Raw genomic sequence first — 132,030 nt, forward strand, 5'->3', positions numbered from 1 at the left:
AAGAGTTTCCTTAAAGTAAAAGAATGCAAAGTCTAGTCTATTTCAAAAACTAAATTGGGTAGCGTGTTATGTTGAAATACTAGAAATAATTTGAATGTATATATTGCCGTTTATTTGATTAATTTGAAAAACTTTTTCCACAAAATATGTTTTTCAAAGAAAAGTAAAGAACTCCATTAAACAAAAAATGAGCAAAAATAAAATCAAACAATCTATCAAGCGTGAAACTACCCCAAATCAGCATCGATAAATAAATGAAACCCAAAACTAACAGAAATTACAATAATTAACCGAGTCAAAGTCAAAACGAGCAGAAATTAACATAAGTTGGTCGCAAAACCCCTGAAAATCTGAAAATTTTGATTGGATGTGTTTGGGAAAATGGTGGGCGTGAGAGGGGTGTTAGTCAACTTCCAATCACTTTCAACTATGAAAAAGGGCACAAGCCACTCCAATTTCCAATTGAATGAGCGCATTTTGGAGTTTCTAAGACAAATTCTTCGATACGAAGTACCCTGCTCTATTGGAAAAAACTAATAAATAATAAATTGTGCCAAAATAGTTCTTATATCCCCCCAGGGCATAACTTAAAACCCTTGCCCTGAGGGTCGTGGGGGAGTGTCCTCCTCTTTACTTAGTCCCCGTCTCTTGTCTCGTTCTCGAGTGTCCCTGTTCTTTACTTAGGCACCGCGACCGTGCAGCCTATGGTTTATACAACAACTTTCTATATAAACCTTATATGCCCCCAGGGCACTGAGGGTTCTGAGAGGGTAATCATCCTAAAAGACCTAATTTCCAGAACGTTCAACTACGTTGAACAAAATGGATATTTAGAAATTTTGATTGGATGTGTTTTGGGAAAATGGTGGGCGTGAGAGGGGGGTTAGTCGCTATCCAATCACTTTCAACTATTAAAAAAGGTACTAGCCCTTTCAATTTCTAATTGAATGAGCCCTTTTGAACTTTCTATGACAATGCTTTCAATAAAAACTTTATATGCCCCAGTGCATAACTTATGACCCTTTGCCGGACGGCTGTGGGGGGAGGGGTTGTCATCTTTAAAGATATAATTTCCAAAAATTTCAACTACGTTTAATAAAATGGATAGACACATATTTTAATTGGATGTGTTTAAGGAAAAGGTGGGCTTGAGAGGGGGGTTAGTTGCCCTCAAATTACTTTCGACTATTAAAAAGGGCACTATCCCTTTGAATTTCCAATAAAATGACAAATATTTCAATAAAAGCCTTATATGCCCCCAAGGCATAGCTTATAATCCTTGCCCTGAGAGTTGTGAGAGAGTGTCCTCCTCAAAAATATATTTTCTATCTGGATATCAACTACGCTGAACAAAATGGCTATCCCAAAATTTTTATATGATGTGTTTGGGGGAATGATGGGCGTGGGAGGGAGGCTAGCTACCCTCCAATCACTTTAGACTATTAAAAAGGGCACTAGTCCTTGAATTTTCAATCGAATGAGCCGTTTTGAAGTTTTTACAACAACGACTTCTTTAAAATCCTTATATGCCCCCAGGGCATAACTTAAAACCCTTTTCCTGAGGGCTGTGGGGGAGTATCCACCTCAAAAAAATATTTTATATATGGAAATCAACTACGCTGAACAAAATGGCTATCTCAAAATTTTGATTGGATGTGTTTTGGGAAATGATGGGCGTGGGGGGAGTGATAGTTGCCCACCAATCACTTTTGACTATTGAAAAGGCCACTAGAACTCTCAATTTCCAATTGAATGAGCCCCTTTTGAAGTTTTTACGACGACCCCTTTCATATGGAGTGCCCTTCTCTAAAGGAAAAAAAATAATATATAGTACATTGTGCCAGCATTGTTCTTATATGCCCTCAGGGCATAACTTAAAACCCTTGCCCCGAGGGTTGGGGGGGAGTGTTCTCCTCAAAAACATACTTTCTATCTGGAAATCAACTACCCTGAACAAAATGGCTATCTCAAAATTTTGATTGGATGTGTTTGGGAGAATGATGGGCGTGTGGGGGGGGGGGCTAGTTGCCCTTCAATCACTTTCTACTATTAAAAAGGGCACTAGCCCTTTGAATTTCCAATTGAATGAGTCTTTTTTGAAGTTTCTATGACAACGCCTTCTATAAAAACCTTATATGCCCCCAGGGCATAGCTTAAAACCCTTGCCCTAAGGGATTTGGGGAAGTTTCCTCCTCAAAACATATTTTCTATCTGGAAATCAACTACCCTGAACAAAATCGCTATCTCGAAATTTTGATTGGATGTGTTTGGGAGAATCAGGGGCGCGGGGGGGGGGCTAGTTGCCCTTCAATCACTTTCGACTATTAAAAAGGGCACTAGCCCTATGCATTTCCAATCGAATGAGCCTTTTTTGAAGTTTCTATGACAACGCCTTCTATAAAAACCTTATATGCCCTCAGGGTATAACTCAAAACCCTTGCCCCGAGGGTTGTGGGGGAGTTTCCTCCTCAAAAACCATATTTCCTATCTGGAAATCAACTACGCTGAACGAAATGGCTATCTCAAAATTTCGATGAGATGTGTTGTGGGGAATGATGGGCGTGAGGGGGGGGGGGGTAGTTGCCCTCCAAGTACTTTCGAATATTAAAAAGGGCACTAGAACTCTCGATTTCTAATCGAGTGAGCCCCTTTTGAAGTCTCTACGACGACCCGTTATATATGAAGTGCCCTGCTTTAAGGAAAAAAAAATAATAAACTGTACATTGTGCCAACATTGATCTTATATGCCCTCAGGGCATAACTTAAAACCCTTGCCCCAAGGGTTTTGGGGGAGTGTCCTCCTCAAAAAGATATTTTCTATCTGGAAATCAACTATGCTGAACAAAATGGCTATCTCAAAATTTGGATTGGATCTGTTTGGGGGAATGATGGGCCTGGGAGGGGGGGGGGCTAGTTGCCCTCCAATCACTTTCGACTATTAAAAAGGGCACTAGCCCTTTGAATTTCCAATCAAATGAGTCTTTTTTGAAGTTTTTACGAAAACGCCTTCTATAAAAACCTTATATGCCCCCAGGGCATAACTTACATATGAAGACCCCTTCCTTATGAAATGCCCGTCTCTAAAGGAAAAAAAAATAATACATAGTACATTGTGCCAACATCGTTCTTATATGCCCTCAGTACATGACTTAAAACCCTTGCCCCGAGGGTTGTGGAGGAGTGTCCACCTCTAAAAACATATTTCCTATGTGGAAATAAACTACGCTGAACAAAATGGCTATTTCAAAATTTTGATTGGATTTTTTTGGGGAATGATGGGCGGGGAGGGCTAGTTGCCCTCCAATCATTTTCGACTATTAAAAATGGCACTAGCCCTTTGAATTTCCAATCGAACGAGCCTTTTTTGAAGTTTCTACGATAACGCCGTCTATAAAAACCTTATATGCCCCCAGGGCATAACTTAAAACCCTTGCCCTGAGGGGTGTGGGGGAGTGTCCTCCTCAAAAACACATTTTTTTTTATCTTGAAATCAACTACGCTGAACAAAATGGTTATCTCAAAATTTTGATCGGATCTGTTTGGGGGGATGATGGGCGTGGGGGGGGGGCTAGTTGCCCTCTAGTCACTTTTGACTATTAAAAAGGGCTCTAGTCCTTTGCATTTCCTTTGACTACGCCGTCAATAAAAACCTAATATGCCCCCAGGGCATAACTTTGCCTTGAGGGTTGAGGGGGAGTGTCCTTCTTAAAAACATATTTTCTATCTGGAAATCAACTACGCTTAACAAAATGGCTATCTCACAATTTTGATTAGATGTGTTTGGGGGAATCATAGGCAGGGGGGGCTAGTTGCCCTCCAATCACTTTCGACTATTAAAAAGGGCACTAGCCCTATGAACTTCGAATCAAATGAGCCTGTTTTGAAGTTTCTACGACAACACCTTCTATAAAATCCTAATCTACCCCCGGGGCATAACTTAAAACACTTGCCCTGAGGGTCGTGGGTGTGTGTCCTCCTCAAAAACACATTTTCTATCTTGAAATCAACGACGCTGAACAAAATGGCTATCTCAAAATTTCTATTGGACGTGTTGTGGGGAATGATTGGCATGAGGAGGGGGGCTAGTTGCCCTCCAATCACTTTCGACTATTAAAAAGGGCACTAGAACTCTCGATTTCTAATCGAATGACCCCCTTTTGAAGTGTATACGACGACCCCTTCCATATGAAGTGCCCTGCTTTAAAGAAAAAAAAAATAAACTGTACATTGTGTCAACATTGATCTTATATGCCCCCAGGGCATAACTTAAAACACTTGCCCCGAGGGTTGAGGGGGATGGCCTCCTCAAAAAGATATTTTCTATCCGTAAATCAACTACGCTGAACAAAATGGCTATCTCAAAATTTTGATTGGATGTGTTTGGGGGAATAACGGGCGGGGGAGGGGGGCTAGTTGCCCTCCAATCACTTTCGACTATTAAAAAGGGCTCTAGCCATTCCAATTTCCAATCGAATGAGCCCTTTTCAAAGTTTCTACGACAACTCCGTCGATACAAAGTGCCCGGGTATGGAGAAAAAACCAAAAACACATTGTGCCCACATCGTTCTTACTTAGGCAGCGCTAGCGCACTGCCTATGATCTAAAACCAGCCTAATTATCTTTTTTGTCCTAAAACAATCCAAATATCCTATACAAGCAAAACATTCACAAAAATACAAAATATATAAATACAATACAAAATAAAAAATATAAGCAAAATATTTACATTTGATTACACTCTTTAGGCTAATATGTATTAAGTGAAGTGTGATATATTAAAAGTGATTAAAATGGCATGTTGAAAAAATATAGGCTACAGCGATAGAATAGTGAATAGACCCAGTGATGTGAGGAAGTGCAACCTTTAACAGGCCTAGTTTATCTGTGAATTTGTCTACGTATGACAGACATCTTTAAATTTTGTTTCGAAGTTTTAGCAGAATTTTTCGGTTTTTTTTACGTCAGAATAAATGTTCATTTCGGTATCCTTATTGTTTCAATTAAACTAATTAAATTCAATCAATTAAATTAATCAATTAAACGAATTAAATTAATTTCAATTAAAAAAATAAGTTTGTGCAATAAAATTGTATTTTTGGTAAGTTTTCTTATAGACCTATTTTCTTTCTTTTTTGGTTAACTGTGGAAAAAGATTTTGACGAAAGCACTTGCTACTCATACTACTACTCATACTTGCTGCTTATGAAAAACGCATAAAATATAGTGACAGAAAAACTGGGGAGGGGCAACTGTCCCCTGGCCTAGAACCGTCACTGAATTAAACAAGGAAATTTTCCTGTAATAATACTTTAACTCCATTTTTGTCAAGTCAATTCCTTAGATTTGTAGCCTAGATTCAATTGTCAATTGATTTTTTTTAGAAAGGCTTATATTTCAATGACGCACCATAGGCTACCACTGGGACACCACATTTTCATAAAGTGTGTCATGAGTCCATCAGTTGGAACCTTCAAGTCCACGAGTTTCAACAAGAGTCCATCTACATTTTCATCAAGCATTTCATACCAAAATTTGCCATAGACCACTGAAGTTTGACAACTGAAGATGTTCTTAAATTTATTCTTTAAGACTGTTTTATACTAATTGTTTTCATTATATTGAGCTAAAAATTTTGTTGGCTATTGAATGTTACATTATTATAAATAAATGTTTAGGGTAGGCTGTTGGTCGAAGACAAGCCATTGAAACTAATTGAAGAGGCACTGGATAGGCTAGTCAGCGTTGAATTGCAGAGCGTCTCAGTATATTTGATTTACGTACGACTTTACAAAAAAAAATTAACTAAAAATAAAGGAGTAACATTAAACCTTAAAACCAACATACATTACTCTATATTTGGAAGAGGTTGTGCCCTCCTCAACACCCTGCTCTTTATGCTAAAGTTTGAATCTGTCACAAATAGTAAAGAAAAATTATTTAATCACCTAGCCTATGTAGAATAAGGCTCTTAAGTTAGAATCTGAATTCGGCTCACATACGTCACAGACTATTTTGATTGCCCTTTTATCATGAGGACTACCAGAAAAATGTAAATTCACAAGGGGTCAGAACGTAAAACCTAAACCATCAAATGTGACAAGGCCAATCAAAGCAGCTAAGGCAAAGGGCATTAAACATATTTGAAGGAAGACTAAACGAAAGTGAAGAAGTAAGAAAAATTTTTGATTACTGAACATGCGATAATGAGGATCAGAAGGAATCGAAAATAAAAGAATACAGAAATAATGTGGTTAGAAGATAAACAGCAGCATGAATTTCAAGCGAAAGGAAGAATCAGAACGTGTAAAAAATTAAAGTAAGAGCAAAGAATTTCGCCTTTAGAGGACAAGTGAAAGCAATAATGAGAACGAAACCAAAATGAAAGTAAGTAAGTATAATTAAGTATGACGGCACTAGACCCTTAGGGCCCAAACCAGCGGTGCTGGATCTCTGTTTCGCAACATAACATAACAACAACAATAAATTATTATTGGTATTTGTTTAATATTCAATATCTCGTTACTATATAACATAATATAATAACTATTTTTTGCGTTAAAATCTAAAATCTTTAGATTTATGGTCAAATTCCAATAAGTTATTAATAATTAGATGGCTTGTTACTAGACTTTGCAATATATATATATATATATATATATATATATATATATATATATATATATATAGATCTGATCTGTTCAGTAAGGAGCGACCCGGCTCAATTGTAACTGAAACTCTAAAAAATGGAATTTTGATACCAATATCGAAAGAATCGGTTTTTATGCTGATTTCAAATATATAAACTTCATTAACCCATCAAAGGTTACAAGCCTGAGAAAATTCTCCTGATTGGCGAAAAAGAGAGAAACAGCCCTTAAAATTCAAGTGATCTCTATTAAAATCCCACCATCAGATTCAGCGTATCCGAGAACCCTACTGCATAAGTTTCAAACTCCTATCTGCAAAATATAAAATTTTGTATTTTTTCCAGAAGAAAGATCACGGATGCGTGTTTATTTATTTTTGTTTTGTTTTCCCCAGGGGTGATCGTATTGACCCAGTGGTCCTAGAATATCGGGAGAGGGATCTTTCGAACGGAAATAAAAAAATAAAAAAAATCTGTCTACAATGTTCGGGTATAAATTTGGTTATCGGTTGTAAATTATGGGGTTGTTGGTTATAAATTATAAATAAAAGAGGGGAGGGTAATGATATACAAGTCACGTCACTACCAGAATTTAATCAAACAAATTCGTTATTGAATACAATACTCGTTTATACTGCAATTTTTGGGGATCCGTTTAATTCATTTATGGGGGAAAATTTTATAACCGAACCCATTTATATCGTTCATGAATATATAGAAAAAATTCGTGACCTTCTTGAGCACCCGATTCAGTTGTTGGGGGGGGGGGGGCAGGGACAGTATCAAACCCTCAATTGTTTTAAAAATATTTAATTTGAATGAGGGTCATAGTGAGGTGTACGACCATTATTTACCCACCGAGATTTTGGTGTTGCAATCTCATCTGGGTAATTGCGAGACAGTCTTTATGCAGTGGTTTGACACTATTATCACTCATCTCGAAAATTATGATGAAAATAGCAGTGGTTCCGTAGTTTTATTTATTGGAAATTTAAGTGTAAATATATGTAAATTCAAAAACAGATTTTATTTTAAGAGGATAGCAGGTAGCGGGTAGCGGTAGCATAGGGATGCCGATACAGTTTTAAAATATAATCCCGATTTAGAAGAATACAAGGGCGTTCCACGAATCTGTTTAGAAACAGGTTAAAAATGTTTCATGTGCGCTTTCCTCATATCAGCTTTCGAACCTCTGAAAGATGACGCTACAAAGAGAAATTTGGACTACTTGGCCGTGCATGGGAAAGAGGGGTCTGACTTTCCCCGAGTAGATTTCTCTTGTTTAGAAGGAAAATTTCCAGTAACACTTAGGTCGATTGATATTTTTGAACGGGTCAATGCCCATTTAAATATCGGTGTTACTTTGCTCCCATACGAAACAGAATTTGAGGAGGGTGAGCACAAAAAAGGTTTAATATTCCCAGTAAGGGCCCCGTCGATTGAATCGGTGAAACACTGGGTTTGACTGTTGTATACACTGGCTAGTGAACCCAATTCAACTGGCCATTTAAATCCTATTACCGAGATTAGAATAGTTCTGGGGAAGGGTAATACAAATGGGACACGATACTATTGTCCAACTTGCCTGTCTAGATTTTGGACTGAAATGAAAATACAAAATTATATGAAGCATTGTAGGCGTCACGGTTATCAATCGGTGGAAACAGTTTCGGGTGATAGGGCCATCTTGAGATTTAATAATATCCAGAATACGCTCCTGCAATCGTATCAAATAACATCAACCCATAGCAGTTTCCTATGCCCACGCACAAAGAGACAGTTCTAACACTATGCAATTGTTAGAAATAGTAAAAACATTGGATGAGAATGAGTGCATGATCAAAGCATTGACTAACTTAATTGTCACTGCAAATGGAGCTATTTCCCGTTTGGGAAATACTCACTAACCGATGTTATTGTCAGCAGAGGATCGCCTGGCTATTAAAAATCAGACAATATGCTGGGTTTGTAAGGGGTAATTTTAAGAGGGGGCTAAGGGGAAAGGGACTAGGGGGAAAAGAGGGGGGAATGGGAAAGTCAGGGATTATAATCACTTGTGGCAGGAAATATCGTCAGGGACTAGTAATTTTCGTGGTGTGGCACACCAATTATGCAATGTGAATGTAAGCCAGCAGTTATTTATACCGGTTTTTATTCACAATTCAAATTATGATTTGAAATTTATTTTACCGGCTTTGGCACGTATGCACAGGGAGGGAGGGGGAGCAGATATTCCATGGGTAAATAACACATTTACCTACAATATTATCCCCGAATCTGCTGAGAAGCTGGTGCTTCTAGAGTTGAAATGGCAGGCAGAGGATAATGGGCATCTGTGCTGGAATGGGGGTGGGAAAACATCATTTTGCAGCAGCGGCTATTGTATACAGAGTTTGTTTTTCCGCAGAAACCCCGGGGGGGTAGGGCTCCCACCCACTTCCGGCCTTCGGCAATAGGCCCCGGGGGTGGGAGGGGGGAATTCTCATCCTTTAAATGTTGTAAATAGTCTAGAAATTTGTTCAACTGTGTTGCTTTTGTACATGTTGTATTTTAAGTTGGTTTTTGTCAATATGTGAAAAATAGTGTGTGCTATTTTTGTTTTATTTTAAGTTGTTTTTGCTAATAAGTGAATAGTGTTATTTTAATTTGTTTTTGTCCATAAAGATAAAAATATGCTTTTGTTGTTCTTGTTAATGTACTAGGTAGATCTATGGGAAAATTATTATTTATTCATTAAACAAGTATGGTTTACAGCTAGTTGTAGTGTGACTGTTGTCAACAGCAGTATGTATCAATTTAAAACACCATTCGGGTCGTTTCTGTATGGCCCGTCAATGTCTGGGAAAACGACACTTTTAGCTAAATTGATTAAAAATTGTAATTAAATGTTTTTGGAAAAACCTAAGAAAATTTAATATTGCTATAGTATTTGGCAGGAGTCATACGATCAAATAAAAGCTATTGCCACTGTCACGGCCATGCCAATACAATTCATACGGGGACTTGATGTTTTCAATAGTATTGAACCAAACTCATGGCTGATTATTGATGATTTGGATGAATCAATTGAACAGTTATCACAGGAAATGCTGCAACTGTTAATCATTCACTCTCATCATGAACACACTTCCATATCCCTAGTTCTACACAATCTGTTTCATCAGACCAATTGTATGCGAACCCTCGCTTTGAATTGCACCATCTATATTATTTACCGAGTTTTTCATGATTCTAGCTTGCTAATAACTCTCAATAAGCAAATATATCCCAGTGCCTCCAAATTTCTACTTTCAGCGTACAATCAGGCGACAAATAAGCCCTATGGGTACATTTTGCTAGATCTTAATCAGAATACGCCCGAGGATCTACGTGTATTCACAGATATTTTCGACAAAGAAATTACTGTATGTCTTCCAGTGAACAGTAGAAAGGACTATTAGTTGCCATCATGACATTGAAGAAACTGCACGAAAATAGACACTTATTTTCCGTTCTAAGCCCTTCAAAACCTCCACTCAGGAAAACCATACTCAAACATGGTGTTGACAATGATTTCATTAATCTGATATCTGAACTTTGTTTAAATTTAACTGATGGCAATGTACACTTGTCAGAAGGTGTTAGACAATAGACAAAGCAACATCGTTCCACTATACGTGCCTTGGCTTGCAAAAACAAAGGAAAAAATTTTAAAAGAAAACGTCTCCTTCAAGGGGGTGGCAGCTTTTTTACACTTTTACCGCCAATAATTGCAGGATTTGTAAACAGTTTTCTCCAGATGGCTAAACCATACAACTTGACCCCAATAGAACTTGTCCTCTCACCCTTGGAACACTTTGAAGACAATCTAAGCAAATTCATTAATGATGAAAATATTGCCGATGTTAAAAATCTAGTTTTACTACAAGATGCATTGCATCGTGTGGACAAACATAGAGCTTATTGTGAGAGACCCGTCACCGTCACAGATCTCCCCCCTAAACAGGAAACATCTCCCTAAGATTCTACAGCAGTGCAATCAAAGGAGAAGGAATTGAATTCCATAGTGACATCAATTGGATATTGCCAATGACCTATCGAGAACAGAGTAAAAGAGTATTAACATATCTCATGTTGGATAGTGTTGGTAATTATCAAGTTCAAGTCGATAACACTGGAAAAAGAATTATAATTCAGGGGAAAAGTTATAATCTACTTGATTTAATTTGTGATATGGTGACAAATCGTAAAGGACTTTTATCATTTGACAATAATCTATACACCTTTCTAAATGCATCAAACTTCCCCAAAAGTCTAATTGGCAATAGGCAAATTCTAAAGACATTAAGAGAATATAGTAGAGGTGCCAGTCCTCTAACAAAGCCAACAACATTTAAAAAAGAAGAAGAAGAAGATTTTAATTCAATCTTGGAAAATACTAGCACTCCTAGTAGCAGCAATGATTTGATAACACCAATGACGACGGCTAGACAAAAGCGAAGACGTATCGATTCATTCTCCAGTGTGCAAAAGGGGAATGGACATTACACTACGTGTTTGCGTTCAAAATGCATGAAGTTTTAAAACATGTCTATGAAAATATTGGTGAAGTAGGAAGTCTAAGTTCCCCCAAAACGCTTTCTAAATTTGCCTCTGACATTGGTGACAGCACATTAAAAAATGCAAAAGAGTATTTAGAAAATGAATGGAGTTACACGCTGCATCGGAATCGCAGGCTTCGTGGCAAACAATATCGACAAACTAAAGCCCTTTTCCCTCTGTATATAATACAAACTGATCTTTTGACTTTAGACGCGATCCAAAAGCGTCACAATACACCCTACAAATATATTCTAGTGGTAATCAGTGTCTTTAGTCGCTATGCATATGCCATTCCATTGCGATCAAAGATAGGTGTTGAAGTTGCTAATGCTTTAGAAAGTGGGCTATTCTTGAACAAGAATGCAATAAAAAAAATTCAATCGGATCGCGGTAGCGAATTTGTTAATCCTCATGTGCAAAAGGTTCTATTGAAATATAATACAAAGCTATATCATGGTCACAGTCCGATAAAGGCTGCATTGGCTGAACGATTGATGAGAACAATTCGTCAGTTGATTTCTGAATACTGTGCGTTGAAAATTGGTGCTGCTTTTTTTTATGATTTAGGAAAAATTTTACGAAAAAGCAAAAGTTCACCGCATCAATCCTTATTTAGTTTTAACCCAGAGGACGTAAGTTGCAGTGAAGATAAATTTGACGATTTTCTTAATAAATGTTCCAGTGAAAAAAAATTGTGAAGAAGAAATTCAATTTCAGTGATACTGTTCGAATTAATAGAATCAGCAATATTTTTGAAAAGGGAAATTATTTATGGAGCACTGAACTTTTTAAAGTGTCCAAAATCCTAGACACTGAACCCACGAAATTTCGACTACGAGACACAAAAGATGATGAAATCCTCGGTAGCTCTTATGATTTCGAACTACAAAAAGTTGAAAATAGTGGTGAACTCTATCAAATTGAAAAGATAATAAATAGCCGTACTTACAGAGGCAAGAAACAACTGCTTGTTCGTTGCTTACGATACAACTCTGATTTTGATTCTTGGGTTGCAGTTGAAGACATTAACAATGCCCAATGATTTCTATGCGGCTTTCATGTCCAATATATCCAATCCTCTCTACTATGATTTGAATAGAGCAAGTGATTTTTGGACGAAACACTCTCGCCCCATCAAATTCAAGGGCGCGTATAAAGAGGCTCTTGTCGATTGTATTCTCAAAAATACATATGACATCAGAGGCAACGCTGTAGCGTTGCCTCTAGTATAAAGGCCATACGGCTCCAATGTTTTATTATTTATTTATTTATTATTTTTTTTTTTCCCCAGAGGCACTTCATACGGAAGGGATCGTCGTAGAAACTTCAAAGGAGGCTCGTTCGATTGGAAATCAAGAGTTCCAATGCCCTTTTCAATAGTCGAAACTGATTGCAGGGTAACTAGCCCCCTTCCACGCCCATCATTCCCCCAAACACATCCAATCAAAAATTTGAGATAGCCATTTTGTTCAGCGTTGTTGATTTCAAGATAGAAAAAATATTTTTGAGGTGGACACTCCCCCACAACCCTCAGGGCAATGGGTTTTAAGATATGCCCTGGGGGCATATTAGGTTTTTATAGAAAGTGTTGTCCTAGAAACTTCAAAAAAGGCTCATTCGAACTGAAATTCAAAGGGATAGTGCCCTTTTTAACAGTCGAAAGTGATTGGAAGGCAACTAGCCCCCCCTCCCCCGCCCATCATTCCCCCAAAACACATCCAATCAAAATTTTGTGATAGCCCTTTGTTCAGCGTAGTTGATTTCCAGATACAAAATATGTTATTGAGGAGGACAAACCCCCACAACCCTCAGAGCAAGGGTTTTAAGTTATGCCCGGGGGGCATATAAGGTTTTTATAGAAGGTGTTGTCGTAGAAACTTCAAAAAAGGCTAATTCGATTAGAAAATCAAATGGCTAGTGCCCATTTTAATTGTCGAAAGTGATGGGAGGGCAACTAGCCCCCCCCCCCCAAGCCAATCATTCCCCCAAACACATCCAATCAAAACTTTGAGATAGCCATTTGGTTCAGGTTAGTTGATTTCCAGATACAAACTATGTTTTTGAGGAGGACACTCCCCCACAACCCTTAGGGCAAGGGTTTTAAGTTATGCCCTGGAGGCATATAAGGTTTTTTAGAAGGCATTGTCGTAGAAACTTCAAAAAAGGCTCATTCTATTGGAAATTCAAAGGGCTAGTGCCTTTTTAATAGTCGAAAGTAATTGGAGGGCAACTAGCCCCCCTCCTAAACCCATCATTCCCCCAAACACATCCAATCAAAATTTTGAGAGTGCCATTTTCTTCAGCGTAGTTGATTTTCAGATAGAAAATATGTTTATGAGGAGGACACTCTCCCACAACGCTCAAGGCAAGGGTTTTAAATTCTGCCCTGTGGGTATACAAGGTTTTTTATAGAAGGTGTTGTCATAGACAATTCAACACTTGCTCATTTGAATGGAAATTCAAAGAGATCGTGCCCTTTTTAATAGTCAAAAGTGATTTGAGGGCAACTAACCCCTCTCTCACGCCCACCTTTTCCCCAAACACATCCAATCAAAATTTTGAGACAGTCATTTTATTCAACGTAGTTTTAAGTTCTGGAAATTAGATCTTTGAGGATGACAACTACCCCACAGCCCTCAGGGCAAGGGTTGTAATTTAAGGATTCTCCGAATCCTTCATATTATTTCTTATAGAAGGGATGCTCGCATAAACTTTAGAGAGGGCTCATTTGATTGGAAATTGAAAGTTCTTGTTTATTTTGTCAGAGTCGAAAGAGATTTGAGGGCAACTAGCCCCCCCCCCCCTGCTCCACTCCCTAAACGCATCAGATAAAAATTTTGAGATAGACTTTTTGGTAAAATAGTTCAAAGCTCTGATAACAAAAAACTCCGGTGTCGACACAGCCTACCAGGGCCCGCGGGTAGGCGTTGTAAGTTATGCCCTGGGGGCATATAAACAATCAAACAATCATTAAATAAACAATCAATGCAAACAAACATACAATAGATATTAATATAAATTAATAAATAAATCTAGTTTTAAAAATTAATTTTCTTATGTTACTAAGTTTTAGACAATAGAAAACTAAAGGTCATAAAGTCAATAAGTTTTCGATGTTTTATTGTTCTTTTTAGATGTGCACTAAGATTATTGACAACAGGGCCACCAACGGGAAGGTTTTCCACAGCCATCCCCGTCCGCCCACCCCTTAGGATTAAACCCGACCCCCTAATATCTTCCCATTTGTAGCGCAAATGTGAGGATAGCCTTATATAGTGCTTGTTAATTGTTATCTCTTTGGTAAAGTTATTTTAGTTTTTTAAATAATTTGTTTCTGTTACTAAGTTTTAGACAATAGAAAACAAAACGTCAAAAAGACCATAAGGCTTTAATGTTTTATTGGGTCTTTTCCTAAAAACTCCTCATTTTGTTGTGTACAGCCAGCCCTGCCCACCCCTTAGCGTTAAACCCGACGCCCTGATATCCTCCCATTTGCAGTACAAACATTCAAACGGTCCAACATTCAACAGTCCAATAAGTCTGTCTAATATCCTAAATCGGGAACGGAGGAGATGGGTGAAGTTCCGCCCCGTATTGGATGTGTCTCCAATATCACCCTCCCCCTCTCCTACTGTCTACACTAAAGTTTTCTTCTTTATGCTAACTACGCCACCCCCACCCCAAAGACTTTAATAAGGTAAAATTTTGTAAGGGAAGAACACATAGTAAATCTATTATAATTATCCAATTATAAGGTTAAAATACATACTCTGTGATAGATGCAAAATTGCTTTGGCACAGAAAATCCTATTAAGGTCAGTTCCAAACAGTCGTGACCCCTTTGTGTCAGCAAGTGAAATGGTCAAAACACCCTCATTGGAGCTATTTTTTCAATCCATTCATTGTTGTCAATCGCTGTCCACAAGTTATGCAAGCTGTCTATTGTTCATATATAAGGTTTTTATCAAAGAGGTAATCGTATAGACTTTAAAAAAAGCCTCATTCAATTTAAATTGAAAGTCCTAGATCCGTTTTTTAAAGTCAAGAATAATCGGACAGTAAGCAACCCCTCCTCCGTGCCATAAAAACTTGAAACTTTTCACAATCAAAAACGAACAAAAATTAATTTCTTTCCGAAAAATAAGTTTTTCAAAGAAAATTAAAGGCCATTTTAAACTTAATCTCAGTAAATACAAATATCTGTTAAAATTCAAACTCAAAACGACCAGAAATTACTATTAAAGAATAAATGAAACCCAAAACCAACAGGAATTAAATAAAAAATCATAGCAAAAAACATACAACAAGTAATAATATAAATGAATAAATAGATCTTAAAGCGAGTAATGCTTAGGTTAAATATGAAAATCAAGCTTAAAACGATAAAAAATAGTTTGCTATTAAAGTATAAATGAAACTTAAAACGAACAGAAATTAAATAAAAAATCAATGCGGTTAAATATGAAAATCAAGCTTAAAACGATAAAAAATAGTTTGCTATTAAAGTATAAATGAAACTTAAAACGAACAGAAATTAAATAAACAAATCAATACAATATATATTAATATAAATGAATAAATAAATCTTAAACGAGTGAAACTTAAATTGAATATCGAAATCAAGTTTGAATCGAATGAAAATGACTACAAACAAGAGTTTGGGTATCGCCTCACTGCAAAAGCCTAAAACCTACTGCGTCATTGGCACTTTACTGAAAACAAATTATATTACAAATGTTTTATTTGCACTCAATATTGAAAATAAATATTAAAATTACAGTAAAATTTTGAACTGATGAGCTTTCAGCAATTAATATCATTATACTTCAAATATTCAGTTTAATTTATTAGTTCTTTCCAAGATTGGTCAAGACAAATATAGTTTCACTACGAACAAAATTTGGATACTGCCCCCTTCTTTAATTGTAAAAACTTAAAGCCTTCTGCGTCATTGGCGCCTCACTGAAAACGAATTACTCGTATATTACAAATTTATTCTTTTCCACTTCTCACAGCATTTAAAATGAAAATGAAAATTACAGTGAAAAAAAAATCTTTAACTGATGTATCTTTCAACAATTAATATCATTATATATCTAATATTCAATTTCCTTTTGTTTATACTTTCCAAGACTGTTCAAGACTCATATAGTTTTCAGTAAGGCGCCAATGTGTAAATGTGTAAACATTCCACTCATTATTGCATATATATCTCAATGAATAAAGTCATACTGTTCTCACTCCTTGAATTCTATTTTCACACTAATAGAAACTATAGCAAAAATCCTTCCTTATATTCGCGGCGATCTTGCCCAGTTAATGTTTATGACTCCCTGATTGGCCTAGAAAGAGACACGTGATCTTTTTTCCGTTAGACACTCTTATCCAGCAATGATGTAAACTTAGCTTCGGAGTAATAGGCTTAGAAACATCAAACAATTTGACCAACAAACAGAGTTCTGAAACAACATCAAACCATATAACCAACAAACAATATAACCATCAAACCATATAACCATCAACAAACAGAACCATGAAACAACATCAAAACATATAACAAGCAAACCATATAACCATCAAACCATAAAATCAGCAAACCATATAACCATCAAACAATATAACCATCAACAAACATAACTATGAAACAACATCAAATCACATAACCATCAAACAATATAACCATCAAACCATATAACCAACAAACAATATAACCATGAAACAGATCTAGAAAGAGGTGTGGTCTTGTGCCGTTAGACTCGATCATAGATGGCAGCAGACGGTCCCCCTGTATGTAAATATGGGGTTCTACTGCTATTGAGGTCTTAAAAATTATTTTAATACGTTTCTTTACCTCCACCAATAATTTAATGATTTTTAAAACAATTTAATATGCTTTGTAATTAGGCAGTTCAGAGCATAGTTAATGTGTTTTGTTCTTTTATTTACTGAAGTATATTTTATGTATTATACCCTTGCTTGTCATCATTTCTTATGATGAGGTAGAAAGTTAATTATGTGTTTGTTTGCCTTGTTGGATCCAGGATCCAGGGGAAGCAAACGTCTTACTTTAGAGCAGTTTTCAATTACATTTATACAAACTTGCAGCACAAAAATACATGTCAAAACATTAGCCAACAAATATTTTGAAAAAAATATCACGATGATAAAAGAAAAAAGTAAGAGAAACAATAAAAAAAAAAAAACAGTTTTTAAAGAGGGCAACTTATTTCTAGGTTGCTCTTTTTCTCAAAAGTATGCAAGAATTCCTTCTCTTACACTTAGTATAATGAAAGATATTTGGTATACTTTCACCAAACAATTTGAATAAACTTTTATCATTTATTCAAATATATAATAATCATTTCCCTAATGACTTTTGGATTAAATATTACATCAAGATTTTCAATATTATGAAGTATAGGCCTACTGTTGACACTCAATTTGGAACCTTTGTTTTTATGTGTTACTGTCAAGAATGTCACAAGGTCATATGGCCCAAAAGGCCACAAGGGGTCAAAATGCCCATTTCTGTTGATTCTGTTATTTGTCGTATAAAAGATTTAAAGCCAAAATCGTGAGGTGTTGATGACATTAGTGTTTTTCACCTTCATACTGATTCAAAAGTTTGGTTTATCATTTGTAATTATAATTTAAAATTCCCTTGTGTACGTCTTTGATGCCAGATTTTTTTGTGAAGTATCCTTTCGATTCTTAAACATAGGAGAGATCGGACTACCTGCAAATCATATAGGCCTATTATAGTAGATTGCTCATTGAACAAAGTTTTTGGATATGTCCTGCTTCCTGAAATTTTTGCATTCCTGAAATTAATAGTTCAATTCATTTGGGTTTAAACCATATATTGGGCCTCAAAATGCACATCAAGTCCTTACTTCTATATTAATTCAATCACAAAACGACAGATCTGAAAATGCACATTGAGTTCTTACTTCTAGATTAATTCAACCACAAAACGGCACAAAATGCACATTGAGTTCTTGCTTCTATATTAACTCAACCGCAAAATGGCACCAAAATGCACATTGAGTTCCTACTTTTATATTAATTCAACCACAAAAGGATCGATCTAAAAATGAACAAAATGCAAATTGAGTTCTTACTTCTATATTAATTCAACCACAAAACGATAGATCTAAAAATGCCCACACTGCACATTGAGTTCATGCTTCTACATTAATTCAACCACAAAACGGCGCCAAAATGCATATTGAGTTCTTACTTCTATATTAATTCAACCACAAAACGATAGATCTAAAAATTCACAAAATGCACATTGAGTTCTTACTTCTATATTAATTCAACCACAAAACGGCATAAAAATGCAAATTGAGTTCCTCCTATATTAATTCAACCACAAAATGATAGATCTAAAATTGCACAAAATGCACATTGAGTTCTTACTTCTACATTAATTCAACCACAAAACGATATATCTAAAAATGCACAAAATACACATTGAGTTCTTACTTCTATATTAATTCAACCACAAAACGATAGAACTAAAAATACACAAAATGCACATTGAGTTCTTACTTCCATATTAATTCAACCACAAAACGATAGATCTAACTAGATCTTACAAAAGCTTTTGACTTGGTTTGTCGTAGCCAAAAAGCTTGGAATGACGTGAGTTGTCACCATACATTTGCTTAGCCTACTTATACCCTGTGCTATCTCATATTTTCACGTCATATTTTATTGGTAAAAAAAAATCTTATATTGAATAAGCAGATGAAGTAGAATCTATTAGCCATCCAAAGTTTAGCTAAGCTAAATTGACTCACTTTGCTTCCAAGCTGTTTGAAAAAATTCCTCAATGTTATTGCAGAATAGTACAAATGTTTAGCTTTTAATACTGAACATCAAAGTAGCAATCTCAGTTTTGGTTCCTTTTCAGTTAAGCTAGTTCCTGTGTTGTGCAAGCTTGGGATTAGTATTCACTCTTCTGCATCAGCAATCCATTTTAGTGCACTTTTCGACATTAAGATTAAAATGAAAGCAGATTAAGCTAAAATTATTCCGAATCAACCCTGGGGGGAGTTTTTGTTATCTAATTTTTGAACAATTTCCAAAAAACTGGCTATTTCAAAATTTCTAGTGGATGGGTTTGGAGAAAAAAGGGCATGAAGGGGGGCCAGTTGCCCTTAACTCTCTTGACTCTTAAAAAGGGAACTAAAACTTTTAATTTCCAATCAAATGAGCCCTCCATGAAGTTTATACGAGCATCCCTTTCATAAGAACCATACATGCCCTTAGGGCATAACTTAGAACGCCTTCGCCTGGGCACTGGGGGTTGTATTGACACCGGAGTTTTTCTTATCCAACCTTTGAAATATTTTTAACAAAAATTTCTATATCAAAATTTTCATCAGATGGGTTTGGAAAAAGAAGGCGTTGTGGGGGGGGGGGCTAGCTGCCCTCGGATTTCTTTTCACTATTAAAAAGTGAGCTTGAACTTTCAATTTCGAATCAAATGAGCCCTCTCTGAAGTTTATACGAGCATCCCTTTTATAAGAGCCATATATGCCCCGGGGCATAACTTGCAAAGCCTACCCCGGGACCCTTGGGGGTTGTGACGACACCTGAGTTTTTGTTATCGGACTTTTGAGCATTTTTTAAATTAATGACTATCTAAAAATTTTTATTGGGTGCATTTGGGGAAAAGGGGCTGGGGGGCTATTTGCCCTCCAATTTCTTTTTACTCTAAAAACTGAACTCGAACTTTCAATTTGCAGTCAAATGAGCCATCTCTGAAGTTTTTACGAGCATCCCATCAATAATAACCATATATTCCCCCAGGGCATAACTTACAACATCTGCCCTCGGGCCCTGAGGGGCTGTGTAGACCCCGGAGTTTTCGTTATATGGTCTTTGAACTATTTCAAAAAAAGCTATCTCAAAGTTCTTATCGGAAGGGTTAGAGGAAAAAGGGCGTGGAGGGAGGGGGCTAGGTGCCCTCCAATATCTTTTGACTCTTAAAAAGCGAACTTGAACTTTCAATTTCCAATCAAATTAACCCTCTTTGAAGTTAATACGAGCATCCCTTCCATAAGACCCATATATGCCCCCAGGGCATAACTTAAAAGCCTACCCCCGGGCCCTGGGGGGTTGTGTCGACACCAAAATTGTTGTTATATGATTTTGAACTATTTTTAACAAAATAGCTATATCAAAATTTTTATTGGATGTATTTGGGAAAAAAGGGTTTGGGGGGGGGGGGTAAGTAAAGTAAGTATGACGGCACAAGACCCTTAAGGTCCAAACTGGCGGTGCTGATCTCCGTTTCGTGGCCCTTCAGCCAGGAAGTTCAATGGGGGCTGGGGGCCAGCCATCCTGTGCTTTAGCACACCCTTCCTGCTTACCTTCCCAACCAGATTTCTCCCGACGAGTCACACCACTCTTACGGACGCTGGGTCGACCCTCCTTGACGCTAAAGGACTCTTTCAATTTCCAATCAAATGAGCCCTCTCTGAAGTTTATACGAGCATTCCTTCCATAAGAACCATATATGCCCCCGGGGCATAACTTATAACCCTTGCCACTGAACACTGGGGGGGGGAGTGTCCTGCTCAAACATAAAATTTCCAGAACTTTCAACTGCGTTCAACAAAATGGCTATATCAAAATTTTGATTGGATGTGTCTGGGGAAATGATGGGTGTGGAAGGGGTGTTAGTTGCCTTCCATTCACTTTCGACTAATTAAAAAGGGAACTAGCCATTTAAATTTCTAATCGAATGAGCCCTTTGTGAAGTTTCTACGACAACGCTTTCAATACAAAACCTTATATGCCCCCAGGGCATAACTTACAACCCTTGCCCTGAGGGCTGTGGGGGGGGGTTGTTATCCTCAAAGATCAAATTTCTTGAATTTTCAACTACGTTGAACAAAATGGCTATGGCAAAATTTTGATTGGATGTGTTTGGGGAAATAGTGGGCATGAGAGGGGGGTTAATTTCCCTCTGATCACTTTTAACTATTAAAAAGAGCCGAGCCTATCACGGTTTCTTATCAAATGAGCCGTTTTTTAAGTTTCTATGAATCCACTTTCTATTCGAGGATTATATGTCGACAGGACTTCATTTATAGCCCTTGCCCTGAGGGCTGTGGGGGAGTACGCTTCACAAAAGTATAATTTCTATGTGGAAATCTTCAAACTACTCTGAACAAAATGGCTATCTCAAAATTTTGATTGAATGTGTTTGGTTGCCTTTTAATCGCTTTTGACCCTTACAAAGGGCACTAGAACTCTCGATTTTCAATCGAATGAGCCCCCTTTGAAGTTTCTACGACGACCCCTGCCATATTAAGGGTCTTTTGGAAAAAAATATAATAAATAATAAATAATAAAATATTGGAGCCGTATGGCCTTTACTATAGGCAACGCTATAGCGTTGCTTCTGACTACCAATGCTGAAGATATTGAAATGAACATCTGTGGAAACTCAGATGTTTTCAGATGTTGGGGGAAATTTGAACTAAATCTTAACATACTATGTGCATACAGATTGCTTATAAGAGCGTACCGGCAGTATTTTTGGAGCAGCTTACCGTAACGTGATGAAAACTTCTAAGGTATCATGAGAAGTTTACCAAAAGGCAATATGTACCTTCTACCACAATTATTAATACTGCTGTTACTACTGCTACTACCATTGGTACTACAACACTATTACTGCTACTACTCCTCCTACTACTATCATTACTACCATCAAGGTTACGAGTATGAATGTGAAAATTTGACAAAATATTCTGGGAGAATTTGAACTAAATCAAAACGTACTACTTGCATGCAGATTGTCAAATTGGCGTATATCAAGAATGAATTTAGGTATTAACCTGGAACTTTCAAAGAATAATCAAAGGTGATGATCAATTGAACAAAAGGTAATGTGTGACTGCTACTACTAACACTACTACCTCCGCTACTTTTACTACTACTATTACTACTACTGCTACTAAACTACTCCAACTACTGCTTCAACTGCAACTACTTGTAAGGCTAAGAGTATTAAGATGAAGAGGGCGTCAAAAGGGGGCGAAAAGGCACATCAGTAATATTTTGGAACGACTTACCGTACCAAAGTATGGGTGAAACTTCCGGGGTATCGTGAGGCCAGAAAATAATTTGCACTTTACTGAAAAAAATACAAATGAATGTGAATTGTAAGTTTAATATACATATACTTATATTTAGTAATCAAAATGTTAATATTATTTGATTTATTAAATTTATAAAAGTAAAAACATCTGTATTTTTTTCAGTAGAGTGCAAATTTTGTTCTGGCCTTGGGAAGGGATAGGGGTTTTGAGCCCAACTTATGTTATTTTCTTCTCGTTTTGAGTTTGACTCGGTTATTTATCGTAATTTCTGTTGGTTTTGGTTTCATTTATTTATCGATGCTGATTTGTGGTAGTTTCACGCTTGGTAGATTATTTTATTTTTGCTCTTTTTTTGTTTAATGGAGTTATCTACTTTTCTTTGAAAAACATATTTTGTAGAAAATATTTTTTTTATTAATTTCTGTTCGTTTTATATTGACATGGTCTTTTCAGGGAAAAAGAAAATAATACTTTAAACCTTTTCGTTTTTTTTATGACTTTATAGTTTGGCTTGCTATTTGCATGCTGGAGAAAATTTTTCAGCAATTTTTAACATCATACACCCTTTTAAAAATCTGGACACAAATAGTAGTATTTAATTTAGTTTCATACCTCATTGTTTAATTTAGTTTCATATTTTCATGCCTCATAACTCATTTCATACCTCTTTTGCTTCATTGACGTGACAATCTGTCACGCCAGGATGAAGGAGGAGGGTTGGGCGACAGGTTTGCTACGTGTCCCTGTAAAAAACACCCAGCAACGGAACGTCGACAAAAGCCTCGGATGAATCATCTTCTTCCCTGATAGCGAACCCAGCACGCCCCCGGACACGATTCTTGACTGCGAAAAAAACAACGAAAATTGTATTCTGGAATGTGAGAACTATGAGAACTATGAGTAAAAAACAACATCGACATACTGGCCCTAAGTGAAATTATTTGAAAAAAACTACGTTTTCTGAAGAGTTAAAGAGGCTGAGTTACAAGGTCGAACCTTAAAACGTACAGGGATTAGGAGGCACAGTTGGGGGGCTGCCGCCCCCAAACCCCCACTTTCGCAGCCTTTAAATAAAAAAAAAGTTTTTTAAACTGAAAGTAAGGAGCGACATTAAATCTTAAAACGAACAGAAATTATTCCGTATATGAAAGAGGCTGTGCCCTCCTCAACGCCTCGCTCTTTACGCTAAAGTTTTTATTGTTTAAAAAAAGAGTTGTGAGAAAGTCAAACTTTAGCGTAAAGAGCGAGGCGTTGAGGAGGGCACAGCCTCTTTCATATACGGAATAATTTCTGTTCGTTTTAAGATTTAATGTCGCTCCTTACTTTCAATTCAAAAAACTTTTTTTTTATTTAAAGGCTGCGAAAGCGGGGGTTTGGGGGTGGCAGCCCCCCAACTGTGCCTCCTAATCCCTGTACGTTTTAAGGTTCGACCTTGTAACTCAGCCTCTTTAACTCTGTAGAAAACGTAGTTTTTTTCAAATAATTTCTGCACGTTTTTGTACAGTTTATTACTTATTATTGCTTGACTAACTTTTAGATGATTGTGTATTATTCTTTTCTTTCTCGACAGGGTGTTTTAAGGGTCGACCTTGTAACTCATTTTTTTTAACTCTTTAGAAAACATAATTTTTTTCAAATAATTTAAAAAAGAAACTGAATTTTTTTTTTTTATTTAAATTCAGTATATAAAAAATTTGATCTATCGGTGAATCGAACTCGGTTTTTCCGCCTGACACCCAGAAGTCTCACCGCTACACTAAAGAGACATAATTGAAATTGTTTTTTAGTGAGGTGATGAATCTTTTTGACGCAAGCAAAACTTGATATGTGTTTTTTTGGAAACAGTGGAAGGAGTGATCAGATCGAGATGAAAATTCGAGGATGAGATTCCAGACCTCAGGAAAACTTGTCCCTCAAATGTCAGCCCAACCAAACAACGTTAAAGAGGGTTTGTGGTGGGGTAAAGTAACATAGGATAATATAGGAAAACAAGGTTTTTCGTAAATGTAAATTCGGGGGATAATTTTTTCGGTCTGAAAATATCAAAAGGCCCTAAGAGGTCGAATTCTGCTTCGAATGAGTCCTCATTCAACCGGATCCATTGCCAACTGTGGCCTGTAGGCGTGGCTAAGAAAAAAAAAAAAGAAATGATGAATTTTAAGTGGCTATATTTGGTTTTTTGAAAACAGGGAAGGAGTGATCGGATTGAGCTGAAATTTCGAGGATAAGCTCCTGGGCCCTAGGAAAGCTGAACCTCTAAATTTCAGCCCAATCGGACAACGTTAAAGGGGGCTGTGGTGGGAGGGTCGAAACTTCCTGCCCAGTTTACCCCATGAAGATAAAGTCGGAGGAGGATGAAATTTTGCAAGTTTCTTAGTTTGAGCTTGGGCTACAAAATGAGATTACCGCCGTCTCTCTGCGACCTCTAGGACCTGAAATCGCTTAACATTGTGGTGGGTCGCCTCTTTATAGAGGCACAAGTGTGCCTCCTTGATTCGGTGGAAAGGTATTGGGCATGAGAACCTAGAGGATGGATATATGTTGTTCTACAGAGGTGATGACGCCCATCACAGATCATGGGTAGGATTACTTGTCTCCGAAGCTCATCGATCCGTTCTCAAATGGAAACCTGTGAATGACAGGATAATGTTAGCTCGTTTCCTTACAGAGCACACGAAGTTCTCAGTGATCGTGTGCTATGCGCTTACAAATGAGGCGGATGAGGATGCCATGGACATTTTTCACGAGACATTACAGGCTGTTACTAAAGACATCCCTAAGCATGATGTACTATGTGCTCTTGGTGACTTAAATTCAAAAGTGGGAAGTGATCGTCAGTATTGTCCTGAAGTTCTAGGTCAGCAAAAACTTTGAGAAACAAATCAAAACGGCGCGATACTAGTAGACTATGCACTAAGTATTGACCATGTCGTTGACGGAACTTTTTTCGGCCACAAAACAGGGCATAAGTACACATGGACGTCACCAGACGGCTCAAATCGGAATCAGATAGGCCATTGTCTGATCTCCCGCAGGTGGCGCGCAAGCCTTTTAGATGTACATGGGTACAGAGGAGCTGAAGCACAGTCCGATCATAGGCTTATGGTCGCTCGCGTGCAGATCGAACTTCGTGCCCCTCAGAAACCAATTTCAAACCTAAAGAAACCATACGATACGGATAAACTGCATGATCGTAAGATTCGCAGAGAGCTTTGTATAGCTCTAAAAAAAAGTTTGACGCTCTAGCAGTGGAACCCAGCGTACCAGAAAGCATTGAAATGAACTGGGACACCGTAAAAAGTATATAAACTACGGTCACTGAAGAAAAGATGGGGTTCAGAAAGAAACCAAAGGAAAGAAGGATCTGTGACACCACCTGGAAGTTGATTGATTAGCGAAAGGTACTTAAGCAGATCTTACTGACTGCTGCAACACGGTGTGCAATGTCAGCCTAACAGCTTCTCTACAAGGAGAAGGACAAAGAAATTAAAAAGAGTCCTAGGAAGGATAAAAGACTTTCCTTCGAAAATAACGTTGCACTAGCTGAGGTAGCTGCTACAAAGGCCGATTCTAAAACTTTTAACTGGCTGAAAAATAAGATGTTCGAGAAACAGAGCAACAGAATCACCCTGGTAAAAGACGAGAATTGTGGAATTTTATCATATCCTGGTAAATTGTCAAAAGGTTAGTTGCCACTTCGAGAAATTATTAAATAGACCAAGACTTAGCGACCGAGAAAATGTATCTGATACCCCCTTTTTACAACTTGACATAAATACAGACCTGCCAAGCTCAGCCGAGGTCATGTATGCAGCAAAAAAGCTGAAAAACGGACGAGCTCCTGGCATAGACGGAATCCCAGCAGAAATGCTAAAATATTCAATAAGAACATGCCTCTCTGTGGGGATCGCCCTTTTCACCAAGATGTAGAATATAGGTATGGTTCCACGTGAATGAACCAAGGGTATATTGGTGAAAATCTTCAAAAAGGGAGACATAATGGTGTGCGATGATTGGAGACGTATCAACCTTCTGCTAGTACCGTGCAAACTATTGGCTTCCATTATATTGTACCTGATACGAGAGGCACTATATGCACATCTGCGAGAAGAGCAGCACGGTTTTAGAACCGGAAGATCGTGCTCTGACTTTATATTTGTACTGAGAACGCTTGTCGAGTAATCAAAAGAGTGGAAGAACAAGTTATATCTACTATTTATTTACTTCGAAAAGGCGTTTGACTCAGTTGACCGAGAATGTTTGTGGAGAGTCCTTAAGTATTATGGGGTGCCACAAAAACTAGTGAGTATGATAATATCCCTACACAAAGAGACCGAGTGCTGCGTTAAGGCCAAGAATGGTACAACCAGGTTTTTCAAGATAATGTCTGATGTGCGTCAGGGATGCGTACTTTCCCCATTTCTTTTTGTAATTATAATGGATTACTTATTAAGACGGAACTCTGGATATGGTGTAAAAGTAAGCAGCAAGTAACTCTGTGCTTTAGATTTCGCAGATGACGTAGTCATGCTCGAAGATTCTAAACAGAGGTTGCAGCAGCTACTTGACGCAATTATAGAAAATGCAGAAAATGTTGGGCTAAGCATAAACGTTGACAAAACAAACAGCATGTCCATCACAAGCTCACCACTTGTTCTGCATCAAAAGAATACAAGTCTAGAACAGGTGAAGGATTTTGAATACCTGGGTAGCTGGATCGATTGTGATGGTGAAATAATGACCGAGATTAAACGCAGAATTGGTCAGTCAACTGGAGCTTTCAATAGACTTAAGCCCATTTGGAGAAGCAGTAAATATTCCTTGCGACTGAAGCTATGTCTCTTCAGTAGCAATGTGCTCTCCATGCTCCTTTACGCTAGTGAGTGTCGGAAAATGAATCAGCAGCTCGAAAAGAGAATTCTTGCATTTGAAAATAAGTGCCTGAGGAGAATTTTAAACATAAGTTAGAAACAGAGAATCAGTAACTTTGAAACTGCTGTTCTAAGGAAGAAAAGGTGGTCATATTTAGGCCATGTATTCCGCATGAAAGAAGGCCACCTTCCTTGGACATCGTACGACTGGAAACCAGGCGACCGAAGAAGACGAGGTTGTCCAAAGAACACTTTGTGGCGAACTTTTGATCGAGATCTGAGGACGGCTGAGACCTCGTTAACACCTGAATGGGAAGATGTCACCGCTGCAGCATGGCTTCGGGACGAGTGGACAAGCTTCTTCGACGCCCTATGCGCCACCAATGGCTCAGGAGGAATTAAGTTATAAGTAAGTACCTCCTCTAGATGACCTGTAATGGAAAACTTGATACCATTTGCAAAAATATCTGTTTACTTTCTTTGATTGCTTGGATGCACTTACGCTATTTTGATTTGGTTGAATTTTAAGAGCAGAAGTAGCCCCGAAAGTTTGAACATAATACCCTCAGTTGTTATTGGGATACTGCTAAGATGCCTTATTGGGAATTAGTATTAACACAGTGCATTTTGATTTAATCTTACGGCAACTTTTAGATTTTAAACTTAATGGGGAAATAGGAGGGTGGGCGTGGGAGGGGAATTAGTTGCCCTCCATTCACTTTCGACTATTAAAAAGGGCATCAACCCTTTCTATTTTCAATTGAATGAGCCCTTTTCGAAGTTCCCACAACAACTCCTTCGATACGAAATGCCCTGGTCTAAGCAACAACAACAAAAAAAAAATAATAATAATACATTATACCCACATCGATCTTTACTATAAAAATGTCAAGCCTTCCTATCACTTTTTACTATTAAAAACGGCACTAGGCCTTTTGATTTCCAATAGAATGAGCCCCTTTTGAAACGACAACGCTTTCTATAAACACCTTATATGCCCCCAGGGCATAAATTACAACCCTTACCCTAAGGGTTGTTAGGTGGTTGTCATCCTCTAAGACCTAATTTCCAGAACTTTTAACTACGTTCAACAAAATGGCTATCTCAAAATTTTGATTGGATGTGTTTGGGGAAATGGTGAGCGTGAGAGGAGCGTTAATCACTCTCCAATCACTTTCAACTGTTAAAAAAGGCACTAGCCGTTTCAATTTCCAATCAAATCAGCCCTTTTGAAGTTTCTACGACAACACTTTCAATTCAATTCAATTCAATTTTATTCAAATAAAAACATAACACTAATATCAATAATAATAAAGATCCTAGAAGATAACTTGTTATGGACCAAAAATAGAAAAAAAAATTAAAGTAACACTGAAAAAAAAAAAACATAGAAGAATAAAACATGGGTAATTAGAGCAAATTTGTTAAAAATGGAAAGATTAAATTATACTATCAAGTTTTGTTACATTTTTATACAACTTGCAGAAACTTGTGGCTAGTTCAACACTGGAGGGAATTTTGTTCCATTGAATAATAGATTTGTGAATGGGAGATTGCTGGGTAGCACTTGAAACGCATTTAGGAATTTTAAAGGCTCTATTGGATGAACGGAGACAGTGGGCTTTCGAATTATTAATATTATAATAGATTAGGAGTTGAGGTGGAAGATTATTGTGGAAAGCAGAGTAAGCAAGCGATAAATTTAGTTTTTGTATGATTTGATCAAGTGGAGCTATGCCAAAATCTGAATACAAATCACGAGTTGGATATAGACGGGGATGCCGAAAAACTGCTTTAATGGCGCGGTTTTGGGCAAATTTGAGTTTTTTAGTGAAGGACCGTTTTGTATTTCCCCAAACTGATCCGCAATAAGAAAGGTAAGGAAAAATAAAGGAATGATAGAGGGTAACTAGGATTTTAGGAGGAAAAAAATAATTCACACGGTTAATCATAGCAACTTGTCTCAAAATTATTGCTGTTATGTAAGAAATATGATTAGAGAATGACAAGCATGAGTCAATAAATACACCAAGAAACTTGGCAACCTCCACTTGTGGGAGGATGTCAGAGGAGTACCTGAGACCAAGAGCAGGTTGAATAACGTCTTTGTTGCAGGAGGTTCTGAAGAATACTATTTGACTTTTTTTGCTATTAATGGTCATGTTATTCGTAAGGCACCACGCCTGGACTCTGTTCAGAAGGACTTGGGCAGAGGTTATTGCCAATGGTAGATTGGTGCCAGTGATGAAGAAGTCATTGGTGCCAGTGATGCTGTCATCAGCAAATAATACAGGATACACTGAAGGGCTCAGGTCTATAACAAGATCATTTATATATAGGAGAAATAAAATAGGGCCCAGAACGGAGCCTTGCGGGACACCCCTCCGAACAGGTAAGGGCTGAAAGTATACTCTACCTAGGCTCACAATCTGCACCCTTCCAGATAGATAAGAATCAAACCAAGAGAAGGGAACACCACGAATACCGTAACTATTTAATTTACTTTTTAATATACTATGATCGACCATGTCCAAAGCCTTAGAAAAATCCAAAATAACCCCAATACAGTTTTTTAAGGTCGCGTTGTGAGCGTATGAACTGTGTGGCGTCAATTAGAGCGTGGGAAGGTGAGAATTTCGGCCTAAAGCCATATTGGCGAGGAGAAATCAAGGATACGGAGTGCTGACTGTCAAACAGAAAGAGAGACAGACGTCTGAAGATGATTCTCTCGAGCACTTTGGATAGAACAGGAAGAATTGAGATTGGACGATAATTACCTATCTCAGTTGGATTGCCCTTTTTAAGAACTGGAATAACAATGGCTGACTTTAGTAAATCAGGGGAAACTCCGTGGGTTAAAAATAGGTTGGCAATATGCTTGATGGGCTCGTAAACAAATGGAGAAATGGTCTTCAGGAGCTTATTACTTAATCCAAGACAGCCAGGAGTAAAACTATTAGGGAGAAAACCCATGATTTGAAGTACCTCATTGCTATCAGTTCGGCAGAAAAACTTGGATCTAAAATTGAAGCAAGGGAATACAGCCTGTGAGGAGGAGCGGGAGTCAGTATGAGGAACATTAGAAAAATAATTATTAAATGCATCAGATGCATGTAAAGGGTCAATTAATCTACCATTTGTGTCTTTAAGGCGAATAGGTATAGACTTTGATTTTCTATTTTTTGAGAGTGTATCATTAATGGTGGACCAAATCTTTTTCAGGTTTCCTTTGCAATTGCGAATTTTTGTATAAAAATAATTTTTCTTCACTTCACGGATGAGTTTAGTGTATAAGTTTTTATAATGTTTATAATTAGATAGGTCAATATCACCACTGGTCTTACAGGCTATCTTCTATAATTTTTTTTTACGATTTGAGGAGACAATGAGGCAATTTGAAATTCAGGGGCAAATAGGGATATTTTTCCGGTTAGGTCTACGAATAGGAAAAGTTGAATGGATAATCTCACTTAGCCTTTGCGCAAAACCATTTGTGGCAGAATTTACCTCTTGACAATCAAAGACATCGGACCAGTCAGTGGTTCTTAGGCAATCGATAAAATGGTTTATATTTGCAGAACTGTAATTTCGAGTAGGTGTTGGGATATTAATTCTAGACCGTAGAGGTAGTGGTTGCGAAGGTAGTGACAAGTAAATAGGAAAATGGTCTGACAGATCCGAAAATATTATATTTGAGGACAGGTCATTTCCCAGGGAAGTGGATACAAAAATGTTGTCAATTAATGTTGAAGTTGATCTCACAGGATCGACTCTACTGGGGAAAAAAATGTGGGTAGAAGACCACTCGCGGTTACCGATTCAAAAAAAGTGTCAAATTCAATATTTTTAACAACATTGAGTAGGTTGCAATTAAAGTCCCCAAGAACTATTGCCTTTTTATGGGGTATGTTAATAAAATTAGAAAAATCATCAAACAGATTACAAAGACATGAGGTCGGAAATGGAGGAGGTTTATAAAATAAGGAGAGTATATAGGAATTTTGGCCGATAACTATGTTTACAATTATTGAATAAATACATCTGAGATTTAGTTGTGTAGAGAAAATAGATTCGCACTCTGATAGCCTGGTAAAATTTACATTCGAACGTATGTAAATTGAGATACCCGCAGAACTCATTGTCAATCTCCTTGGCTTATGGGTTATTTAGCAACCCGGGGATAAGAAATCCCTAGTACCATCATTATTGCAAAGTCATGGCTCTTTTAATTACAGTACACCAAAAGGGCAAACATTATTAAATCGAATGAAATTTTTAAGTTTGAGCCAATTATCCCGGATGCTTCTGATGTTGAAACAAAGAACATTAAGGGAATTATTATTTACTAGTTTTGGCTTCACATTGGTAGCAAAATCGAAAATATCAAGGTATATAACCTTATATTCCCCCAGGGCAGAACTTACAACCCTTGCCTTGGGGGCTGGGGGTGGGGGGGTTGTCATTTTCAAAGACCTAATTTCCAGAACTTTCTACTACGTTGAACAGAATGGCTATCTGAAAACTTTTTTGGATGTGTCTGGAGGAATTGTGGGCGTGAGAGGGGGTTATTTACCCTCAAATCACGTTTGACTACTAAAAAGGGCACTAGCCCTCTCAATTTTCAATTGAATGAGCCTCTTTTGAAGTTATACGACAACTCTATCTATAAAAACCTTGGTGTACGTGTAACTGAACCACCGTGTAACTGAACCCCAAGCAACTGAACCACTATGACTTAACCACCGTGTAATTGAACCACCGTGTAACTGAACCACCATGCAACTGTACCCCCGTATAACAGAAAGTCCATGCAACTGAACCCTCGTGCAACTAAACCACCGGGAAACTGAACCCCATTTAACTAAGCCCTCGTGTAACTACACCCCTTGCAACTCAACCCCATTTAACTGAAACCCCCCTGTAACTAAACCCCCATGTAACTGAACCACCGTGCAACTGAACCCTGTAACTGAACCACCGTACAACTGAACCACCGCGCAACTGAACCCCCGTGCAACTGAACCACCGTGCAACTGAACCACCGTGTAACTGAACCATCGTATAACTGAACCATTGTGCAACAGAACCCTCGTGTAACTGAACCATCGTGCAACTGAACTACTGCACCGAAGCAGGTAATTAACCTTTTTCAAACTAAATGATAAACAAGTACGAACGTAGAAAAATACCACAAAATCAAAACAACAAAATAAGCAAAGTGGTAAAAAAAAGAGCCGCCGTTTAACCCCCCCCCCACAAAAAAGAATCCCTTAAGGAAAATACCCCGCGGAAAATAGCACCTCACGGAAAATACCCCCTCCCAGAAAATACCTACCCGTAGAAAATCTCCCCCCCCAAAAAAAAAAGCCTCTTGCGGTTGGTTAGTCTCCAATCACTTTCGGCTTATAAAAAAAAAAGACTAGAAATGCCTGGGGATTATCAAACAATTTCTTCCTCCATCCTCCTGTCGTCTCTCCCTTAGAGCTAATTCTGTATTTATTTGAAGGCTTAGTGAGAGCTGAGATGTTTTGGCATCAAAATGCACCCTTTGAGATATCTCCCTCTCTTCCTAGCTACAAAACAATCAGATAACCCCATTGCAGAAGTTTCAGTTCCTTTTAAGTTTTTTTTTTATTTGTCTATTCCTTACAGATAGTATTTGTAATTAAGAAACATACGGAAATTTTTTGTGTGGGGGTTTTCTGGAGGATCTTTCATGAGAGGAGAGTATTTGCGCGGAGGGAGGGTCGAGATTTACACATAAATTCCTCTTTTCCACTTCCCTTGGAACTTCTCAATCAAACTAAAAAATAACCCGAATCAAAGAAGATTTTTAAATTTCGAAAACCATAATTTCCGCGAGGGGGGTATTTTCCAGGTGGTGAGGTTTCCGTGGGTGGAGGATGGAAAATTTTCCATGGGGGAGGGGGGTAAACGCTTATATCCGTAGAAAGTGACAGGGTGAAGGGAACTCCAATTAACAGACGTAAGAATGATAAATAAATCTTGATGAAATAGTTTATGAAGTACAATTTTCTTTGTTTTTGTTAAAAAAAAACAAATAATTTTTAAAAATAATCTTGACAGTAATTTATATAAAGACTTAAAAAAAAAAAAGAATTCAAACAAGGTTGAACATGTAAAGATTCTAACTTGTGTTTTACCCAATGTAAGTACGGCGGTTGAGTTGCACGAGGGTTCAGTTGCATGGTGATTCAGTTGCACGGTGGTTCAGTTGCACTGTGGTTCAGTTGAACGGTGGTTCAGTTGCATGGTGGTTCAGTTGCACGGTGGTTCAGTTGCATGGTGGTTCAGTTACACGGGGGTTTAGTTAAATGGGGTTGAGTTGCACGGAGGTTGAGTTGCACGAGGGTTCAGTTAAAGGGGGTTCAGTTGAATGAGGGCTCAGTAGCAAGAGGGTCCAGTTTTATTTTACGGTGTTTCAGTTTTACGGGTATTCAGTTTCACGGTAGTTCAGTTGCATGGTGGTTCAGTTACAGGGGTTCAGTTGCTTGGGGTTTAGTTACACGGTGGTTAAGTTACAGTGGAACAAAAAACCTTATATGCCCCCAGGGCATAACTTACAACCTTTGCCCTGGGGGCTCTGGGGGGAGTACCCTGCTCAAAGGTATAATTTCCTGAACTTTAAACTGCGTGGAACAAAATGGCTATCTCAAATTTTGATTGGTTGTGTTTGGGGAAATGGTGGGCGTGGAACGGGGTGTTAGTTGCCCTCCAATCCCTTTCGACTATTAAAAAGGGGCATTAGCCATTTCAATTTCCAATCGAATGCCCCGAGGGCTGTGGGGGACTGTCATCCTCAAAGGCCTAATTTCCAGAACTTAAAACTACGTTGAATAAAATGGTTATCTCAAAATTTTGATTGGATATGTTTAGGGAAAAAGTGGGCGTCAGAGGGGGGTTAGTTGCCCTCCAATAACTTTCGGATGTCAAGCAGGGCACTAGTCATTTGAATTTGCAATCGAATGAGCCTTTTTTGAAGTTTCTACGACTATCCCTTCTATCAAAACTGTAACAGGATCAAAATTCAAAAACCTCAAGTTACGTTGTAAGCCTCCCTTCCTTCCAAGTTAAAGTTACCCATGTAAAATAGAACCGCTTAAACTATTAAATTAAAATCAGGTAACCCAAAGACATCAAATAAGGCTAGGTCGTGCAATTTAAAAAGTAGCAAACAAGTGTATCTTGATTGAATAAACTTTGTATAATCTTTCCCACAGCAAATCTAGTAACAATAAATAAATCTATTTTGAAGCAGAAGGACAAAGTGTCACAAAAATATGAGATAAATATCAATGCGACTAATTGTTACGAGACAGGTGATCAAAAATATAGCTTATTTTCGGGAACTTGAATCATCAAACTGTCAAGAGAAAGTAGAATTTATTAGGCAAAAAATATTCACATGAGATTCAAAGTATTTTCATGTAATCCAGTCATATTGTTCCTAAACAAAGTTTCATGTTATGTATTCTAATGTAATCAAGTTGTATGGTTCCGTAACAGAGTTTCATCGCGATAAATTATAAGCAGTCTAGAAACTAGGTGACATGTCGTTAGTGAAACATCACGGAAAAATTCCAAAATGTTAATTTATAGCTATAAATTAAATGAAAGTTGATGTGATGTTTTGTTGAAAGTTAGAGTGCAGCTAGAATCTATCCCTCAGTGTATGAAGAACCTAGTGTCAGCCTTTACGTAAACTAAGTCCTAGCCCATTACATAACCAGAATTAGATCAGATGTAATGACAATCGTGCACATACTCTAGTGTCCATACCAGTATATTGAAGTGCCATTTATTTGATATTCCTGAACGGCCTTGTACTACAAATGTGAGTAGAAATAAATACATTACTTTCTTATTTATTTCTCTTCATGTTAGTATTTCTCTGAAAAATTAGTCCTGTGTGCCTCCAACTCGCTCCCTAAGGAATCTGATCCTTATCATTCAATTTACAGGTAATGAGTAGTAAGCCAATAGCGCGACGCCCCTAGATGTTATGGCTATGCTTCATTAAGAGGTTCTTTTAGAGTTGAATCGAGGGTCAGTGGAAAGGAATTCATATAGTAACAGTTATTGACAATTGCTCACATAATCACTTAACCCATCCCTTGATTTCATCATTAATTGTACAACAAAATTTCACCCCGTTAGAAGTGACGCGGCACTGTTTAACGGAAAAAAGCACAAGGACATTTTTTTCGAAAAAAAGAAGATATACACAATTTACTGAGAAATACTACACTTACATAGAGAAAGTGCCATATTTTGTTTTAGGCCTAAAACCCTGAAGCTAAACACAAATAGGGAACAACTAAGAACATCTCATATAGGAGATAAAAAGTAGGACCTCCCCTCATAAGCTAAGTGAAATTTGAAAGTATCAAATTTAAAAGTGCCAGAAAAATTCAAAAGTGCCGAATTTATATAGTCATAGAGCTTCTTGAAAACTTACCAATATGTCGTTAGATCCAAGCGAACAATTGTTAAAGCAAAAGCTTGTTGCTACAGCAGTAGAAATTTCCAAATCTCTTCCCCCATACAATAGAGACTCAGATGTAGACGAATTTAGTATTCAATTAAACCAACTTGTAGAAACAACCAAATGGGACTTAAAAACACTGAGGGACATAGTTCTCATGAGATTAAAAGGGCAAACTTTAACCTTTTTAAAACAAATCTAGAACACAATAGGCGAAGACAATAACCTCCCAATAAAATCTATAGAAAAATTGCTAAGAGCATTCCAAGAGAGATTCGTTGAAACTTGCTCAACACACAAATTAAAACACGGGACAGTATGTTTTGATCAAACACAAAATGTCATGGAATATCTATATAAAGTGAGGGTCTCAGCAGAGGCAAAATTTGGAAAAGAATCTGTTAGTTTATATGATAAAATTGTACTACATGCCTTTTTACAAGGGCTGAGCCCAAAACTATATCGAATGATAATATCTAAGAATATACAAACATTGGACTTGGCAGTTCAAGAAGTAGAAAGAATTGTAGAAATCGAGATGATTGTGGCAAACCACAATAAGTCAAAAATAAATAGCGTAGGAAAATCAACACCAAGACGATCACGAGAGATTTTCCCCGCATTTTTTTAAGAATAAGTTCATAAAACAAAATCAAAACAGACCTTCAACCCCCACGAAGCAGAGAACTGTACGTTTCGTACCAACTAACACGACAAATTACGCAAATAATTCACCTTCGATTATACGCTATGCATGGTAATTGACCAGGCCGTATTGCCAGGGAGTACCGTTCTAAAAACAACTATGCCCTACCAGCCCCCGATTATAATAACCGTTTGTTTGGGAGAACAAACTTAAGCGCCCATGGGTCAGAAAGTTATTGAGTATTACCCCGCAACCCTTACCAACAGGGCTTGGCGTATACAAACCCTCCCCCCAACAGACAAAATAATTATCGTTTTCCCAACCCAAATACCCCGCAAAACACATACAAGTGCAGTGCAAGGACAGTATACCCCACTGGATTTAATAGGAATACGGGTAATAACAGAGGAAATTTTCTCCATCGGAAAAATTTCCATCACTGCGAAATAATCAAATCCCGCAGACCGTCGGCACAAAAAATTTCAACCCCCGTAGCAATACTTGGCAATCACGACAGTCAAACGTCAATCAGCTTGCTAGGGAAGTTCCCACTGATCCTCAATTTCAAACACCGGCTTATCAAATCAATGCACAGGGAAATGAATCAGGTCCCCAAGAAAACTAACCAGGACCCTGGAGGCCAGTATTTTTATAGGTCCCATCCAGTAGTAGTACCTTCCTTAAGCGATAATAATGACATATTACCTATATTTAATGATTTTAGCGTTGAAAATATTTATTTGAAAGCACTGGTAGATTCCGGCGCGACAGTTAATATAATAAGCTCAAATGTGTTCAATAAATTACCAGCGCATATCAAGCGATGGAAAAATTTTAATGTTCCCAGTTTAACTAGCGTCACAGGGCATAGGTTGGAAGCAAAAGGCTCAATATGCCTAGAGGCGACAAAAGATAATAGGATTTACCCTACCAACTTCATAATATGCAAGAATTATCCATACGAGGCAATAATCGGTGCTAATTTTCTAAAATCTAATAAAGTGCTATTAGACGTGGCCAATGACAGACTCTTATATCCATCTGATCCTATGCTCTGACGCTAGGAGAAAGGGGACGCAACAGTGAATAGAATAAAGTCTTCTGTACCCCATTTTTCGTCTTACAATTACAATAAAAAAGGGAACAGGTCTCGTTGAAATACAAGTTATTTTTGAGCACAAGCTAGATAAGTGTAAAAATTCCAAAAGGAAGTTAGAAAATAGTATTAATACCCCATGCGATAGGTACCCACTAACAAGACCACAATTCTTAGAAAAATTTCATCTAGACCACATCCAAGACCCAGAACTAAAAAAATTTTGTGAATTACTGTGGAACTTTAGAGATGTATTTTCCAAATCTGAGGAAGATACAGGACTGATACCGTTCTATGAACACTCTATCCAAACTACAGGGTTGCCTGTTGCCAAACGGCCCTACCGTATCCCCCGCCATTACAGAAATTGGTTAAAAAATAAAATCCGTGAATTGGAGAGAAACACTATTATAGCCTGTATTCGGCCCCCGTCATATTTTTGGGCAATAGGTTGCATCAAGACTGGGCTGGCAATGCGTGTCGAACAGGGAATTTTCAGACATATCTTCAAAAAAGTAGTGAGAACTTCTCCAATGCGTGTGTGCTTTCTCAAGAAGGCACTCACTTCTGAACCAATACTATCGTTACCTGATTTCGAGAACGGACAATTTTTGCTTACAACTGATGCCTCATCTATGAATATTGGTGCAATTCTCTCTCAAATAATTCCTATACAATATTCTGACCCCCTACAGGATCCCTTTGGTCAGAGACATCAAGAGAAATTAATATGCTACTCAAGCAGGACATTTTCGAAAGATGAAAGCAGTTATTCTGCAACACAATTACAATTGCTATCTATAATTCATCAGTTGGAGAAATTTAGGCATTATTTAGTTGGTCGGAAATTTAAGCTGCGTTGTGACCATAAAAGCTTGCAGTACCTGAGCACTTTCCAAAACCCGACGGGAATTTTAGCTAGATGGATAATGAAAATCCAAGGTTTGGATTACGAATTTGAACATTTCAAGGGTAAACAAAACGCCCTCTGTGATTAATTGAGTAAGTTCCCCGGGAATAACACATCAGATAAAGAAAATGAAGAAATAAATGCCATCAATCCCAGTAAACGAAAACACAAAAAGAATAAACCCAAAATTCGAATAGAAGAAAACAAGAATAATCATTGCCCTCTATCTCCAGCAAATATAAAAAGAAAACAAATTAAGGATGAATTGTGTATGACACTCATTAACTAGTTCGTGAATGATGATAAGCTGCCCGATAAATTCAAAGCCCTAAGAAGAGAAATGGACAATTTTTATTACGATCTATACGACGGAATCCTTCTGCAGGATAAATAAAGATGATACTAATATAAACCCAATATGAATACTCGCAGTTCTACCCCAAAATTTAGTAATACCTTATTTCGAATTCTTTCTTTCGGATATAGGCAGACACTTAGGAATAACTAAAACCTTCCATAAATTAAAACAATATTTCTTCGTTCCCTTGGTATTAACGAAACTCAAAGAATTTATAAATAGATGCGAATCATGTAATTTGAGAAAAAATCCCCAAACTTACCCCCACCCCCAATGGGAAGAATCCCAACAGCAAGACACCCAGTCGATATTATTTCTTTTGATTTATATGGAACCAGCGGAGGTTTACCTGTTTTTAACAGAGGACACACGTGTGTACTCAGCGTAATTGATCATTTTACTGGATTTGCGTTTGCAAAAGCATTAAAAAATCAAAGCGCGTACGCCAGAAGCAAAGCATAAGCGAAATTGTTTTTGAGTTTTGGCATTCCGAGCACAGTATTGAGTGATAAGGGAAGCAATTTTGTTTCCCAGGTAACAAAAGACTCAATGAGTTTTCTCAACATAATATAAATTGGTGACATTCCCTTACCAACCCCAAGGAAATGGCAAAATAGAAAATCGCTATTAAATACTCTTGAATGTTCTGGGTATTTATACAAAAGATAATAGAAATGACTGGGACCAGTTCTTACCATACTTAACCAACGTGATCAATACTGCTTTTTCTGAAGTGACTAAAAGTCCCTTTTATTTATTATTTTGCCGCGAATTTAAAATACCGTATGAGGAAATTATAAAATCCAGACAGTATTACAATAATACAGAGGATTATAAACAGGAATTCATAAACAGAATGAGAAAACCTATAAGATAGTTAGGCAGGAATTAGAAAAATCTAAAATGAACCAAGAACAGAATGATTTCCCTCATGTCAAGGGAAAAATACATTTTGAAATAGGAGATCGCATCTACCTAAGGAATGAAGCTAAAACTGAAGGCAAAAAACTCTCCAATAGATACTCTGGACCGTATAGAATAATAAAAAAATATGACAGCGGTTTTACTTTTAAAATGACAAATCCCGATACCCGAAGAACCTATAAGGCACACGTTAGTCGAATAAAAAGAACCAAATTTCCGGAAAGATAGGTATCGCAACCCCTGTATGCCGATACTTTAGACGCAGAGGATAAATCACCTCGGTTGCGATTGGCTAAATTCAAACCTCTTAATTTCAAACAAGACTATTTTTAAAATGATAGGATTTCGAGGAATTCTTAGCCATAAAAAATCTAGTGGTTCCCAAAAGAAAGTCCCTGGTACCAGTGAGAATAAAAATGCCAAAAAGTCCAAAAAGCTCATCCTCAGAAATTTCAGAAGAATTAGACTATAAGCTATCCCCAGAAACACAATTCTTTTCCGACAGAATTTCTACCTCTTGTCCCCCCGAAAGATTTCCAGATGATATGGTATCACCAGCAACCACAATAGAGAGGCCCTTATCATTAAAGGACGAATTGAATAGAGGCATTGGAACCCCTGTGGCAAAATAAAGAAAACTCCGCCTAAGCACCCAAACAAGAAAAACTTGAGAGAAGATATGGATATAATCAACTTTCATGTGAAAACGAGGCAAAGCAAACTGCCTTGGAACCCACAAACCCCTGAAGATGTAAACCCAGGACAATATCTTGGCATAACAGTGTCCAAAGTTAAGCCAAATGAATGGTCCTCCTGGCGAGAGACCATGGTGCTTAAAATATTCCACCCCCTTGAGGACATGGCATTTAAACAATGGAGGCACCCTGCAAAGACAATTGACTCTTCCCAAAGTTCTCAAGAATCTTTCAACTCTCCCGAGTCAAGAATTCAACATGAGGAACCAAATAATAAACCTTCCACCTCCAGAGGAGAAGAAATATATGAAGAGGAGGCGGGTGACACCCCAAAATTACAGAGGACCACCCCCGAAAGCCCTAATGATGAGTCTTCAGAAACCAGCTCCACTAGATCAGACAATGAGTCAGCTCCGGAGGAACCCCAAAACACACGGAAACAAAAACCAACGACAGCCACGGCCCGTGCGAAGGAGGCTAAGTTAAAAGGTCAGAAATTCCTATTGAAGCAATACAAAAAGTTTGATCTAATATCAACAGGAAAGTCTAAAAAGAATAAGCCTCAAGAAAGCGAGGAGGAAGTTACTAGAAAGTCTGGTGGAGTAGTTAAAAAAACAGATAAATAGACATACGTCTAGAAAATAAATACTTAAGGATTCATAAAATAATGTTAATACAGATTTGAATAGGATGGACACGCCAAAATTTAAAACAAAATTGTTTGAATGAGATATTGAAATAAGTTATAAAGTAAAACTAACAATTGACCTTTACAGATAACCTGAATATCGGTTTGACAAGAAGCCCTGAAATTAGAAGCTCACGAGCAAGAATAGTTCGACCTCTCCCCTATAAACCTGGTGCTATCCCTTTGCTAATGGAACAGTTATGGACCAATTATTCCTGAGGCGCTCAAAACTTTTGGTAGCCGCGGCACAAATTAAAAAAGAGAGGCTAAAACTTGATAAAATGATAGAAGTTGCTCTTGAATCCCTTCGTAAAGTCAAGGTATCTAAGGACAAAATAAACAAGAAAATAAATGAGATCCTTGTAGCTAAACAAATAAATAAGCTGATCGAGACTGAGTTTAGGGAAGTCAAGGAACAGGCCGTAAAATCCAAAATGAAATGGAATCATTAAGCGACGCAAAGATTATTAGCGGATACAATTACTTTAATAAACTCCTAAGACTACAAGGCTTATATAATAAAATGCAAGAGATCAGCGAAAAAATGGAAGATTACCGAACCAACACTGTTGTAACTGCAACAGCAGCGGTGCCAGAAGCACTAGTCCCCGAACACATCAAGCTTCTAAACCTACAGCATTGATACGACCATTTAAAGTCACAAAAAGAAATAATAAAACTCAGACAGGAAAGCTTAGAAAGACAACTGGAAGAAAACAAAACAGAAATCAACAAAGAAATACAAAAGCAGAAGGAATTTTGTTCAAGCTTGGAAAAAGTGGTAGAAACCTTATTTACAATTGAAGTCAATTTACCATTCAACCCACAATTGGAAAGTATTCTGTGAAAAAAATATAACGAAGGATCACCACAACCCTCATATTTCACGATCCCCAATCAAGTGCAGTATCCACTCACAGACTTTCAAGCTGAATCTGCTCAACAAGGCTCCTCCACCTGCCATAGCGCGACTCCAAAGACCGAATGTCCCACTACTCAAGTAAACGATCTAACTGGTCAATGCCCCTTAGAGTTTACTCAACCACAAGAAACGCCCAAAGTACAACTATTACAGCCTGATTCAGAAAACTAAGTGAATATCTACCACTACCACCAGTCAAAGCCTAAAAAAATCAAATTTATCATTTAAGTAGTTAAGCTGCAAAAAAAATACATATATATATTTCTAAGAAAAGTATAATGAACTGTGCAAAAAATATGTTTTACGGTAATCAAATAAATCGTACGAAAATCACGTTAAACTATAGGAAAAATAAAACTTGCTAATTATTGATGAGTTGTCCAGTAAACGTTAAATTAAATAACCGCTAAACCTAAATTCTCTCAAAAATCTTTAAGAATATATATGACTGGCTAAGAATAGGCCAGAATCTATGAAAAGATGTTAATGTATAAAAAAAACTTATATACAGAAAGTGGTAATTATATGACAAAAGTTTGGTTGAAACTTCCTGACTTCTATGCATTTTCATTCATTTTCCTAGGAAACGCATGCTCAATCCAACAAAAAATACCCTTGATAATTGTAGAAAACACATTTGTTACATTAAGGTTATTCCATTACACCAACGTATACCATGCGTACCAGCATGCAGGTTAGCCTTCACTAAACCTCAAGGAGCAGAAAATATGTCAGATCTTCTTTAAATATTCCTGAATTTTTTCTTCTTTTTTTCCAGAAAACAGCAGTCAGCCGAATTATAAATAGAGTTTTCAGTCAGTCAGAACAGCAAAGGCAGGCCTTACTATTCGATCAAATCCATTTTAGTATTTAAAATCTATAGACCAATTTTCCCCCTAAAAAAAGACTTGAACTCAACATTTGACAGAAATTCCATCACCAGAGATAGATATAGTTAAAACATTTCTTTTATAAAAAAAGAGTAGACTTTTAAAACTGATTATAAGACACGCAGTGTTGAATTGCCTAAGTAAACAATAACTATTTTTCCCAATAAACTTGAGATAGAATGAAGGTAGACCGATGGGAACCAAAAATATTGTTTTAAGAATAAAAATAATATCAGCTGAATGGAAAACCCCTACAAATTGCTTTAAGCATCCCACATAAATTATACGGCCAAACAATATTCTTGCCTATTCCCAGGATAACATCTTTTCCCTTTTAATATTATAATTTATGTATGTAGTTCAATTGAATCATGTAAAATATTGGTCCGAGATAACTACTTTACGCCTGTAACTTTCCGACGCATTCCAAAATCCACAAAAATTAATGGCAAATTAGTCGATTTATTTACGCATTTTTTCCTCAAAGTTAGAATACTTTCCCTTTCAATTTGCAAAGTTAGCAATTATTTTGATTGACCTGTGTACTGTTTTATATTCTAAAAATTTCCTTATTAGTAGGTAATCTATTCGCCTAATTTTGCTGGAAAATATTGTTTTTTTTTCAAGAAAAAGAAAAAACGAAGATATAGCTAAAACGTGTAGCTAAAGGGTAAAATATAAATTTACCCTACCTACAACCAGTAAGCTTGACCAAGCTCTAGATTTCCAAACACATTCATCAGAGCATGAAATAAAAATAATCCTAAAAGGCATGATCTTCTAGTCAACGTAAGCCTAAACCAAATAAATAAGTCGGCGTAAACTCCCAAGACCTTAAAACAAGTGCAGTATAGTCAATGCAAAAAAATACCTTTGTAAAATAAATAAATAGGAAGCGAAAAAGGTACCGAATATTTTCACGAGCATCTAGACCGTAGGTTTTAGCCCTTAAACTTAACCAGTAGAAGCAGTCGAACTTGCAATAAGTTTTAACCCGTAAAAACACCCAAACCTAAAAACGAGAATAAAACCACAATGCGCAAATCATCAAAACTAGTAGCTTAACAATAAAAAAAATATGAGAAAGTAATTATTATTCTAGAATGCCTATAAACTACCAATAATAAGCTACCAATTTCAGCGAATAAAAAGAAACGGCTCATGAAATAATTGATAAAATGAGAAATTTTGTTTTAGGTCTTAGTCTAGTCATCGCTTCGCTTTTTCAGTATTGTCTTTTTGTGGCACAATTCAAAGTTAGTTCACAAACCTTTAGAGTTAGATGTGACACTCGCCTTGAATAAAACTATTTCAATAATTATCGTTTGCAGTTTAGAAACCAGTCATATGTTACTCATGTAAAACAGGTAGTTTATCTAGAAAGGCTATCCGTAAGCTTAAAAACACATAAAGTTAATTACTGAAGTCCCAAAATGTTGTACCTTAGAATCACAAATAAGGGTAATGTATTCATTGCAGAACGTGCAGAATTGAAATAAAGATGTAGATGAAACATAGGGCATATATGTAAAAATAAAGTTGACCCAGCAATGTAGGCATGATATTTAGAGTGCCGTTAAATAGCGTATAGCATGAAAGTAACCCTTGATCTAACCAGACATAATTTCACTATGGCAAAATAAAGAAAGCGGTATTATGTAGAAATAGGTTAATATCTTTTCGACAATAAAAAATAATATTCTGCTTCAGAACCAAGATAAACAAAGGAATGTGCCTTGAAGAAGAGTATTCGCTAAAGAATTAACGCGAAAAAAATAAATCAAGACCCACCGCTTAGAATAAATTAAGAATCGCCGCATCTAAACCGTAGGAGTGACCTGTAAACTTAAAGAGCAAGGAAAAATATAAATTAGAATAAACGAATAACCTATAAAAAAAATATAGCCCGTAGATTATCAAAAACTACAATAATGCGAAATTGTCAAGTAGAAAATAGCCTAAATTGATGAAATATAAACAAGTACATCCCATTTGAAGCACATACTAAAAGCCCAATAAGAGGCACACAAATTCTAATGAAGAGCAAGCACCTTATCGACGGAGGTGATCAGTTGCAACAATAGATAACCAATTTCATCAGAGATAAGAGGAAGAATTTCCCCTGTTAGTTAAAATACTTAAACCTAGGATTCCAGCAAATCCACCCTATTTTTCTCACGACTGTAGAATAATATTGTACTTTTAGCCTAAATTTTGAATCTTCGCGATAAACACTACTTAACTCCCATCCGGCCGGATTGGCCGACTCGGGGCTTCTCCTCTGACTGAATTATGGTAGAGCTTCTTTTACAATTCCCTGTTCGCTGCAGCCCGAAAGAGTACCGACAGGGGATGGCTGGGAAAGTTTTCCCTCCAGCACTTGGGAGGTCGTCCTTTTGGGCGGGAGGCATCAATCCTTCCTTCAAACGCAATTTTTGGAAGTTGGGCTGGGGACATCTGCTGAACGTGGCCTAACCATCGAAGCTGTTGAAGCTGGATGGTCTGCATGATGGTCTGGGAATAGTTGAGCGAAGACAACAGCCTTTCGTTTGATATTCGGTCAAGGTAGGTGATGCCAGCAAGCTTCCTGAGGGATTTTGTTTCAAAGGCCGCCAACCGGCATTTGTCTTCTGCTTTAAAGGTCCATGTCTCTGCTCCGTACGTTGCTACTTGAACCACAAGAGCTCGAAAAAGGCGTGTTTTTAGTTTCAGTGACAGATGTTTGTTTTTCCAGATCGATCGCAATGACTTGAAGCATGCTGAGGCAAGGGCGAGGCGTCGTTTAATGTCTTTTGAGGAGTCGTTTGTGGACGTCAGCTCGCTTCCTAGGTAAACAAAATGGTCAACCCACTCGATCTCTTCCCCCTGGATCATAATTTTGCTGGGTTGAAGGCCTGTATCTGTATGCCGCGTTACCTTCATGGCTTTTGTCTTGTTAGCATTGATTTTCATCCCGAAGGAACTAGCTGCATGATCAATATCGTTAGCGCTTGATTGCAGTTCCTCTAGTTGTTCGTTTAGGCGATTAATGTCATCGGCGTATGCAAGCATGTCAAAGAGGTGTCCACTCATGAGTACTCCCGTGTCATTGGGCACCAGTGCCAGTACAGCATTCAGGAATAGGCAGAACAGAGTGGGGGAGAGTAGGCATCCTTGCAGCACTCCTGAAGAGGTTGAGAATTCTTCAGTAAAGCCTTCGCTGGTCTGCACCATGCTTCTCGACTTCTCGTACATGCTCTTGATAATGTTAATAATGTCAGTGGGAATACCGTAGTGTGCCAGGATGTGCCATAGGCCATCTCGCCAAATTAGATCGAAAGCTTGTTTGAAATCGATAAACAGCTGGTATAGCTCTTTCCCGAATTCCAGGTATCTTTCCATAATCTGTCTGATCACAAAAATTTGGTCTATGGTGGATCGGTTTTGACGGAATCCAGCTTGATATTCAGGGATTACGTGTCTTGTCAGGTTTCTGATCCGATCAAGGAGAATTTTCGTAAGGATTTTAGCTGGTTGGCAAGTAAGCGATATGGGTCTGTAGTTTTCGCAGTTACTTATAGATCCTTTCTTGTGCAGGAGCACTATGACAGATTTCGACCAAGACTCGGGGAAGTATTTTATTTCCCATACAGCTGTTACTATTTTGTGGTACAGATCAACGACGATATCAGATTCCACTTTTAGCAGTTCTGCCTGTATACCGTCTATTCCGAGTGCCTTATTTGACTTGAGGGATTTGAGTGTGGCTTCTACTTCTGACCTTAAGGGTGGTGGGGGTGGTTCCTCATCTCTGTATGCTGGGAACTTTTGAAGCACTTCAGGATCTGGGTTTACTGTGAGATTAAGCTTTTCCTGGAAGTGTTCTTTCCAGTGATCTCGGATTCCGGCACAAGTAGTGATTTTGTGTCCATTTTTATCTAAGAGATCGAGGCACTTCGCTTCTTTGCGGTTTGTCAGCTCTCTGGCACGTTTGAACATGAGGTGTGAGTTACCCCTACGGAGTCCTCCTCACACTGCCTGCATTTTTCAGTAATCACGTTTTTTAGTGCTTGGCGGGTTTTCTTCTCAATTTGACGTTTAAGGTTTTTGAATCTATCCTTGCTTTCTTGATCTTGCTTGTTTTGGAGAGTTCGTTTCTCAGTACATATATCAATAATCTCCTGGGTAATCCATTGCTTGTCTTCTGCAGATTTACGGCCGAGGACGAGCTCAGCTGTTTTGCATACGGCCAGGCTGCTTTGCGAAACAAGTAGATCGATGTCGGCTGGACTCAGCAGATCAGGTGTTTCTTGCAAGGTCTTTGAAAGTCGTTCGTTGATCTGCATTCTGTACTCTTGTCTCGTCTTAAGGTCTTTAAGGGCTTCTATCCGGAATCTTGGAACTTTTTGTTTCGGCTTGACAACGGCCTTTAATCTTAGGCGAAGCGATGACATGAGGAGATTGTGATCACTATCAAAGTCCCCACCTCCTAGCCTCACTGTGTCTGTGAATGAAGATTTCCATCGGCTGGATACCAGTATATAATCTATCATATTGGCAGTCCTTCCATCGGGGGACCACCACGTAACTTTTCTCTTTCGTATTTGCTTGAACATTGTGTTTGTGATAAAAAGCTCTTTATCTCGGCAGAATTCAGTGAGTCGTTCTCCTCTGCCGTTGATCTGTCCGATCCCAAACTTGCCCATGACATCTTCGTGTCCGCTATTGTCATTCCCCACGATGGCATTAAAGTCCCCGAGGACTAACACAATGTCTTTCTTCGGAATGGTGTCGACAAGGCTCTGGAGCTGAGAGTAGAAATCTTCCGACACTTCTTCCGACCTTGATGAATCCGGAGCATAGACCTGTACCACGGAGAGGCTTTTGAACTTGCTTTTGAGTCGGATCATCATTAATCTCTCCGAGACAGACACCACTGATAGAAGAGATTTCCTTGCTCCTTTTGTCAGCAAAAAGCCGACTCCTTGTCTGTGTGTTCCGTCTTGTCTTCCAGAAAGCAGGAGGGTTGCGTCTCCTATCTGTTCTTCGCTGATACCTGGTAGATGAGTCTCTGAGAGGCCGATGATGTCCCAATTGTAACGGTTTGCTTCACGGAGGAGCATGTCTTTCTTTCCTGGTTTCGAAAGTGTCTGAAGATTTAACGTGCCGATTCTGGTGGTGATTTTTGTAGATAAAACCGGTCTAGCGTCCGTTCGTGACGGACTTGTCAAACGTTGCCTTGATTCGTTTCCAACGCTGTTGGCTGTCAATACATTGGTTGCCCCGGATGCGGTAGCTTGTCCGTCAGTTTCCCCAGACGCGGTAGCTTGTCCGTCGGTTTCCCCGGACGCGGTAGCCCTATTTCGTGTTCTCATTGATTGCCTATTCATAATTCAATAAACGCGATAAACACAAAGATACGCAAACAAGCCATTAATTAGTTTTCTAAATCCTGTATATTTTTGGCAAAAAAATTAAATGTTCTGCATAAGACAAAATTTGTCAAGGCGGGTAGTTCGAAATTTTACAAACGCAAGCCAGCAGGCAGATTCACCTGATTGTCTAGTTGCGAAGAGATATACTCTTCACGATAAACAACAGCCGGAAGATAGTTTCATTGTTCTGGATTGAAGTACAACGTGAACAATTCTTGAATTATTCGAACAAAGAGCAAAAATACAAAAATTTGAATAAATAAAAAGACGCAAGTAGAAAATATTACTGTTTTGCAAATGCTAAGAGTAAAAGTAAACTACAATAATTAAAGATTTTACCAACCTTTTAAAGCCAAGTACGGCACTTGTTTTGACCAAAATCTACTTCATTAAATGATGCACGTAATATCATATTTATACGTATGTTATCCACGCAAAGTTAACAGCTTTACAAAATAGTCTTTTTACATATGGTTAAAATATAGAAAATTCATTGGGACACTCACAAATTCAATATGTTAAAAATATGTTTAATGTTTATGATATAAATAAACAGTATAACTCACAAGTTACCCTTGGTTTATTGTGCAATGATACGATGGGCCATAAATATTCTGGCAATGGTTACAATAGGCCAATTATCTATCGATCTTGACAATAAGGACATAGTATAATAGTCTAAAAATACATTGAATTAAAAGGTTCTCGAAAGAAACTCAAGTATAATAAAAGGTTTTGAAGATAAATCTCTATAAAAATAAACCGACGAAGAAAATAACATTTTGAGTAATATTTAGAACTAAAACGAGAGATGTCAGTAACAAGAGTACGTATGTGCCCTTATGCACACTGCAGACAAAATGAGGGCAAAAGGCGACCTTTAAAAAAAAAAATTGTCCAAGAAATACCCCAGTAAAAAAAAATATAAATTTTGAAATTAAATATAACCTAAATCGCCTGGAACTCGTAACTTTACCTTCAGAAAAAAAGAAACATTTTCACGTACAAACAAGGTGGGGATAATGAGACAATCTCTTCATATACAAAACAATGATGGTTCATGACTTATATAATTTTAATATATAACATTAATTTGAATTGATGAAAATTAGATGGCATGCTTCACAAACTGCCGTTTTTTTTTTTTGTTTAACTCCTTAAAGAAATTTTGTATAGCAAGAGCAGAATAAATCCTTTCGTACACGGCCAAAAATGTTCTTAATAAGACAAATTTCATTATCTACCATTACAAAAATTGTGAGAACCATGGAACTTACTATGAAAAGATATAAAGAGGCTAAAGATAATTATTCAGATTGAAAATAAAAAGCATTATAAGCATTCTAGGGACTATATCTGGTGTCCTAAGAACTAAATCTGACCCCAAGGAAGGAACGGAGCTTATTCCTAAACATTTGAATATTTCGTAAATATATAAACTTACCAAACCATCCGGTAAAATCCAACATAAAAGTTTAGATAACATAGCGTTTGAATGTACGTACCTATGCCACTTGGCACTATCTCTGCCGTAGGAGTTGAATGGGTCGACACGGTAGATGTTTGTTATATAAAGGGTTAAAATCCCGAGCTAAATGCAGCTTTTTGCGGGCTCAAAAGTGAAAACCGGGCCAACGTCATGATTTCTACCTGTTTGCCCTCAGTATAAGGACAATTTAACCTAGCGTGACAAAAATAAACCATGGCTGCGTGGATGAATTTCAATTGGATATTAATACATAAGGGTGATTAAGCCTTAATGCCATGCGCTTTACACAGGACAATAACTGTATTACTAAAAAATTTTATTCTTACCATATTTTAGTACCTTTCATAAAGATCAATCTAACCTTAATTCTTCAACGAGGTCATGATAAGATATTTGTAGTTTTGATTTTATTTGGAGAAAATTGTCGCAAAATGCTGCATAAATGCATAAGGTTCAAATTTTAATCAAAAGAAAAAATTTTTCAATTTGTTCTTAGTTTTAACAATAAATGTGATCGCGTCAGATTCAAGGCTGGTATTTAGTACATTTGGATGTTATTTACGAAACACGCCGTATTTAATGATTAATTAACATCATTTAAAGATGTGGCACCCTCTTCTGCAAAAAGAGTCTGAAAGTGACAAAGTAAAACAAGCAAGGTCAACCCACAGAACCACGGTAGCCCCTACGCTCGGAAGCCGTGTGAGTCGATGAATTAATGAAATCATTAATCATAATAAGTATGAAAAAATATTTAAATTTCTGTTCTTTTTTACAATTTAAAACTCGGGTACGCACCCTTAACTAAGTTAAAGTGGATATTAATTAAAAATAAATAGTAAGGAACCTTACACTCTGGTGAAGATTCGTAGAGAACTTTTCTCTTCGTAAGTAGTAACAGTCCTCGTACATTCAGCAAAAACCCATATGGGGAGAAATCGATATTTTCCTTTGAAGTATTATAAAAACTAAACTCTTAATAAGAGGCTACATTTGACAAAATAAAACTACGCGGGCTTAAATTGGCAGAATCAGACTACATGCACACTGTACTCTAATATCGAGTAGTAAATGGGCAACAGATCCTTGGACCGAAAAGTAATGATAAAACAACAATTCACCCAGCACGGTCAATGTCATGTTTATCCACGCGGCCTCAAACTAAGCAATCCAAGTCAAAAAAGGAGAATCAAAAATACTATTGCCATGGGAGCTTGCGTGTTCTTGTTGTAGGAATAGTTTTTTTTTTGTTTTTTTTTTTATGGCGGCGGATTGAATTTCCATTATGAAATTCAACTAATATCCCTACAGAAATAACGTATAAGAGCCCCCAAAATACCCTAGTGACGAGTGTAATTTATTATCCCATTAATCGTGATTGATTGACCAAGCAACACCCTTATGAAAAACAACCCATATTCTTACGGAAGACAATCTACAAAAAAATGTGGGCGAAAGTAAAAAAAAAATATGTATACGGATACACTGGTGCTTAAACAGTGCTAAACCAGTTGCTAAACCAGTATTAACAGCACTGCAAGTTCCTTATTACCTTCAAAAGGGATAGATCAAGAGATCCCAGTCTCTGGATGAGTGGGAACTCAGAACTTCTAAAAAGAATGAGAGTTCTGTTTTTTCATTTGTTCGACGATGGGGAGGGGACGTCGGCCACTTGGAGAAGAGCCAAAAAAATGCCTATAACAGGACTGACTGACGATATTAGTTGTTTACATAATAATATAATCTTTATTGAAAATATATATAAAAATAAGTTGCATTACAATATAAATTAACACAAATTCATTCTAGAATAAAACAGGAAGGTGCGACTATTGAATATAATGACAATCTTCATTGTTCACAGAGCAGCCCAAGATGTCTTAAAGCAGGGAATCATACCTAAGCATGGGAACTCCCCCCAAAATAGCCGCAATGTATGAAAAATATGAATTCTCCTATTCGCGAGAGAGACCAAAGATTATCATATACGGGAAGCCAATGTGGAGTGTCTTCAACTCATTTTAAGTGGAACATTTAATTGCTTTTGAGACTGGAGCTCATTAATTCCCCTAACCATGAGGATTTTGTTGACCCTAAATTATGGAACAACTCTTAGACCACGGAGGAAAAACCCAAAGAAAGATCACATTGAACCAAATGAGATGCAGAACCTAAATCCGGGACTCCCAGAAGACCCTTAAGCCAAGTAAAAAGGGAGGATATTATCAACCGGGTGGGTATAGAGGTCCTCATTCGTCATGCCTTGTCCAGTCTTACCTCTCTAATTATCGTTTACGTAAAACCATGCGCTTATGACGATGAACTATGCAATACTTAAACAGCATGGACGTGCGTGAACAATAAGGCATGAAATATATAGTAAACTAAGACCTCATATTTAACCATTTGAGCTACCTCATATTTAATTAGATAGTTTGGGATTAATGCAAAATCAGTTGAGCGTTAAAGAGCGTTTAAGTGAAGTAAGCGCAGCAACGTGTGCTGAAAGTATATATTAGTATTGTTGTCGAAATTTTTATATTGTATTAATTTTCCTTCTACTTGATCATTTTTCCAATAGTTACTAAGTCTGTCCCACAGTAATCCAGTATTATTGAATTATACCAAAACGCATGTGAAGTTTTCTTTTAAATTGAAAATTGTTTTAATTGATTTGACACCGCTAATGTGATTACTTACAACTATTGCGTCAAATAATACTTATCGCACAATATGCTAAATTAAATTATGTACTATTCCATGTGTTTTAATCTACTCGATTGCAGAGAACATATGATTCTGCCTAGGTATTTATATTCAAGGAATCGGAGTAATCTAATGGAAGTCAATCATGGTGTACAAGCAATTTAACAAAGATACAACCTAGTAGCATCTACTTTCATGATTCGTCAACCACCGATAAGTACTCACAAGAAAAATCCCTGAAGACAATTTTATGATGATAATTGTGGATTACCGGAACCTAGTGCCAGGTAACACTGCCACAAACAATATCGTCAAACAGAATACCCCATATATATCTAATGACAATTATCTAGAAAACCATCCCAACCTAAGCGTATCGCAAAACTGCATAAAATCCGTCGAGCAACTATCTTTAGACGGCAAGGTCCCAAACATTAAATCCTAAGGACCAAAAATAATCCTAGAGGTTAATCCCTCAACAATTGTGTATCTTAAACCACGGATCAAAGACAATATGTCGAAACAAGACCCTAAAATCAAAATTTGATCCAACCGTAATTACCATTAGATGTCGCAAAACAGCCCATCGTTCAAAAAAAGAAAGAGCCAAATATGAAAAATTTTACGGGAAATATAAACTGCACGTGTATTAAATTTTCCCGAGGAGAAAGTGCCCAGGAAAGATACCCAGGCGAGCTATTAACATAGCCATTCCCTGTGATTAATCCCTGAGCAATTAGATACCTTGTAAACATATAAACGACGGGATGTGGAAGTAGGCTATTGAATTAAGTTCCAATCCACCTGCAGAAAAAAAGTGTTATATTTTATAACAAACCACCAACCCATCGTATACGATATGAAAAACCATGCACGAACAATTTTATACAGAAAGTCAAGCTTATATAACATTTTGAAATTTTAGACCGAGTATAGAGTGCAAAAATGGAAAACCTTTAAGACAAACCATAAACAATTAGCCGACTCAGAAATAAATTCAACGGAAGCCCAAAATAAAATGAAAGCGTATGTGAGTATTATAGAGATACGTAGGACGATGAAGTAAGTGTGAATTCTTATGTATCTACCATTTAACTTTAGTGAATATTAAGAAACATTTCAAGAAGCAGATAAAACAAATGGCATTCTTCCAGTGCTACTCCCAATTTGAACCCCATTAGTGTGTATAAAATCATTTCTTTTATATAAATTGTTTTTAATTCATATATATTTGTGTGTTACAAGTTAAATATAAAAAGCTATCTTTAAAAATCAATAGCATATTGTGCCAGTATAGCGTCAGATGGAGGTATAATGTAGTATTGGAAGTAGTGATTGTGTATTTTCAGTATCATGTCAGGTAGTAAAATTATTGTAATGTCAAAAACAAGAGAATTAAATTGTTTAGATTAATTAGCACATCAGGTGAAGGAATCTTCAGCATAAGGTGGAAGAAAACAATATTTAGATATTCAATTATATAATCAATATATTATAGTCAGTAGGAAAAACTCTTTGGTCCTTTCACCAAATAGAGTGTTATAGGTGATGGAACTTTAAGCAATGCTTTCATAAATGTAGACACAATAATGTAATTAGGAATGTGTAAAATTTACGTCTTACTAAAATTGAATGAATTAGATAATAAGTATTAAATTATAGAATTAACAATAACAGAACGTGATCAAAAATCACAAAATGAAAGGAGAACTAGTGGGCACAACGATGGAGACATCGCTAACAATGGGAAGGGTAATATGTAACGGGATCAAAACTCAAAACCCTCAAATTACGTTGTAAGCCTCCCTTCCTTCCAAGTTAAAGCTACCCATGTAAAATAGAGCCGCTTATACTATAAAACTAAAATCAGGTAACGCACAGACATCAAATAAGGGTTGGTCGTGCATTTTAAAAAGTAGCAAACAAATGTATCTTGATTGAATAAACTTTGTATAATCTTTCCCACAACGAATCTAGTAGCAATAAATAAATCTATCTTGAAGCAGAAGGACAAAGTGTCACAAAAATATGAGATAAATATCAGTGCGACTAATTGTTATGCGACAGGCGATCAAAAATATAGCTTATTTTCGGGAACTTGAATCATCAAGTGTCAAGAGAAAGTAGAATTTATTAGACATAAATAGCCACATGAGACACAAAGTATTTTCATGTAATCCAGTCATATTGTTCCTAAACAAAGTCTCATCTTATGTATTCCAATGTAATCAAGTTGTATTGTTCTGTTACAGAGTTTCATCGCGATAAATTATAAGCCTAATGGAAACTAGGTGACATGTCGTTAGTGAAACATCACGGAAAAATTCCGAAATGTTAATCTTATAGCTATAAATTATATGAAAGATGAGGTAGCCGAATTATGTGTTCTCTTGGCCCAATAGGAATATGGGTGACATATCTCTAGTAACGCCTTAACTCTAGTAACTCTAGTAAGCCTTGGAAAACTTTGGATAGTATAGTAACTTGGATTTGCAGCTGGGGAGCGAGTCTTTTTGCAGTCTTTTGTCAGTCTATGTGAAGTCTTATTCAATGTTATGTAAAACGTTGAACTTATAGTTTAGATAGAGTGCAGTGAGAATCTATCCCTCAGTGTATGAAGAACCTAGTGTCAGCCTTTAAGTAAGCTAAGTCCTAGCCCATTACGTAACCAGACTTAGATCAGATGTAATGACAATCGTGCACATACTATAGTGCCCATACCAATATATTGAAGTGCCATTTATTTGATATTCCTGAACGGCCTTGTACTAAAAATGTGAGTAGAAATAAATACATTAATTTCTTACTTATTTCTCTTCATGTTGTATTCCTCAAAAAATTAGGCCTGTGTGCCTCCCACTCGCTCCCTAAGGAATGTGATCCTTATCATCTAATTTACAGGTAATGAGTAGTAACCTAATAGCGTAACGACCCTAGATGTTATGGCTATGCTTCATTGAGAGGTTTACAGTAGAATCGAGGGTCAGTCGAAAGGAATTCATATAGTAACAGTCATTGACAATTGCTCACATAATCACTTAACCCATCCCTTGATTTCACCATTAATTGTACAACAAAATTTCACCCTGTTAGAAAACCTTAGATGCCCCAAGGCATAACTTACAACCCTTGCCCTGATTTCTGTGGGGGAGTTTCCTCCTAAAAAATATAATTTATATCTGGAAATCAACTACGATGAACAAAAAGCCACTCCAATTTCCAATTGATTGAGTCCTTTTTGAAGTTTCTACGACAAATTCTTCGATACCAAGTGCCCTGCTCTAAAGGAAAACAAATAATAAATAATGCATTGTGCCAACGTCGTTCTTACATGTTCTCAGGGCATAACTTAAAACCCTTGCCCTGATGGTTGTGGGGGAGTGTCCTCCTAAAAAAACATATAGGGGCATGATTGGCGTCGGGGCTAGTTGCCCTCCAATCACTTTCGACTATTAAAAAGGGCACTAGCCACTCCAATTTCAAATCGAATGAGCCGTTTTCGAAGTTTCTACGACAACTCCTTTGATTCGAAGTGCCCTGGTATGGAGAAAAAAATAATAATAACACATTTTGCCAACATCGTGCTTCAATTAGGCAGCGTGATTGCGCTGCCTATGATTATTCATTAAAATAACCTAATTTAAAGACAAATTACATATTTAGCAATAAAAATAGTTGTATAGAGGCGAAACTATTTATATCGAAAATGGAAAAAAACAGTAAAAGAAACAGGCCACAGAACTAACAAGAAAACTATTCAAGGAGACATAGTAAAGCTTGATAAACCTGATTTGGTATAACAAAGTTGCAAAAGTAAAAGATACAGATTAAAAACAGTCGGCAGTGTAAGAATAAACGATAAATGAAATCATTATAATGAATAAACACATACGATAAGAAATAAGTCAAATAACTTTTCAAGCCAAGAACTATTGTAAATCACAATGAAATGAAAAACGAGCAGAAATTACAGTAAATAACCGAGTCTAACTCAAAACAAGCGGAAACTACCACAAAGAAAAAGATAGATACTATCCCTTTTGCCTTTTAAAAACCTGAACATGACTTGCACTTTACTGCAAAAAAAATAAACATCTTAAACATTTTTTTCTTTTTTTAACTGTAATAAACTCAAAACTATTAAGACATTCAAGAATGAATACTAATGTATGTATTCATTGACGGTCAGTCCGCATTTATTTGTTTGTTTTAGCAATCATGTTTGTTTTGGTGGTATTTTAATTGATTTTATGAAAAACAAATCACACAACCTGATATTAAGATATAAATATACAGTTAAGTAAAAGTAAAATTGATTATAATTTTAGTTATAATCTAAATTATAATTACTTCATGATATAATGTTTTTTTTTTACTTTATTTCTACAGCTTGTTGTAACTTTTATGCAAAAAACTGTTTTGTCCTTTTGTCAAACTAATTCATAAGGATAATTCACACTATGTAAAATTTAAACGGGATATGGGGGGCAGACCATTATCAGGCATATTTTTTTTGTCTGCGTTTAATGAAGAAGTTTAATAAGAATTTAAAGAAGATTACTTCGATTACTTCAAGTTAATTCAATCCTTTTGTAAGTTATTCTTTAATTTTACGATAGTTTACCTGGAATTTTAATGTGCCATTCTTTTTGTTGGTAAAATTTGGAAGGAACAGTAATTCAGGTAATCCATTTCACTTGTAAATACCCCCCTCAATATGGTCCTACAGGCTGTAGGGTAAATTTTTTGATTAACTCACTAATTATATAACTTTAGAGGAGTTGAATTACTCTAATTCAGATATTGTAAACATACCACTCAATACTTTTTTTATTCTCTTTCCAAATATAATAGCCTGGTTGTTTTACTTGGGAATTAGGCCTATGTCTTAAGGGGACTCCACCCTTTGACTAGGCGTATTGGAAAAAATTAGTTTATAAGCTTATATAGAATGGTATTATCCAATCTTCTTATAATTAAAAACATTTGGTAAAATTCTACTTTAGCTACTTTTGACTATCTTGGAAAGGGGTTAGGTTAAGAAAATGAAACTTTCAGGGATAGGTCTACAGGCTAAAGTATGTCCTGGGAAGATATTTTGAAGTACCCACCTCCACTCCTTCTCCCTCTAGACGGTCCTGACCTTTGATGACCTTTAAAAATATGTGAGTTATAGAAGTGAAACCTAGCAAAATAGATGTTCTGCTTAAATGAAGTACAACAAAATTGTTTTCAGCTTCACAACTTTGCTCAATCCCAATTTATAAGGTTTTAAAGATATGCAAATAAATTTCCTAAATTTTGGAAATAAACTATTTATATCTCTTGAAATTCTGATCAAATATTTGAAATTGCATTTTCAGAGCTAAAACCAGAGAAAAAGAAACTGATAACTGAAAATTAAGGTAAAATGTTGTTTTGTCATAATTTCAATGGGTATAGACCTGTCATGTAGGCAAATTTCAGGACCCTTTAGAGGGAGAAGAAATGGAGGTATGTACTCCAAAATAGCTTCCTAGGACATACTTTAGCTTGTAGACCTATCCCTGAAAGTTTTATTTTTCTAACCTAACCCCTTCCCAAGATAGCCAAAAGTAGCTAAAGTAGAATTTTACCGCTAAAGTAAAATTCTACTTTAGCTACTTTTGGCTATCTTGGACAGGGGTTAGGTTAAGAAAATGAAACTTTTAGGGATGGGTCTACAGGCTTAAGTATGTCCTGGGAAGGTATTCTCAGCTTCACAACTTTGCTCAATCCCAACTTTTAAGGTTTTAAAGATATACAAATACATTTCTTAAATTTTGAAGAAAAACAAATCATTAATATGGCTTAAAATTCTACTCAAAGGACAGGAATTGCATTTTCAGAACTAAAGCCAAAGAAAAGGGGGTAAATTTTTTGCAGTTCATATTATTGGCTTATGAATAAATTAAACATACCACATGATGCCTTTTTTATGCTCTCAAATATAGTAATGGTTTTTGTTGGAAATAAATTTACCCCTATATATACCAATTCAGGGTATATATTTTCACATTAGGGGGGGGGGGGGGAGAGGTAGGGGTAAAGTTTAAACTTACCTCTCATTTACATTAGGAATAAAATTTTGGACCCAGGATGAAATTTTGACTCTAAAGAGATGTTTATTTCTTAGCTATCTCATCAGTGAGGTAATCATAAAATTTACAACCCATAGTTTTATATTGAACTATAAACAAATACTTAAAAATACTTTCCAAATACTTTCCAAATACTTTTGGAAATGATAAGACCCTTTGCCTTCTCTACAAAGCTTTGGTACAGCCAATCCTTGAATATGGTCATTGCTCTACATATCCCTTTTACAATAAAAACATCAAAGCTCTTGAAAAAGTTCAAAGACAAATAACAAAGTTCTGTCCAACTTTGAGAAATTTACCCTACAAAGATAGGCTCTGCAAGCTCAAACTTCCTTCACTAGCTTATTGACTGCACTGAGGAGACCTCATTGAGGTATACAAGCTTTGCTATGCTGCCTACGAAAACATCCAGGCTACTGATGTTCTCAGCTTCAGCCACACAAACCTTCATGGTCACAACCTCAAGCTTCAAGAGGAGAGGTTCCAAAAGGACATTGGCCATTGGGCGTTCAAGAACCAAGTAACACAACACTAGAACAAGCTCCCCTTTGAAGTCATCAATGCCAACTCATTAAACTCATTCAAGCAGGAACTGGACAAATACTATGGTGAAAGTGCCTACAATTTTTTTCAATTTAAAAGATTTTTGTAGAGACCCTGTGGCCTATTTGTTTTGCATTGAAAATGAAACAGAATTGTTCATACCTCATAATATGTTGCATGTTTCTATTAATCAGATTATAATGTTTTCTTCCTTTATATCAACATTTTTAAATCATTTCAAATCAAATTTCCATCCACTATTGCAATCAATCACTCAGGCACCACCAGATTTCACCAGGGAAAGAATACAAGAAAGCAATGGGCAAAAAAGACACACCATATAACTTTGACACACCATAGACACACCTTATTTATATATTTATACAAAAAATAGTTAAATATAATATTAAGACTATGTCTTGGGTATGAGATATTGTAAAAAAAAAAAAAAAAAAAAACCTTGGTATTTGGGAAGAGCATAAAATTAGGAACCTGATGGTACCACTCTTTTTTTTATTATGTCTTCTTCAAATGAGCTGTTAAACTGCAATTTTACCAATATTATTTTGAGCCCTTATAGGGATACTTTAAATGACACCTTATTAGAAAATGAGGCAACAGTCTATTTTAATGGCTGTGCAGAAGGAAACATATTAATAAAGTAAATGTCATCTCCTTACAGGAGAAATAGAGGGGTTGTCATTTTAGCCTATAGGTTAATGAGGGCTAATGCTCTGAAGCCAGCATTATTCCCTACTGTTGGTCCCAACTCACAAACTGGAGGTCATCTACCTGAAACTTGTCAAGCAGTCTACCATATCAATTCTTTTCTTCACAAATTGTCAACAGTTGGCACAAAATATCAAATAAAACAGTTACTGCTGAATCTGATGATGTTTTCAAATGAAGGGTAGATGCTGAGTGGTCCTCCAGAGAGTGTAAACTAAATTGGGATGCTACTGATCATGTAATAGCACCTGGTCACTGAAGAGCTTTGAATACAACTAAAATCATCATTCTGGAGCTGTACAAGGAGGAATCCTTAGATTGCTCCTAGCTGCAATTTAAGTTCACACCAGTAGATTCTATATTTTAGGAGGAATGCTCTTTTGTTTAGGAATACTCCTTAACAAAGAAACCTAAAGCATCTTGAGATGCAAAATAATGGAGAAATATATTATTTTACCTATTTCTGGGAAACTATAAACAATAGTGTGAATATTTATAATATGTTGCATGTTTATCCATTGAAAGATGGTGGGGCCAAGTAGAGCAATGCACTTTTATTAATCAGACAAGTAAGTATTTATGATTATTTTAAATTAGTTTTCAGAATTTTTGGTAGCCATTTTCTGCTACTGAAAAATAAAGAGTAAAGTGTCACTCTTAACCTTTACCTAAAAGAGAATCAGTAAAGTTTTGTAAATAACCTTTGACAATGTCTGCCCCAGTTAGGAGATTATCTGGGCTGTAATTGTCATGGTAGTGACCTGTATATTTGACAACAATATTGATTGAGAGGAATCAAATTGTACTATGCTTTTGTTGTAGTAATGTTTAGGTCAGTAGAGGCCATACATGTTGGATTACTAAACTCTGCCTTATAGGCTAATTATTAGGGCTAAAAAAGGTTTTAGGCTATTGGCTTTTGACTAGGCACTGTGACACTGCTAAGGGACTTCCTACTGAAGAGCCTCTTGTCTTCTTAAGATAGGCATAGTCATTGATAAAATATGCTAGTAATTTTGGTTAGGGCTACTTACAAAAAATTCAAATAGGATGAAAATAAATGTATCATCAGGTTTTTAATCTAAATAATTCCAAATATAATAATTAATGCAGTTTTGATTGCATTCCAGTCCACTCTAATGACACATGCTATAGTTTATAGGCTATATATATATAAAAGAGTTTGGTGATTTTGTGGGTTTCCAATAAATATAATAGTTGAAATTCTATTTTAAGCCCTAAAAAAGGTTCTAAAGTACATAGTTCCTTATGCTTTTTGTTAATGGAACACAAAAAATAAACCATTTAAAATTGTGGTTATTGCATATATTCATTCTTCATTCTCAGTATGAAGGAAATACTAAGATGATAAAAGACCAGTACCATTTGATTCCTCATTCAAGACTTTCCAAATATAATAATCATTACAATGCAATTATACCTTGCCCCTCCCTGATATAGTGGCATCAATTCTCAGAAGTATATGGGGGAGGTAAAATGCTTCTTTTTTAATTCTGGGGGAGTTCTTTTGATATTTTTTTCTTTTTTTCAATGAAAATACCAAAAAGGTTTTTAGCTTTACCAAAAATGGCAATGCACTATTATAGAAATAACTGAGCACTTTAAAGGTTTGACAATTTTTCAGAAAACACTTAAAACCTTCCAGCTACATAGTTATTTCTAAATTTAAGAGACACACTGTTCAAACCCAGAACCATGCAATAATGAACTATATATTTTGATATTTTTATGGACAAACTGTAAATTAAAGTGGAGGTGTGCTTGAAAATGGTTCTGCTACAAACAATCCAGAAAGTAGTTCTCTTAAAACTGAAAAAAGTCATGCAAGTACCAATACTCTTTCCAAATATAATTATCATGACTCTAGCAGTTGCTGGAACACAGTTGTGACAGCAGTTGGTTTTTACATTTAGAAAATCATAGAGTTGATTTTGAAGCACAGTCTGTTTTTGCTTGATATCACAAACACAATCTGCTAACATGTCTTGGTAGCCTGGTCAGTGTCTTACAAGCAGGGTTGCCACCACAGTCAGTTCCTAAAGTGTTACAATTGCCCAAGTTTGTGTTCTACACAACATTTTTTGTAGGTACAATCAAAAAGTTTTTGTGCCTGTTGGAGCTTGCACTGGGATGTACACATAGTCTGTTTAAGTATACTTAGATTAGTTTTTTGTTCATTTTTTTATCATTTTTAATATAGAGAAATAAAAATGTAGCAGATCAGAGCAGAGCACTGAATGGGAAAATTGTACATGCAAATGCTCATACTGTATCTCAATATATTTAAAATATTGTCATGCATAAAAAAATTTCTGACATGTATTTTGATGGAGACACATCATGTAATTGCATTTTATTTGTCTGTATTTTCAATTTGGTCTTATTAAAGAAAGAAGGCTACATTCAACATAGCATGTACTACAGTGATGAAATAGTGCTAAAATGGTACTTTTGTGCTACAAGTAACAACCCTGCTTACAAGAGGAGTTAAATTTATCTAATCAGTTGTTCACTAATGTATGTCTTAACTTTTGTAAATTTTTATTTTGTATTTGTAATCGTTTAGTAATATTTTATTCTTGCTTTCTTCCCATGACCTCTTTAAACCCCCCAGGTTAAGAAATGATTTGTTAAAATGCAGAATTAATAATGAGTGTGTAGAAAACTTAATAACCACCTTCACGAGTAGTCTCCAAACATAACTGATTTAGCTAATTTATTAATATCTAAATTAATCTGTTTTATATTTGTATTAGAATTTGTTGGAATGGAAATACTCATTAGGATTTTATTGATATTGGAAACACCAGCATTTAATGTTTTCCTCAATAAACCTCATGTAAAAGGCAGCAAAAGTCATAATAGAGCATTGTAAAGATGGAAATCAATATCTTGGTCCAAGTTGTGATATTAAGGGAGTTTAAGGTAAAAAAGTCCTAATTGCCATCCAAATAGTTTTACTTACAAACCGTGGAACTTTACATGAAATATGCTCCAATCACAGTAGTGAAAAGTCCTATACTCTGCTTTTAAAGTTTTTCACACAGATCTAAAACCACACAAGATTCACGACTCTGTCTTTGTGCACATCCAATGAAAAATGTTTCTGATGGAAAACCAAGTAGAATCTAAAACTATGGCTCTGACATATATGCTCAGAGTCTATCTATGGCTCTAATGCATATGCTCAGAATCTAATTATGGGCTATGAAATGTGTGTCATGTTTGGAAAATATCTAAGCTAATAATAAAATAATAAGAGCTGCAATGGATGAAATCTAAATGAGAGTTTGAATAAAAGTTGATCTGCTTTTTTTCGATTTTATGGCTTTTTGTTTTTAATTTTCTCTTCTATTTATTTTTGCTTTAATTTGATTTTACAGTGATTGGATTGCCCTCCAATCACTCTGACTCTTAAAAAGATCACTAGAGCAACTGATTACCAATCCAATGAGCCCTCTTCAAAGTTGATATGACCATGCTTTCTATAAAAAATCTTATATACCCCAAGGGCATAACTTACAACCCTTGTCCCAAGGGCTGGGGGAATTTGCTATCCTCAAAGACACAATTTCCAGACCTTTCAAATAGCCTACGTTGAACAAAAGGGCTATATACTTATCCCGTGGCTCCAATCAAACTAGATACTAGAAAATAACTATTCAAATAATTTCAGAATCAAAGTAACTATGAAAATAGCAGTAGAAGGATGTGCCCATGGAGAATTGGATGTCATTTATGAAAGAATTGCTCAAGAAGAAGCAAGAGGCCATTTTAAAGTGGACTTACTCATTTGCTGTGGAGACTTTCAGTCAGTTAGAAATGCTTCAGATCTTGCCTGCATGGCTGTACCACACAAGTACAAAGGAATGTGCTCCTTTCACAAGTATGTACCTTGGATTATTATCTTGATTATCCTTTGGATTTTAGATCCATCACACTCATGTTGCAGTTAATAATTATTCAGGAGGGGGAGCATAAAGTTTCTAAGCTTTTTGTAGGAAGAATTTTTTGTTCATGAATTTCATAGTGATATAAATTGTGAAAAAATGCTATGTATGTTCAATAATGCAACTTCACATGGTATATAATTTATCTAAATGTACTTTCCTCTTTGAGGAAATGGTACTGAAAGACTTTGTCCCAGTTATTGCCATAATTCCCTACCTGCTGAAGGAGATATGGCTCTGCAATTGCAACCAACAGATAAAGATTTGCTAGAGGAATATGTTTCCTCTGTGTAACACAATATATATTCTGACACATTGTTCAACCCTAAGGTTTGAGTCAAAGGAAATTTTTTTTCCAATTTTTCTCTCTTGCAGACAAGTAATTAGGCTTACCATGGTATAAGAAGTTTGTACCATTATTCTGTAGGATTTTGTGCAAAGCTTGAAGCTTCATTTTTAAAAAACTAAACCGGTCTAGACAGTAATTTATCAAACAGTTTGTGGTAATGAACTGTAAGTAAGGAGCAACCCAGCTCAATAGTAACCAAAACTCTAAAAACGGAATTTTGATACCAGTAGATGCCATCAAAAGAATCAGATTTTTATGCTGATTTCAAATATTTAAGTTTCAACCATTTTAGTTTTACACATAAAAAGTTACAAGCCTGAGAAAATTTGCCTTATTTAAAAAAAGGGGGAAATACCCCCCAAAAATCATAGAACTTTAATGAAAATCACCATCAGATTCAGCGTATCAGAGAACCCTACTGTAGAAGTTTCAAGCTCCTATCTGCAAAAACGTGGAATTTTGTATTTTTGCCAGAAGAAAGATCATGGATGCATGTTTACCTATTTGTTTTTTTTTTCCAGGGGTGATCGTATCAACCCAGTGGTCCTAGAATATCACGGGAGGGCTCATTCGAACGGAAATTAAAAGTTATAGTGCCCTTTTTAAGTGACCCAAAAAAGGAGGGCGACTAGGTCCCCTCCCATGCTGATTTTTTCCCAAAGTCACCCAAATTTTTATTGGGTGACAAAGTCAAAATTTTGAGATAGCCATTTTGTTTAACATGGTTGAAAAATACAATAACTATGTCTTTGAGCATGACTTAATCCACCACAGTCCCCAGGGGAAGGTATGCAAGTTATGAACTTTGCCCAATATTTACATAAAGTATTGGTTATTGGGAAGTATAAAGAAGTTTTCAGGGGGATTTTTCTGGTATTTGGGGGGGGGGGTCGGATGTTACGTGGGAGGATCTTTCCATGGGGGAAGGAAAATTGCTATGAAGGGGGCGCCGGATTTCCCAGCATTATTTAAAAAACGATCAGAAACTAAATAAAAGAAACATCAATTTTTTCAACTGAAAGTAAGGAGCAACTTAAAAACTTAAAAAGAACAGAAATTATTACGTATGTGATTGGGTTCTCCCCCCCCCCCCCTAGTTATTAACTCGCTCTTTACGCTAAAATTTTTTTTGTACTTCCATCAGAGCTATTCATTCTAATTAACGGTCTTTATTATTAAGGGGTCATTCTTAAAGAATGGGAACAAAATTTGAACTTTACCGTAAAGAGCGAGGTATTGACTAGGGGACGAACTTCCTAATATACATAATACAAATACACGGATATAGGAGTTCGTTACGTAAGTTGATTCGTAAGTTTAGTCAGAATAAAATTTCGAGAAAACCATTTAGCCAAAAAAAGTAAAATTAATATGTAAAATTCGTTTTAATTATTCATGTATGGTCAAAATCAAAGCTGCATTAATTCACAAACGATCAGAAATTAAATTTAAAAAAAACAAGTTTTTTTTTAACTGAAAGTAAGGAGCGACATTAAAACATCAAACGGACAGAAATTGTTCCGTATATGAAAGGAGCTGTCCCCTCCTCAACGCCTTGCTCTTTACGCTAAAGTTTGACTCTTTCTCACAACTTTATTTTTTAAAACAATGAAAAAGTTTAGCGTAAAGAGCAAGGCGTTGAGGAGGGGACAATCCCTTTCATAAATGGAATAATTTCTGTTCGTTTTAAGTTATAATGTCACTCTTTACTTTCAGTAAAAAAAAACTTTTTTTTTTATTTAATCATCAGATAAAACCACTTGTGGCCAATAGATTGGTGAGCTTCCTGTGTCCACTCTACCCTGTTTGAAGTCTAAATCTTAAGAGGCTCTAACTGCTTTGTTCTTAGATACTGGACTTGTTGGATTAACCATTATGGAAAAAGACCTAAATTATTGGTACTCACAGGCCCAGGCCTTAGACAATTAGGGCTATTGGACTTTTTTCTGGGAAGAGGGGGAGGGGGGTAGGAAACATAAACCATAGGATTTTTTAGGCAGATACTCTTCCAAGGTTCATCAGAATACAGTTAAATGTCAAGGAATAATACTCTAAAACCATTTCTCTGTTTAAACAGGGCTGTAGCCCCAATCCTAAGATGTATTTTAATACTTAATTATTTTTGAGATTTTGAGACCAATCCAAGATGGGGGGGGGGTAATTACTGCTGTATGTATAATCCAAGTCACTAGGTATTTATGTAGCTACTGCACATCATACTAGCTATTTCAAAAAGATAGCTTGCAAGTTTAAATGATTTGTTTGCTAATATAGCATTATTTTGATTTGCTAAGCTTGCAAAATTTTGGTTAAAAAGAGTATATGCTAAGTTTTATGCTTACATATGGTTTATTCAACACCTGTCAAATTATTTCCTTATTTAAACTTGGAACCACTTTCTTAAGGATAGCCTAGACGGTCAATCATTTGGATCAAAAGCTTCTGTTGATCAATTGATTAAAGCATGGTTGACTGTCTACGAACCTGTTTGATGCTTGAGTCTTGAATAGACTCTAGCCAATGCCTTAAAAGAATATCAGCTTTGATTTGCAACAATTTTAGCATAATCTGCTTTCATTTTATTCTTAATGTCGAAAAGTGCACTAAAATGGAGCCAAAACTGAGATTGCTGCTTTGATGTTCAATATTAAAAACTAAACAATTGCACTATTCAGCAATAAGATTGAGGAATTTTTTTTCAAACAGCTTGGAAGCAAAGTGGGTCAATTTAGCTTAGCTAAACTTTGGATGGCTAATACATTCTAGTTCATCTGCATATTCAATATAAGATTTTTTTCCAATAAAATATGACGTGAAAATATGAGATAGCGCAGGGTATAAGTAAGCAAAGATATGGTGACAACTCCCCCCCCCTGTCTCTGTTTAAGTCAACAAAGAACTGGGACATTACCAAAAAAGTATCTCCTAACTGGGGTCAAAAATATGAATTTGCATATCAGAAACAAAGAATAAATATAACTGATGAATTCATTCCAAGCTTTTTGGCTATGACAAACCAAGTCAAAAGCTTTTGTAACATCCAGTTAGATCTATCGTTTTGTGGTTGAATTAATATAGAAGTAAGAACTCAATGTGCATTTTGTGCATTTTTAGGGCTATCGTTTTGTGGTTCAATTAATATAGAAGTGAGAACTCAATGTGCATTTTTAGTTCTATCGTTTTGTGGCTGAATTAATATAGAAGTAAGAACTCAATGTGCATTTTGTGCATTTTTAGGTCTATCGTTTTGTGGTTCAATTAATATAGAAGTAAGAACTCAATGTGCATTTTGTGCATTTTTAGTTCTATCGTTTTTTGGTTGAATTAATATTGAAGTAAGAACTCAATGTGCATTTTGTGTATTTTTAGATCTATCGTTTTGTGGTTCAATTAATATAGAAGTAAGAACTCAATGTGCATTTTTAGTTCTATCGTTTTGTGGTTGAATTAATATAGAAGTAAGAACTCAATGGGCATTTTGAGCATTTTTAGTTCTATTGTTTTGTGGTTGAATTAATATAGAAGTAAGATAAAATGCATTTTGTGCATTTTTAGGTCTATCGTTTTGTGGTTCAATTAATATAGAAGTGAGAACTCAATGTGCATTTTTAGTTCTATCGTTTTGTGGCTGAATTAATATAGAAGTAAGAACTCAATGTGCATTTTGTGTATTTTTAGGTCTATCGTTTTGTGGTTCAATTAATATAGAAGTAAGAACTCAATGTGCATTTTTAGTTCTATCGTTTTGTGGTTGAATTAATATAGAAGTAAGAACTCAATGTGCATTTTGAGCATTTTTAGTTCTATCGTTTTGTGGTTGAATTAATATAGAAGTAAGAACTCAATGTGCATTTTGTGCATTTTTAGATCTATCGTTTTGTGGTTCAATTAATATAGAAGTAAGAACTCAATGTGCATTTTTAGTTCTATCGTTTTGTGGTTGAATTAATATATAATTAAGAACTCAATGTGCATTTTGAGCATTTTTAGTTCTATCGTTTTTTGGTTGAATTAATATTGAAGTAAGAACTCAATGTGCATTTTGTGCATTTTTAGATCTATCGTTTAGTGGTTGAATTAATATAGAAGTAAGAACTCAATGTGCATTTTGTGGTTGAATTAATATTGAAGTAAGAACTCAATGTGCATTTTGTGCATTTTTAGATCTATCGTTTTGTGGTTGAATTAATATAGAAGTAAGAACTCAATGTGCATTTTGTGCATTTTTAGATCTATCGTTTTGTGGTTGAATAGTAAGAACTCAATGTGCATTTTGGCGTCGTTTAGTGGTTGAATTAATATAGAATTAAGAACTCAATGTGCATTTTGTGCATTTTTAGTTCTATCGTTTTGTGGTTGAATTAATATTGCAGTAAGAACTCAATTTGCATTTTTAGTTCTATCGTTTTGTGTTTGAATTAGTATAGAATTAAGAACTCAAAGTGCATTTTGTGCATTTTTAGTTCTATCGTTTTGTGGTTGAATTAATATAGAATTAAGAACTCAATGTGCATTTTGTGCAGTTTTAGATCTATAATTTAGTGGTTGAATTGATATAGAAGTAAGAACTCAATGTGCATTTTGTGCATTTTTAGTTCTATCGTTTTTTGGTTGAATTAATATTGAAGTAAGAACTCAATGTGCATTTTGTGCATTTTTAGATCTATCGTTTAGTGGTTGAATTAATATAGAAGTAAGAACTCAATGTGCATTTTGTGCATTTTTAGTTCTATCGTTTTGTGGTTGAATTAATATTGCAGTAAGAACTCAATGTGCATTTTTAGTTCTATCGTTTTGTGGTTGAATTAGTATAGAAGTAAGAACTCAAAGTGCATTTTGTGCATTTTTAGTTCTATCGTTTTGTGGCTGAATTAATATAGAAGTAAGAACTCAATGTGCATTTTGTGCAGTTTTAGTTCTATAATTTTGTGGTTGAATTGATATAGAAGTAAGAACTCAATGTGCATTTTGTGCATTTTTAGTTCTATCGTTTTGTGGTTGAATTAATATTGAAGTAAGAACTCAATGTGCATTTTGTGCATTTTTAGATCTATCGTTTTGTGGTTGAATTAATATAGAAGTAAGAACTCAATGTGCATTTTGTGCATTTTAGATCTATCGTTTTCTGGCTGAATTAATATAGAAGTAAGAACTCAATGTGCATTTTGGCGTCGTTTTGTGGCTGAATTAATATAGAAGTAAGAACTCAATGTGCATTTTTAGTTCTATCGTTTTGTTGCTGAATTAATATAGAAGTAAGAACTCAATGTGCATTTTGAGCATTTTTAGTTCTATCGTTTTGTGGTTGAATTAATATTGAAGTAAGAACTCAATGTGCATTTTGTGCATTTTTAGATCTATCGTTTTGTGGTTGAATTAATATAGAAGTAAGAACTCAGTGTGCATTTTGGTGTCGTTTTGTGTTTCTACGTCTGTTTTTTCTTCTGAATAAATGTCTTTATGCAATTCCTAATTTGTAGGTATTATTCTGGTGAAAAGAGAGCTCCAATTCTAACAGTTTTTATTGGCGGTAATCACGAAGCTTCCAACTATTTACAAGAACTTCCCTACGGGGGCTGGGTTGCCCCTGGTATCTATTATATGGGGTATGCAGGAGTGGTACAATTTCGTGGCTTACGAATAGCAGGCCTTTCTGGCATTTACAAAGGACCACATTATTTGAAAGGGAGACATGAATTACCCCCATATAACAATAGCACTATACGAAGTGTTTATCATGTTAGAAACCTGGACGTTTTTAGATTAAGACAAGTAAGTTCTCAATTTGATAAAATTAACAAAGGACCATTTACAAAGGAATAACAAAAGCAATTAACAAAGGCATTTACAAAGGACCACATTATTTGAAAGGGAGACATGAATTACCCCCATATAACAATAGCACTATACGAAGTGTTTATCATGTTAGAAACCTGGACGTTTTTAGATTAAGACAAGTAAGTTCTCAATTTGATAAAATTAACAAAGGACCATTTACAAAGTCATTTACAAAGGACCATATTATTTGAAAGGGAAACATGAATTACCCCCATATAACAATAGCACTATAGTTACGAAGTGTTTATCATGTTAGAAACCTGGACTTTTTTAGATTAAGAAAAGTAAGTTCTCAACTTGATAAAATTAAAAATAAGTATTTACAAGTGCAGCATAAGCTTAGAATAAATAAAGTACATGTAAATTAAAAACCTTGTAAAATATTGAAAATTTAACGAGCTTGGTAGAAGTTAGGAAGACAATGGTCAGTAATGAGAAAGGACTTGCTTTTTCAAACATTATTTTAATATTGATGAATAAAACAGTTTATAAAAGTTTAAAAACAATGTAATTTAAATTGCAGCATAAGTTTACAATAAAAAGAAAGCTTGGGGAAATTCAAAAGCTTGTTGAACATTCACGAAATATTATTAGACATTGATCGAGAATCGCAGAAGTTCAGAAAACAAAAATCAGAAACAAGAATGGACTTGCTTCTTTTTAAATATAATTTAATTTTGCTGAACAAAATAATTTAACAAAACTAAAAATATATACTTAAAATTGTAGCATAAGCTTAGAATAAATAAAGTATAGGCAAATTAAATATCTTGTAAAACATTTGATTTGTTGTTAATTGAGCGAGCTTTATAGATTTTTAGAGAATAGAAATCAGTCACAAGAAAGCACTTGTTCTTTTTAAAGATATTTTAATTTTTTTCATGCAGTAAAATAAAAAGCCCATTCACAATTAGATTTTACTTGTATCCAGATTTAGCTAGCGCTATTTTGAGCCAATCATAATTTTCCATTTATATTGTTGGCCAATCAGAAAATTCTATGAAAAAATATGAGTGGGTCAAATTACTGCTAGCCAAATTTCGGTAATAATAAAGCGGCCTTTGGCAGCTTATACTTGCAGATTGTTTTGAATCTTATGCAGGATATTTGAACTTAAAGGGCCACAAGTTAATATCTTGAAAACTAAGAATCAGAGCAGGACAATCTCTATTGCAACGCTTGTTTTAGGGAAAAGGTTGCAATATGACCTGCAATGGAGCACGGTCCCCATTTAGGGGTAACCAAGGGTTAACTCAGAATTTCAGATGAAAACCCATTGAATTCTCTCATATTTGGAACCAGATAAGAAAATATGCAGTTTTTGTCTTTAAAATTTTAAGAATTAAACTAAATCTTATAAATTAATACATTAAATATTAATTAAATTAATTAAGTATAAATATAATTATACATTAACATAACTAAATATAAATTGAATTAATAGATTTTTTTTGCGGGGGATATGTTCGCTTCAGAGATTAAAAGCTTTGCAAGCAAAGCATGAACACAACGTCTGAATAAAAAAGGACAAAAATGGAACAAATTTCTGCGTACTCGAAGCCATTACTGATTTTTTCGACTTATAGGGAGTACTACAACTCTCTTCAAAAGGTGATAGGGGTAATTTTCTGAATTCCAGGTGATAACAAGCATAAAGTGTTGCATGTCTGAAATTTACAAGGTTAAAAAACTCTTAAAATTTACTGCAAGGACTAAACGCCTTTAGTTTTATGTTTGAATACCTGTTAATTTTGTACCCCTTGAAGATCCCTCCAACTCATTATTAACTTCAACCCTACAGTAGATCAAAATTTAAAAAAGACTTTGCTCATTCATTTTTTTTTACATTGACTTGTAAAACACAATGTGCAAGTGAAAAATCACAACCCAATATCCTGTTTTTTTTTTTTCAGGGGTAAGAGGGGGTTGACGGATTTTACCTACAGGCTGATCATTCTCCAGATTGTTTACCAGTCGATATCCATATTTTAATACCAATTTAAAAAATATATATATATATATATGTAGAATTGCGGTCAACGTCTCTGTTTAATGGACTCAATTTTGTACAGCAAAACGCATTGTGGAGGGTGGTAAGGTGAGACGGAATTTAGAGGTGGTGAGTGAACATTTATCGTTTAATTATTTATTTTGTATTCTCTCGATAGTGATTTACTTCAGGTTCCAAAAGAAATTTAAGGCATATAAAACCATTAGTGGACTTTTATGGGTAGACATGAACTCTAAATATGTTTTGTTTATGAATTTAGCTTCTTTTTTTAGGCTACTATTAAGTATGTCGGACTTTCATTTGTTTGTGATATTCACTGATAAAATACCTTTTTCTGACCAAATTAATTTGGTGGCCATCTTCATGTCTTCCTCCTAAAAAACTTCATCATTATCATTGCACGAATGCATAATTGTTACTCTTTTCTTCTTTTTTTCGAGACTCATAAAATGTTCTTGCCAATAAGTATCTAGTTGGCTTATTTCGTTTATTCTACATGTTACAAAAAAAAAAATAATAATAAAAAGAACTTCCTCCGCGTATAAAGAGTATGCATGTAAAACATAGTACGTTTACAGAAACGTCATAAGCATTACGTTATTAAACTAGTAGATAACTAGTAATTAAACTAGTATTAGTATTACTTAAATTAGTATATTAGTATTACTTAAACTAATATTAGGTAAGTAGTAGATAACTGGGCAACGATGTAACTACACGGCGTTGAGTCAGTTGGATAAATCTTTTGCAGAAGTCAGTAAGATTACGGTTAATATTGGTCGAGTAGTAAAACAAATTTATTAAATTCAAATAAATTAAACGTTTTGGAAGAGATGTAGACCTTTACCTTTAAGCATTTCCTTTAGAAAACTAGAGTCTGATCACATCGGTTGTCCTTATACCAAAAGGTATAAAAGAAATAGTCCAAATGCCACTTTAAGACAAACTTTTCCTAGACCTAAAATTCCAGGGATTTTTATAAGAAACCCCAAAATCGCACCGTTTAATATTGAAAAGCCCCTCAATATGGTTGACAGCCTCTCTGAACTCTAGAACATACGCGTAGCAGGGGACGGGGGATATAAAAATACTAATGTACTCATTAAATCAACTCAGCTGTATTTACTCAAAAGACAAAATGTTAATTCTTAATCAATTCAAAAATAAATTTGATTTAGCAAATGTGGTTCACGTGTGTTTAATGTGTAACGTATGCTTTAATTTTTGAAGCAAATCTGGCGTTTTAGTGAGTGTTCAGACTTCTGTGAACACTCACTCGAAATGATTGCGCATTGATCCGACCCTTCGGGCCTCAAAATCTGCGTTTTCTTGACTAAGTACAATAAAAAATTCTTAGTTGTTGTTTCCTCCTATAATAGGGGAAATAACCCCTTCGTGCAAGCATACTTCTTCATAGGGATTCACTCAAGTTATGATGTTGGTAGACTCCAGGATGAGAATTTGAGAGAAACTTTCCAAGAACAGTTGAATACTAATTTTGAGAGTTTAAAATTTGATAATATGGAAGAAGGTTGGAATAATTTTAGAAAAATAATTTGTGAAGTTGCGGAAAGTGTATTAGGGAAGAAAGCTAGAACTTCAGCTAAGAATATTAGCGAAAAAGCTTTATGTTTAATAGAAAGGAGAAAGGACTTGTACACGAATTATCTGAGTGATAGATCGTATGAAAACAAAAGAAATGTAAAGAAAGTTGAGAAAGCATTAAAATATGAACTAAGGAGGTGTGAAGTGGAGGCCATGGATAAAATTGCCGAGCATCTGGAAGAAGCAGCTAGACGGTATAATAGTAAAATATTGTACTGGCACGTTAACAAATTGAGAGGGAGTAGTCAATCCGGACTTGGCCCAGTTAAAGATAGGAATGGGGTCGCAATTAGCGATAAGGAAAAAAACTAAAGAGAGATAGGCTGAATATTTTGAGAATTTGTTTAACCGAGGTAGAGATGCAGGAAAAGATATGGAGGGAAATGAAAAAGTTTGTGATAACTTGGATGTGAAGGAAGATTTGTTTTGTGAGGAAGAATTAGCAACAGTACTAAAAGGATTAAAGAATAATAAGGCTCCAGGTGGTGATAGTGTGGTAAATGAGTTTCTTAAATATGGTGGCTCTGAGGTTAGAAATCAGTTACTCAAGATTATGAATAGGATTTTTGAAAAAGGGGAAGTACCTAACGATTTTAGGAAAACCTTAATTAAGCCACTTTATAAGAAAGGTGATAAAAGTGAGTGTGGTAATTATCGAGGCATTAGTCTGGTCTCTATAGGTAATAAATTACTTAGTAATATGATACTTTTTAGACTGAGAGATGCCGTAGACAAAGTTTTAAGAGAAGAACAGTGCGGTTCTAGAAAAGGTAGAGGATGTGTCAACCAAATTTTCACTCGTTAGGTTAATAATTGAAAAGTGCCTGAGTTTTCAAACACCTTTTGTCCTCAGTTTTATTGATTATGAGCAAGCGTTCGATTCTGTTGATAGAAGACCTTTAGTAACGGATTTATCCTTGTATGGTATACCAGACAAACACATTAAAGTGATTAGTGCTATGTACGAGAATAACACCGCTGCGTTTAAGGCAGGAAATGAAGCTAGCAGCTGATTTTGTATTAAATCAGGTGTTAAGCAGGGTTGTGTTCTATCCCCCTTTGCAGAGTTTATTCTGATTGACTTTGTTTTAAGGAGCACAGGAAAGGCAATGGGAGACAACGGAATCAAATGGGGAGGAAAAGTCTCCTGGACTTGGATTATAATGATGATTTAAGCATCCTAGATGAAAGTGTGAGCAAAATGAATGAAGTTTTAGAGGTTTTGCGAGTTCAGGGTGCTAGAATTGGTTTGAAAATTAATGTTAGGAAGACTAAGTCACTAAGGCTAGGAATAAGTAAAGATGGAAAGGTGACGTTGGGTAATGAAAAGATTGATCAGGTGGGCAGCTTCACTTACCTTGGTAGTATTATTAGTAAAGATGGTGGGATCAGTGAAGATATTAAAAATAGAATAGCCAAGGCTCAGGGTGTTTTTTCACAGTTAAAAAAAGTCTGGAAGAATAGGAAGATAAGTCTGCAAACCAAGATTAGAATCTTATAAGCTACAGTGATGACAGTGGTCAAATATGGCTCTGAAGCATGGACGCTCGGAAAAGTGGATGAAGATTTGCTAGATGATTTCGAGAGAAATTGCTTAAGGATTATTCTGGGTACCCGGCTGACTGACCTTATTTCAAACAATAGGCTATACGAAAAATGTGGTTCAATACCGCTCTTTAGGACTATAGTGAAATAAAGGTTGAGGTGGCTAGGGTACGTTGTGCGGATGAAGGATGACAGATTTACGAAGATTGTTCTTTTCGGCCAACCATCTAGGGCTAAACGGAAAGCAGGTCGTCCCCAGCTGGGGGGGGGGGGAGGACGTCATAAAAAAAGATTTAAAGGAAATGGGAACTTCGTGTGCGGGTGTAAAAAGGGAGGCTTTGAATAGATTGAGGTGGAGGAGGAGCGTGCGTAGCTCTGTTGGCCTCAGGCGGCTTGGTGCTGTGGGGAGTTGTTAGTAGTAGTAGTAGTAAACGAGCATGGTTCATCTATTCTGAGAAGACAACTTTCCCTTTAAAAATGTACTTCCATTAGATGATTTCCCTTGTATAATTGACTGCAATCAGTAAGGAACCGAAATATAGCCCTCTGAATGCACCCTAGTGTCAACAGCCACTTTTTGATCATATAAGGTACATTTATAACTAAATGAGAAATAATCTTGGCTTCAATAAAAGCACCATTTCTACTTCAAGTCAGTTTTCGCTTTTAATTTGTAAAACATTGACTATGGCTTTAATTTTTCTCAGTCATTAAATTCGTCTAATAGAGAAACAACTATAATGAAAGAATAAGTTTATCGTTAAGTTCTCTAGAATAGTTTCACTCGCTAAAATGACAAGAGTTTATCTGTTTTGTTGTTGATAGTGCTTCCGGGCTATTGCTCACTGCGTTGGCTTAATAGTCTAATCTAATTATATAGAAAATTGCAGATGCTGTTTAAGGACTTTTTAAACGCCATCTATAAAATAAAATATTTAAAAAGTACTAGATGCCTTTAGGGAGCTTATGAATCTCGTTACTTATATTTCCTGTTTAAGGTTTTGGTGTTTTGCCTTTTTGCATTCGTATGTGTAATTGTTTCCGTGTAAGACAACGATTTCGCCATCATTTGGTAGCTGATATTAAGTTTTATCCATATTTTTTAATTTTGCCTTGTATTTTTTAGATTGAAAAATTTAAGACAGTAGGAAGATTCTTAGACTTTTTAAGGAAGTTTAGATCGTTTTCTTTAGAAAAAATCTTATTCAAAATTTCACTTGGTAAATGGATATATCTGAACTAATGATCTCAATGATATAAGTCCTTTTGGTGCAACTTACAGCTGTATGCTGGTCGTAAAATTGCACGTTTCGTAAAGAACATACACCTTATGACCTTTTAACAAACAATGATTACACAGACAAAATTCACGGGTGTGGCGGTTTAAAAGACTTAATTGTAGGCCTTTGGAGTCGGAGTCTTGGTAAATTTTTGCTGAATGGAGTCGGAGTAAAAGAAATAATGTAAGACTCATAGGAGTTAGAGCTATGGAAACACATAAAGGCTGTTCAGTGTTTCTGAACAGAAACACTGAAGACTTCTAAACACTGAGCGGTGATTAAATCTGATCTCCGGGAATCTATGAAAAAAAGATATTACCAAAACAATCTTGTTTCTGAGGAATATGAAATAAATGTGATAGTTATTTAAGTATTACAGCTCGGACTCGGAGCATTTACGTTTAAATTTTCCGGAGTCAGAGTTGCAGTCGGTATATTGACGCTTGGAAAGCTTATGAAATTTCATATATTTAGGATTTCCAGCTTCTTATGGAGCTATTGGATATTTAACTGAGTTGATGGGCTGGTGAACATTTGTTGATTTTGAATTCTGTGCCTTTATGCTAGCGTAGAAGGAACATAGTAGCTTTCTCTTCTTGTCTTTATTTTCTTCTTCTTATATTTGTTTATTTTCTGTATTTTTCTCTCATTTATTGTTTTGTTTTAGTATGATTAAAGTGTCTTTTTTTTTCCTCTTCTCCTGTTTTATACTATGACCTTAGAGCCTCACGGAAGGGTTTCGTGTAGTTTTGGGTTTTAGCCTGCTCTTTATTGATAGATTGAAGAGGCAGCAAAATATGTATGAGACTGAACTGTTATCTGCCACAATAGAACAAATTTGAATCAAGTGCCTGCAATTCTTACAAAGTATAATTTCACATTTTGTCTATAAACACTTTCTTGGTTTTCAAAACTAAGTTACCAATTAGGGTTTTGTAGCTTATTCTCGTGGGGTTATGAACTTTGAAATACAAAATCAAACAATTTTTTATAGTAAAAAAACAATTTTCCAATATTTATTTTGCTTTTCAAAATAACTCGAAAAATCGCCAAAATTTCGTCAAATGGTCAGGTATGGTTATAGTTATTGCATTATTTGGCCAAATAATCCTTGTTGCTTTTAGGAAAATCCCATTTATATGAACCCAGGATTAGATGGAATTATGCAGCAGTATAAAGGCTACATTTGCTTGTCTCAAATACCTTATAAGTCTTTTAAATGGTAGAATAAAGAGATTTAAACTCCTCCTGATAATAGACTTTAATTGTCAAACGCTCTATACAGTGACATGGAGGTACATAGTGTGGGATATACGGGAGGAGGGAGATTATAGTTTAGCTCCTTTTTTGCAGTTTTTTTGGAAATGCTCTCTGCTGATTGAGTATATAAAAAATGAGGCCCATAGAAAACCTAGTCTTAAGTTCTGAATTTTTGGCTTTTATAATCCTTGTTCTTGAAATATTTCTTACTTTGTAAAATTTTGTGTTTTCTTCAATAATAGTGAGAAACGAGTTATAGTTTGTTAATTACGGTATTTATGAAATATTATAGATACTAGGTAGCTCGACAACTGTGTAGAGATGGTTTCTATATACGCTTCAGAAATATAAACTTTTTTCTCGCTGTAAAATAGCGAAAATTTAAAAAAAAGTGTAAAAAAAGCGTAAAAAAATCTTGAGCATGGATTAAAGAGGTTTGAGGCAATGCTACTTGTTCTTCTTTATTGATTGGGTTCTATTGTATATCTGTATTTCCAATGTGATTAGGGTGAATTAATTGTCAACTTTCAGGAGAGTTGTATAAAGTCACCATCTCTGATTCTTTCTTTACCTTCCACGATAGTTTGTACGGCTATTGTCCGAAGATATAGTGGGAGTGACATACTTTCGTCTTTTGAGTCTCGAACTGCCCAGCTGAAAGAATGGCTCTTGTTAAGACCTCAAAAAGCATATGAGTTTTGCACAATATTTGATTAATATCTCTTGAAAAAAAAATAATTAGATCATAATTGACAAATACATGAAGCAACGAGGATGACTGGTCCATTCTCAGAAGACAAATTTCCCTTGAAAAATATACTTCCATTGAATGTTTTCCTGTATTTCAATATACCATAGGGTGATTCCTTAGGATCTTTCCACAATTTAATCCGTCTCCTTTACTAAAAAGTGCGATTTTGTAGTGGTATTCCTGCTTTTGTTATATTACTCTAATTTGGCTTAAAAAGAAGAGATCCTTTTCTATACGAAAAGGATATTTGTCAATGGACTACTTACCAAATATTATTTTGACAATCAGTTGTCACGAATGATCCCACACCACTTGAGAGGGGTCTCCTTGAGAGGGCTAATGCTAAACTTGTTTAACAGGGATTTTATGCACAAAATAAGCCTCCCAATTGATGAAAGAATTTTCATCAATTGTCATTTAAAACACACTCTCCCCTCCCTCAATGGTTGGACCTCTTTGCACATATCCATGCCACGACAGCGTATCAGTATACAGGGGCGTCGTTTGGGAGGGGCAAGGGGGACAGTTGCCTCCCCAGTAATGTGAAGAAAAATTATTATATAGCCCATGCTCCTTGAATATCCGAAAGTAGACCCCTCTTGCCCCCCCCCCCCCACCCCCAATGAAAATGTTGTAGATTCGCCTCTGTCAGTATAACTGTCAAAGTTGCTATTTAAGTTTTTATTATTATTTTTTTTAGTTGACTGGAAAAATCGACATTTTGATAACCCATGACTGGCCACGTGGCATTTATAACTATGGCGACAAGAATAATCTTTTGCGGTATAAAGAATTTTTTAGGTAAGTTACTTGAAAACTATTTGAACTAATTTTTGCATCTTTTATTATTCTTTTTTATTTTTTTTTTTTTTTGCTGCTGACTGTTTCAATAGCTAAACAGTAACTTAATCATTTTTTTTTTTTTCAACTTAAGAATACATTAGTCTACATCAATTGAAATGAGCTATGTTCCTTTTTTAAAGTTTTTTATGTTACATTTGGTCTTCGTTTTTGTCATGTTTTTATTTTTGTTTTATTTTTATTTATAATAAACCTGCCATTTGTATCTACAATTTGAGTTAATTTGATATTTAAGATCTAAATATACACGAAAAGTTAATCCCTTTTATACGGATTGCACGCTTTTCCAATTTGACTTCAGAAGTTTCAAATTTGACCTGATGCTCGCTCAAAAACGTTAAATTTTTGCTGAACATTATCACAATGTTTGTCTTAAGAAGGCTAATTTGGCTTAAAAAGAAGAGATCCGATCTTATTTGTAATTCCAAACCATATATAATGTTCACTCACAAATGTTAAATGTTTGCCAAACATTATCACAACGTTCGTCTTAAGAAGAGACTTAAGAAGTCTTATTAATAATATTTAAGAAGACCTAAAGCTTAAGAAGCTTAATTTGACTTTAGAAGAAGAGATCCAATCTTATTTGCAATTCCAAATCAAATTTAATGTTTACTCACAAATGTTATGTGTATGCCAAACATTATTACAGCGTTTGTCTTAACAAGAGTTGTTACTAAGAAGAATCTTCAAGAGACTGAAGAAGACTTATTACTAATATATAAGAAGACTAATTTGGCTTAAGAAGAAGAGATCCAAATCATATTTAATGTTCATTCACAAGCGGTCAACGTTTACCAAACCTTATCACGATGTTTGTTAGCCTGTACAAATAAATTTTACGGTTGTTGAAAATGGGGGTAATAGAGGTATTTAAACACTGCACAGGGGATATTCTCTGAAATTGGTCCAAAGAACGCCTTCTGAAATTGTGCATTAAAGCTGCATTTTTTTTTAATATCCTGTTCAATGTCAGACTCCTTTACCGCGTGTATTTCTTATTTGAAACTCTATACCATATTAACTTGACTCATTGCTTTTATGTCAGTTCTGCTATTGCTATTCAGGATTATTGCTATTGTTAATCAGTTATGTTCATCTGTTCATCAATATTCTTAAAATACCTCTCTTCTAAAACCCTTTTAACTATTGCTTTACCCCTTTTTATACTGTTTATACTCTTTTGATAAAACGGTTTTTATGCCCTTTTAAATACCGTTAATCTTCTCTAAAATTTAAATACCTATCTAAGTACAAATCTGGAAGTGACCCTGCTTTGATTTAAGTATACTGTTTTAATTATACTAAATTATTCTTTGTATTAGGATTATTATTTTTAATACTCTCTACTGATTCTATCGATGTGTTTACCACTAATAAAATAAAGTGCTTTCGATCCTACATTCAAGGGCGTATCCTTTTTTTTAAGGGGGCTTATGTTTTCGGGAGGTGGTAAAAAAAGAACTTTAAAACGCATTAAATTTTTTTTTATACCTTTCATTACGTGTTTACGAGTCGAGCAAAAATGCTGGAGAGGGGCATATTTAAAGCCCCCCCCCCCCCTGGATACGGCCTTGCCTATATTAGTTTTTGTTTTGATTATACTAGTCGTAAAAATCTACTTTGTATCAGGCATATTATCAAATTAGAATCTTATTATTTTATAAAATATGTCGGTTTAATGTAACATATAAATTTAATCTGTCACTGCTAAAAATTGTATTGCCTTTGATAATTCTGCATCGTTTCTTAGAGAAGAAGTAGAACAAAACACACTGGGAAGTCGCGCTGGTGAACTGCTATTAGAAGATGTTAGACCTGCTCATTGGTTTGCTGCTCATTTGCACGTTCGTTTTACGGCCACAGTGAATCACGCAGAGGTACAGAATTTCTTTTTCGAGTTAGACCTAGCACTACAAATATGTTTATATAGATGCTTGGATAACAAACAGGCGCTTCGAAAAGCCTCTTTTTAGGCCCAGATATCCTGGGGGACTTCAGGTAAATTTTGAAAGGGTACTTTCTCCCTCCTCTCTTCCTCCTTCATATATGTAGGTAAGATTAGAAATCTTCGTGGAAAGACGGATTATGAAGGTGAGAGCAAACTACGGCATAAGATTTTTGAGTTCGCTTAATCCAATTTTATTGTTGTGATAATGAAGTCTGAAATTAGAAAGCTTTCTATTTAAGGTTTCTGTTCCCTGTTCAATTTTTAGTATGTTGTTTTTCTGCTCTCATATAATTTTCATAATCAAATGGAAGACGACAATATTGATATCATTTAATAGCTTGGATTCAATTCTATCCATCCGCCAAGTGACATTTTTGAAATTCGGTGAATATCTTTTGTTAGTTTGAAAATAAAAATATTTGAAAATCGTTGGAAAGAAAGACACTGTTTAAACAAGTTCATATGCTTCCACAAGAAGAATTATAAGCTATACCATTATTGTGGCTTGGTGAATGGATAGCTCTGGGACTAGTGAATCCAGTGCTAGTGGGACTAGTGAAGTATATTGTCCTTTTAGTGTAAGTAATAGCTGCAGGCTTGTTGCAAAAAAAGAGGGAACATAAACCTTAATTATTTCTCATTAGTCGATTAGTTTTCAACTCTTATATTTTCATCTGAAAACCTGATTAGTTTTCCACTCTATTCACTTTTTGATGATTTTCAAGTTGAAAACAATCTCAAAGTCAATTTCTTTCTGAATGCTTGTTTTCGAAAATGCCCATAGGCTCCAAAATGTCTACATGTCATTTTGACTTTATGACTATTTTTGTCGTTGACTATTTTTGTTTTCCATCACTTGATTAATTTTGGTTCAATAAAATGACTAGCTGAATTTGAGTAACTATTTGGAATTATGTCTTGATGTGTAAAGTTGCCGCATCTAAAATAGCTCTAGCTCAGTTAGAAAACCCCAAAGTAAGTTACTTTCTGAAGAAGATGAATAAAAAAAAATATTGGGATGGCTTAAATTAATGTTCAATCTTTAGTTACTCTGTCTGTTTAAATACTTACTATGTTTATTTAATTGCTTGTTTTAGAAGGGACATATACCTTAAGTGGGGATTGAGTTACATGAAGTTTGAACGAAGTGTGTAAGAACAGGAAGCAGGGAAGTTTGCTAATATTACTTCTAGTGAGGATATCCACATTGCCACTGTCACGCCTAAATATCGTATCTGATATTTTCTCACTTACAAGATGAATGCCAACAATCCTTTGCTAAGCTGCTCTCAAAGGGAGGATTTGCAGGACAATTTATGTTCAAGTCACGCTTTGATCTTCCTGGTCCACATTCCCCTACTGTTTCTGGCTTTGCAAACATCGTAGTAAATGGTTTTTGACAATTTGTACAATTGGCAATTTAATATAATTGACAATTTAATGTCAAATATTTTGACGATTCGAATATGGTTTTCGTGTGAAGATGTCAGATACATCCTTTATGAGTGTCAGCAACGATATCTTAAGCAAATTTAATTTATTTCTGGGAATTCAATATTAGTTGTAAAGCACCTTTGGCATCTATATTTGACGATTGTTTTTATGACTATTGTTAAATTTGTTGATTTATTTGATGTGTTTTAACTATTCCCAACGTACATAATGTATGGGCGCCCATAAGCTGAATTTTAAGGGAGGGGGCTTACCTGGTCTAATCTGCACTTCCAATGTTGGATATCGACCCCGGTGCATGCATCCAACGCCGCCGACGAGTGGCCCGGTAAACTTCCGCCGAAGTGTCGTAACACCGCCAGGCTGGTAGCGGCGTTCCGCTGACTTTGAATTAATTTGAACAATTCTTTATTGCGTCAACCGAAATATTGAAGCTTTCTTTTCTCGTTTGGTTAAGGATTTTGATTTTCCTGCTAAGAAATCAAGTGCAGTTTTCAAAATTAAACAAACAAGTTCGCACACAAATAGTTTGTATGAATTCCTTGTGCTTCCAGGGTGAGTTTTTATTCAGCACTAGTTCTTCAAGCACGTCCATTGAATAGACAATTGTCTGTCGAACAGACACCAGATTAAATTCCTTGTTGGAGCCTGGGATTTAAGAACTTCTCTATTGTAATACACCTTGGTATAGGTAAGAATCAATATTTCTTGAGTCCTTGCCTTAGACAAGTGTTTAAAAACTACTGAGGTTTTAATTCCCTGATACAGGTGCCTTACTTGAAACGGTAGGTTCTTTAAATTCTCAAGTTCTTAACTGTTAAATTCTGAATTTAACTTGAAGGACAATTAATGTGTTTCATTATTTGTCATAAAACCACTGGAGGTGTAGTTACTAGGAGCAGACTAGGTGTCTAACTATAGAACGGGGATCTTTAAGACATCGACAGAAATGAATGGGAAGGAAACTACAAATGTAGGTCTCCCTAATCACTATATCAATAGGTATATCTGTTATACCACTGGAAAATTAATTCTTTTCTACTAAATCTGTCTAAATTTTCTCAATAAGGATTTTATTAGTTTGAGTATTTCATTCCATATGCAATGGTAACTATTTTGAATGCACAGACAGTTAATAGTAGAAACCTAATTGTAATTGCGAATTTTTAGCTTGACTCTAATCTTGGAAAATAGGCTACTGCCCAATCTTGAACAAAGGATCTTAAAATTGAAGTATCTCAATCATGGACAGCTTCTATCACTGAGATGTGATGTGGAAAAGAGTAATCACATTTAAATAGACTTGGCTATAAGATTGTAGTCAGCCAATCCCAACTATCGACATCAGGTCCAAGATTAAGAACCTGCTGTCCTTGTTTAGGGAAGATACATTTTAGTCAAAACATTTTTTCAAGATCACATACTGTTCAAGTATTGGGGATTTTTGTTCTAGATCTTTTTTCATGTAGTAGATATGATCTGGCTGTTCCAGCGACTTTCACACATTACATCTCCCACCACTCATAGTCATCACACTGACTTCTGCAGTAGGTTCTACCTTCTCCGTAATGGCCCTCATAGATCATCTTTACAAAGTTGCCAACTGCAAACCAAATCTAAACTAAGTTCACATTCCTTTTCGCTATCTTGCCCAAGAGAACTGTCTGAGTTGCCATCAACAGTCACTGTCTAAACCTTTCCAGTTTCATTCTCACCCTCAGTGCTGTCTTCTCACCTAATCTCTTCACAGCCTGCTTCTTTGTTTTTCTTGCTTTTGTTGCTTCAGTTTCTTCTTTTCCACTCCTTCTTTGTCTTCCTTGTGGCAAAGGCAGCTTCAATCTTGGCTTTCACTGATGTATCATTGAGCACTGTTGTTCTGCCCTTCTTTCTTCCTTGAAGCATTTGTTTTCTTGGTGGTGCTGGGATGTGGTTGTTCTTGTTCAAGTGTGACCATCCTATTTCATAATGGCTGCAAAATCGCAGGGCTTACTGAAAGCATTGGATGAGAGGATGGCGGTGCAGGTAGGGATGGGGTTGGAGTTAGAACCTTTAATGATCACGGCAATTTGCCACCAGCTTCATGGGTTAAAAAACATTTGGTTGGTCTGTATTTAAGAGCACAGATCTTTATTATCAAAACCATCTAGATTGAAAGGGGATATACCTTCCAAATCCCTTCTGGATGTTTGATAGTATTAAAACTAAGGGGAAAGATTTTTCCTACCAACCCAGCTGTGACGTAAATGGTGACAATTCTTCTCGATGGTGACGGTTGCTGGATGAAAGAAATAGTACCAATTTTGATAATTAACTTTGTTAGGAATACATAGCTGTTAGATATTTCAACTATTATGCAAGGGTTCTGAAACGCCACAGCCATTTTGTTTCTACCAGATTTCTACTTCTCTTGATGAATAACGAAGAAGACCAGCGTCCCAGGCAGTGACTCGCGAATTTTCTAACTCACAAATAGGCCCAAATCTGATGTTAATTAAAGCTGAGAATTGAGAAGGACGGATCAAAACAAACAATTTTGTGGTCAATAATAATGGCGCCAGCGGCGCGCTGCTGCTGCTATTTTTTGCCCTCACCGCCGCCGACATTCCCTTATTGCACTGCACCGGGGTCTAGTTGTATAATAGAAATGTCAAAACAAAATAAAACATATATGACTTCGTCATTCGGCCAGGGGGGCTGGCACCCCCTCTGCCCCCGCTTATGGGCGTCCATGATATAAGGTCTGAAATATATAAATATTAAAAGTACTGCATTTCAGTTATGTGTCTAACCCTCCCTCCTCATTATGACATTTAAACTTCCTTAATTTCAGGACAAATTTAAACTAGGGATTTTCATATTAATCTTTTTAAACTTTGTAACTTTGTTTCCGTGGAACCTGGAAGGGACAGTATTGCTGATTTTTGGTACCTTAAAGATACTTCCATGTTCCACGCAAACCTGGCGTTACATGCCTCCAAAGAAGTTTACTTTCGTAGCTGAGATAGTTTTTTATTGCTACTTGTTTATACTACGATTTCCATTTAATTTTTTACTACTGGGAACTTTACAAGCTCCAGCGCAACTTTTCCTCTCCGTTTTACATTCTTCATACCAGATAAAAGCTTAGGATTTTTATCTCTTACTGTTCCCAAGCTATACACCAATGATATGGAAACAAAAATTAAAAAGTAGTAAGGGCTGCTCTGCAACATAAATAAGTAAATAAATAATGATTTTATTTTCAAACGCCATAAAACGGTCATGCCGATCAGCAGCAGTTCTTGTCATAATAAGACACTAAACATATATAAAACATATGAAAATCACAGCCATAGCCATTGTCATGCAAAATTCTACATTGATTTTAAATATCACAAATGAATAAAAAGTCAAACGAATAAAAAGAATAAAAGAATAATGAACTAAAGAAAATAAATATATAGAATTATTGACGAGTGGGTGGAGAATTAAAAAACTTGACGAAGGAGGGAACAAAACCGCTTGCATACCGCATATGCAGTGCTGGTACCGGCTGAATTTTCGGAACCGGTTGGGCTACATGTCGTGAGAGTCTTTAGCGCGAAGGCAGATGCTTAGGGGGAGGATTTCACGAAGCCGCGGATTTACCAAAATACCGACACCAAATTTAAAACATAATTCGTCACGGCGTGTCGAAAGAGTATTAAGTGGAAATTGTCTTAAAAGGGAGCAATAAGGGACTTTGGGAGATTTTGACACTACCAGAAGAGCTCGGTACTGGATCCTTTCCAGGCGGTTCTTCTGGTCCTAAGTCAGGCCGTAGTGCCAAACGGGACAGGTATATTCTACCAGCGGTTTGACAAATGTAAGAAAAATACACAATAGGTGGGGGGCTGGGACACTATGAAGGAAAGGATACCCAGGTTTGCCCTCTCCTGTGTCTGTTTTTTCCACTTCAGGTCATGTGTGAGATAAACTCCCAAGAATTTGATATCCATGATGCCTGAAACATTCTGTAAAGCAAGGAATGAACTATCCCTCAAAAAAGAAAAAGTTAATACGAGCGATTTTTCACGATTGACGATCTTTTTGCCCTCCTCAGCTTGGCGTGATAAACTCGCCATTATTCTATCTGCCTCGCTTGAAATACTCTTTTCATCTAGCTCCAGTAGGTATAGATCATCAACGAACTTAAAGCGATTTGACTCATCATTTGCCAACTCATTTACCATCAGTAAAAAAAGTAGAGGGCCTAAAATTGTTCCCTTGGGAACTCCACAGTAAATTGGCTGGGGATCACAATAGACTGAGTTATACTTAGTTTTTTTACTTCTTCCTGAAAGAAAACTTGCAACTATTCTTATCAAATATACATCAACATTAAAATTTGTCCATAGATTGCGGATAAGGGTTCTATGGCAAATCAGGTCAAATGCCTTTCTTTAGGTCAATCGTGATGAGGTTTACCCAGCATTCAGGTTCATCTAGATACTTTAAAATCTTATCAAGCAAACTAACTAAATAATAGCTTGTCGAACTCTTGGGAATATTACCGAATTGTTGAGGGTCAATTTTATGCAGAATAGAAGTTTTCAGCCACCCAGCGATGAAACTTTCATAAATCTTGGTAAAAATCGATGTCATCGTAATATGCCGCACACCAGTAAAATCGCAATGGGCTCCTTTTTTGGGAATAGGGGTTACGAATCCCTTTTTCCAATTTTGCGGCTACTGACCTGACATTGTAATCTTGTTGAATATTAAAGTTAACGGAGCACTCAAAAATTCAAGAAAAGCCTTAATGAGGTCAACAGGAATATCGAGTGGTGTAATACTGGTCCTCTTCAGTTTCATTAATTTGAGGCGGACTCGGGATTCTATGATGATTGGAAAATCTATAAGGTCTAGAGATGGACACGGAAAATCCTCCGAGCTTAGTGGTAGAAGTGACTGAACAATCGCTGCCAGGTGAGTGTTTAGGCGATCTGCAGTTTCTTTGTCCGGCTCATCATAGGCAAAATCCAGTCCAATCTGGGTTTTACCTGTCATTTGCTTTATCCTTTTGTACCAGTGTCCAGGCTTAGAATCCAATAAATGAGATACTTCCTTTGGGTAGTACAATGCCGCTGCCTGGCGAGTCATTCCTCTGATTTTATTCTTCAGGTTAGTAGCTTCTTTATGTTTCTTGTTCCTGGAAAGTTGTCTCGTTTTCCTGCTTAGTGCTTGGATTTCATTTGTAACGTATGGATGATCTGCTGAAAAATGTTTGTTAACTTTTTCAGGAAAATAGAAATGGTGCTTGCTGAGAAGTTTTCTTGAAAGTTGTGGCCATTTCATCAGCATTAGCCGTAGAAATTATACCGTCCCATTTTTCAGTCGTGAGCCAATTGCCGAAGCCAAACAATCCGCTGTTTGTGATTGGCGAACTTGTTGTTTCTGTAGTGTACGTGACCCGGACTTTGCTTATGGGGTATAGCTCAAGGGCGAAGTGGTATCTCCCTCCTATTGGGGGGCCTGGGGAGGGCTTCCTGTACAATCGAGACATGATAGTAGCTATGCGGTATAAATGTGACGAGGTATAACATGAATGAATGCGAATGTTACGAGATATAACATGAATGTGACGAGGTATAACAATGATTCCGAGCATTTTGAGGTGAAGAATTGCAGGCGAAATTTCCTCAGCCCTCTTCAGCCTTCTTCAGGTTACAGATGTACAAAGTAAATGTTCTCAAACGATCTGACTACTCATTTATAATTTACATATTATCAAAAAAACTTCGATTTTGCATAGAAAATTAAAAATTCAGATGTTTAAATTTTAAGTGTGTCATGTGTGCTCAGGTGTGCTATGTAATAAAAAATAAGGCTTTTTTGATGCTTAAGACTAGTATTGTCTTCCAAAGCTTGGTTGGTATGTATTAGTCATCTCATAAATATGGCTTTCGCGTAATTTCTGTTGTTTTCTGTTTGCAAGAATGTATTTAAAATAAATGTTCTAAAATGGATGGTCATGTTCAATTAGTTTACACTTGACACAGGTTTTTGTAAATATATTCTTTAATTTTTTTTTTTAGAAAGACGGAAAACCGGCAAGCGTGACTCGGTTTTTAGCTTTGGATAAATGTTTGCCAAAACGGAAATTTTTGGAAATAATGGATTTTCCAGATGGTTATTCCAATAAGAATTATCTTGATTACGATGAAGAATGGTTAGCCGTATTGAAATCGACTAATCATCTCTTGTCAGTTGTTAACTCGACTCAACATATGCCTGGTCCTGGCTATAGTGGAAGGTAACTTTATATCTTCATATTTTTTAAATTTATCTATTATTGAATAAAATTACATTATTTTCACACTTAATTTACTATGTTTATTATCCATCCTATTTATAATTTATTAAATTAATTTATCATATTTTCATATTTATTTATTAATTTAATTTTTCTTTTTTCTCTTGAATTACCAAGGACAGTGAAATTGGACTCTGATTCTTTGAATTGGCTAAGTGGAAACTGACACGGTCATATATCTTGAAAATTAGAAAAATCGAAATTCAATTTTTGACGAAATAAGACCTCCCTGTACAAATGTATAGTTTTTGGTAGTACAAGGTGCTAACTTAAAAAACTTACATAGGTAAAAATCAGTAAATAGAAAGGTCTGTTGGTGAATGACTCACTTTTATGGTTGTTAGGTATTTGGTTTTAATTATTACAAATTTTGGCTTCTATTTAATTTCATTCATTTTTTAATTTTTTGTTTTTTTTCATTGTTTTTTTTTTCACATTGGCTTTTCGCGTTTGTTTTGTTTGTTTTTTCTTCGGCACTTTCCTTGAATATATTTTTACGTTTCGCGCTTAAGAAGAGAGGTGTTTATCCTCTCGAAATATTCGCTTTGTTTTTGTTTTTTCAGTATTGTCGTTTGGCCTTTAAAAACCCCATTTTTGATTGTTTTTCTTTCTTTGCGATAAAAATATATTGCATCAAACACCTTAAGAACGATCTTTTCTTTGAATTTGTAGTTGACTTTGGGAATCAACAGATTGTTAATGTTAGAATTTCTATGATCAAAAGAAAAAGAACATTTTTAAAAGAAGAAGGAGAATATTTCTTTTATTCGTCTTCTTCAGAAAGTCACTTCCTTTGGGGTTTTATAACTCTGCTTGAGCTATCTTAGATGCGGCAATGTCATACATCAAGACAGAATTCCTAATTGTTACTCAAATTCAGCTAGTATTTTTATTGAACTAAAATCGCAAGGCTGTAGTCAGGATTTTTCTTTGGGAAGGGGGGGGGGGTGTTAAGAAAAAACATAAAAAACGTATCAACATGTGTTTATATGCATTTTGTTACGTATACTACGAGTCGGGCAAAAATTTCTGGTGGGGGGGGTTACCCCCTCCCCCCTATATATGATGTTGACTTCAAGAATCAAACCACTATAGGATTCTTGTTTTCAGAGCCGTATATATATATATATATGTATATATATATATATATATATATATATATATATATATATATATATATATATATATATATATATATATATATATATATATATATATATATATATATATATATATATATATATATATATATATATATATATATATATATATATATATATATATTATATATATATATATATATCGTATATTTTATTATATTATCATTCTCAACATTTAATCGGCGTCGTAGATGCAATTCTGGTCTATATCATAGATAAATTTCCATAGTGTATCATTATTTAGTTGTGTCATTGATCTCTATAATATATATTAAAAGATCTTGATTAAGACGAAGGAGCCAATAACGAAAAGGATCTCAATTTCTAGATAGCTCTTTTTATGTTAAGATTATCTTCCCTCTTTCTTGTATTATGAATTTTTAAATTAGAAGTATATTGGTGTTATTTAAGTACTGTATAGCTATCAGATTCAAGAAAATGTTGGCTGTCTTGTAACTCATTTCTTGTATTTCCACCTTTAATACCATCTTGTTCAAATATCCATTCTGTCTATATGAAACGATCCTTTGTAATCATGGGAAGCGTCTTTACTTTCAAAGAATAGGTTTGAATCGTATATATCGTTTTTTTCGTATATTTTTATTTTATTTTTTATTGCTGTTCTTTGAAACATGGGAATGTGCAGGGTTTTTTTTTTTCTTTTTTTTACTTTAAATCTCAGTTTGATCTCAGAACGTGTAGTTCATATAAGTTCCCAATAGGTTGGATGTCTGACGAATTAGGGAGTTGGAATGTAACAATTATGGAGAAACTCAACATGTTGCAATCTAGAATAAAATTATAGAATTTACGTGTCAAAAAGATTATAAGTGGTAATTTTATCAAAGGTTCAGAAGTTATGGATTTAAGACAATTCATGGCTGGAGCATCAGATTCAATCTAGTAAAGAATGAACTCTACTCTATAGTAACCGAAATTTAAAATTGTGTTTTGAAAAACTGTCAGGTGAAGAATTATCGTCATTTACAGTTGATTCAGGAATGGTAACTACTATTTTGATTAAACTTAATGGTAAAAATTTATGGCGAAGTCAAATTTTGTGGGAATTTTTAAAAATAGCCTAAAACTCAACAAAAATGGCGTCGGGTGGAAGGGAAAACTGCACCATTGGAATCACCATAGCCGAAAATCCCATATAGTTGATCTGAAACCACTTGAAAAAGTGGTTTCAGATTTTCTCAGTTAAAAACGTGCTTTCAGGTTCCTCTGTTAAAAACCTATGTTTCCATTTAACGTTTGTCGTTTCCCATGGATTTTGACAACTTTCAGATATAAGTTTTATTTGCATGAAGAAACGACAAAATAGATACACCAAAGACAGTTTTTTATGGATCCCCTTTTTTAGAAAGAGCCCTATAAAGGTTTTTCCCGAAAAGCACCACTAAGACGTTAGCTTGAGCTTTTTACCAAGCATGGTTGAGATCTAACAATCCCTCTCAATAGATGTCCTGCTGAAAGGGTGGACATCCGCCCCCCTCCATATGTGGAGTGGTTAGCTTATGTATGTAGACATTAAAAGCTAAACTAGAAAAATAAGTTTTATCTTCCATCAAGCTTGGAGCGCTGAGGAGGGGATGACCCCTTTCATATACGGAATAATTTCTGTTCGTTTTAAGTTATAATGTCGCTCCTTACTTTCAGTTAAAACAAAAATTGTGTTTTTTTATTTAATTACGAAAAGATCGAGAAAGGCAAAGCAAAAATTTGTGATACCGGTAAAAGCCGGTCTGAATTTTTACTAAATCGCTATTATTAGAAAGACTTCTTAAAAAAAACATTAGATATTAGAAAAAATATCGGTATAAAAAGCAAGGAATGGTCACAAAAGGTGGAGTGTAGTTTAGATAAAGCTCGTCTTTTATAAAGGCTTTGGTTTCTAACGGTTTTCGAATATCCTAGCTTAAGTTCCATTTTAACATCCCTAAGAACCTGAGACCGGAAACTCTCCAATATACTTTAACTCCTCAATAATTCAGTCCAATACCAGTAAATAGACACATATAGCACATGGTTATGTGTTATTGTGAAGAACTGAAGGTACTTAGAAGGGAAATTTTTGGGACGGATGTTATGGATGGAAGGTGTTTGGAAAATAAAATAGGAAGTAGTTGCAAAGTGGATTTTAGAAAATTGCGAAATTTTGTGAGTTTGGGGATTAGACATAGGGAGGGTTTTCTATCGTAGTGTTATTTTCAAAAGTGTTTGAACTTATTATTATGTTTTATGCGTTTTGTTGTATTTTTATTGTCCATGGCCCATGGGACTTTTGCGAGAAATATATCTATATACAGTGCCATAGTACAGTTTAACTGAGCCGATAGTGACCCATAGATATTCTAGAGTGAATTTCCAAGGAATTAATGAGCAAAAACTTAAATTATGCGTCAGGAAACAACTTCACCTACTTATAGTTTGCCAGTATATGCAGGCCCAAATTGTTTTATATAGGTTTTTAAGATGCTTTTTAGTGGAGAAAAATGGTGAGGACCCTGCAACTATATGTGGTGGGCTATAATCGAATTATAGCTCCTTTTTGTGACAGGGATATATAGGATATATAGGTGGATATATAGGTGATATATAGGATATATAGGGATATATAGGATATATAGGTGTTTCTCACATGGGCGCCCATAAGCTGAATTCCAGGGGGCGGCAAACCTCGTCTAATTGGCACTTTTAATGCTATATAATAGAAATCTCAGAAAAAAAATTTAAAAATAAGGCAGTATCATTCAGCCAGGGGGGCGGGCGCCCCCCCCCCCTTATGGGCACCCATGGTTTCTCATCACTATGAAGATCTCTTTTAATGTCACGCAACTAAACAAAATATAAAAATTTCTACAATTGGAATCTTTTCAGCTCCAAGTTGAATAACATAAATCTTTCAGTTGTTCCACAATCAGATTTTTTTGCAGATTTTTCTTTTGTGGAACCGATTAAAGTCTAAAAGAAAAGAGCTAATTATTTATTAAAGAACAATACTCCAGGTGTTATCGTGGAACCGACGCAGTCATGATAATATTCTACTCCACGTTTTTTTGTTTTTTTACGAATAATGACATTTTAGTCAAGGCCGTATACAGGGGGTGGTGGTTAGTGGGTTTGACCCCACCCACCGAAATGTTTTTCCGACTCGTAAAAACGTAACAAAAATGAATACAAACAAATTTTTGAAGCATTTTTAAAAAATTTTTTTGTAAAAAGAAACTAAAAAATCCTTTTGTACCCACCCCCCCCCCCACTCCCCATGAAAAAAAATCCTGGATATGGCCCGGATTTTACTCTGTGTATAATTCTAACAGACTATAAATTTAATTTAAAAAAGAATAAAATAAGTGAGAGAGGCTTTGATTTATTGAAGAGGAACCCCTTGCGTGACTTCTGGATATTTCTTTATATCCACTTTCACTACCGCCCATTTTCAAATACGTACTCTATTATTGTGAAGCCAACCTTTGTAACACGGAAAGGACATCATTTTTAAATCTTTTAGGATACATCCATCGTATATCAAGGTTTAATTTGCGCATAAATTATCATACTATTTATTCATATTCATATACGTTTTTTTAAGCTGGAGAATGTACAGGAATTTGCACTCTCATTACTGCTATTGTTTGAATATATATTTCATTAATTTAAAATTAAGCTTTATAATCGTGAAATGAAAATTGATTTTCACAAAGTTTTGTGGATACCTTTATCATCTGTGTATATCCTTCAATTTTACTGCTTAAACCCTTTTTTTTTACAAAATTGCACTGGTATATTCTCATTGTAAAATATTTATTCTATCAATAGAATGCGTGGGTTCTTGTTTTGCTTTTCTTTTCAGTACATACCTTCTTTGTAAAGTCCTAACAAATAATTATTTAATACTATAATAGTACTTAAATTTTGTTGCTAGGATTGTAACTTTATGGGAAGAAAGAAAAAGCCTAATATTATTGTTATATTTTCATGGCCCTTATAAATATGAGAATTGAGGAGTAATTAGTTCATCTAAAACAAATATATATATATATATATATATATATATATATATATATATATATATATATATATATATATATATATATATATATATATATATATATATATATATATATATATATATATATATATAAATTCTACCCAGTGTCTGATGATGCAGCAGGGTATTTTGTGGATTATCCTGCCGAAACTGGATGGAAAGAAACCATTAATAACCCTTTTGGACATATGAAGTGCTGCCCGTGGGACAAGAAAAGATCAATTGAGGAGCAATCTGAGGTGGGATAAAGGAGTTCTCCTGATAGTACAGATTGTGAGTGCCGCTGGTGGATCGAGAGTGGTGAATGGCTTTTTCTTCTCTTTTGAGGGATGAGCTTTTCTTCCCCAAGCCGGTGTAAAGCTGGCGGTTTGGGCTCTGGGGATGGAGGGAAACAATGTTGGACACCTTAGCACTACCAAAGAAGGCTCCTCTATAGATGGAAAAAAAGAGATAGATAATGCCTGTCTCAATATACCATGCCCAAGGGGCAGTCAATTGTCCAGTGTTTTTTTTTTTTTTTTTTTTTTTTTTTTTTTTTTTGCGTGCAGGCAAGGTTCTTTTTGGCCTGGGCCTCCTTTCAGTTTTGTGAGTCCATCCGTGATAATAATCATTCATTAATACCTTCAGCCTAAAAATGGCAGATAACAACACATTTAGGCTAGAATGCTTGTAATATTTAAGAAGGCTTAATATTGTTGTGTGTTCTGTATACCGGAAATAAAAACAAATAATCGATTATCAGTAATTATAACTGAGTTCTGGAATACGTCTTCTATCTTTAATCTACACCACTATCCTTAAAACCTATTTGCTTTTGTGAAGTTATAGTAAGCATTTTTTTTGTCTTTGAACTTCTCCCATAGTTGTATTCAAAGTTTACTGTTTCTAGATTGAAGCATAAAGAGGCTGATAACAAATTTGCGTCCTTCTCAAAAGCAATCTCCTCGTTGGGATATTTAGCTTTTGTTTTTCTCCCAGCGCTATTTAAATTTTTTCTCAATTCCATTGAAAAAGTTTTTTTAATATCTATCCAAGTTTTGTAGATATTTCTTTCTGTTTGAGAATGATCACACTGCACTATTTCCATTAAGAGAATTAATTCTTTATTTTCTTCAATGCTGATTCATGCTGGACATCATGTGTAAATTCGTAGTTTCAGCGTTATTTTTTGGAAATATTTGGAATAAAGAAATCAAGTAATGTACCATGTTTGGATCATTAAGTTTATGTGTTTACAGTTTTACAGAAAAGAGATAATGCAGCGACCCCTTAAGATCCCTCAGAGAATCCTCCCTCCCCCCCCCCACTTCCTAAAGATTCGAGTAAAATAACTGCTGTACGTATATAATCAAATGAATTACTCGTAATTGCGATAAAGTAAACAGTTTCATCAGGATTACTTAATAAAGTGAATTAATCCAATATATATATAAGAAGGGCCAATTAAAAAAATGTAATTCTTTAATAGTATTTCAAATAATGATTAAGTTTTTGATTATCTACGAAATAAAAGTTATCACATTCAGTAATATTTAAGTAAAACGATCATATCAAAGTTTGGTTAAAGTGCCCTTGTTTAAACTGTCTATGTTTAAATTGCAATGCTGTTGAATTTAGATCTTTCGATATTGAGTGGAAGACAGTGGCGTCAGGTGGGGAGAGGGGAGGTTATATGCCCTCTCGATTTTTACTCCCCTCTTTGATTTTGAAAAACACCTTTTGGGTTTGTTTTTTTCATTAAAGGTTCTCTTTTTTGGTATTTTCATTGCAAAAAAAAAAAAAAAAAAAAATCCCCCCTCCTTTAAGTTTTAAAATTTATATCTCCCTCCCATAAATGTTTGTGAATGGAAGCCTCTGTTGGAGGAAGAAGAAAAATAGAAACCCTATATTTCACGTTCTTGTGTATTGCAAATATCAAAATGTTTTTATATCACAATTCAAGGGTATGAGATAAGAGATAATATAAATTCTCATTTCAAAAACAACTTTCAGAAGCAATAAATTGCAATTTACGCTTGTTTTCTAGTGAACAAATATAGTCAAAAAGAATAAGCTATCTATCTTGTTAAACGAGTAATAATTGCATACATATTCAAAAAAATTTCCTCGAAAGTGGCACTATAGTTGTTCATGAAAATTGGCATTCTACCATTTCCTGTGTGAAAAACCGATCTAGAATGGTCATCCTTTAAGGAACATTGTTTCTCCCTCCCAGCCCCCTTAACATTTTGCATAATTTGTCTACTGACTGAAATTAGAAACATCTGAAGGTTGAAAGCCTTGAACATCAGTAGGAAAAGTTCCAAAACGCAGTTGGTTTGTTGACAGATTTGTTTGATTCCGATAGTTTAGAAAAGACACTGCAGTTTGATAGCTGTGAAGTGAGTCTCGTATTTTTATTTCCTTCGCAATAATTAACAGTTGAGTATTGTTTGTTTAATAAGACTGCTCCTAATAAGTTTATTGCTCGTTTTCCGGTTGAAAAAAAAACAATCTAAATAGGTCACAACTTTAGGGAAATTCTTTCAGGGCCTTAATTAATTCTAGGAAAATATTTTTTATATGAGTGACGTCACAAATACTCAGACGTTCAATACCCTAATAGTTTACCTTCTACAGCGAATAAAATAAAATGTAATTATAGTTGTTTTCAAAGAGACTAAACTGTCTTTCTTTTCACTGAACGAAGCTCGGTCCCCTTGTACTTAAACTTAACAACAACAAGCTTCATTAATAAAATAAATGCCTTGCGAACACGAGATAAAAAAAAAAAAAAAAAAATATCTCTCTCGTCACTAAAAGGAAAATCGCTGGTTACTGAATACCTCAGTTGAGAAATTGTCACCCGTGTTAAAACTCATGGGTTGAAGAGTTAAAAACCCAAAAATTGAAAGTGATAAAAGTAAGGGCTAAAAACAAATGCAAAAACTAAAAAAGTGATATTTGGCAGGTGGGACTTCCGACCGACACAGGAAGAACTGGCTAAAGTAAAGTCAGCATTCAATCCTGACTTAAGGATACCTGAAAACTTTACTAGAACGGCCCCCGTGTTTAATGGTAGACATCGTTTCGACGGGGTAGTACCTGACCCTTTGAAAAATCCACAGACGGAATATTTCTGTGATAAATTGGGTGTAGATGATCCAGTGGAGGTGATATTGTCAAGTAGGGCACCGGCCAAGAAACCAGTAGATGTCTCTGTGGTTGAGGAAAGTGAGCTTGATGTTACACTCAGTGGTAAGTTGTTTTTTTCATATTTTTTCGGAAGTGCTATTGTACCCACGGACAAATTTGATTTATTTATAAGAAATGTATGATAAAACTGTCAAATAAAAATGACGCCGAGATTAAAAAAAAAAAATCTGGGCTCAAGTTTTCCCACAATCATGGTGCTATAGCTCGGTTCGTAAGAATGGACAGTATCTACTGACATTTGTGAGTTTTTTTTTTTTTTTTTTTTTTTTTTTTTTTTTTTTTGAACCTTTTGCTCTCAATACTGTAATTTGACGCATTATAAATCAAAGCAGGGTTGAATCATTGATCATTTGAATGTTTACCTTAATATTTATCACATTACGATATTCGTTTCTAGCTATTTGAAGATACATTTTTGCAGGATCGTATTTACCGGTTGGACTGTGCAGTAACTAAACTATTGAGGATTTATATGCCAGCTTTAGGCAAAAGCTATGTCTAATCTTCTTATCCAACTAATATTCTCTTTCTTTTACAAACTTCTAAGAAGTTGTAAGAAAAGATCCTAATTTGTGCTTCATTACTTTTTAAACCAAAGATATAGATAATGATTTGCTTTTTTGTGCAAATTGCTACTTTTAGCTAATTTATTTAAGGTATTTAACAGTTTTTGTTTTATTATTTTTTCATTCCGTTTTTGGATCCTTAATAGGTTTTGTTCGTTCTAGCATGGGTTTTAGGCAAGAAACACAAGATTATCAACTATATCAAGTCGCTATATCGACCACATCAAGAGTAACTTTGTAAATAATGTATCTCTTCTATATCTCTAAGAAATGATTCTGCAAAAGTCAGTTTGGAAATTCCTAATTCAGAAGAGAAATTTTCGGAAAAGGCTTGGCTCCAGAATCAGACTGAAAAGATTACAGCCACGATTTGGGAGAAGGAAGGGGGTTCTATCAAATCGTGTCATTTGCATATCTAACTGAAAGTGCATTCAGATCTCGACCAAACCTATATAGGAAGAAACAACTAGGATCCTAGCTGGGGTTTTGGAGTATCTAGACTCAGTTTGACGTCTGAAGGGATAGGGAATCCCTTCAGAATATAATAAGATCAATAAGGTAATATTATAAGACCTATAAAGTAATAATGTAATAAATAATAATCTAATGATAATAAAATAATAGAACATAATATAATGAAATTATATAAAAAAAAAATTCGAGTAAACTTGGTTACATGTAAGAGTATTAGTTATGCCTTTTGGGAATCAAATCTTGCCCTGATCTAGTGGTGGATGGAAGGAGGGAGGAGGCCCCGTTTTCTCGTCATAGCCAAAAAAAATCACTCAAACTTGGTAAAAAGGAACAATTAGTGTCCTAGATGTACTTTTTGGGAGCCTAATCTCAATCAAACCTTATAAAAATTAAGAAGGAGTTTCCTAGTTTGACCTCCTGGATTCCAGACGCAATCCAGCTCTGTGAGGGGAGGAGGCCCCAAAGTCGTATCATCGGGATACCTGACGAAAAAATGATAAGGAATAGCTGGTGTCCTAGTTATGTTTTTTTGGGGCCTGGATCCGATGTGACCTTTGTGGGGAAGAGATACCTACATTCTTGCCACTAGGACTCTAGTTATTGGAACTAAGCCAAAGTTTGTCCGAAGTAAGGGTAAGTGTCCTAGCTGAAGCTTTCGGGATCCTTACCCATTCTGACGTATGAGGGAGGGTCTATTTCTGTGATACGTCATCTACCGGAATAGGTCTGTCAAGTTTCAACCTAGCCTGATGGGAAGTAAGAGCTAATGCTTTAGCTCAGGTTTTAGGAATCAGAACTCGATCTGACATTAGTAAGGAGAGAAATGGGAATTCTCTTTACAAAGACTACTAGTAGAAAGGATTTTCGTATCTCATCCAAACTCGGTTGGACCTATGGACATGTGTCCTAGCTGTGTTTTTATGGCTCTTATTCATCTTGACCTCCCCTGGGGGATAGGGTCCTTAAGTTCTTGGCATAAGACCATGTGTTGGAATGTGTGACCAAGCTATATGGCGAGTAAAAATAAGTCTCCTTGTTCTGCCTTTTGGGATTTTATAGGTGATCCAACCTTTCAGGGAGAGGGGGTCCTCAAATTCTTGTCATCAGAACATTTACCAGAAACGGATGTCAGATCTCAGCGAAACTTGGCCGGAATTAAGAGACGAGTACTGATTTGTAGCTCCTGGAGATCAGGACCCAGTTCGGACCGTATTTGGAAGGGAAAAGTGATCCCTGATTTCATGTTACCAGAACAATAATCATAAGGATTTATTGTGGCTCAGCTTAACTCTTCCGCTAACTCTTTCTTTTTGGAATTAGGACTGATTTGACTTATTTGTGGGAAGAGAAAAATGACCCTAAAATCTTCTTGTCAAGACATCGTTCAGAAAGGGTCGTCAGATCTCAACCAAAGATAGTAAGATGTGACAATTAATATCTTAGTTCTTCTTCTTAGAGGTTGAGAACGATTTGACCTTTTTTGGGGAGAATAGAGTGAAAGCGAGTCGTAATTATTGCCATAAGTATTTCAACCAGAAGGGTATTTTGGATTCCAACCGAACGTCATGGGAACTAATAGTCATACCTCTATTCCGTCATTACCATACCTGTATTTGGAAGGTCTCAGATCATCAAAATGTCTTCATAAGTATAATTACTGAGCCGGTTTCAAACGCGCGAAGGAACTGATAAAGGAATTTAAATGGAAATAATTGAAGGAACTGCCTTCAAATGAAACGAATTACCGGTTTTGAAAAAAAAATGGGTCAACAGCTATAACTATGGTCTCTCGTTTCCGACCTCTGTGAGTTAAGCATTACATTCTTGTTATCCAGGATCGTATTATGGGTCTATTGAATCGCAGTCAAATTTGGTAGGATTAGCAACTATGACTTTTTTGTCCTTATATGGTTCGACTCCAATCCGACAAAGTTGCCTCAAGTGCTTCGTGATTTTACCCCATAGTTGGCAGTTGCCACTTCACCCTAATGAGACCTCTGCTTGAATCAAGTTCAACTAGAATAAATGAATGAAAAGTACAGAATGTTTATTTGGATAAAAATTGCTTCTTTTTTTTCATGGGAATTCGGCCGATGCGCGTTTTGGTGGAAACAGTGGGAGATTTTTTTATTTTTTTTAATTGGTTTTTGGTTTTTAACTTTGGGCTGGTCTACCATGCTTTTCTACCAAAATAGCACGCTCTCTTTATATATATTTATTTACAAAACATAATACATCAAAATAAATTCCCCAAAGAGAGAACATCAAGCTGGTAAGGCTGCGGATAAGCTCCTGAATGAAGTAAATCACTCTACTAGTAGAAAAAAGGAACAAAACAACAAAACGAAAAAATTTAAAACAAAAATTAGATATGTTTAGGCTGTATGTATTATAACGAAACTAATAAGTAAAAAAATGAAAAAAACAAAAAGAAAAATTCGTTTTTGCAGCATCATTTTTGCTTGTTGCAGTATCATCGAAGTACGACTTCCTTTTGGCAAAAAACGGTGTTGTTTTCCTGTTGTTGTTTTTTTCATAAATGATGTACCTGTCCATGTTTTAAGTTTATATTAATCTTTAGCTAAAACGCCATGTCTTTAAAGCGCGTCCTTAACTTATTTCTATCAAGAGGTTGATGTCAGAATAAACTTTGAATTTGTAAAAGTTTTGCCTCAAACTGTATCCTATTCCTTTGATTCAAAACTTGTATCTTTAACTTTATTGCTTTCTTGACTGAAAGCTCCATTGAGATTTCTTTGGGGAACTGAAACAAACGGCTTAGAAATATTACCTGATGGAGATATTTTTCCCAATAGGAGAAGAGATTTAGCTGTACGACAAGACACCTGTCAACGCTTTTCAAGTTAAGGAAAGAAACGAAAATAAATTTATGAAGGTCTCAACAATAGAGTGAACCAACTGTATTTTGTTGTTTTCAACAAAATATGCATGGGTGATAGACTATCTATCAACAAGTGAAATGAATCAAAAAATTATGCCAGCTTTGCCTCTCACTGAGACTGTCTTGCTTGGTTTTACTCTAAATAGCCATGGCTCTCAAGTTTTTCATCACCTCCACCAAGTTGACTCTCACTGAGACTGTCTTGCCTGGCTTTACTCTAAATAGCCATGGGTCTCAAGTTTTTCATCACTTCCACCAAGTTGACTCTCACTGAGACTGTCTTGCCTGGATTTACTCTAAACAGCCATGGGTCTCAAGTTTTTCATCACCTCCACCAAGTTGAAGGTTAGTTGAATTAAGATCAACTTGGTGGAGGTGATGAAAAATTTGAGAGCCAATATATTGTTCGTTATCTCATTTGTCGTTTTTAGTAATATATTATACCTACTAGAGTGATATATTGCTCGATTGTGAATAATTTTCTCTCCTGTAAACGCTTTTGGAGTTAAGGAAAGCAATGAAAATAAATCTGTGAAGGCTTCAACATTAGAGTGGCCCCAGGGCCTTCAATTCACGGAGACGTGCGGGGGGGGGGGGGCAGCAGAATGCATTTTTCAAGGTCTGGGGATTAATTTTATTGTTTTTTCGATTAAGTGAAAATGCCAATAAAAAAGTATATTTCACAATGCCGAAAAGGATATTTTTAAAAATCTAGCGGGGGAGCAGAAAAACCTCCTTGGCGAGTCTGATTGAACCAAGTGTATTTTGTTGTTTCCACAGTACTAGTGCCCAACAGCGAAATTTCAATTTTAAAATGAGAATGCAAGATGAATTAAATAATGAAAGATGCGCCATGAACTTATTCTTTTATTTGGGTCAAAATTAAATTGTTTCTTTGGATATTTGACCCTCTCCGTTGGAAAAATATTGGCTGTTTGGTACTATTCCTCAAACTCGAGTCTACTACTCAACACTTACTGTTTGTTTATGAACAAGTTTCAGATCGTGAATGAGCTGGCTCAGCAGTTGTTGAACCGCCCTGAAATCATCTGACTTCGTTCTAGAACAACAGGGAACCAAATTCATTCGTTTATATTTTTAATGTTGTCATTATCTATTAGAGAGGTATCAAACATCCTCTTGCCAATTAGTCCTTTTTCTTCTTTTTTTCTACTGGGCTTACAAAACTTCAACCCAAAGTAAAGGATTTACTTTTAGCCATTTAACTTTGAAAAGCATGTAACTCGAGTGTTAAGTTTTTCTACAATTGCTATACTTTAATGCTCAATCCTCGTATATGGAAAATACGGTTCTTACGTGTTATCCTGACCACACTCAAGAAGTAAAGTTAGGTTAATCATAATGAAATGTACCTAAATCTGATGGAAATATAATACTTTAGTAACAAAATCCTGGAAACTACAACAGAGAATTATGGACAGCAGGTCGCCATTTAATTAAAATATACCTGCATAGTATTTTTTTGTTGTTATGGTCCTCAACTAGCTCGCTTCCAGGATCCATATTATTATTGGTGTTATGTTTCATCTTTTTTTATTTCAATGAATTGAATTGAATTAGTAGTTTATCTCACTCAATCTAAGTTAATTATCTCCGAATGCAGACAGAGAAACCGGTTTTACTCAAATAAAAAACGTGAGTGTGGTCGGGATAACACGTAAGTACTGAAAATAACGCCTAAGTACCGAAAACACAACTATGGAGTTTACTATAACATCAGTTAGAAATCCACGTTTTATATTACTGGTTGAAGGTTAGGTAGATTAATGAGTTCTATAATTAATACAAAAATCTAAATTTTTAATAAATGAAAATTTCATGACCAATTTTTACTCCCGATAGAGGAATTACAATATTTGAAGAATCATATTTTAATTATTTTCTTTTATTAGTGAAATGTGTCTTTATTTGTTGTCTTGCTTGTTCCCTAAAATTTGGCAACGTAGAAGGATACTCTGTTGAAATTTCCGCTAAATATATTAATTTGGCCGTTATAGGTTGTTAGCATTACCTCTAAACAACCATTAATTGCTTGTTACTTATTGTCAATGATAAGGAAAACCACATGGCTCGGCTTAATTTTTTGATTTGAAGATACGGTCTCATCTCCCAAGAAATTCTGTTTCAACTGTCACTTCAATCATTGTCCTCCAACGAAAAGTGTCTAACATGTAAATGAGAAATAAAACAAGAATCTCTGTCTCCTATGCAAACACCGACTAGCAAAACCACGTTACTCGCAACAATAATGACAAGGTTTATTTACGGTTTGTGGAAAGAAACACGGAGTTTCAAAGGAAATGGGAATTGGCTGTCTGAAAAATTTCCACCTGTAAGAGATTATACAACCCCACACAATGAAAATCCATTCTCTGATATAAGCAGAAATTGTGTTTTGATCAGTATTTTAAGATTCATGATATCCATAGCAAAAGGTTGCACACCGAACATGAAGGCACTGGGGATTTAGCTGTTTGTCTGTTTTTCTTCTCTAAAATGTGTGAAAATTGGGGTTTGACGTTTCTGGTTAGAATTGACGGTATATCACTACCCAGTCGGGTGCATTGAAAAGTGTTTCCTTGTGGAATGGTTTTAAATCCGCCCCTCCCCTGCCTTATTTTGTAGACTTTATTTTGTCCTTCACCTATAAAACACAATAGTTTCTTCTTCGCTAGCAGTTGACCTTCGGGTACACTTTGGGAGTTTTGACTAATTCCCCTTGTCATTTTTTTTTCTGTTTCGTTATTTCTTTTTTGTTATAATACAGTCCGTATTTACAATTAAAACCCACTTGCACGGTAGGGAGAGAAAGTTACGGATGCGTTTGAATCACCGAAGAACGGGAAATAAAACAGTTTGTTAGGGAGCTCTTCTCTTTATTATTAATGGCCGAATTCTAGAAAATATTGGGTATTAGCGATTACATATATCTACTCTTTTCTTAGAAATCTTCATTGTCTGAAATTTTTAAAGGTACCAATGAAAAAACTGACATAAGTATTTCAACTGATTCTGAAGATACTGGCTCCCCTGGATTGTTCTTTGTTGATAAACAGGGATCCACACCAAGCTCCACTTTGAACTCCACTCCGCGTTTGCCTTCTTTCTCCAGGAGCACGCCTAATTTTAACCGGTCAGGTATGTACTTTTAATTCCTAGTGTAATTCAATTGTTACATACCGTTTTAATGCTATAGAATTAAGTGTTGCTATATTTACTAATCTTTTAATTTGCCACAGAATATTGTTCAGGAATCAAACCCGAGTGAGTTCCGAAGGTTGCTGAACCATCATTGTTTTTGAATTCATGAAAAGGCTGAGTTCTCCGGTTTCTTTATTTATTAAATTAATAAAATTGTTCAATATTTTAGTCTGAGGGATTGATGATGGGAGGTACCGAATGTTTTTTTATTTGATTTTTTGTTGTTTCTTTTGTTTATGGGGTTGGTTGTTGTCACCTTTCACAAGTTGTTCTATATTTAGGCTTAGTGGGGTGATTATTTACCTTTAAGGATTAAAGTTTTATTTTCGCATTCACAAATAAATAAACTAAACAATACTTTCGGCCTGGAGAAAATCTATGAGGGTTTACGTTCGCACGAAAGTCCACGTAACTAGAAGCTTTGCTTCAAGTTTTGTTATAATTATTGTCCATTAATAAACCAAAAAAAGAAAGAAATAAAAAAAGTATTAAGTTAACAATCTGACATATATTACTACTTGCATTGTCAAGTATATTCTCCGAACGAACCAAGACCCTATGCCTACTAGCTCGCGAATCTATGTGATGATCTACATGTAATGAAGCATATTTTGGATTTCAATTGTTTGATCAAAATCTATGCCATTTGAAGCTTACAAGGAGGCTGAACTGAGCTTACAGGAGCTCAGGAGCTGTGAGCTTACAGTTACAAGGAGGCATGAAAGGATTAATTTTTTTGTAAGCTTCAAATGCTTGTAACTTTTGACTAGAATTTTCCAAAAATGAGATTCTGAACAAAAAATGCTTATTTTTTATAATAGACTTCGAATACGTAATAATTGTTAGGTCTTGCTATTTTAAACTAGTTGCTACAGACTACCTGTTTTTCCTGTAAAGGAGGCCTGGGCACTTCTTAGGGTTTACTTACAATTGTTCTTATAAAATATCTTCAATGTTCTATGAAAAAGGCTGTAATTGACACCATGTTTCGGATGAGATACAAAATTGGGGGAGGGGGGATTTGACAAAAAGACAAAAGCTGGCGAAACTGGTTATGATTATTTATTACAAAATGATAAAGCTCCCGAAGGCACGGGTATGGAAGTTCCAATTATTTGAAGCTCCATTATTTAAAAAAAAGTAAAATTATACCAATCAATCAAGATTGGACCCATTGGAGAAGATAGGGTGATTGTTTATCTTATACTATATGGTTTTTTAATAATTTCTAAAATGATGAATTGCAAGTTTTTCAAGTAAATTAATAAATGAGCGGTTTAAATAAAGTTAAAACTTATTTTTGTTAGAGGAATTTGTTCTGCTTTTCAGAAGATTTCTCCCATTAGAGGATTTTTAAAGGGCATGGAGATCCTTTAGATCCATGGACTATTTTTATATTTTATCAGGTGGGGTCAGGTGGGGAATGGTGATGCTATTCCCCAGTATGTCACTATTTCTAATTATCTACAATGCCTAGTTGATTTTTATTTTTAATTAATCAAAAAAACTTTTTGCACAAAATAAGTTTTTCAAAAAAAGTAAAGAACTCTGTTAAGTCAAAAATGAACAAAAATAGAATCAAATAATCTACCAAGCTTACAACTACCACAAATCAGTATCAATAAATAAATAAAAACTAAAACAAACAGAAATTAAAATAAGTCAAACTCAAAACGAGCAGAAATTAATCTGAGTAGGGTTCTAAGCCCTATGCTTTCTAAAATCCAGAATATAATTTTTACTTCACTGAAATAAATTCAATTGAATTTGCTGAAAAAAATGTGCATTGTCAGTTTAATTACATATGCTGATATTTATTCCTTAAAATCTTTACTGATTTTAACTTATGTTTGTTTTTGGTTTCAGGAGTTTATTATTATTATTCTAGTGTAGTTATATGCTTGTAGAAACGCTTTGATCTATTTTTCTTCATTACGGGTTCAATGGAGTTATATAATTTTTCTCTGAAGTAACATTTTTGTGCAAATAGTTTTTTTTAATTAATTTCTGCTGGTTTCATATTGACAATCGTTTTCAGGGAGAAAGACTGAGCCTCTTCTGAAGTTAAACAGCCATCCCTATCATAAAAACTTTTAATATCCCCTGGGCATAACTTACAATCCTTGCCCCTAATCTCCGGGGTTTGTTTCAACCCCAAAAGCCTTGTTATATGGCTAAAATTTTGATTGGATGTTTTTGGGGAAACGGTGGGCGTGGAAGGGGTATTAGTTGCCTTCCAATCACTTTCGACTATTAATAAGGGAACTAGCCATTTAAATTTCCAATCAAATGAACCCTTTCTGAAGTTTCTACGACAACACTTTCTGTAAAAACCTTATATGCCCCCTGGGCATAACTTACAACCCTTGCCCTGAGGGATATGGGGGGGGTTGAACCTCCTGAAAGACATAATATCCAGAACTTTCAACTACGTTGATAAAAATGGTCATCTTAAAATGGTTATTTGATGTGTTTGGAGATATAGGGGGCGTGAAAGGGAGGTAAGCTAGTTGCCCAACAATAAGTTTTGACTAGCCTATTAAAAGGGCACTAGCCCTTTCAATTTCCAATTGAATGAGTCTTTTTTGAAGTTTCAACGACAACATTTTCTATATAAAAAAAAAAACCTTATATGCCCCCAGGGCATAGCTTATAACCTTAGCCCTGAGGGCTCTTGCGGAGTGTCATCCTCAAAGACCTAATTTCTAGAACTTTTAACTACGTTGAATAAAATGAATATCTCAAAATTTTGATTGGATGTGTTTGGGGAAATGGTGGGCGTGAGAGGGGGGTTAGTTGCCCTCTAGTCACTTTCTATTATTAAAAAGGGCACTAGCCCCTTCAATTTCCAATTGAATGAACCTTTTTTGAAGTTTCTGCGAAAAGGCTTTCTATAAAAAAACTTATATGCCCCCTGGGCATAACATACAACCCTAGCCCTGAGGGCTTTGGGGGGTTTGTCATCCTCAAAATCATAATTTCCAGAAATTTCAACTCCGTTGAAAAAAATCGCTATCTCAAAATTTTGATTGTATGCGTTTGGGGAAATCGTGGGCGTGGGAGGGGGGTTAGTTTCCCCCCTCACTTTCCAATTACTTTCGACTATTAAAAAGGCCATTAGCCCTTTCAATTTCCAATCGAATGAACTCTTTTTGAAGTTTCTACGACAAAGCTTTCTATGAAAACCTTATATGCCCCCTGGACATAACTTACAACCCTTGCCCTGAGGGCTGTTGGGGAGGGGGGGATTGTCATCTTTAAAGACCTAATTTCCAAAGCTTCAACTACGTTGAACGAAATGGCTATCTAAAAATTTTGATTGTATGTGTTTGGGAGAAAGGTGGGCGTGAGAGGGGGGTTAGTTTCTCTCCAATCACTTTCGACTATTGAAAAGGGCAGTAGCCCTTTGAATTTCCAATCGAATTTGCCCTTTTTCAAGTTTGTACAACAAAGCTTTCAATAAAAACCTTTTATGCCCTCAGGGTATAACTTATAACCCTTACCCTGAGGGCTCTGAGGGGGTTATCAGCCTCAAAGACCTAATTTACAGAACTTTCAACAACGTTGAACAAAATGGCGATCTCAAATTTTGATGGAGCGTCTTTAGATAAAAGGTGGGCTTGAAAGGGGTGTTAGTTGCCTTCCAGCAACTGCTGACTATTAAAAAGGGCACTAGCCATTTCAATTTCCAATCGAATGAGCCCCTTTTGAAGTTTCTACGACAACGCTTTCTATGAAAACCTTATATGCCCCCTGGGTATGTCTTACAACCGTTGCCCTGAGGGGTAGGGGGGGTTGATCGTCCTCAAAGACATAATATCCAAAACTTTCAACTACGTTGAAAAAAATGGCTATCTCAAAATTTTGATTGGATATGTTTGGGGCATAACTTACCACCTTAGCCCTGAGGGCTCTGGGGGAGTGTCATCCTCAAAGAGCTAATTTTCAGAACTTTCTCGAAATTTTTATTGGATGTGTTTGGGGGAAAGGTGGGCGTGAGAGGGGGGGGGGTAGTTGCCTTTCAGTCATTTTCGACTATTAAAAAGGGCATTAGCCACTCCAATATCCAATCGAATGAGTCCTTTTCGAAGTTTCTACAGCAACTCCTTCGATACGATGTGCCCTGGTATGGAAAATAATAATAATAATAATACATTGTGCCAACATCATTCTTTATTAAGGCAGCGCGATTGCGCTGCCTATGATTTGAAACAGGCATAGTTGTTGTTTAGTGATCTCTGCAACAATTGGTCTATATGTTTAAAGAATACTACTAAGAAATGATCGCAGCACCAAGCCGCCTGAGGCCAAAACAGTTACGCACTATTTTACACCTTCCCAGGAAGCTCCCAAACACTGAAATTTTGGAACGTTCTTCTAAGAAACAGATGCTTTGAATAGATTAGAATAAAGGAGGAGTGTTCGCCAACGTGCTGGTTGCAGGCAGCTTAACAGTCTGTAGATTTTTTTTTTAGTAGGAGTAGTAACTGATTAGTAAACTTGAGTAGTTTGCCAAACTGAGCTATTACTCGCGGTTATGTCACACATCTCCATGTTACTTTTTGGTCTTATAGAAATGGCTTTCAATCGAAAGACACACATTATGAGCTATAAAATCTGTTAATAGCTTGATTTTTGAAAAAAAAAATATGCATTGAAAACGTCGTTTCTCGATACATAGGAAACAGTAATAATACAAACAGTTTTTTTTTTTTTTTTTATCAGAAGTCACTGGGTTTCACAAACAATTTGAATGCAAGTAGCGTGTGCTTGTGTAATTATGATAGGTACACAGGCTTGACCCAAGGGATAGGGGATCAGAGTGATTTTTCTTTGGAAGGGGGATTAAAATGGGAAAAAACGGAATTCTTAGGTTACTACTTTTCATTTTTTTTTCATGGGGGATCCAGTCCCTCGACTTGTTTACAGGTATGTACGTATATTGACCAAAATTATTGTTTCACATTCGTCGTTTCTCGAATGAAGAGAATTATTTATGAAGTTTTGTAACGGAATTTGTACAATGGTTGATACTCTTTCGGAACTGTTTTCCTTAAAAAAAAAAATATATAAGTTAAAAAAAACACGATTTTTATATTTTCAATGTGAGTTTTGCGACCCATGCAAACCTGTCTCCCCGTCCACTTGTTCGCGAATGTCTTCCTAAAAGTGTTTATATTATACAGTTTTGGAAGGGTTTCTTATAAAGCAAATATTGTGACGTAAAGTAAAAAAGATTGACGCTAAAGAAATGAAAGGTTTTTGAATTTTTTCATCATAAAACAATTTTGAGACGAAGCATTGTTTGTTCATTATTTTAAATTTATTTAGACAATGATAGATTTGTCAGCAAGTTTCACCCCTTCTTCTGATCTCTTCCAATCTACCGGTAAAATTGCCTTGGGAAGATTATAATACTTTATTGTGCTCCCTTATCGGATTTTCCTCTTTTCCTAGGGGGGGGGGGGGCAAAATAGAGAAATTAAGAATTTTTAGGTTGGTACTTTTTATTTTTTTCTAGGGGGACCCACTCATCCCTGAATACAGATAACTCTTTCTGTATAGTTATAATATTTTCCAGCATGTTTCATCCCTTCTTTTGATCTCTGCCATTCTGGGAAGAAAATATTTTTTTTTTTTTTTTTGCTCCTGTATCGGATTTCTTGCGTAATCTCTTAATGGTGCAACTGTATTGAATAAGACAAATAGTTTGTTTGACAGTTCTTATAAGAGGGATTAAGGGGGAAGGTGACATATCCAAATCAAATTGTATAGCCTTTTTCTTGCAATTGACATATTTATTCACTCGGTCGATTTGGCCCTATCACTCTTGAATAGCAATTTTGATTCATTAGCGTAGGTGTAGGAGTTTTAAATGCCGCAAAATTTGTGAAGTCCCTCCAACTCGGACTAGTTAATAGTTTTCTACTGGATTGATAATTATTGTATGTTGGTGATTTAGTAACCTCAAAAAGGTCGATCTAAAACCTTTTCTACTGGTACACCAACAATTGGGATCGTGAGTTCATATTCAGGATTGTAAGTTCGATAACTTTTTCTGAAATAGAGGTTATGGATTTGGAGTATAGAGTTTCCTGGGTTATATGTCGGGTTTATAATTTTGTCTATTCCGCAGACTGCAATTCAACTATCTAGTTTTATAAACTTCTTGTTCCAGTGATAGTCCTTTATCTTGTTTCAAGAATCTGGTCTGTCAGTGGAAGAAACATCTAGTTCGCTCGCTGAAATGTCTATTATTACTAATTTTTTTTATTACTAATTATTTACTATTATTACTAATTATTACTATTATTACTAATTATTACATATTATTACTAATAGTTCGAGTCATTACTATTAGGGTGAATAACATTTTCAATCTGAATTCAAAACTGATGAGGTTTGAAAGCTGAAGGACGTTAGGAACAATTATTTGGTATATTTTGGGCTATAATGTTTTTTCCTTTAAAAATGCGTCTATAATTCTAGAGGATTTACTTTTGGATTTTAAGGGGGAGAGGAGCAATTCGAGTCTACTAATTTTATTGTTCCCTACTGATTCTAGTCTCTCTCTTTTCCCTAATGTATTCTGCCAGTCAATATAGGACTATATTTTGGGATCTAATGTTTTTTTCTTTAAAAATGAGTCTATAATTCTAGAGGATTTAATTTTGGATTTTAAGGGGGAGAGGAGCAATTCTAGTCTACTCATTTTATTGTTCCCTACTGATTCTAGTCTCTCTCTTTCCCTAATGTATTCTGCCATTCAAAATCGGAATATATTTTGGGCTATAATGTTTTTTTCTTTAAAAATGCGTCTATAATTCTAGAGGATTTACTTTTGGTTTTTTAGGGGGAGAGGAGCAATTCTAGTCTACTCATTTTATTGTTCCCTACTGATTCTAGTCTCTCTCTTTTCCCTAATGTATTCTGCCAGTCAAAATCGGACTATATTTTGGGATCTAATGTTTTTTTCTTTAAAAATGAGTCTATAATTCTAGAGGATTTACTTTTGGATTTTAAGGGGGAGAGGAGCAATTCTAGTCTACTCATTTTATTGTTCCCTACTGATTCTAGTCTCTCTCTTTTCCCTAATGTATTCTGCTTTTGGATTTACTTTTGGATTTTAAGGGGGAGAGGAGCAATTCTAGTCTACTCATTTTATTGTTCCCTACTGATTCTAGTCTCTCTCTTTTCCCTAATGTATTCTGCTTTTGGATTTACTTTTGGATTTTAAGGGGGAGAGGAGCAATTCTAGTCTACTCATTTTATTGTTCCCTACTGATTCTAGTCTCTCTCTTTTCCCTAATGTATTCTGCCATTCAAAATCGGAATATATTAGGTACTGAAAATAAGTTCTGAACCCATGCAAATTTAAGCTATTTGAAGGATTTTGTAACCTGAAGGACTGTTATTCCAACAATTGTTGCCAGGTTGTTGAATTTTTCAATGTTGTCATTGGATTTTTTTTTCCCTAAAATGTATCTATAGTTTTCATGGGTTTATTTTTGAACTCCTCACGGATTTGAATTACTTGAGGGTTTTGAATCCTGATGGACCGTTATTCCAGCAATTGTTGTTGTTGAATCTGTCATTGTTGTCATTGAATTTGTCAATGTTGTCATTGAATTATTTCCCAAAATTGTGTTTATAGTTCTTCAGTATTTATTTTCGAATTCCTCCCAAGTATAAATTACTTTAGGGCTTTGAAACCTGAAGGACAATTTTTGGTACAGCCATTGGCAAAAATTTGGCTATCCGTAGGCTATTTAAGGTCACTAATTTTTTTCACAAATATGACTGTAATCTTGTGACAGTAACCTGAAGGGTTTACTTGAAGGGTCTTGTAACCTGAACGACTGTTATTCCAACAATTGTTGTCGTTGAATTTGTCAATGTTGTCATTGAATTTTTCCCAAAAATGTGTCTATAGTTCTCACTTATTTATTTTCGCATTCCTAAATTACTTGAGGGCTTTGAACCTGAAGGACCGCTGTTGGTACTGTCATTGGCAAAATTGGCTATCTGTATATACGTACTATAATTTTTCTCCACAAATATGGTTACAATTTTATTGGATTTACAATTGGATTCGGGGGGGGGGGGAGGTGGTGTCAGTCAGTCCTGGTTTACTAATTTCGTTATGATATATTCGCGGGGGAGGTCAATTCTAACTTCATTCCTTGCTCTGAAGTATATTACGGTTCGAAATCAAGACGTATTAAGTGGAAAAATAAGTTTTCTGTACCTGAGACGTTGCTTTATTTTAAGTGACTTATGTATTACCGAATGACTTAAGTTCTTGCGGATTTAAGTTACTTTCTCTCATAAAAAATGAAAAGATATATTGTTCTTATTATTGAAGAAAATTTAGAAGGGAACGTATAGTAATGTCCTACACATGATCAATCTCAAAGGCTAATGTATGGGGTATGTCTAACTATCTAATGCTTACCGTTGCTGGTAATTATCAATAAATACTCTATATATAAATCAAGTGTTTGATTGTCTGTTCCGCGATTTACAGCTATTCTGTTCAAGCTAGAAACTGGAAATTTTCTGCAATAATCCTGGAATCGTTTATTGTAATTTAGACTGTGAAATAAACAAAAATTATATATTAACTGGAAATGTGACGTCATGAAAAATCGGCATTCGCATAAATATTATTGCATGAATATTTCTATCCATTAAAACTATTTTCAAAAACTTGCAATTTCATAGGTGTTTTCATGTATTTTGTAAATATTAATCCATTGGAAGGCAATGCAAGAGGCTGACAAGGAAAGGAAGGCCGGCTCAAGAACCAGCCGGTACAAAGCGACGTCTGTCTGCGACGGTTAACGGCAGAGTGATCGTTACGTTCTGTCATTTTGTAGTCTTAGCATTCATTACCTATTCTGCCAAGAATGAGGCACACCGTTTTTGAATTTATTTTGGAAAAAGCCTTCAAACTCATATTATTAAAAACTGGCTAAAGGATTAAAAAAAATTCTGTTTATTTGCCAATAAAATACTGGTTAGACCACTTCTAGGTAAACTTGAAGCAAAAGGTATTGTAACTGATAGAGCCAGGAATTATGATAACCAAAAAGGTTGACCAAATATAGTGAATCCTGATGAGCAGGAATTGAGGGGGTGCTGGCTTCTCGCCACGTGGTGTACGTCTTGGAGCACCACGTGTGCCGCACAGTTCCACTACGCTTGGTACAGTTCTGCTCAGTTTGGCACGCACCCCCTGGTGTAAATGATTGCTGAGAGAGTGACCCCTCGGCAGGAACACCGATAACGTTTCCCCTGTCTATTCTGCTGTCTGCATTTATTATTATTTTTCTATGTCTTGTATAGTAACTATCACAATGATGGGTATCAGGGGCGGATCCAGGATTTTTTAGGGGGGGGGGCGCAAAATAGGTTGATCCGAGAAACTTTCGTTAAGAGCAAGTCTGATTGATGCAAACTTGTGTTAATTAAGTAAATTACACTACTTTAGACTACGTTACGGGGGCGCCCCGCCCCCTTACCCCCCCCCCTAGATCCGCCACTGATGGGTATTATCTTTTTGTATTATTAAATAGTTTTATTCATATTTATTACATACTCGGCAAAGAGCCTGTCAGACAAGATTCTTAAAAATAGAAAACAAACCGACGTGTATTGTCTTCTGTGAGGACCGAGAAAAATCGCTTGCCCCTTCCCTCAAACTCAAAATTCCCTGCTCCTACTGCATAGGCCCGTCAGAATCTCCGGCTCCTGAATGTATTTTTCCAGCTTCAAGACGAGCTTTAATTGGTTTAGGATTGAAAAATTTCCAACGGCTAGATGAAATTTGAGATGAGCTATTCACAAACCTCTAGGGGTTATTATGATCTTTTTCATAGAAGAAGTTCATATATCTGTCCAAAGAGGTGACAGGCCTTATTTTCCATGAAAGCTGGCACGTCTCTGTGCAATATGAAATATATTGCGTTAATTTAGTTTAGGTCAGGCTAGGCTTTGTTAGTCATTAAATAGAAAAAAACAAGTTTTTTTAACTGAAAGTAAGGAACGACGTTAAAACTTCAAACGAACAGAAATTATTCCGTATATGAAAGGGGCTGTCCCCTCCTCAATGTCTCGCTCTTTACGCTAAAGTTTTTTATTGTTTAAAAAAATAAGAGAATTTAATCAGAAATTAAATAAAAAAACAAGTTTTTTTTAACTGAAAGTAAGGAGCGACATTAAAACTTAAAACGAACAGAAATTATTCCGTATATGAAAGGAGCTGTCCCCTCCTCAACGTCTCGCTCTTTACGCTAAAGTTTTTTATTGTTTAAAAAAAAATATAAGTTTTGAGAAAGTCAAACTTTAGCGTAAAGAGCGAGGTGTTGAGGAGGGGACAGCCCCTTTCATATATGGAATAATTTCTGTTTGATTTAAGTTTTAACGTCGTTCCTTACTTTCAGTTAAAAAAAACTTGTTTTTTTTATTTAATTTTTGAACGTTTTTGAATTAATGTAGGTTTTCATTTTGGCTCACCGTACATGAATAATTAAAACAAAATGTGCATATTAATTTTACTTTTATTTGGTTAAATGGCTTTCTCGAAACTTGTTTAATTTTATTTATGAACGTTTTTATTAGTAATAAATATACGTAACTTACGAATTAACTTACGTAACGAACTTTATATTCATATATTTTTAATACGTATATTAGGGGGCTTGCCTACTAGTCAATACCTCGCTCTTTAAGCTAAAGTTTGAATTTTGTTCCAATTCTTTAAAAATGACCCCTTAATCACAAAGACCGCTATTTAGAATAAATAGCTCTTATGAAAGTACTAAAAAATCATAGGCTTAAAGAGCGAGGTACTGACTAGGGGGTGAACCCAATCATACACGTAATATTTTCTGTTCGTTTTAAGTTTTGATGTTGCTCCTTATTTTCAGTTGGAAAACTTGTTTTTTTTATATTTAATTTCTTATCTTTTTTTAAATAATGCTGGGAAATCCGGCGCCCCCTTCATAGCAATGTTCCTTCCCCCATGAAGACTTCCTTCATGGAAAGATCCTCTCACATACCCCCAACCCACGCACCTCCCTTCTACCATAAAAATCCCCCCTGAAAACGTCTGTATACATCCTAATAACCAATTAGTTTTTAAAATGTATAATGAAACGGATGATTTTAATTTTCAAGTAATTAACTTTCCATTCCTTGAAAGTAATATACATTCAAATATTACTTATTCAGCTTATTATTCCCAATTATTTAGGTATGCAAAAATATGCAGTAATTACAAAGATTTTAAAAATTGATGTAAAAAGCTGAGCGAAAAACTGATCTCAAGAGGTTTTTCTGCCAAAAAAATTAGTTCACAATTCAAAAAATTTAGTTTTATTTATCATGAACTTTTAAGTAAATATACACAAAATTGTAAAGAAATACTGAATGATATTTTAATATAATTTCTCTTTCGCTTTTTTTTGGAATTTTGAATTTGTAGACTGTTTTCAAACAAGCTTAAGGACCTTTAAATCTGTAATTGGTTCCAGATACCAATAAGTGATATATATGGACCAGTCTTCATTTGTTCCAGAATGGTCTCTGCTCAGTGACCTCTGGGATTTTATTAAGGAAACAATGAAACACTTTTTGTATGTAATTTTTAATAGCTTGACTAGTATGCATGTATTTCACAAGTTTTACCTGGCATAGAGATACCATATAGATCTTATGGTAGAGGCTCCACTGTGCCGGGTAAAGAAAGTAAAGCCTCGAGACCCGGTAAGGTAGGTAGTTTTTCTTCTGACGAGCCCTAGTGGAAGGTTCTACTTAGAAATATTTCTCTGGATGTAAGGTGCTTTTGTTTGTTAATTTGCAACGACTTACATTTATTGATGACGACTTTGCATGGATTTGGACATTTCTATATGGTTGATGGTTCGGTTATACTGTTTGGTCCTAGGTAGTTGGATAGATGAGTAAGGTGAAAACCTCGTTCAAGTGCACATTTGTCTCAATTGCTGGATTAGGACGACAGTTGTTTTTTTTTTTTTTTTTTTTTTTTTTTTTTTTTTTTTGCCAAGTAATTACCTCTTAAACATAATATGCTAACATTGGGCAAAGTTCATAACTTTCAGCCCTCCCCCCGGGGACTTCGGGGGATTAGTTCTTCCTTAAGGATATACTTATCATATTTTCAGCCATGCTGAACGAAATGGCAATTTAAAAATTTTGATATGGCGAATTTTGGAAAACAATGAGCATTGAACGGGGCCTACTTGCCCTCCATTTTTTTGGTCACGTAAAAAGGGCTCTAGAACTTTTAAATTTCCATTCCAATGAGTCCTCCCACGATATTCTAGGACCACTGGGTCGATACGATCACCCCTGGAAAAAAAAAATAAATAAATAAACACGCATCCGTGATCTTTCTTCTGGCAAAAAATGCATAATTCCACATTTTTCTAGATAGGAGATGGAAATCTCTACAGTAGGGTTCTCTGATACGCTGAATATGATGGTGCGATTTTCATCAAGGTTCTATAGCTTTTAGGGGGTCTTTCCCCCTTTTTTCGAAAATCAGCCAAATTTTCTCTGGTGCGTAGCTTTTGATGGGTAGGACTAAACCTTGATAAAAGTTATATATTTGAACTCAGCATTAAAATCTGATTCTTTTGATGTATCTATTGGTATCAACCGTTTTCTAGAGTTTCGGTTACCATTGAGCCGGGTCGCTCCTTACTTACAGTTCGTTACCACGAACTGTTTGATCACATTTCGATGTTGTTGTTGTTTTTTTTTTTTTTTTTTTTTTTTTTTTTTTTTCTAACCTTAATCAAAGAGTTTGCTTCACCTTCATGAACTTTATCTTAAGCTCATCTTTGAGGATTTCTATGGGAAGATTTAGCTGTCTTTAAAGTAAATTCATTACCGGCAATCTTTTAGTTTAATAATTCTGTTATGCAATATATCATTAGAAAAAAAAAGTAGTCAGCAACAGTAGCATTATAGAGACATTTATATAGTTGAAAACACAATGTATAGACGACGATTTGTCGTCATCATTAGTCTCCGCTTTCATTTGCATTTAGAAGAAAATTCATCGACTGAAGAGGAGTTAAAATGGACTAAGAGAGATTAGAAAATATTGCATGTTTGCGAAAGCTTGAGAATTTAGTTGCTCAATTCAGACAATGTAACACCACTGGACACATATATGTGGAAGAAATATAAGGCATGAATTGTATTCGAGGTACGAGCTTTCATATGCGCTTGAAACTCGGACTATCTACTTAGACGGCGTTTCATTGTCCTGAATCGTATCAATCTGCGCTGATTCCAAACCATTTTGATCGAAAAATTTTAAGAGGTTAAAAATAATACAGAATAACGTATTTATTCTGATGGAAAGCTACTGAATCACTAATAGCGAACTGTTCACGGCGTAATCTTGTATAAAGTGGACATAGACAAGTTGTTTAGATCAGTTGGTGATGGAAGAAGTAACTTCGAAAGTCTCAAACCAGTATGGTTGGCGGTGTGAGAAGCCGTAACTGGAATCATTGCAGCTTTTTATACCCTTTTCTCTCAGATTCTTAGAAAAGCTCCTAGTATCCCTAGCTGTACTGCATATGTATAAACGAAGACGAACATTTTAAGTTAGGATGTAAACTCTTTTTTTCTTAATATAATGGGAAGAATATATCTATAACTCTCGCACACCACAAGTCGAGAACCACTGTTAATCGGTGTGCCGTGCCCTAATGTTTGTGCAGAACGATTGTCGAAGACGGCTATGAGACTAAAACCCACGATGTGCTGTTCGATTTGATTGTGTCATGATATTGATTCTAACTTAAATTAAAATATAATGCTGTCAATGTCTTTTCAACATCCTTGCTGTTAATCCCTGTTCATCCCTCAGTCAGATTTGAAAAATTCACGTTGTTTACATTTAGATCTTTCTTGGAAATAATTAAATAAAACTCTGACTTTTAATCCTTCCTTTGATATCCTTGGAATAACATCTCCAACTTCACTCGTCGTCCGTGTTTTTCTTTCGCTCAATAAATTAATTAGGCAAGTTGTTTATTTCTTAAGATTTGGAATCTCCAAGGGACTCTAAAAGGTGCTCAGGTGTTTCTGATTGCTTGGTAATTGCGATAATTGATCATTTTTAGTAAGATTTTTAGTTCTTGGTTTTTGATTCAATTGAGGTTATTTATGATAACTGCGGACGCGAAGTTTTCAGTTTTCTAGAGAGGTTCTGGATCATAATTTTCAATGCCAACAGATCACAATATACCAAAAGTGACCATTTATGTTCTCTTAATAATCCTCTAAAGCTGATATTGTAATGACGACCCCCCCTCCCTCGCCCACTTTTCAGTAGTATTTTGAGGTGCTACATACCCTGAAAAATTTGAAAACAATTTTACAAAATATTGAATAAGAACTAATGGGAAATCAAGTTCATTTTTTGAATTTATATTTAAAAGTTGAGAGAGGCACATTGAAAGTTTCTTGATGGTTAAACCTGTGTATCAGTGTAATTAGTAGTATTTTTGCTAGCTTTATTTTTTCTCTTTTTTTGAATAGAAAAACTAAAAAAAAATCAACCCAATACTCCCGTATTATCCTTAATTTTGAATTTGGGTAATAGTTATTTATCTTTATTTTCTGCTTTCATTAATTTGTTTATGATAAACTAAGTTGGCGAATAAATTTATCATGGTAACCTTTCTAATTGTAATCTCTTATTTTTAACTTAGGGTAATAGTTATTTGTGTTTATTCTGCTTTCATTAATTTGTTTATGATAGGCTAAGCTATTGAGTAAAATTATCACGGTAGCCTTTCTAATTTTGGGGTGAAGATGATAATTTAATTATTATGTCATTACCAAGATGGCATTCTAATCTTTTTGATTATATACTGCCCAATTCTAAGCATGTTAGTCTTGATTATGTTTCCCTTGGTTCTTGGCTAATTGCAATTATTTGTTTTAGGTAATGCCTTTTCGCCATCATCGCTGTTCCAAAGTCCCCCACTGACTCAACGTTTTAGAATGACTCTCCCAAGTCCTAAGCAGGACAACCAGGAGGAAACTGTGGTCTCTAGGGGTACATTAGGACCAAAAATATATCCTAGTAGTCCTTTAGCTATAAGATATCCTGCAGAAAGTCCTAAAAGAGAGTGTAATAATGACGTTGGACCAAGGCACTTTAAGAGGCGAAATGGTTCTTTCTATGGAACATCCGAATAATTGGAATATTTTATTTATTGTTTAAATTTAAACCAAGTTTTAGGGTATAAATCATAGAGCAACTGTATACGAGTGGATTCTTTCCATCTTCGTAATGTTTTTTTGTATTTAAAAAAAAGTTGATAGCCCAGCACCGAGTGGCAATTCCGGCTTGTATATTCATAGGTGTCTAAGTCTATAGTATTTTGAGGCATACTTGTAAGGGTGGGAGCTAGACAAAATTGGAACCAACCACCATCTTTGTTGGTAGCTTCAACCTGGGGTAACGGAATTAAGAGATAACGACACCAATTGTTACTTACTTACTTAGGTCCTGCCCATCCTCGTTGGACGTTTCGGAGCCACTCCTTTTTCTAGTTCATGCGTAAGGGCTCGGTACATTATTTCTATCAGGTGTTGTGCACTAATTTTTAATTAACATAAATTAAATCAGTTCTTGTAAACGGTTATTCTATGGTGCAAATTTGTTGGTTTTGTTCAAAAATAAATATGTGATTTTTCACATAAAATGCATGCTTTATTAAGTGGTAATATCAACCAATGTATGTAGATATGAATAATGCGATTAATAAATACAACATTTTTAATTTTAATTCTTAATTTGGTGTCATTTTTCATCATTTGCAATTAGGTTATTGAGTAATAGCCTGAGTTACAGTATCCCTGTTTAGACGGAGAAATTTGCAGGAATGCTGTTTAGAAAGAAAAATTTGCTAATAGGTGTCCATTGTCAAGTGAAAATGGCATCCCTAAACCTTAGATATTTCGTTTTATAAGCTATACAGCGTGTCCCATTAATGTTGGCAGTGCTAACATAATGAATTTTGTCATTAAAAAAATGAAAAAAATGTAAAAGAAAAAAATGAGGATAGTCACAGCGAGTGAAAAAAAGAAAACGTTGCAAATATTATGATCGTGATAATAACTCAACCGTCCTCAGTGCAGAATTTAAAATAAAAGAAAAATTAGATAAAAGTCCAAAGGACTGTTTCGACAGAGAAATTTGCAGGAATGCTGTTTAGAAAGAAAAATTTTCTAATGGGTATCCATTGTCGGGGAAAAGTGGCCTCCCTAAATCTGGGAGATTTTGTCTTATATGCCTTACAGGGTGTCCCGTTAATATTAACAGTGATATTAAAATGAGAAGATGTTACGAAGAAAAAAACGAGGATAATCACAGGGAGTGAAAAAAACAGAAAACGATGCAAATATTTCGGTCGTGACCACTGCTAAAGCGTCATAATCCAGAATTTAGACTGAAAAAGAAAATATACATAAAAGTCCAATGGATGATACAAAAAGACAGATGTTAACAACAAACAATAAAATGAAATGCTAAATATTTAAAGAGTTAAATATTTGGGAGAAGTTGAATGAAATAAAATCCAGAGGTACTAGTGCTTATCAATGACGGTTAAGGCAGTGACTTCAAAATTTGAAATGACGACCCTAATCAATCTTTCATCTTACGTGAAAAATGAAAGTTTTTTTCCGAAAATTCAAATAAATCCCTCAGTGAAAGTTCAAGACATTTTAAGTAAAAATTAGACCTTTGGTATGAAGGCTTCGTGAGGTTTTGAAAGCAAGTCTGACCCATAGAAAATACTTACGGAGCAACATAACTATAATTTCTATCGAATTTGAATTGAACCCTCCAAAGCTGTGAAACATTCCTTGCTGCTAATCCCTACCAAACTTAATTTGGGTCCTGGAGTCCATTTTTTTTGGTGCAGATGAAAGTGGATTTAATTCGTGCCTCACAGAGGTGCAATCGAGCGTGAACTGCCAATACCATAACTGGAGCTTTTAATCATTTTCTTTAATGAATTCCGCCAGTTCATCTATTGATTAGATTGCAAAAAAAAGTTTATCGATACTACTACCCCCCCCCCCTTCCTTTCTCTCTCTGTCTCTCTTTCTCTCTCTCTCTCTCTCTCTCTCTTTGTCTCTCTCTCTCTCTCTCTCTCTCTCTCTCTCTCTCTCTCTCTCTCTCTCTCTCTCTCTCTCTCTCTCTCTCTCTCTCTCTCTCTCTCTCTCTCTCTCTCTCTCTCTCTCTCTCTCTCTCTCTCTCTCTCTCTCTCTCTCTCTCTCTCTCTCTCTCTCTCTCTCTCTCTCTCTCTCTCTCTCTCTCTCTCTCTCTCTCTCTCTCTCTCTCTCTCTCTCTCTCTCTCTCTCTCTCTCTCTCTCTCTCTCTCTCTCTCTCTCTCTCTCTCTGTCTCTCTCTCTCTCTCTCTCTCTCTCTCTCTCTCTCTCTCTCTCTCTCTCTCTCTCTCTCTCTCTCTCTCTCTCTCTCTCTCTCTCTCTCTCTCTCTCTCTCTCTCTCTTTCTTTCTCTCTCTCTCTCTCTCTCTATCTCTATCTCTCTCTCTATCTCTCTCTATCTATCCTGGACTCTGAAAAGGCATAATAGGACATCAACTGAAGATTTTGACTAAGTTTTGTTGAGATTCAGCGTAACTATAATTCAGAAACCCCTCATCCTCTTTGTATGAGGGGGGGCCTCGGATTCTTAAACTAAGAAACACAGGTGAAACACCTGTCCTGGATTGATGACAAGAAAGGAAAGAACTCTTCCCCCAAAAGGTTGTATCCAGAGGGAACCCCAGAAGGGCAACACTAGAATAACTAATATATTCTTTCGTTCCACCAAGTCTTGGTTCGTACCAAGTTTGTGTTAGACCTGCCGCCCGTCGCTTGTTGACGTTCTGATAGCAAAAGCTTAGTAACTGTAGTCCCCTGCCTCTCGTAGAGGCTGGAACAATTCTGGCTTCCCGAAAGACACAATTATGACCCTAGGCCTTTCTTATCGTCAAGTTTGGTGGAGCTGCGACAGCCCTTTCCGAAAGAAGTTTGACAACAAAAAATTGGGATTGCTTTTCCTCCTCCCTTACAGAGGTTGAATCGGTCCCTGGCTTCAAAAACGTAGAAATAATAGATAAAATGTTATTTTTTATTTAGTTTGGGTAAAAATTGACACATTCTTTTTGTCATTGTTCGGGTGGGGCCCCCACATCCCCCAACAGAGGTTGGACTTTGTCTAGCCAGCTTAAAGGCACAGTTGAGACACTAGCTCTTGCTTATTGTCAATTTCGGTTAAGCTGCGACAACCCTATCTGAAGGATGTTTGACGACAAAAGATTAGGATCGACTTTTCTCCTCCCCCTGAGGTTGAATAGATCCCTGACTTCAAAATGGTAGAAATAATATAAATTTTAGTTTTTCATTATTCTGGATGAAATCCGACGCATTCTTCTTGTCATTGTTGTGATTGGGCCCCCGCACACCCCAACAGAGGGTAGGCTGTGTCCAGCCATCTCAAAAGTACAATTAAGAGACTAGCTTTGAATTTATTGTAACTTTGGGTAATATATGATAGTCCTTTTTGGCAGATGTACAAATGACGAGATTCTAGGCCCCCCAAAAAAACAAAATCACCACTGATGATACATCTCGCAGCTAGACATGTTTCAGCTTACGTCTGCACCTGAGCATTATTAAATAATAAAAAACAAGCTTTTTAACTGAAAGTAAGGAGCGACATTAAAACGGACAGAAATTATTCCGTAAATGAAAGGGTCTGTCCCCTCCTCAACGCCTCGCTCTTTACGCTAAAGTTTGACTCAGTCTCACAGCTTTATTTTTTAAAACAATAAAAAAACTTTAGCGTTAAAAGCAAGGCGTTGAGGAGGGGACAGCCCCTTTCATATACGGAATAATTTCTGTTCGTTTTAAGTTTTAATGTCGCTCCTTACTTTCAGTTAAAAAAACTTGTTTTTTTATTTAATTTCTGATCATTTTAAAATAATGCAGGTTTTGATTTTGGCTCACCGTCAATGAATAATTAAAACAAAATTTGCATATTAATTTTACTTTTATTGGCTAAATCGCTTTCTCGAAAGTTGTTTAATTTTATATCCGAACGTTTTTATTAGTAATAAATATACGTAACTTACGTAACGAACTTCTGTATTCGTATTTTTTTATTTCGTATATTATGGGGGTTCGCCCCCCCCCTGGTCAATACCTCGCTCTTTACGCTAAAGTTCGAATTTTTTTCCAATTCTTTAAGAATTACCCCTTAATCACAAAGGTCGTTAATTAGAATAAATAGCTCTATGAAAGTACTAAAAAAAACTTTAGCGTAAAGAGCGAGGAATTGACTAGGGGGCGAACCCAATCACATACGTAATAGTTTCTCTTCGTTTCAAGTTTTGATGTTGAAAAGTTTTCAGTTGAAAACTTGTTTTTTTATTTAATTTCTGATCGTTGTTTTAAATAATTCTGGGAAATCCGGCGCCTTCTTCATAGCAATGTCCCTTCCCCCATGAAAACTTCCTCAATGGAAAGATTTCCGACGTAACCCCAGACCCCCCCCCCCCCACTTTCAGAAAAAATCCCCCCTGAAAACGTCAGTATACTTCCAAATAACCAATGCTATGTGTAAACATTGGGCAAAGTTCATAACTTGCAGCCCTTCCCCCAGGGACTTTGGGGGATTAAGTCATCCTCAAAGACATAGTTTTTGTATTTTTCGGCCATCCTGAACAAAATGGCTATCTCAAAATTTGGATCGGGTGACTTTGGGAAAAAATGAGCGTGGGAGGGTGCCTAGTTGCCCTCCATTTTTTGGGTCTCTTGAAAAGGGCACTAGGACTTTTAATTTCCATTCAAATGAGCCCTCTCACAATGTTCTAGGACCACTGGGTCGACACGATTACCCCTGGGAAAAAAAAAACAAAAACAACAAACAAACACGCATCCGTGATCTTTCTTCTGGCAAAAAATACAAATTCCACATTTTTGTAGATAGGAGCTTGAAACCTCTACAGTAGGGTTCTCTGATACTTTAAATCTGATAATGTGATTTTCGTTAAAGTTCTATGACTTTTAGGGGGTATTTTCCTTTTTTTTTCGAAAATAAGGCAGATTTTCTCAGGTAACTTTCTCGTGTAACTTTTGGTGAGTAAGATTAAACTTATATATTTGAAATCAGCATAAGAATCTGATTCTTTTCATCTATCTATTGGTATCAAAATGCCTTTTTTAGAGTTTCAGTTAATATTGAGCCAGGTCGCTCCTTACTTACAGTTCGTCACCACGAACTGTTTGATATGTGAACGAGTGCTATGTGAAACTTCGGGAAAGCTCGAAGCAAAATGAAAAATTTCATAAATATAAACAAAAATAATTTGGAATTTAGGATTTCAAGATTGATGTTTCAGTATTGCTTCCCAGAGATCCAGCAGAAATGCCTAATTTTAAATTTCAGAGCTCAAAGAGATATGTTGCTTCAAGTATGTACGTTTGTTTTGTGTCTATAGTGATCGGACGTAATTTTATCACTAAGAACTTTTCTTCCGGAGTTAAGACACTTTCTTTCTTGTTTATTTTTTCGTTCTTGTTTATCGAATTTGGTAAAATAAAAAAATCAGTGATTTCAATTTTTTGTGGGAATTTTACTGCTTTAAAGAAACCGTCGCAACTCCCATAGCGGCAAAAATTGCAAAAGTATTAATGATACTCTGTAACAGAATAAGCTAGGCTGCACTACGAATCTCTTTTAACACAATCTTGTTGGTGTTTGGAAGCTTGAAAAACCAGGGGTAACCGAAATTGTTGCCTTTCAGTATTCTTTACACATTTGAGATCTACATGTAATGAAGGATATTTCATATTTTAATGGTCTGATTAAAATCTACTGCATTTGAAGCTTACAAGGGGCTTTGACTTGTCAATGAGGAAAGGATTAATTTTTCTGTATGTTTCAAATGCTTGTGACTAGAACTAGAATTTTTTTTTTAATGAGATTTTGGGCAGAATATGCTTACATAGTAATGGATACATCATAAGAATTGTTTTTTTGTGCTGATTCCAAATATTTTATGCTCGCATTTAAAATTAAAAAAAAAGGTTTTTCAAGTGAACGAACAGAAATTATTTCCTATATAAGGGGACTGCCCCTTCCTCAACCGTCACTCTTTATGCTAAGAGTTTACTTCGTGAGCCCCCCTGCCCCAAGGGCAGTGAACATTTTTATAATATGTCCCCATTGTTTAGGTTTTTAGATGTTTAGCTTTGTCAGTGCTAAATGGGACATTTTATAGTATGATTTATAAAACTAATCTTCAGAAGTCTAGTTTGTGTGAAAATTCACTTTAGTATAAAGAAGGCTCCTATACTTCTTGCTATGTTAGTAATGGCGTCAATCCAAGAAAATTTAGATGGGGGGGACAAGATGTATTTTTCAAAATCTAGTGGGAGTTGTTTTGACGTTTTTTTCAATTTCCTCAATGAGAAAACCAAAAAATCTATTTAGCTCCAAGCCGCCGGGGGACAACACAGCTACGCACGCTCCTCCTCCATCCCAATCTATTCAAAGCCTCGCTTTTTACACCCTCCCAGGAAGTTCCCATTTCTTTTAAATCTTACTTTATGACATCCTCCCTCCCCAGACAAGGACGACCCGCTTTCCGCTTAGCCTTAGACGGTTGACCGAAAAGGACAATCTTAGGCAATCTTTCATCCTTCATCCGCACAACGTGCCCTAGCCACCATAACCTTTCTTTCATTATAGCCCTAGAAAGCGGTATTGAACCATATTTTTCGTGCAGCCTACTGTTTGAAATACGGTCAGGCAGCCCGGTGCCCAAAACAATCCGTAAGCAATTCCTCTGGAAAACATCTAGCAAATCTTCATCCGCTTTTCGGAGCGTCCATGCTTCAGAGCCATTATTTGACCACTGTCATCACTGTAGCTTCTTTTATTCTAATCTTGGTTTTCAGGCTCACCTTCCTATTCTTCTAAGCTTTTTAAGCCGTGAGAAAACATCCTGAGCCTTGGCTATTCTACTTTTAACATCTTCACTGCTCCCACCGCCTTTACTAATAATACTACCAAGGTAAGTAAAGCTGCCCACCTGTTCAATCTTTTTGCTACACAATGTCACCTTTTCATCTTCACTTATTCCTAGCCTTAGTGACTTAGTCATCTTAACATTAATTTTCAAACCTATTCTAGCGCCCTGAATCCGCAAAACCTCTAAAAGTTCATTCATTTTGCTCAAATTTTCATATAGGATGCTTAAATCATCAGCATAATCTAAGTCCAGGAGACTTTTTCCTCCACATTTGATTCCCTGGTCTCCCATTGCCTTTCCTGTGCTCCTTAAGACAATGTCCATCAAAATAATCCATATAAAGGGGGATTGAACACAACCCTGCTTTACTCCTGATTTAATACAAAACCAGCTGCTAACCTCATTTCCAACCTTAACCGCAGAAGTGTTATTCTCGCACATAGCAAAATGCGTTTTTTTTTCCTATTTTACCTTGACCTATCTGATCGCGTCCCAACTTAATTCATTGGTTTATATTCCCCTTCTTGTCTGGATTTTGGCATTTTCTACGCCGTTTAAGATACATTTTTCTATGTGCCTTATTTACAGGGATTTTAGGATCAAGTAAGATGGGGAAAAAACACATTAAATGAATATCCTTTGGAAAGTCGTTATATATCATCTGTTTAAATCCGTCTTAAAGTTTTTGTTGCTTTCCATAATAGTTAGAAAGATAAATAAAAAATATTTTTTTAGCCTCCCTCCTCGTAAAGAATGAAGTGCATTCTATGTATTATTTTTTTTCTCGGCTACTTCATACGGAAGGGTGGTAGTAGGACCTTGAGAGAGACTCTTGACTGAAAATCGAGAGTTCTAGCCGCTTTCATAAGAGTTAAAAGTGATTGGGGGGCTAGCAGCACTTGCCCCCATAACCACCATGAGTAGAAAGGGGGTTACCAGCGCGACGATAACACCCTGCTGCCACCTACAACTTTTTTACATAATTTGTGCATATTTTTATGGTTCTTGTCAGTGAGAATGAAAAAACAGTATTTTTCTCACTTGGAAAAACAGGAATTTTGTCACATTTATGTCTGTTTTCATGGATGGTTATGTGTGTTGGTCAATTTATTTGATGTTTTTCATGGATGGTTATTGATGATTTATGGTTTTTGTCAGCGAGAATGAAAAAGCAGGAATTTTGTCACATCTATGTCTCTTTTTATTGCTTTTGTCAGTGAGAATGGAAAAACAGGAACTTTCTCACTCTCAAGGATCGTTGAGTCTAATGGGGGCAGGTCAATGACACTTTCTTCATGATGTTCCTCGATACGCATTTTATGAATGTCCCGAAAACAGTTAGATAACGTGGGTTCTTACCAGCCAATCAGAGAGTCGGATACATTCTCCTTCTCAGCCAATCAGAGAGTCGGTTACATACGGTTTTCCCCGTTACATAAAAATTCACCCTTGAGATTTCATATATAACGGACATACAATGTGATTAAATTATCAGAAAGTATTGTGACACAATTGAAACAACAATGAATATTATTGATGAACTTGAAGCCTTGGCAGCCACAATTAGCAATGTGAGTACATTTTTTATTTTCGAAATAAAATTATTTTCATCGGTCACCCTCTACTATATTTAGGTAGGTACCCCCCCCCCCCTATACGATACAAACATCACTATATAATCTTTATACTCGAAGGAAAACATAAAATATATTCTTTTTACCCTCAAAACCTAACCCCCCCCCCACACTGTTTTACAACCAAATTCTCGCAAATGGAAATACTTTTTCGTTAAATTCCACTTTTTATTTTCCTTGGTCACCCTCCAGTATATTCAGCTAAAGTGTCTACTGACTTCTGTCAATTTTTAATGAAAATCCCGTTCTGTTTTGACACAATCTCCAGTGCGAGGTTAAAATTAGCTATCACCCCTTTTCCCTCTGTGTTTACAAACACGGTCAACGGAACTATTCTTCCGTCAAAATTAAAACACAATGATGCAATAATTAAGCACAGACGTAATGCTCTATTTTGGAGAAGTGAAACAGATTATTTTCAAATTAAGGTCTAACAATATATTTAGGACATTATGTAAAAGGGGGGAGAGGGGGCAACGCCTCACTTCTAACAGCTTCGTTGTAAGTAAATTATGTAAAAGGGAGGGGTATTGCCTTCAATTCTACCGCCATCATTGTAAAATGAAAACAAACTGTGCAGGGATAGAAAAGTCTTTGGGAGTTGCATGAAGCTTATATTATGTGTAAATTGAATAGCATTTTAACCTATGTTTGCAAATTTAGGTCTATAGGCCGCTGGGTTAACGATCTAATTTAAAGCCTATAGACTGGAACATTTAATATTTTTCTAAATGGTAAAAATAGAAACAGTGATTCCTATCCTATGACTATAGACTACTGATTGTCTAATAAAAACGTTTAAATTTCTAAGCCTAATATATTTCTCGCGAAATTTTTACTTTTTGCTTTACTGAAAAGAGATAAATTATTTTCTAGACAAAATTATATGGATGATGATATTAATTTTCCTTCTTTTTAAAATAAGGGGCAAATTATTTTGAAACTAATTTTTTCTCTTCTTTTTAAGGCAAATTGTGAAGAATGCTCGTCACCGCCACCCACTAAGAGAGCAAAGGCTAATAATGCGGGCCCTGCGAAGGCTACTATCATGCAATATGGTCGCTGGCCGAAGCCTCCTAAACAAGTGATGCCTACCCAAGCCGTATTGGAATGTGACATCGCTAGCACATTCGCTCTCCTTGGACCTCTAATAGCTGCCCCATCAACACTAGGTCAGGAGGTTACCCTCCAGCATGCTATGTCAGATCCATTCGACATCCATGCCGAGAAAGATTTTGCAAATGTGAGAATTTTTTTCCTACATATAATATAGAAATATCTCCTATGTTCTTACAACTTTTTTATGCCTTTTATACATGCACCATTTTCGATCGCTGCGTAAAAGTATATCCCAGTGGGATATTGACAGATTTTTTTCCCCAAAATGAAATATAATGTTCTCCTCTTTTGAATCATGTCAAGTGCATGCATTCACCCTTGCTAAATTAGATGAGTGAAGCCAAAAAAAAATGCACTATTTTCCGCTCATAATAAGTAGCAAAATCAATTGCATTATAAATTTCTTTATTAGCGAAGGGTTCACATTGCCTCTACAAATATAAAAAAAAAACTTTATACCGGAATGATTTGTGTATCATGAGAGGAGATGGCTATCCATTTCAAATCATGTTTTTGTTGTTTTTTTTCAGCGCAGATCAAGAGTATTAATATGAAATTTTATTTTGAGGGATTGTTTTAGTAATATCAAATTTCTGTCACCTATGTCATGTAATGTTTTAGACTGTAAATATCTTAAACTAATATAAGATATGCTGCGGACCAGGGAAGCGCCGCAGGATACACTATGGGCCCTAGAAGCACCGCAGGGATGCGCCACGGACCAGGAACGTGCTACAGAATATACTGTGGCCCAAAAAAGTACCGAAAAAAAAAATGTGAACACTTTGAAACTACACGAACAAATTGCTGCCTTCTATGTCATATCTTAGATTATCTTAAGTTGGAACTTTCAGTTGAATTAACCAAATGTTATTAAGCAATAATCCAAATGTTAACAGTAGGGATGATTTGAACACTTTGAAAATAAGCTATTTTTCATTTATAGGTTGGTGCATTGGTCCCCTACTCACCATCGAGTGAAGAAGAGGAGGAAGAGGCAATGGAGTTTCAGGACAATTCAGCCATCAGTGACTGGCATGATATTATTAATTCCATTGATGTACCATCTAATATTGATGAATATTTAAGGGATTTTTTAAATGTAGAAGCTAGCACAGTTGAGCAGGCGGACTTGAGTCCAAATACACTACAGCTTTTAAATGATTTCACAAACGAATTAACTGGGAACCATCCTCCTCCTCCAGCCTCAGATACCCTAACGAGTCTACTTCAAACAACTGAATTGGAGCATTCATCAGATATTGTTGAACAACTTGGGGGAGGGGATAATATACAAGAGGGGGAGGGGGTACAACTTTTCCCGATTTTCAATTGACCAATAGAATTTTAAATGCAATAGTTGTTTACACTGCGTCTTTTGGAGACCCTTTTAATTCACTTATGAGGGGGAAATTTGTTTTGGACCCCATATAAATTGTGAATGCCTATGTAGATAATATTCGTGCACTTCTGGAGAATCAAATTCAATTGTGGGGGAGGGAATCAATTATGGGTTCTATTTTTTTAAAAGTGTTCTATTTAAATGAGGGGAAAAGCGAAGGTTATTATCATTTTATACAGTCCGAGAGGCGTTTGGTTTATTCGAATTTAGAAAATTTTGAGGGCGCTTTCATGGATTGGGTGGATCAAATTATAACGCTTCTAGAGAACTTTAACGAAAATGGGAGTGGATCTCTAGTTCTTTTTGCTGAAAATTTAAACGTAAATATTTGTAAATTTAAGAAAGATTTCATTTTAAGAGGGGGGGCAGGGGGGCCAAGAGCAGTAGTTTTAAAATATCACCCAGATATAGGAGGTTGTCGCGGTGTCCAACGGATCTGTTTTGAAACAGGTCAAAAGTGTTTCAGGTACGCTTTCCTCATATCAGTATTTCAGCCTCTAGCAGATGACGCTATGAAGACAAACTTAGACAATTGAGTTATACATGAGAAGGATGGGTCCAATTTCCCTATAGTAAATTTTTCTTGCTTAGAGGGAAAATACACAGTAACGCTTCGATCTATCTATATTTTTGAAAGGGGATACAGATTCTCTGCTTCTAAAGGTAAATGGAAGCGAAGATTTGTTGGGTTATTTACAAAAGGGGGAACACATCAGCTCGCAGATGGATTTCAACAACTGGAATCCATCCCTCTACACCGAGTTGGTGAAACGTCAAGCCCCCAACCAACTATTAAAGTTAAAATCAGAAACGGGGAGTGATTTGATATCCAGGGGGTGTTCCCGGGCCCCAAAGTTTATTGCGTTGAAACACATAGTGGGGATGAAAAGAAGGCGTGTAAAAGGGTGCCTTCGTACAGTTTGTAGAGCACGTTTACCATGAGTATGTAAAAAGACTGAGCAGTAGCTGGTCTAGTGTTGAAAGCTAAGGAACGTTCATGGTAAACCCTGCAGCGCAGACCCTATGCTGTGAGTGCATAGCAGACTATAATGTCGTGTACTTCTAATAAAGCCTATGGTTTTAAAAATATAGGGACTGTTCTGTACCATGGTCACTATCGTATTTCA

The 132,030-nt window shown here is 35.7% G+C and overlaps 2 protein-coding genes across 2 annotated transcripts; one reads left to right on the top strand and one right to left on the bottom strand.

Moving 5' to 3' along the window:
* Positions 1-42,078: 42,078 nt before the first annotated feature.
* LOC148948879 (uncharacterized) lies at positions 42,079-48,225 on the bottom strand. The gene is made up of 3 exons (XM_089095046.1): positions 46,849-48,225; positions 45,200-46,708; positions 42,079-42,168 (listed from the first exon to the last, which is right to left on the bottom strand). Exons 1-3 carry the CDS (start codon positions 48,223-48,225, stop codon positions 42,079-42,081), a joined length of 2,976 nt encoding a protein of 991 aa, XP_088951172.1.
* Positions 48,226-63,553: 15,328 nt separating this feature from the next.
* Positions 63,554-120,479, top strand: ldbr (lariat debranching enzyme). Its single transcript, XM_089094120.1, has 8 exons — positions 63,554-63,763; positions 69,657-69,948; positions 79,167-79,267; positions 81,081-81,207; positions 88,787-89,004; positions 97,232-97,518; positions 104,413-104,577; positions 119,636-120,479. Exons 1-8 carry the CDS (start codon positions 63,567-63,569, stop codon positions 119,890-119,892), a joined length of 1,644 nt encoding a protein of 547 aa, XP_088950246.1. The 5' UTR covers positions 63,554-63,566; the 3' UTR covers positions 119,893-120,479.
* The last annotated feature ends 11,551 nt before the right edge of the window (positions 120,480-132,030 follow it).

This window comes from Artemia sp. Qi Xiang Cuo, chromosome 9 (genome assembly GCF_049724085.1).
Source record: "Artemia sp. Qi Xiang Cuo chromosome 9, ASM4972408v1, whole genome shotgun sequence".
Classification (NCBI taxonomy): Eukaryota; Metazoa; Arthropoda; class Branchiopoda; order Anostraca; family Artemiidae; genus Artemia; species Artemia sp. Qi Xiang Cuo.

Bases quoted from the DNA above. Each gene is read 5' to 3' on its own strand.
- LOC148948879 (XM_089095046.1), bottom strand. From the start codon at position 48,225: ATGAATAGGCAATCAATGAGAACACGAAATAGGGCTACCGCGTCCGGG. The intron at 46,709-46,848 runs GTAACTCACACC...GAACACTTCCAG, and splicing joins GTGAGGAGGACTCCGTAGGG to GAAAAGCTTAATCTCACAGT. The intron at 42,169-45,199 runs GTACTCTTTCGG...TGATTTTTTTAG, and splicing joins TTCCCAGCCATCCCCTGTCG to GCTTTGACTGGTGGTAGTGG.
- ldbr (XM_089094120.1), top strand. From the start codon at position 63,567: ATGAAAATAGCAGTAGAAGGATGTGCCCATGGAGAATTGGATGTCATT. The intron at 69,949-79,166 runs GTAAGTTCTCAA...TATTTTTTTTAG, and splicing joins ACGTTTTTAGATTAAGACAA to TTGACTGGAAAAATCGACAT. The intron at 97,519-104,412 runs GTAAGTTGTTTT...AAATTTTTAAAG, and splicing joins GCTTGATGTTACACTCAGTG to GTACCAATGAAAAAACTGAC.